The sequence below is a fragment of the Chiloscyllium punctatum genome, chromosome 38 (assembly GCF_047496795.1).
Source record: "Chiloscyllium punctatum isolate Juve2018m chromosome 38, sChiPun1.3, whole genome shotgun sequence".
Taxonomy (NCBI): domain Eukaryota; kingdom Metazoa; phylum Chordata; class Chondrichthyes; order Orectolobiformes; family Hemiscylliidae; genus Chiloscyllium; species Chiloscyllium punctatum.
This window is the reverse complement of record NC_092776.1, coordinates 21,181,677-21,325,855: the sequence shown is the minus strand read 5'-3', so window position 1 is coordinate 21,325,855 and position 144,179 is coordinate 21,181,677. Positions and strand designations below refer to the sequence as shown.

Genomic DNA, 144,179 nt, shown 5'->3' with positions numbered 1-144,179 from the left:
TTCCACCTTCTAATCAATGAGATTTAAAAAAAGGAATACTTTTCCTACTACTCACCTGCCCAGGCCAATCATACTATGGTGTGGGTAGTGGAAATTCAGCTCAATTGGTCTGTTAATGAGTTGAATTGGCTAATTTATTATATTTTAATAAATGACTGCTTAGCTGGTGATTTCAGCATTCACCTCAGGTTGGATCAAGTTTGCACAGTAAAACAGTGGGCTCATGGGCAGTGGGTGTTTCATGGGTTCCTTGCTGCCAAAGGAATACACCAAAAGCTGTGTTATTATTATGGGTTGATTTAAAAAGAATATATGATTGATATAGAATCCATTCAAATTAACCTTGCAATGTACATTATGTAAGTTTGCTTCTCAAAAAAGACATCTAACTGTTGTGATGCCAGTATGTCCTATCACTGTTTCAGTGTTGTATGATTTACTGGTAATTTGTAAACATTTAGCTATGAAAGTGGTTTTCTAAATCAAAGTTCTTTCGCATCCTCAAATAAGGTGTCTCTGCCCTTCTCAAGAATTAAATCACCCAATGGTAGATCACTTACTTTCTTCATCATAAATAATATTGTGCACCAGGAGTCAGCATTGGATCATTATTCTTCCTAATATAGATAAAATAAGCACTTATTTGTGAGGTGTCAGTGTCAAACTTCTCATGTAACATAAGGTAACCAGAAGGCTGCATCTGATTGGCTTTTGTAGGGCTGAGTACTTAGTCCCTTGCTTTTGTGACACATACATTTAAGTCTAAATCGCTGATATATATGTGGCATTATTAAGAATCACAGGTGATATAAAAATTGTGCTGTCGATGATGAGGAATCTACACGATTCAAACTTAATAAAGGAAGATACTGAAAACAAAAAATGCAGAAAATCATGGTGGGTCAGGCAGCATTGTGGTCAGAGAGAGCAAGCTAATGTTTCAAGTCTGGATGACTTTTCATCAGAGCTGACATAAAGTCATCCAGCTCGAAACGTTAGCTTGCTCTCCCTCTATGAATACTGCCTGACTTGCTGTGATTTTCAGCAATTTTTGTTTTCAGTAGCTTCCTTTATTAGATTTGAATCATGTAGAAAGACTACTTGGGCCTCCAATTGAGTCGTATGCACAGTTGTTATTACCACATTACAAGAAGGATGTGACTGCACTACAGTGGTGGATTTTGGTGGGCATTATAAATAGGAAAGGAGAATTTAGCTATGAGAAACTATTGGGTAGTGAGGAGTTCTTTTCTTTGGAACTTTGGAAGATATTTAGAGAAGCTGAGGAGATATTTAAGTAAGGTATCATAAACTGATAAGTCTAGATAAAGTGGATAAGAATGATTTATTTCCCTAAAATGAGTGATTATTAACCAAGGACTAAGAAATTAGCAAAAGGACTAGCAGGAAGTTAAGGAATGTTGTCAGACAAATGGAATCTGGAACCCAGAGGGGTAAAATTCTTGTTGCATTTAAATAAGGAATTAGATTTGAACTTGAAATGTCAAAACCTGCAGGACTACTGATCAGAATCTGAAAAGTAGGATTTGGCTAGAAACCAGTTTGTTAGCTCAAATGGCTTCCTTCTATGCCTTGAAGCTTTGATCTTTTTTCTGTTGAGCTATACTTGAATGGGCTTATTATTTTTCTCTGGGCAATATAAATGTTTGGAACTGATAGCCCTTGAGCTCTTGAACTGTGGGCACAACTTATTTGATTCCTGGGTGGTGAAGAGTATGTGATTTACGTATGTATTTTTAAAAGTTTGGATTTCAAACCAAAAGCATTGGTATTTGTAGTGATTAGAACCAGCTGGATTTGTTGACTGCAAAATCCTTGATTGGGGTTGTTAACCTGGGCCAATCAGGAAAGCTCTGGCTGACCAATATAACCAGGAGACAACTACCGCAGTTAGGCGGTAATGTGGGGGTTAAGAAAAAAAAGAAAAAAAAGAACAAGTGTGACAAGTGTGACAAGTGTGACAAGTGTGACAAGTGTGACAAGTGTGACAAGTGTGACAAGTGCAAAAATAAAAAGAGAAAAAATATAACCAGGAGACAGGTGGTGGAAATCGAATAAAAATTTGTACACCTATTGTCTTTCACTGTGTCTCACACCTGTCCATACAACATGGGTGCTGGAGAAAGAAAAAGAGAAAACCATAACCAGGAGACAAATATAAGCACTACTGCTGTTAGGCGGTAGTGTGGGGAATTAAAAATAAGAAATATAACCAGGAGATTTAGAGTCGCCTCAATTCAGGGAAAGGATGAAAAGGAAAAAAAAGGAAGAGAAAAAGATATAACCAGGAGACTTAGAATCTCCTCATCTTAGGGACTGACTCAAAACTGACTAGCCACAGCCAGTGTACTGTGCACAAGTAAATAAAAGTTGACTTGGTGACAGGATTCTCACTCAATTGTTTCAGTGTTGGTCTATTTTTGTGAAAGATTTTAAAATTAGCTAAGTCAGTCTTTTTGGAATCATGATTTTAAACCAATATGTGCACCTGCAATTTTAATGGAAGTTTATATTTACTGTGGGGTTTCTGACCAGGGAAAGAAAACGTTAAGCCATTAGCTTATCAGAAGCTAATATAAAAAAAAATTAGTTTTAAAACTTTTGCATAGTTCAAAGTACATCTGACTAAGATCAGACACAAGTATAGTCTCTCCTGGATACACAGATTGTTCAAAGCAGTTAAGGAAATAAAGTTATTTCAGTGAAAATTTGTAGTTTGTGAAACTTTCTGAGAGTATTTTGTGAGAATTCTGCAGATTATTGAAAGATCAAAGAAGTCAGTTGGGTGAGTGCTCAAGAGACTGAGCTTTACAGCTCATAAGACTAGAGTTGAGAACATTTAAGTCAAACCTACTGATTTGAAAGGGAAGAGAAATCTGGATTTTGATTAACTGTAAATTGTAGTGTTGGTGAGTAGATAAAATCTTGTTTTCTTACTTGTTGTTAAATAGTTCCACAGTGTTGTATTTTTGATATCTTCGTTTATTTTAGGTTTTTTTGTAATGGGTGACTGTTATAGCAGCCTTGTATGTTTATGTTTCAGTAAATTTTTGATGCATTAATAAAATAAAAATATGATCTATCAACCCAGATTTCATTCTGGGATCTGATCTGTTCAGTAGGATTATCATGACAAATGAGTTCTTATTGGGATTGTGTTCATTGAATTTAAAAATGATTTGTATCTCTTTAAAAGAAGTGGGTAAGTGGAGGTGCAGGGCATAAAATACTGATGTTGTGGTGAATTTTATTGCAGGGATGTTTAAAATGCCTTTGAATGATTCTAAGCACTTTGTTTGAATAGAAGACATTGCAGTGAATTATTTGAAATTTTTGAGGGCAAACAGAGAGTTAACAGCCATGAAGATATCTTCACATATCGAGTTGTAGAGATGTACAGCATGGAAACAGACCCTTTGGTCCAACTCGTCCACGCCGACCAGATATCCTAAACTAATCTAGTCACATTTGCCAGCACTTGACCCATATCCAATAGGAGGGAGACCAGAATTGTACACAATATTCCAAAAGTGGCCAACCAATGTCCTGTTGAGCCGCCATATAACCTCCCAACTCTTATACTCTATGCTCTCACCAATAAAGGAAAGCATACCAAACACCGCCTTCATTATCCTATCTACCTGTGACTCCACTTTCAAGGAACTATGAACCTGCAATCCAAGGTCTCTTTGTTAAGCAACGCTCTCCCAGGACCTTACCACTATGTGTATAAGTCCTGCCCTGGTTTGCCTTTCTAAATGCAGCACCTCACATTTTATTTAAATTGAACTCTATCTACATGTAGAGTCAGAAGATATACAGCAGTCCAACTCATCCATGCCGACCAGGTATTTCAACCTAATCTAGTCTCATTTGCCAGCGCTTGGCCCATATCCCTAAACCCTTCCTTTTCGTATACCCATTCAGGTACCTTTTAAATGTTGCAATTGTACCAGCCTCCACCCCTTCCTCTCATTCCATACATGCACCACCCTGTGTATTAAAAACCTGCCCCTTCGGTCTCTTTTATATCTTTCCCCTCTAATCCTGAACCTATGCCCTCCAGTTCTGGACTCCTCCACACCAGGGAAAAGACTTACCCTATTTTCCCTATCCATGCCCCTCATGATTTTATACGCCCCTATAAGATCATACCTCAGCATCCGATGCTCCAGGGAAAACAGTTCCAGCCTAATCAGTGTCTTCCTATAGCTCAAATCCTCCAAACTTGGCAACATCCTTGTAAATCTTCTGAACCTATTCAGGTTTCACAACATCCTTTCGATAGGAAGCAGATCAGAATTGCACATGATATTCCAAAAGTGGCCTAACCAACATCCTGTACAGCCACAACATGATCTCCCAACTCCTATACTCAAACTAATAAAGGAAAGCATACCAAATGCCTTCTTCACTATCCTATCTACCTGTGACTTTATTTTCAAGGAGCTATGAACCTGCACTCTTTGTTCAGCAACACTCCCTCAGACCTTGATTAGATTTCCTACAGTGTGGAAACAGGCCCTTCAGCCCAACCAGTCCACACCAACTCTCCAAAGAGTAACCCACACAAACCCATTTCTGACTAATGCATCTAACACTGTGGGCAATTTAGCATGGCCAATTCACCTGATCTGCACATCTTTGGATTGTGGGAGGAAACCAGAGCACCTGGAGGAATCCCACTCAGCAACAGGGAGAATGTGCAAACTCCACACAGACAGTCACCCGAGGCTGGAATCGAACCTGGGACCCTGGTGCTGTGAGGCAGCAGTGCTAACCACTGAGCCACTGTGCCGCCCAGGACCTTATCATAGGTCTTGCTCTGATTTGCTTTCCTCAAATGCAGCACCTCACATTTATCTAAGTTAAATTCCATCTGCCACTCCTCAGCCCATTGGTCTATCTGATCAAGATCCTGTTGTAATCTGAAGTAACCTTCTTCGCTGTCCACTATACCTCTAATTCAGTGTCATCTGCAAACTTACTAACTATACCTCCTATGTTCACTTCCAAACCATTTATATAAATGATGAAAAGTCATGGACCGAGCACTGATCCTTGTGGCACTCCACTGGTCACAGGCGTCCAGTCTGAAAAACAACCCTCTATCATCACTCTCTATCAAAGGTCTTCTATCTTTGAGCTGGATCTGTATCCAAATGGCTAATTCTCCCTGTATTCCATGAGATTTAACCTGGCTCACCAGTTTCCCATGGGGAACCTTGTCCAAAGCCTTATTGAAGGCCATATAGATCACGTCCACCACTCTGCTCTCATCAATTCTCTTTGTTACTTCTTCAAAAACCTCAATCAAGTTCGTGCATGCACAAAACCATGTTGACCATCCCTAATCAGTCCTTGCTTTTCCAAATATTTGTAAATCCTGCCCCTCAGGACTCCCTCCAATAACTTGTCCACGACCTACATAAGGCTCACCAGTCTACCGTTCCCTGGCTAGTCCTTACCGTCTTTCTTAAATAGAGTTGCTCTCTCATTAGAGACTGATGCTGGCTTAAACTGAAAGTTGTCACACTTAAGGCAAGGGGAAAAAGTTGAAAAGGAGAGCCCTTCATGGTATCCTCAACTAGTGCAGGAATTGAACCCATGCTGTTGGTATCATTTTGCATCACAAAAAAACATATCCAGTAACTGAGCTGACTGACCTCCAGTGACGTACTAATGAGAAAGTGGACCCCACCTGAAAAATATTAAGCAATTAGTTTAAAGGAAGGTAAGATGAGCAAGATTTTTTTAAAATTCAAAGGCTTTTGAGCAGTTCAAAGGAAACTTTACTGGGGTCAGAAGCAAGTATTATTTCTTCAAAGAAGATTGATCAGAGCAGTTAAGGAAATAAGTTATTTCAGTGAAAGGGTGTAGTTTCTGAAACTTCCAGACCAAGATTGTTTCATTAAAACTCTGCAGTTTATTAAAAGACTGGAAGCTTGAACTCAGTTGATGAATGATTAAGGGAGACACTTCACAGCTTATGGGCCTGGAATCAAGATGAAACTGTTATGTCAAACTTACAAGTTTGAATTTTCTCAATTTTGATTCCCTCTGAAGTGATGGCATTGGAGAGTAGATGGAACTTTGTTTTACCATGTGTTTTGAAATATTTATAACTATTATATTTGGATAGTTTGGTTTATATCTTTTTATTTCCTTTGTATAAGTTTCATTCTGGGATCTGACTTGTCCAGTAATAACATCAACTAGGGCTACAACATCAGTAAACACATTGCTGAAAGTGGCACATAATTCCTAGAATGTGGCGTTTAGCTCAGCAGATTCATGTTGATAATTTAAAATCTTGGAACTTTAATGAATTATTATTGATGTTGTTAAATTCAGGCCAAAAGATAACACCTATTAAAATAAAACTGCGACATGTTATTATTTTTATTTTTGTGTTTTGTGGTTCTAGAAATGAAATGTCTTGAACAAAAAAATGTTCATTTGAATGCTCTCGAAAAACAGAAAAATGAATTAAAAGAAGAAATTCATCAACTTCAGAGAAAATTTCAAGGTTATTGATCTCCTGGCTAATATTATCTGCTATGATCTATGGTGAATTATAAATTCTAATTAACATGTTTTGTGTTCAGAAATTACCTGGCTGCAATATATAGATATAAATTTCCTATAGTGTTCACAGTAACTCAGATAATAGGGTAGACAGGAAGTAATGTTTGAGACATTTTATGGGTCTGAAGGGATCTAAAAAGGTTTAATGCTGCTGAGTGTCATAAGCACCATGCTCATTCTAATGATGTCACATAGGCATTGGCAGAATAACAGCTCATACTCTCTGTAACCATGTCTATTGTGTCAGTGTGACCCTAAACTCAACATAAAATAAATTAATTCTTGTTCAATACAAGAGCTCTTCTGGTTAGATCAGTAAGTGTTTTTTTTCTTGACCACACTGGACCAAGCAGGCCCTGTATATTCCTACCATGAAAGATTATGGTGGCAGCAAACCTACCACATTAAGCTATAGGCGTGGTTTGGCTGCACATATGACAGACATACTATTTTACATAATCTGAGGCTTAAAATGGGAAGATGAACAGTGCATTTTTGGGGTACTAAGAAGGGGTGACAGATTGAGACAGGAAAAGAAACAATGTAATAGGGAGTGATGAGGTGGAGAGGTGTGGGAGAGGAAAGGGGGAACCCAGGGAGTGGGGGGGTGGGAGCAAGGGGTGGCAGGGCTGCTGGAACAAAGGATGTCTGCAGTGGATTACACCTGGACTGAAGTGGTTAAGCTGAGTTTGGTGTTTTGATGAGGAGTGGGTAGACAGGACATCTGGAAGGGAGTTTGGGACTCGAAATTGTAACAGTTGTAAGTAAGAATTGAGGTTACAAAATTGGCTGTGTAAAGGTTAAAAGTTAAAAATAATTGTTACTGGTTGAGCTGGTAATTGAAACAAAATAATCAATTGCAGCAGTGAAGCATTGGACTGAAAGTACCTTGGAAAAGGGAGAGAAAAGAAAAAATACTAGTTAAGACTAAAAAGTGCAAAGTGGATTCTTTAAAAAATGTTAAGATCTTGTTAATTGTGTTCTGTGTGTCTACAAAAAGGACAGGTAATTTCAGAAATGTGTATGGTTGGGGAGCACGTAGGAAGAATCAATTATGAGAAAATTTGTGTGAGAAGGTTGGAAGTGCATGCGTAAAATATCCCATAGCACGCTGTTCTGTAAAAGGGTTATTGAGTTATTCCTGACATTCTGGCTGATAATTGTCCTTTGATTAACACACAAAAGGTTGTCATTAGCTGATCATTATCAAATTGCTGTTTGTGGGAGACCTCTTTGCATAAATTGGCTGCTTTTTTCCTATATAGCAGTAGTGACTGTTCTTTCAAAAAAGTATATTGACAACAAAGTTTTAAAATTTCCTGAGGTGGTGAAGAGCAGTATGTTAAATGTTCTGAGGAAGAGTCACCAGACTCAAAACGTTAACTTTGACTAAAATCCCTACAGTGTGAAACAGGCCATTTGGCCCAACAAGTCCACACCAACCCAGACCCATTCCCCTACCCTATTGTCCTATATTTACACCTGACAAATGCACCCAACCTTCACATCCCTGAACACTATGGGCAATTTAGCATGGCCAATTCACCTAACCTGCACATCTTTGGATTATGGGAGGAAACCAGAGCATCTGGAGCAAGCCCACACAGACACTGGGAGAATGTGCAAACTCCACACAGACAGTTACCCAAAGCTGGAATCAAACCCAGGTCCCTGCACTATGAGGCAACACTGCTAGCCACTGTGCGTCCAAATTTGCTTTCTCCTTACAGAATCTGCCAGACCTGCTGAGCTTTTCCAGCTACTTCTGTTTTTGTTACTATATTAAATGTATTTTTAATTTCAATTTTTGTGATAAATAGGATGGGGAGAATCACAGAGCAGCATGTAATGAACTGTATATTTTTTATCAGGATCATCCATGACTTAGATGGAAACTTTAAGTGGTGGTGTTCCCTCATTTCTTGTGCTGCTGCTCTTTTAGACAATAGAAGGAAGTGGCATTTCTAAGAAGCCTTTTTGAGTTGCTGCATTGCATCTTGTACATGTTGAGCTGTGTGACATAAGATAACATCAAAAGAATGTGAATTGGTGAGGATAAGGGGTGCTCATGCAAGTGCCTTTTCCTAATGGAATATTGCAAGAGATATAAAAGAAAATCTGGCAGCTTCTCACTCCCTATTAACATCCTGGGGCTTGCCATTGACTACAAGTTAGACTGAACTAATCAGATAAATATGGAGTAGGTCAATGGCTTGGATTCTTGCAACTAGTGATTCACCTCCTGTCACCATTATAAGGCAGAAGTAAGAAGTGTGATGGAATACTCCTCACTTACAGGATGAGTGCAGCCCCAACAATACTGAGGAAACTGGACACCATCCAAGACAAAGCAACCTCCTTGATTCACACCACTTCCACAAACATCCACTCTCTGCACTGTTATTACTGAGTAACGGCAATGCTATCATCTACAAGGTGCACTACAGAAATTCATCTCCTTGGAGAGTATCTTTCATACTAATGGCCACTACCATCTAGGAGAAGGGCAGCAGATACGTGGGAAAGCCATCATCCTGACTTGGAAATGTATTGCCATTCCTTCAGTGTTGTTGGGTCAAAATCCTGGAACTGCTTCCCAATAGCATTGTGCAGACACCTACACCAAATGGACTTCAGTGGTTCAAAAAGACAACTTGCCATTATCTTCTCAAGGGCAATGAGACATGGGCAATAAATGTTGAACCAGTCAGTGACCCTACAACCCATGAATGAATAACAAAAAGCAGTGACACATTCCATGATAGCAAAGTGCTTGTTCGGGGATTGTCAAAGATTGAAGAGATAATACAGCAAATAATTAAGTGTCAGCAGGTATATGATTGAGAAATCATTGAGCTATTTTAAATCAGTCAGCATAAATTTGAATATAATAACATAATCCCCAATTATAAGAGAAGGGGGTGCACAGTAAAAGTCCAGAAAAGTTCAGATTTAACCTCAGCTAGAGTAATTGTGATTTAATCGGTTTAATTTATAAATGAAGCTAACAAAAATTATGAAAGACTTGGACATTATGGAGTTTAACTTTAACAGATGTGATCAGTTTTAAATGGATCTTGGTTAAGTTTGAAATAAGGTACTGCTGCCTCCTGTTTGAATTTGCACAGCACTATCTGTTACACTCAAATGCACAGTAAGCACTGAATTCCTTTCTCTTCGACTTCAGGATTTCTGCAGGGAATATTGAGTTATTGTATATGGATTATTTCTGACTGGTAGATTACTGTGTTCTTTGTGAAGGTAGAATTACCATCATTATTTTTCAGATATTGAAGATGAACTGACTACAGTTATTTTTAACACAAAGGCTTTGGAAGAAGAAAAAGTAAAAATTTGTCAAAAACCACAAACAGACCCTGAGTTTTTACGGTAACCAAATTTAGGTTTAAATGCATTTTGTTTTTAGTTCTTTTCCTGCTTAAAGCATTTTTTTTAAAATTTGGACATTGTCTCAGTGGTAAAAGAAGTTCCTATTTCTTGCAACAAATAATAGTTGTTTTAAATGTATTTTGAATTATCATTCTGATTTTGAAAAGAATAAGTATATCTAGTTTCCTTTCAGAAATTAGTGGTAGGCCTTCTTAACTGTGCAGTCACTGAAAGTGACAAAATCACAATACTGTCAGAAGTTCTGTGCATTTGACAAATGTCATTGAAACTTTTGGAATCCACAAAATTGAAAAAGAATGGGTATTCTGCAATAAGTGACTCACCTGATTCCCTCAAGCCTTTCCAGCAACAACAAGTCAGAGGAGAATGATGAACTGCTCTGCACTGCCTGGATCTTCAACAATGTTCAAGAAGCTCCACACCATTCAAGAAAATGCAGCCTGCTTGATCAGCATGCTGACCTGTATCTCAGACATTCCTTCCCTTCATCACTGGTGCACTGTGGCTGCAGTGTATACTAGCTTCAAGATGCATAACCAATTTGACAAGGCTTCTTTGATAGCAATTCTCAAATCTGAGCTGGAAGAGCACAAAAAAGCAGACACATAAAGCTAAAGTTTACTTTTTGAGACCTAGTGTAGATAGGCATAAAAGTGGGTGAAACACTTGCTTTGGGTGGATTGGGTTTTTCTACCTTACTACATTCTTTACAGAGCCATACATTTTTATGCGTGGGTAAATAACCAAATTTTATGGCTGTGTGGATAGAAAGTTCTGAAGACCTCCAGCTCCATCATCCAAGTGCAATATTTAAAAAGCACCCAAAGAGTACCTCTCTTTCGGTGATCTAGGAGGATCACTCAAGTATAGCTTATCCCTGCCACCTACTCCTAGAAATGGTGGAGGGTGAGGGGTGACCTTAAAGAGGTTTATGAAATTGTGAGGAGTGTGGATAGTGTGAATAGCCAAGATCTTTTACCTCGGGTGGGGGAATCCAGAGCTAGAGGGCATAGGTTTAAGGTGAGAGAGGAAAGATTTTAAAAAGACCTGAGGGGGTAACTTTTGCATGCAGCGGGTGGTATGGTGTATGGAATGAACTGCCAGGGGAAGTGGTGGAGGTGGCTACAGTACAACATTTTAAAAGGCATCTAGATGGGTATCTGATTAGGAAGGGTTTAAGAGAGATATTAGTCAAATGCTGGGAAGTGGGACTAGGTCACATTGGGATGCCTGGATGACATGGACGAGTTAGACCAAAGGGTCCATTTCTGTGCTGTATGACTCTGATTTTCTGTCTTAAAAGCTCAACCCCACACCTTAGCTTTGCCTCCTTTGAGGTTTTCTTGCAGAATAGCCATGAGAGAAGGGATGTACTGTTTCTTAGGATTGGCAAGAAGTGGTCATTCTGAGTGACCATAGCACCCTAAACCAAGGTAGTTGGCAAAAAGATCAGTCCAAGGAGGAATATCAAGAGACACTGGATTTAGTGCCACTAAAGGATATATGATCTGCTGCAACTGGCAGTGTATGTAGTGCTGTCAACTCAGTATTTCATGCTCCTAATATAAAAGAAGCTACAAATCACGTGTACCACTTGTCTACTGGTCTGAGAACCCACACATTCAATAGCTTTTTGTCACAGGTTTGCTCAGGCCAAGGGCACAAGCATAAAAGGTATCATCAGGATGAATACCTCTCAATAATATTAGGCACTCACATAATGAAGCTTTATTTAGTTCCATTAACTCTAGCAACTTGATAACTTTGAACCACCTCACAGTCAGATCTCTTTAACTCCTAATTGTCCCAAAACACTCATTATGCTCTCAGGTAACTTTTGGAGACAGTCACAGCTTTAAGAATTCACAACTTTATCTTTAGTAAGCAATGAATCCAAAGTATTTGTGTGCCTCTGCTAATGTCTTTAAATGTTTCTCTTCTTCCAAAGGAGAAGGACATGCATTGTTAGCATGAGCATGCACAGACAGGGAATATGCTTGACATAAGGCTCCTCACCAAACCCTCCCCAACCCTGACTTTGAGGAACAGGCTATTGAACTGGTAGTTGCAGAAGCAGGGCATACTTGTATTGACAGAAAATGACTGTCTATATCCATCCACTGAAGCAATCTCAAGGAACTCCTCTCAATTGCACATCAAATAGTAACATCTCAACAAAATCTTGGATATGGGTGACAACGCATGACACAAGCAAATCTTTGCAATTTTCTTTGCTGCCTCTGGATCCCATTCCCATGCCAATAAAACTTGAAGAGGTCCATCTCCAGCCCATCTCTAACAGCCCTGCACAGCACACCTCTGAGAATGAACTGTTGAGACTGTTAGATGCAACAGTAAAAAAGCCCTCCTCCACATAATCCACCAGCGTATACACATTCATCTCACTGCATATCTAGAGTCGTGGTCACATTCTGTTGAGCACAGCACTGACACGGATTCACAGCTAGAGGAGGAAGAATTAGCTAAGATCTCTGACACTCAGACAATTTTGGATCATTAGTACCTGCTGATTTCCAAACAGACAATGAGCCGCTGGATTCAACAATTAATGAGCTGACAGAGATACAGAATCAAATAGTGGAACAACAGATAGAGGTGCCAGAGATCATGCACAGATTGAGAAGTGTGCACAAGAATCTGCCCAGGTTTTGTCTGTTGTGCTTCAGCATGCAAGCTCTTGGCTGCTGACATGGAGAGAAATGCAGAAAATTCAGTGTCTGCTAGATATGTGCAGCAACATTAACTTGCAATGCTCAAACCAGGGATGTTTTGTATCAATGGCTTTGGGTACTTGACTTCTCGCTTGGTTTCCCATTCACTGAAGTGGCAAGGGGGCTGCCATGATGCACTGACAGGAAGGGAAGCAATTTATAGATGCCAGGACTGTCATACCAGCACAATTCATGATTTATATTCAGCTCCCCCCCCATCTCCCCTCTACCAGGAATCAAAGCATCTCCATGAAGTCAGATTAAGGACATTTGTATAGGAGCCTCCCAGCAGTGAGGAGCTCTCTAGAACCAGGTCTCATAGAGGACAGCCATCAAATTCATCTGAGGCAAAGTGATAAAGTGGTCATCAGGATTCCTCAAGCTCAGCTCTGGCTGCGGAGGTGGCACCAAGACATGATGATAGGAAAACATGCTTACATATACATCATGTGTAGCAGTGTAAAGAGACCAAGGCTTTCATTCACTGTTGTTCTCCAGGAGAAATATAACCTCTGGAATGTGGAACGTTAAACTGCATGGTTAGATTTCAGCTGCCAATTAACATAATTCAGCCTATCTCTTGCAGAGTAGGTGGCTGCCCCTTGCAAATGAAAGTTTGAGTCATGTAATGTGGCCCCTATGTAACCCTGTGGAATACCATACTGATGCTCTGACTAGGAAACTGAACAGATTATTGGTGCCAAGAGAACAAATTCAATTACATTCCATGGCAATCAGGGTATCTTAATGATAAACCCTTAAACAAGAATTCCTTGGTGACAGGATCATCCCTCTAAATTTAGTGTCCACAGATGCAAAGCAACTCAGTCTCAAGTCCAACCACTACCAGGTTTTTATGGACCTTTTCCCCTTGTCTCACTACTACTTTGACGTCCTCAGATACCTCATCATAACATTGGCTCTCTCCCTTCTTTATCTGAGGAGATAGGACTGTGTACCTTTGTTCTAAGTTCTAACCCTGTCATTTGAGATAGGTAAACAATGACTATTCTTAAGACCTGGTATGGCAAGTACTGGAATGCTGCTCCTGAACAGTCCAGGCAACAGAAGCACAATTGTTCAGTGATTGGATGGATATGCTGTTTTGTAGCCATGTTCAGCATGTGGTTTGAGCGTTTAAGCACAAACATCATTAGCCATGCCTTCTGAGGTATCTCTTGTCATCTGTGAGCCAATCCTAGAGGTTATATGCATAGATATATTTTGAACAGCTCTCACATTCCATGAAAGAGTAAGTGTCATGGCAGCTCCCTAGATAGCGACCACACACCTGCACGAATTGTTTTCTGTGGTTACAAACAAGCTGAACATTGAGGAAGTGAAATCGCTTTCTGTTCAAGAATCTGACTAGATGACTAGGGTCTTTCAATGACACATGGCTGCAGTTGGAGAACCCAGCGATGGCTGCAAATCTGACAGCCCTGGGTATCTTTGCTTTCTGGATTCATGATGATCAGGAAAAAAAACTTTTGTTTTCCTGTAAAATATGTTGGTCCTTAACTTTCATATAAATGGTCCTGTGAATTTTTCTACATAGTTGAATGCACTTGTGGACAGCTGAATTGGAGATGTCACCCTTGTCAAGTTTAAGATTGAAGGGAGTTGGTGGTATAGAAATTCCATGCAGCTGCCATCTTCATCACCACAGGCACAGTTGCATCCTCCCAAGCCACACAACTGCAGATCTGCTTACAGAAAATGGCAGATGTAGGTGATAGTCTCTTTAGTCGTAAAAAGTGTCTTCATTTCTACCTTTCATTCATCTGCAGATAGCTGGAACTCCTTATGTATTGTTATGGACTAGGCCAGACTACTCAAAACATTCTTGAGCAGGCAACATTCTTCTGTTGCCTGGACTGTTCAGGAGCAGCATTCCAGTACTTGCCATACCAGGTCTTAAGAATAGTCATTGTTTACCTATCTCAAATGACAGGGTTAGAACTAAGAACAAAGGTACACAGTCCTATCTCCTCAGATAAAGAAGGGAGAGAGCCAATGTTATGATGAGGTATCTGAGGACGTCAAAGTAGTAGTGAGACAAGGGGAAAAGGTCCATAAAAACCTGGTAGTGGTTGGACTTGAGACTGAGTTGCTTTGCATCTGTGGACACTAAATTTAGAGGGATGATCCTGTCACCGAGGAATTCTTGTTTAAGGGTTTATCATTAAGATACCCTGATTGCCATGGAATGTAATGAAACTATAACTTTGCAATTTGTTTCAGTACGTGTACAGTGAAAATTACCCAGAGTAAGTTAGCTAAGTTGACTACTAGGTTTTAAAACAGACAGAAGTTTATTCACGAAATTATACAATGAAACACAAAGAACAGAATAAAGAACTCCTACGGAACTCAGTCTATCCAAAACTTGACTTAATTATGCTGTTCTGAATATACACAGCAGTCCCAATAAGTAAAATCCTTTAAAGAACAATAAAAACAATGCTTACAGGTTGAAATTAGAAGGGAGAAGGAGAGAGAGCCTGTTCACATAGTCCACTGCTGAACTTCTAACTAGTTCTGGACTCAACTGCTCAGCTAGAAAGCTGACCACTCCCTTTTCATTATGCAAGTCACTTCAAAAACTTGACCACTTTCGCCTGAAGTCTCATTTGTTTACATATAAGCAAAAAGGCCTCTCAATATCCTTTAATCTCTCTACCAAACCAGTCTAATCAGAACCGGGAGCGGTTTACAACCTCTGTGAAAGAAACCAAGGACGCAGTCTCCTTAAGAAAAGAAACAGCTTTTAGAAAAAAGGGACCAGTTTTGTGACAGTATACCTTTCTCAGTAGACTAAACAACAGTGCAGAAGAGAATGGCTCCATTCTTCATGCACTGTGCGCTTGTGCACAGCCTCACCCTCTTGTCTTTGATTCTGTTGTCATTGTCTTCTTTTCCTTTTTCTCAGTCTTAGCAAAGCTAATACAGCAACTGGTTAACTAAATTAAACTTGTGTGATGAAAATACTAATCTGTGAAGAAATATCAGGATCGAGATTCATGCTTTACATTTGAGATATTGACCTGGTCAATGTAACTTTTGGTCCCCTATAATGTCACTCATGTATTGGGTGAAAGCATGCCCTGCAACCACCTCTGCATGGTGAGGTGCATCCTCCATGACACATAGTTGATGTTCCCCTTCCTGATGCTGCCATGTGCAAGGTACTTGTGTCCTTTTTTCCTTTTCCATGCAGAAGGTAATTAACACAACGTGAGTGTTGTTTGCCTTTTGGATTGTACAATCTACATAATGGTTTTATGCTCATGTTTTTAACTTTCATATTAATGAGCCTGTGAATTTTGTTGTGTAGTTGAATTTGCAACAAAACTCCCAGTACCATCAGCACTGGGGGTGATTATTATCTGTCCTTCTTGCCAAAGCTTACTGAATAACAGGACATGGTTAGGAAGATGCTGTATGCATCTTCATCTTAGTCACCTTTACAGCAAATTAATTCTTTCAATGCAAAAGCCTTAACCCTAAGTCCTTGTGCAGTAATATTTTTAGGATCTGTTTCAGTATTCAGTTACGTGTGTTTGTGTTTGTACATTGATGTGCATTGCATAGACTTCAAGCCCATCCTACTTGCACTGCACATTCTCTGAGAGGCCTTTCTTTGAAGACCAATTCAGAGAAAGAGATACAGTGAACATTTCCTTCAAATCATTCACCCTTTACCCTTCCTGTCTAAAATATACTTTACATCTCATAATTGTAGATGGCCTGTTCCCTTCACTTGGCATTCCAAATGTCTTTCTTTAGTATCCCGTGTGATTACCAGCCCTTTCACTATTCTGTTTTTGCTCTTCTGCTTGATCCTGCTATTATTCCAATTTCAATGCCTAACCTCACCCTTTCATGCCTCTTATTCAGTTTGTTGTGGGCAAATCACCACAAATTATCTTTAATTCGGCTACTTATTAAGAAATCTCACAGATAATCAGGTACTGAAGCAATAATTCAAACTTTATTGCATATAGCAACCAAATATTAGACCCCTCAAGAAAGCAAATATAAACCTGTGACCCAATTTAGCTGTTACCCAATTAGTGGTGAAATCTGGCCAAGACTTCAATCGGTCACTGAAGGCTATCAGAGTTCAGTCATTTGTAGTACTGATCTTCGAAGTTCTGCTGTTGAATGGCTCTGGCGTTCGATTCTTATACAGATTTTCATCCCTTTGATCTCTGAGGTGATATATTGATGATTTTTTTTAACAAGTCTGTGTATGCAAATTACTGCAAGTCTGCAGCTTACCTTCCCTTATCAAAAGTAATTTCTTTGTTTCTTGTTACATTTAGCTTTAACTGTTTGAAGACACAGCTTTCCTGTAGCTAACTCCTTAGCAGGGCAACTAGGTGTCCTTATGGTATAAAGCATCTAGTTTATCAAGCAGGTACCAAAGCCTCCACTCCCAGACATGGCTAATTGCTTTCAATTCCTGTATAAGTTTGTCCTTGTCCTTTAATAGTTTACTCCAGACATAGTTATTGCTGTGTGTAATAGTTTATCTATTGATTTATTCTGTCCATGAATAATTATTGAAGTTCTGAAGTCTATAATATTACAATAAGTTGCATTGCTCTTTCTTCCTTTCCAGTAGACCTAATTACCCTATTGGGTTCCCCACCTTAATGTGCAAATCTTAACAAGCCTTGTCCCCAATGAACTAATTCCAACTCCAACTGAATTTTAAGGACTATATAATGCAATGTCCTCTCATATGTAGTGATACCTTTTGTGGATGATATGAAGCTGGGAGGAGAATGAATCAGTGTTCATGCAGCACTTTAACTCTGTTGTTACCCATTTGCCACATGATTGGTGATGCATTCATCAGAATATGGTCTAATGTCAAAGGGCCCAGATGAGTCACTGGCGCTTCTTGTTACAACGCTCCATGTGCCACTGTATAGAAGAGTATTTTAAACTTTCATTTAGAAGGGATGTGAATGCTCTCTGCTATCATTGTTAAGGATCTGTTTTGTTTCTTTTCCCTACAAAAGGTCATTGCAACTGTGATTGATGGATCGAGCCCAGCAAATATGATTGTTGCTATTGCTGCAATGCAACAATGGCACAGAGAAGTGGAAGAGGATTGGATGTGTTAGCAAATTTGACGCAGTAGTTACCTCCAGCAGAGTCCAAACAACCTCCACATGAAGAAAGCGCAGTGGAAGGGATGAGTTGGAGGCAAAGTCTTTTATCCTCAATGCCAATTCATCCAGATGAGAAAGGTGCAGGGTCATATAGCTGAAAATGTGTTGCTGGAAAAGCGCAGCAGATCAGGCAGCATCCAAGGAGCAGGAGAATCGACGTTTCGGGCATGATTCCTGAAGAAGGGCTCATGCCTGAAATGTCGATTCTCCTGCTCCTTGGATGCTGCCTGATCTGCTGCGCTTTTCCAGCAACACATTTTCAGCTCTGATCTCCAGCATTTGCAGTCCTCACTTTCTTCTAGCAGGGCCACATAGGCCAAGGTGTCCCAGGACACCGCTACTGAACTGTACCAGGAGCTGTATTCAGACTGAGTGGGTGGCCTTCCTATTCTGTTGGCTAAAGAACAAGAAAATTTATGCCTAGGAATAGGCCCTTCGGCCGTCCAAACTAGTACTGATCCAAATCCACTGTCTAAACCTATCGCCCAATTCCTAAGGATCTGTATCCCTCTGCTCCCCACCTACTCTGCCCAGACACACCTTAAGTGAATCTACCATACCTGCCTCTACTACCTCTGCATATTCTTTCATTTCTGCCTTGGCTAGCAGGTGGCATTGGTAGCAATCCTGAGATCACTACCTTTGAGATCTTCCTCTTTAACTTTACTTCTAGCTCCCTGAGTTCTGCTTTCAGGGCCTCATCTCGTGTTTTACTTATAAAATTGGTGCCTATATGCACCACGACAACTGGCTGTTCACACTCTCCTTTCAGAATGCTCTGCAGCTGATCGGTGACATCCCTAACCCAAGCACCTGAGAGGCAATGTACCATCCAGAAGTCTCATGTTTGTACGTAGAACTGCCTATCTACTCCCCTTCAATAGAATCCCCTATGACTATGACCCTACGAGTCTTTTTCCTGCCCTTCTGATCAGCAGAGCACGCCACGGTGCCATGATCCTGGCAACTGCTGTCCTCCTCTGGTGAGCCACCTCTCCCAACAGTATCCAAAACGGTAAACCTGTTTTGGAGGGAGATGACCACAGGGGGGACCTGCACAGCCTTCCTATTCTTTCTCTGCCTTTTGGTCACCCATTCACTGTCTCCCTCAGCAATTCTAATCTGCGGTGTGAGCAATTCACTTAACGTGCTATCCACGACTTCCTCAGCATCGCGGATGCTCCACAGTGAGTCCACCCGCAGTTCCAGAGCCGTCATGCAGTCAAACGAGCTGTAGCTGGACACACTTGTTACAAGTGTAAGAGTCAAGGGCGTCAGCCACATCCCTGAGCTCCCACATCAAGCAAGAGGCACATGCCTCAGGTCTGAGGTCCCTTGCAATTGTAAGCCTTAGCTTTAACTCAACCAACTAATATCAAACAATGCATTTAAATATACAAAAGAAAAGAAAAAAAGCCTTACCTTACAGAGTCCTTTTCTTCTGGTTAGGGGGTGGAAGGGGGAAGGCGGGAGGGAGATGCTACATGTGTAGTATCTCGGGTTTAGCCTCTACCCAAATATATACTAAGTCCTTACCTTCCCGGCAACCTCCTGGTCCCAACGTCACCTCTGCTCTGTCTCCCGCTGCTCCCGGACAGGAAAAAGCCATCAAAGTTACAGCTGCATTGAACTTGTATACAACTGGCTAGTTGCAAGAAGCCATTGCAGATCGGTGTGGGAATTCTCAATTCTCCACTCACATATATATTAAAACTGTGACCAATGGCCATTTTTGCCAGATCCCACTGCTTCATTTCATTTTTCTGTGACAAGATCAGTTTTACAACTGGGCAATAATAGAACATAGAAGAATACAGCGCAGTACAGGCCCTTCGGCCCTCGATGTTGCGCCGATCAAAGCCCACCTAACCTACACTAACCCACTATCCTCCATATACCTATCCAATGCCCGCTTAAATACCCATAAAGAGGGAGAGTCCACCACTGCTACTGGCAGGGCATTCCATGAACTTACGACTCGCTGAGTGAAGAACCTACCCCTAACATCAGTCCTATATCTACCCCCCCTTAATTTAAAGCTGTGCCCCCTTGTAATAGCTGACTCCATACTTGGAAAAAGATTCTCACTGTCAATCCTATCTAACCCCCTAATCATCTTGTACACCTCTATCAAGTCACCCCTAAACCTTCTTTTCTCCAATGAAAACAACCCCAAGTGCCTCAGCCTTTCCTCATAGGATCTTCCTACCATACCAGGCAACATCCTGGTAAACTTCCTCTGCACCCGTTCCAGTGCCTCCACATCCTTCCTATAGTATGGCGACCAAAACTGCACACAATATTCCAGATGCGGCCGCACCAGAGTCTTATACAACTGCAGCATGACCTCAGGACTCCGGAACTCAATTCCTCTACCAATAAAAGCCAGTACGCCATATGCCTTCTTCACTGCACTATTTACCTGGGTGGCAACTTTCAGAGATCTGTGTACATGGACACCAAGATCCCTCTGCTCTTCCACACTACCAAGTATCCGACCATTAGCCCAGTACCCCATCTTTTTGTTACTCTTACCAAAGTGAATCACCTCACACTTAGCTACATTGAACTCCATTTGCCACCTTTCTGCCCAGCTCTGCAGCTTCTCTATATCCCGCTGTAACCTGCCACATCCTTCCTCACTGTCTACAACTCCTCCGACTTTCGTATCATCCGCAAACTTGCTCACCCAACCTTCTAACCCTTCCTCCAGGTCATTTATAAAAATGACAAACAGCAATGGTCCCAAAACAGATCCTTGCGGAACACCGCTAGTGACGGCACTCCAAGATGAACCTTTGCCATCAACTACTACCCTCTGTCTTCTTCCAGCCAGCCAATTCCTAATCCAAACCTCCAACTCACCCTCAATGCCATATCTCTGTATTTTCTGCAGTAGCCTACCATAGGGGACCTTATCAAACGCCTTACTAAAATCCATATATACCACATCTACTGCTTTCCCCTCATCTACCTCCTTAGTCACCTTCTCAAAGAATTCAATAAGGTTTGTGAGGCACGACCTGCCCTTCACAAAACCATGCTGACTATCCTTGATCACATTATTCTTATCCAGATGTGCATAAATCCTATCCCTTACAATTCTCTCTAAGACTTTGCCCACAACAGAAGTGAGACTCACTGGCCTATAGTTACTAGGATTATCCCTACTCCCCTTCTTGAACAAGGGAACCACGTTTGCTAGCCTCCAGTCCTCTGGCACTACTCCTGTAGACAAAGAGGACACAAAAATCAAGGCCAATGGCTCTGCAATCTCCTCCCTTGCTTCCCAGAGAATCCTAGGATAAATGCCATGAGGCCCAGGGGACTTATCTATTTTCACCCTTGCCAGAATTTCCAACACCTCTTCTCTACATATCTCAAAGCCATCCATTCTACTTATTCGTGCCTCAGTATTCATATCGACAACAATGTCCTGTTCCTGAGTGAATACTGACGAAAAGTATTCATTCAGTGCCTCCCCAATCTCTTCAGCCTCCACACGCAACTTCCCATTACTATCCTTGATTGGACCTATTCCTACCCTAGTCATTCTTTTATTCCTAACATACCTATAGAAAGCCTTAGGGTTTTCCCTAATCCTACCAACTAAGGACCTTTCATGCCCCCTCCTTGCTGCTCTTAGCTCTCTCTTCAGGTCCTTCCGGGCTACCTTATAACTCTCAATCGCCCGTATTGAACCTTCACGCCTCATCTTTACAAAGGCTGCCCTCTTCCATTTAACAAGGGATTCCAATTCCTTATTAAACCACGGCTCCCTCACACGATCCTTTCCTCCCTGCCTGATAGGTACGTACTTATCAAGGACACTCAATAGTTGCTCCTTGAACAAGTTCCACATATCAATTACGCTCTTGCCTTGGAATCTACTTTTCCAATCCACACATCCTAAGTCATGCCTCACCGCATCATAATTTCCCTGCCCCCAGCTATAACTCTTGCCCTGTAGTACACACTTATCCCTCTCCATCACTAGAGTAAAAATCACCGAATTGTGGTCACTGTCCCCAAAGTGCTCACCTACCTCTAGTTCTAATACCTGGCCTGGTTCGTTACCCAGAACCAAATCCAGTATGGCCTCACCTCTTGTTGGCTTATCTACATATTGTGTCAGGAAACTCTCCTGCACACATTGGACAAACACTGACCCATCTAACGAACTTGAGCTATAGCTTTCTCAATCAATATCAGGAAAGTTAAAGTCCCCCATAACAACCACCCTATTACTGTCACTCTTCTCCTGAATCATCTTCGCAATCCTTTCTTCAACGATTCTAGGACTATTAGGAGGCCTGTAAAAGACTCCTAACAGGGTGACCTCACCTCTCCTATTCCTAACCTCAACCCAAACTACCTCAGATGGCAAATCTTCGTCCATCTTCCTTTCCACCGCTGTAATACTATCTTTGACAAGCAAAGCCACACCCCCCCCTCTTTGACCCCCACCTCTGACCCTACTAAAACATTTAAACCCTGGAACCTGCAACAGCCAATCCTGTCCCTGATCTAGCCATGTCTCCGTAATAGCCACAACATCGAAGTCCCAGGTACCAACCCACGCTGCAAGTTCACCTACCTTATTTCGTATACTTCTGGCATTAAAGTATACACACTTCAAGCCACTCTTCTGTTTACAGGCACCCTCCTTTAAGATTGATGCCATATTCCTAACCTCCCTACATTCCAGGTCCTGCACCCTAAAGCTACAGTCTGGGTTCCCATGCCCCTGCAGAGTTAGTTTAAACCCCCCCCAAGAGCACAAGCAAACCTCCCCCCAAGGATACTGGTGCCCCTCAGGTTCAGGTGCAGACCATCCTGTTTATAGAGGTCCCAAAACAATAAGATTCTTCAATACAACTGGCTACTCCCAGGAGCAGGGTACAATCAGAGTGAAATTCCCTCAGTGCAGGTTTATTCATCTAAAATCACAAAATCTGTAATTGAGGCGATTGAGGAAGATAATTTTGAAGCTGGAAATCAATCAGACATTAAAACTTGTCATAGCAAAAAAGCTCATTAAAAGCATTTTGCGTTGGTTGACATCTTGCAAAATTCTTTAGATTCTGGAACAGTTCTGGCAGATTGGAGTGACAAATATAACCTCACTTTAAAAAAAAACAAGGAGAGAAGGGCAAAACAGGGGAACACGTTCAGTTTGACATCAGATGTAGGAAAATGCTCTTGCAAAGTATGTGAAAACAAGACATGTAGAATATATCAATGGAATTGCACAAATTCAATGTGAATTTAAGAAAAGGAAATCATATTTGACAAACGTACTACAGTTGTTGATGTAACTAGCAAAATAGATAATGAGGAACCATGAATATGGTTTATTTGGATGTTTTTGAAAGTTTTTCATTAAGTCCCACATGAAAGGTTAGTGTGCAAGATCAAAGCACATGGACCTATGGCTGATATATGAGCATGGGTTGGGAATTGATTAGCAGACAGGAAATATATTAGGGATAAATGAGTAGTTTTCCATTTAGAAGTTAGAGACTAATGGACCACCAGGGGACCATAATATATTTTAATAATTTAAATGAGCAAACCAAATGTAGCATTTTCAAGTCTTCTGCCAACACAAAGGTAGATGGACTTGTGAGTGGTGTGGAGGATAGGAAGAGGCTTCAAGGCAACTTAGACAAGTTGAGTAAGTGGAGATAAACATGATAGATGCAGTATAATATAGATAAGTGTGAAGTTATCCACTTTGGTAGGAAAACAACAGGAGACTGTTACTTAAATAAATAATATGTTGGTGATAAATTGGTAATTATTGATGTGTGGGTTGGCTTGGATGTCTTTGTACACTGGTCACTAAATGCAAGCATATATATGCAGCAGACAATTAGGAAAGCAGTTGGCAACTTGATCTTTATTGCAAGGGGATTTGGGTACAGGAGCAGGAAAGTCCTTTTGCACCCTTGGTGTGAACACATCTGAAGTATTTGATCTCCTCTGACCTCTTTACCTAAGAAAGGATTGGAACATAAATGTATGGAAGGTGCAGAAATAGGTCAATTGTCCCTTAAAACCTGCTCTACCATTCAATATTATCGTGGCTGATCATCCAACTTGGTACACTGTTCCTGCTTTCTCCCCATACCCTTACATCTGTTTAGCCCTAAAAACTACCTAACTCTTTGAAAGTATTCAATGCTTTAGCCTCAGTTGCTTTTTGTAGCAGAGGATTCCAAAGGCTCACCACCCTCATTATCTCAGTCCTAAAGGCTTACCCCATATTCTTAGACTGTGACCCTTGGTTTTGAACTTCCTGGTCATTGGGGGTATCCTTACTTCAAACCCAATGTGATTGGCTCTTAACTGCCCACTGGGCAAATAGGGATGAGTAATAAATGCTATTCTAGTTGGCAATGCCCTCATCCCAGAAAGAGTTTAAAAAATCCTGTTCAGTCTTGTTGGAACTTTAAAGGTTTCTCTGAGATTCTACCTTATTCTTCTAAACTCCAGTGATTTTAGACCTAATTGATCCAATGTCTCTTCGTATGTCAGTCCTGTCATTCCAAGAATCAGTCTGATATATTTTTCTTGCATTCCCTCCACAGGCAAAACAGCCTTCCTCAGACAAGGAGACCAAAATCTACACTCAATACTCCAAGTAATATATCTCACCAAGGCCCTGTACAATCACAGTAAGACATCCCTGCTTTTGTAATTTAATCCCTATACTGCAAAAGCTAAAATACCATACACCGTCTTCAATGCCTGCTGCACCTACATGATTACTTTCTGCAACCAGTGTACAAGGACATCGGATCTTGTTGCAACTCCCCTTTTCACAACCTATCGCCATTCAGGTGATAATTTGCTTTCCTGTTTTTGCTAGCAAAATGGATAACCTCACATTTATCCATATTATATTTCATCTGCCACACATTTGCCTATTCACTGAACTTGTCTAAATCAGACTGAAACATCTCTGCAACCTCTTCACAGCTTACTCTCCCAACCAGCTTTGTATCATCTGTAAACTGGAGGTATTATATATAAGTCCCTCATCTAAAGCATTCATACAAATTGTAAATCACTGGGGTCCAAATACTGATCCTTGCAGTACCCCACTTGCCACTGCCAACAAATTGGAACTAGAAGCGTGTAATCTTACTCTTTGTTTCCTGTCTGCCAACCAGTTCTCTATGCATGTCAATACATGACTTTCAATCCCACGTGCTTTTATTGTACATGCTAATCTCTTATGTGGGACCTTATCAAAAGCTTTCTGGAAGTAAAAGTAAATCACATCCACTATATCCCCTTATCAACTCTACCCTTTACCATCTTGAAAAATACAAGTAGATTTGTCAAGCGTGATTTCCCTTTTGTAAATCCATGCTGATTGTGAGTATGTTACTTTTCTCCCAGTGTTGTGGTATTAAATTTTTTATGATGGACTCTAGCATTTTCTCCACTACTAATGTCAGGTTAACTAGGCTAAACATCTGTTTTCACTCTGCCTCCTTTTTTAAATAGTTGGATTACGTTAATATCTCTTAAAACAATCGGAATTATTCCAGTGTCTATAGAATCTTGAAAGACGACCATCAATGCATCCATTAATTCAAGGCCCCTTTCCTTAAGTAATCTGGGATGTAGATTATCAGGCTTTTATCCCAACAGTTTTCCCAATACCATTTCCCTACTCATAATGGTTTTATTTAGTTCCTTCGTCTCACTAGACCCTGTGTTCCCCAACATTTTCAGGATGTTATTTGTGTCCTTCTTTGTGGAGATAAAACCAAAGTAAGTATTTAATTGGTCTGCTATCTCTTTGTTTCCTATTATAACTTGCCTTGTTTCTGGCTGTTGTGAACCCTACATTTACCTTCACTAAACTTTTTCTCTTCACATATCTATGAAAGCTTATACATTCAATTTATATGTTTCCCACAAGTTTACTCTCTCATTCTATTTTCCTCCTCTTAATCAATCCCTTTGTCTGCCATTGCTGAATTCTAAACTGCTCTCAACTTAATGAAATATATGATAAGCAACCACTTTAAATCTGTCAATTTTGAAAATTAAAACCAGTTATTTTAACTCAGTAAAATTATTTATAACTGGTTCTGTTCAACAAGCTTGCTTAGTAGAGGATAGTTAAAAGATGCCCAAAATGTCCATTTAAGGGGTAAGCCTTCCTGTTGTAAGTACATAATTGCGTTATATTACCTAGATTATTCAGTTGTTGATAAATTTCTTTAATAACTTAAACTGAAAATGACATCTGATTTGATGTATTACTGCTTTGAATACTTGAGGGAGATCTGGTAGGTTTTGGCATAATTTTCAGTAGCATAAAAATAATTATCAGTCAGATTTCTTATTACCTAGGAACAGTTACTGAGAATCTAACCAGTTTACAAATTTAGGGTGACAACCTTGAAGATATGAAAATCTGAAACTCTGAAGATAATCAAAGACAGGAGACCCAGTGATATCCAGATATCTGCTCAGATGCTATACATAGAACTTTGATTGTAGAGGGGGGGGGTTCTTAATTATGAAGCTGCCTTCAGAGCATGAAGTACTGTTGATCCTATATGTTGATGTTCGTTTGTAATTTGCTATATAATTTTTTAAAATGTAAAACTGAAGTCAAAGCTTAAGCACATTCCTCATTTTCTAAAACACTTTTGCTCTAGGTTAAAAAAAGAATTGGAATTACACAAGGAAGGTGATTTGGAAAGTTTCTGTGAGACCCTTCGGGCAGAGATACAATATTTGCAAATGGTAACTGGTTAGTTTTATTCATAAAATAATTGATTCTAGTTTGCATTTAATTGAAACTTACATGCAAATTATTTTTCATTTTGTGTTTTACAAACTTGAAGACTTTTTCTACAGTATATATAGCCAGGTTGTGACACATTTATAATGAACGTAACAACAATGTAATGTAATTTCCTGTAGCTGATCATGGAATCTGTAAAGTGGTAATGACGGTTCACTGTTAAGTGGAATTGTTTAGGCTGGTTGCCACTTTAAGATTATCGCTTTAGTACTGCTTTTGAAAAGTAGCTTAAAAAGGGTCACTCTTGGGTAATTTAGTATTTGGTCAATGAGGGAATCTTCTGTTCTTTGAAATCTTGTACATCCTTTTTGGAATGTGGTTAGAAAAAAAAAGTAGCAAATCAATGATTTTTTTAAACGGATACCTTTTATAGCAAGAGATATAACATTCAACGTGCAATGGATGTGCATTAAAAAACAGAACTGGATTTATTTGGGCCCTTTGAAGACTGGCTCAGAATTGGAAGTAAACATACCATTGTGAAGGGAAGCTTCAGAGCAGAATGATAATGTTATCATATCAGTTCTATATTTTGCAAAGGCAATCACGATGGCAAGAGAAAAGAAGTCTCATATCAACAAAAGATTAACAGGGTCAATCAGAGTGTAAATAGCATACTATTTTATGGTCTTGTTTGGATTTTGCAGAATGCCTATTTGGGCTATCAGAACCCCGTGAAGAACATTAGGATAGCAAAAAACAGACCAATTTTGACTTCACTTCAACAGATTGTGAATATTCCATCATTGAAGATATTTAAAGATTTAAGTATACTGTAGAAGAACTCTTTTCCATTTTATATTTAAGTGGAAAATCTTTGATCTCCAGTGGAATCAAATGATGTGGTGAGTAGATGGAGAAGAGGAGCTGAAACTCAAGATCAGTCATCATTGTATTTAATGACAGAGAACGTTCAGCAAGCACCATAATCTACTTCTGCTGTTGATGTTCTTGACATAGAGAGTAGAGAAGCTGGGCCTTATACCTCATTATGAGGAAGGCAATTTCCAGTGGCAGCGTTTTATAAGAAAGGGTGTTACATGGGAGTTGCAGCTGGTAGCCACCCTGCGTGGACCTAAAGGGAAGATCCTGGGTGTTATGGTATGTCTCACAGCAGGTATCTAACATATGAATCAATTCCCTGATTAACAGATTAACTGACTCTAACTCATGTTGTACAGACAGAAACTCCAAGAAACGTTTGTCACCTTTGTTGCCAGATGCTGTAGTAAAGGGCATGAGTGTCATTTCTCTGAAGGAACCGGTGGAGTGGCTACTTAAGGAGATAATTGTCTCTACCCTTATCAAAGCTTTCCAGAATGATGAAGGCAAGAAAAAGGACCATATTATACCAGCTTTGATGGAAGATGGATGATAGCATGAAATTGTAGTGGCAGACCAACATCAGCTACTTGCTTTGGGTGTGTATAAGACTATTGCTATGGTATGCAAAGTGCACAAAATCTGCAAGATCTATCATAGATGCAGTTTGTCACCTACCCAGAAACTGGCATTTCTTCACATCTGCAAAACATATGGAACTAGACAGCATTGGGTATATGTGTGCAGAATTTTCAAACGCCAAATCAGAACCCAGAACAAGATCCAGGTGACCAGAAAGATGGTACTACACCATAATACTAGCAACATGGAAAATCATTCAAATGTACACAAATGTATCAATGAAATAAACAGCCAACAGACCAAAAAGCAACCTTTGGAATATAACCAAGCCTTTTATATTATCAGGGAGAAAGTGAGGACTGCAGATGCTGGAGATCAGAGCTGAAAATGTGTTGCTGGAAAAGCGCAGCAGGTCAGGCAGCATCCAAGGAGCAGGAGAATCGATGTTTCGGGCATGAGCCCTTCAATCAGCGAAAGAACCATCAGCATGCATAGACCATTCATGACAATCAAGTCATACAAACAGTGGTCAGAATGAAAGAGAACCTTTCTTTTCAGAGACAGTGAAAAATGAAGTAGATACATGACCTGCGAGCAATTAGTTACCATGACTGTGCATTAGATAAAGAGTATGAGCCATTAATCTAGTGACATACCTAGATATAAGCAAAGATTTCTAAGGTATGCATCAGCCTTGATTGCAAGAAGTCAGTACTGATCATGATGCTACATTGCAAAGAAACAAAAACCAATGTATAATAAGCCAATCACACATGTAGAGTGTGAGAACGAGAACACTGATGATAATCTAAGTGTGATGATGCTGAGCAACAGCAACCAACAGCAAGACTGCCAAATTGTCAGCCAGGAGCAACTGATAGCAACACACAACTGTCCAGATGGTTATACAATCACCAGATGAGGACAGGTTGTCAAACTGACAAAACATCAACTTGCGTAAAAGTCAAACTTTTGAGTCTATTTTAAGGTTAAATTTATGGGGTTAACTATTAAATGGAAACTACTTTTCAGAGGCTGAAATTCATGCTACAGTCCAAAATACAGTATCATTAGCAGAAGCCCAATTAACCTCTAAAGGAATAAAGAAAAAAAACAATGAATGACAGTAATTATGGATGATAACTTGTAGTCTTTTTTCTGCTTATTTCTGATTACAAACGGGTGAAACTGTAGTACCTTATCTTCTAATTCAGCAGGCAGCTTTTGTTCATTCTTAGTTCTCTGCCCAAGTATGAAGTCCTGCCTTCTCATGAACCTTGTGCACCATCCAGCACTTGCCTTAAAATCCGAAATTCCATCCTTCGTTGATTCATTTCGTGCATGGATTCAGATGGCTTCACAACTAATACATTTTTCATTTTGACTATTTTCAAGTACATCAAAACATAGCATGAAGAAAAATTTATTTCCTCATTGTTACATTTATATTATCATCATTATCATTACAGGATAATATCTTGACTCACAAATGTTGATCTGTTATCTGTGAAGAACTTGGGTTGGCTTTTACATGAGATATATGGAAATTTCCAGATGTTTTGGCCAAAAATAGGGGGTCGACTTTTACATGAGATCGATTTTTACTTGAGTATATATGGTATATCAAAAGTTTGAATTATTAATTTTGCTAATTCTATTTTTACACTTCTTTACAATGGTTGAATTGACAATAAGTGGCAATGTTCTTTCAAGAAAATGGGATGTTGAATTGTGTCTTGCAGCAGATATACAACACACCTTTAAGTGACATGTTCATGAAGCCACCACTGTATCACAACATGTGATCTAATAGTGTCTAGTGTGATGATGCTGCTCCTTTAACAAAGGTTATGTTTTCCTTGTTTTTTTTCAGAAAGGTCATAAAAGCAGCAATTCCAAAAAGTATGGGTTAACTACTTGAGAATGCTTTCAAGTTTAAAAAAACAACATTTTTACAATTAAAAGGGTATGGCTGGTTTTCCCAGCTCAGCTTTTCTCTGGTTTGGTTTTAGCAGTCTGGCTTCACTAAAAGTAATCAGTCAGTTGTGATGCTGATAGACCCAAAGAAGCAGGTCTATGCTGATCCTCTCTCTCTCTGATATCTCTCCTGTAAGAACCTATGTTTGATTGTTGCAGGAATTTGGAACAGCATCATTAAGGGGATAATCCATTGGGTTTTCAGATAGATTAAGTCCTTCTGTATTCTGTTGTCTTTTGTTTATGTTTCATTCGGTAATCTTGCAAATAAATTCTGTTTTGTTTAAAACTAAGTGGTTGGTCAGTTGCATCACTCCTGGAACATCAACTGTACACCTACTAAAAACAACTAACAAAGTTAGGGTCTGGACTACTTTCTTGAAATGTCTTGAAAGGGGTCTGGGCTGGTCCATAACAGATTAGGGGATTAATTCTAGAGTTCCAAATTGAGATTAGAGTTGTTGGATTCAAAGGCAGCAAGTGGTAGATGTTAGTGTCTTTTGTTCTGGGTCTGGATTTCGGTTGGTTTAAACAGTGCTTGGTATAGCAATGGTTCTTTCAGCCACCAAGAGTTTTCTAGGGGTGGAAGAAGTAACTTTGGAGACCTTGGAAAAGGTGAATAAGATCAAGCTGCTGGAATGAGCAGACAATCTGGTTTTGGAGCTGCTTCCTTCCGTGAGAAAAGGAAAGATAATTACAACATTAGCTCAGTATTTAATTTTACTGGAAACACCATCAGATTCTTTAGAGATTTGTAAAGTTCAATCAAAAAATCAAAAATTAAGCAGCCTGAGTTAGAGGCAAAAGAAAAGGAAAGGGCAAAAGAAATGAAACTGTTTGAATCAAGATTAAAAGCAGAGGAAAGAGAAAAAGAATGAAAGGCCCCAGTAGAGCAAAAAGAAAATGACAGAATCGCTTTAGCAGAACAACAAAAGAGAGAAAGAAGAAAGAGAGAGAGGATAGGAGGAGTGAGAGGGTGTTTGAATTTAAGAAGTTGTGACTTATGACAGGAGTTTAAAAATTTACTTCTTGAAGTGGTGACAACTCATGTGGGAGAGCAGAGAGTTAAAATGGCAAGAGTAGCAGCTGAAATTGCTGATGATTGTAAGTTGGTGCGTAAATCAAAGTTTCACTTCCAAACTCTATTTCAATCCTTGAGGGTTAGAAACTGGGGAGAAGAGAAATCCTCGTGTGGGAAGGGAAAGGTAGATCTCGGTGAAAATCATAAAGGATAACTTACCACAGGGTACAACCTGGTGGAGATTGCTTAAGGAGGAAGTTTTATATCTTCTTAAACTGTATACCTGCAAAGGTAAAGTTTATTAGCGTAGGCCAGGAGCAGCAGATAATGAGGTTACAGTATTAACAGATACAGAATCCTCTCAATCTTTGATGTTGAAAGATGAGAAGACATGTACCTCTGAAGAACTATTGCCAGAAAATGTGCTAGTAACAGGAATTCACGGTGAGACAAGAAGTCCTCTGTTATGTAGAGTGAGGTGAGAGTGTCCAGTGAAGTCATGGTAGGAGTACGAGACAAATTCTCAGCTCCGGGATTACAATTTTTCCTTGCTAATGATTTAGTAGGAGTGCTGCCTACTGTGGTTGAAAAGCCAGTGAAACTCAGGCAACTGAACTATTGCAGGACACATACCTTGGGATTTTTCCCAACTCTGTGGTAATGAGGTCACAAAGTCACCTGTATAACAGCAGAGATCAAAGAGTACAGATAAGAAAGTTAAAGTGGAATTAACAGAGACCCAACTTGATCAAATGGTTGACACAGAGCAGGAGCAGGTAAATGACAAAGCAGATACCTTTAGCTCTGCTAAATTAACTTGAGCAGAAAGATAGAAATTTAAAGTGATTGTATTAAAATGCATACATGGAAAAAGAATCAGAATGTATTCCGGAATGCCAATATCTTAAAAATGATGTCACAATGAGGAAATGGAGATCATCACATATTCAGGCATGTGAGAAATGAGCAGAAGTTCATCGAGTCATATTGCCAGTGAGTTATAGAAAGGACATGTTGCGGGTGGCGCATGAACTATCAGTAGGGGGGCACATTTAGGGGTAATAAAAATTTAAGCTAAAATATAAACTCATTTCTACTGGCCTGCCTTGCACAAGGATGTCGTTGAATTTTGCCAGACATGTCATACATGTCAGGTAATTGGAAAGTTGTAGGCAGTAATAAAACCCGCACTTTAATACCAATTCCTGCATTTGAGTAACTTTTTACAAGAGTCTTAACTGATTGCGTAAGATGCCTACCTAAAACAAAATTTGAGAATCAGTATTTGTTAACAATAATGGATGTGTCCACTAGATTTCCAGAGGCAGCTCCATTACACAATATCATAGCTAAAAGGATTGTAGAGGAGTTAATCAAATTTTTCACTAGGTATGGACTACCCACTGAAATACAATCAGATCAAGGTTCAAACTTCACATTGAAATTATTCAAGGAGGTTATGGACATCTTAGGAATAAAACAATCAAATCTACTGTGTACCATCCAGAGTCTCAAGGAGCACTAGAAATGTGGCATCAGACATTAAAGACCATGTTGATGGCTTATAGTCAAGATTATCCAGATGATTGGGATAAGGGAATTCCATTTGTACTTTTTGCAATCAGTGATGCACCAAATGAATTAAACCAAGTTCAGTCCATTTGAATTAGTTTTTGGGCATGAAGTGAGAGGACCACTAAAATTGATTAAGGAGAAATTGATAAGTCATGATATAGAGACCACATATTTCTACTATGTATCAAACTTTCGGCAGTGATTAAGTACATTGGGGGAGTTGGCTAGACATCATTTAAAAGTATCACAGCATACAATGAGACAGGACACAGACAAGAAATCAAAAACTCGTAATTTTGCTATCGGAAATGAGGTGTTAGTGTTACTTCCAGTGATAGGTGAACATTTGAAACAAGGGTTAATGGACTTTATCAAGTTGAAAGGAAATTGAGTGAAGTGAACTATTTGATAAGGACTCCAGAGAGATATAAATCTCACAGCGTATCATGTGAATATGACAGGGAAGGAAAGTCAAAGGAGACCATGTTATTGGTTGCAATACAGAGAGAAAAGCCAAGTTCAGAGGATTCTGAATTGAATATTCTTCAAATTAAATTGGACAATGAGGAAGTTGTCAAAATTTGGGATAAATCATTGAGTTACCTTCCAGAGGAAAATTGAAATAACCTGAAAGAGTTATTACCATTGCATGGGGAGATATGTGGAAATAAAATGGGAAGTACTAACCTAATTATGCATGATGTAGATATAGGAGATGCTATTCAGATTAAGCAAAACCCTTATTGGCATAACCTTCTAAAGTTAGCCCAGGTTCAAAAGAAGATTGAACGCATGCTCCAAGACAACATAAGTGAAGTGAGTTACAGTGACTGGAGATCACCTACAATAATGGTACCACAAACCAGATGGTACCCAATGGTTATGTGTGGAGTATCACCAAGTCAATGCAGTTACAAAGACTGATGCATATCCAATTCCGCGTTTGAAGGCTGTGTTGAAAAGTGGGACAAAGAACTTATATTTCTAAGTCGCACTTGCTCAGAGGGTACTGCCAGGTATCTTCGTCCAAATGAGCAAAGATAATTTTGACTTTCATAACGCTGAATGGACTGTGCCAATTTAAAGTCCAGCTATTTGGTATGAAAAATATGCCAGCCACATTTTGAGACTAACCAATAAGGTCATTTCTGGATTATCCAGTTGTGTAGTTTGTATTGATGACCTGGTGATTTTTCATCACACATGGAAGGAACATTTGCAACATTTATCAGAATTTTTCAATCAACTTCAGGAAGCAGGCATGGTGATAAGCCTGGCTGAAAGTGAATTTGCCAAAGCCCAAGTCACCTTCCTGTGCCATATTATTGGACATGGACAAGTGCCCCATGGAATGCATAAACAATGGTAATTGGGGAGTTACCCATCCCATTGACAAAAAGAGCAGTCCTACAATTCCTGGGATTGAGTGGATTCGATCAAAAATTCATACAAAAGTTTAGCAGTGTAGCTGTTCGACTCACTGAATTGCTTAAGAAAGGCAGAGGTTTCAGTGGACAGCAGCTGTCAAAGGGCATTTGACAGCCTGAAACCTGTGTTAACCACTGCCCCAGCGTTAGCTGTGCCTAATTACCCAAACCCATTCAACTTGGCTATTGATGCAAGTGATGTGGGTGTTGATCCTGTGCTCTTTGAAGAGGATGATGAGAAATAGAAAGACCTATCGGATGAAATTGAACATTCATCAGCAGAAATTTTCAACTTTTGAAAAGGAGACTGAACTTGGTGTTGGTGTTACAACATTTCAATGTTTATGTTACCAGTAATGTATCAGAGATAATCATAACTGATTGAAGTTTGTGGAGCAATTTAAGGACAAAACTTCCAGACTGTTTAGATGGGGCTTGTTGTTACTGCCATTCAACTTGAAAATTGTGCATGTGGCTGGACGTGAAAATGTGATTGTTGATGCATTGTCGAGACTTGCATGAGAAACGGAGGCATTCAGTGACAGGAGTAAAACGGCCTGGAACAAAGTGTAGTGATGCATGTTTGCATGATTATAGTCAATGTGCTGTATATGGTTGTTTAATGTACTAATGATTTAAGATTAAGGCTTTTAAAATGAAGCCATCTTTGGATATTGATGGTTCATTTTTAAGAGGGGGATGTGATGATGCTGCTCCTTTAACAGCGTTATGTTGACCTTGTTATTTTTTCAGAGGCCGTAAAAGCAGCAATTCAAAAAGTCTGGGTTTAACTACCTGAGAATGCTTTCAAATTAAAAAAAACACTTGTACAATGAAAGGGGAGTGACCAGTTCTCCTAGTTCAGCTTTTCTCTGGTTTGGTTTGGTTTGGTTTTAGCAGTCTGGCTCTTCATTGAAAGCAATCAGTTGTGAAGCTGCTGGACCCAAAGAAGTAGGTCTATGCTGATCTTCCCTCCCTGTGACATCTCTCCTGTAAGAACCTGTGTTTGATTTTACATTTTTTGCCATGGGGCGTTTATGGGGATTGTTGCAGGAATTTGGAACAGTGTTATTAAATTGAGATAATCTGTTGGGTTTTTGGATAGGTTAAGTTCTTCTGTATTCTGTTCTCTTTTGATGATGTTTCAGTAATCTTTCAAATAAATTCTGTTTTGTTTAAAACTAAGTGGTTGGGCCAGCTGCATCACTCCTGGAAAATCACTGTACATCTGCTTAAAACAGCTAGCAAAGTTAGGGTCTGGGTTACTTTCTTGAATTGTTTTGAGGGGTTTGGCCTGGTCCATTATACTAGCTCTCAGTTCTACCTTACTGGGCTCTGTCCTCTTGCAGAATAATACATTGAAGGACCTTTGCTACAGGACACCTTGATCCCACACATGCAAATGCCATTCATTGTACATAACTAAATACCAGGAGCTGTACAAAAAAAAATTGAATAGTTCAGTATTATGGGATCCAAATTTCATATTTAGTTGCTGGAGCTAACGTTATTAACACAACATGTTTGTTGTAGATCATCAATATATCCACAATGTCTTTGGAGGTAGAACATTACAGTTGTAGTAAGTGTCTGAGTGAGAGGCCTTGCAGACAAGGACCTTTAACTTTCCATGAGCATCATGCATCAAGAGGTGGGAACTTTACTGTGAAGGAGAAGCTAAGAGAACAAGAACTACAATTGCTGAAAATTGGACAGCAGCAACCTAAGGTGGAATCTTAAAGAGGTCTGAGCAACATTAGCTATGGGAAGATGGAATCCTGTCTTACCAAGCTCACCCAATAAACTAAACATTGGGAAAGCTCAATACGGAAACCAGACTAGATATGTGGTGGATTCAGCTCACTGCTTATTCTGTACCATCTCCATGTTGCCTATGACCAAATTGCATCTCAGCAAACAATCCATACCCATCTCTCATCCACACGTATTGGCATCTGGCATCTGCTAAACCCCTACAACCATGGTGGCACTTCTCTAATACACTTATAGATCACTCATGAAGCACATAAATGTATTGCAGCGTTCACCAGAAGCTAGAATTGAAAAGTTACAGCAAGGACACAGCACACACATGGACAAGCACCCAACTCACTGAGCAGTCACACAACTAGTGCCTACCTGCATGCTCACAGCATCAATGTCGAGCATTGCCCTCCTATGCTATGCCTATTAGCCACAGACAAAGGGCTTTCACCACTGTCGTTTTGAGGTGTTCTTTTCTGCAGACATACAGGCAAGCTGCTTAACATGATATGGATCTATCAGATGTGAGGGGGACAGCTTGGTAATGGGGGAGTCTAGAAAAGTAGGGTGGAAATTATCAAGGTGTAATACCAGGAGTGTGGAAAAAATAGTTGTAGGTGAAGAGCAATTTGGTGGATTGCAACATGGCGGGATGGGTATGGGTTGAATCGGGCTGTTGGGATAGTGAGAGATAATAAAGGAGAAGGAGGCTTTGGGTGGATTGGTACCTGGAAGTGACATGGTGTCAAATAGTGGCAGGATAGATTGACTTTTTAATTTTAAATGCAAATGAAACCAAAGGTAAGGAGGAAGGTGGAATTGCAGATTAGTGATAGGGCTGATTGTTAACAGAATAAAAAGGAAGGGACAGAATGTGTGAATGTCATATTGCATCAAGGAAATAAAAGTGTTGGGAAAGTTGTTAAAAATAACAAACTTAAAAGCTTTATATCTTAATGCACAAAGCATGAAAGATAACAAAAGAACAGAATATTATTTATATGGAGACAAACTACAGTGAGCTGCAACACAAGGGGACTTGGGAGAAACACAGAAATTTGGCACAGAGGTGCAGCAGGCAATCAAGAAGACTAATGGAATCTTGGCCCTTATTTCGAGAGGGTTGGAGTGTAGAGTAGGGAGGTCTCAATGCAATTGCACAAGGTCCTAGTCTGATGAACTTGGTCCCCCTTTTTAAGAAACTACATTATTTCATTGGAGACAGCTCAGAGAATGTTCATGTAGATGATTGCTGGTGAGGAGGGATTGTGTTATGAGCTAAGTTTAAACAGGTTGGAACTCTACTAATTGGAATTTAGAAGAATGAAAGGTGATTTCCTTGAAGCATATGATTCTTAAAGAGCTTGACAGGGTAAATGCTGAGAGGTTGTTTCCCCTCATGGGAGAGTTGACGATCAGAAGGCATAGTCTCAGAATTAAGGAGCTCGAATTTAAGACTAAGATAAGAAGGAATTTCTTTTCTCAGAGATTGTGAATCTTTGAAACTGCTTGCCATAATGAGATGTGGGACACAGTCCTTGCGTATATTTAAGGCTGAGATAGCTGGATTCTTGATCAATAGGAGAATCAAGAGTTCTGGGGAACGGGCAGGAAAGTGGATGTGTTGTTGCATCAGCCATAACTCTATTGATTGGCGGTACAGATAGAGTCATAGAGATTTACAGCATGGAAACAGACCCTTCTGTCCAACCTGTCCATACTGACCAGATATCCTAACCTAATCTGGTCCCATTTGTTAGCACTTGGCCCATGTCCCTCTAAACCCTTCCTATTCTTATACCCTCCAAGTGCCTGTTAAATGTTGTAATTGTACCAGCCTCCACCACATCCTCTGGCAGCTTATTCCATACGTGCACCACCATCTGCATGAAAAAGTTGCCCCTTAGGTCCCTTTTAAATCTTTTCCCTCTCACCCTAAACCTACACCGTCTAGTTCTGGACTCCCCAACCCAGGAAAAAAGCTGTGTCAATTTACCCTATTCATGCCCCTCGTGATTTTATAAACCTCTATAAGGTCATCCATCAGCCTCTGATGTTCAAGGGGAAATAGCCCCAGCCTATTCAACTTCTCCCTATAGTGTGAAGGGCCAAGTGGTCTACGTCTGTTCTTATTTGTCAAGGTTTTATGGTCAATGCTGATGATGTCCACAAACATTTGCATTCCTGATCATCACTTTCCATTTTCTAGATGTAAGTGCCCCAAGAAGATGGCTGGGACAATGCCCAGGGTGGGTGAACTAGGTGATAGAGATACATGGGACCCATGATTGCTGGACACTACAATATTATAGCAACAAGTACATGAAACAGCCAATGCAAAATGCAGGCACATTTAATCTGCAATCATTTCATTGTGTTGAGTTTTTTTTAATGTATCCAATTTCAGCAACCACCACAAGGTCATTTATCCACTGTCTTCTTATTCACTACGGATTTCAAAATATTTTGGCTTTACCATGTTATGGTAATGTACTCTTAAAACTTTACACAGCCAAACATGCTGAATAACATTATATTAAAAAACAAAGCATTGACAATAACATATTCATAAACTCTGTTACATTCTGCTGATTATTAGTTTATTATCCAACATGTATTTTATGTAAGATAAACTAGTCTTTGTTTCACTTGCCCATCTTGTGTTTGTTTTACTGACTCCAAGGTCAAACTATCATTTAATAATATATTGGATAGTAATGGTGCAATTGGTCATTGCCAAGAGATTCACTTATGAGAGTGATCAATGGTGCCAAACTCAAGAGAACATCAAGTGTGAAGCTTTCAAAATTTTAATAAGCTCATTTTGTCTTTTCAGAAACTGTCACAGGGCAACCATCCTCAAAATAGCAACTCACAACTTTCTGAATGGTGTGCCCCTGACTTGTCTAATGAACCAGATCATGTTGGAAAAAGAAGGCAGCCATAATCTGAAAAAGGAAAAAAAGTAAGATACAAAAGGAAATTGTACACAAAATTGAATTTGCCCTGTGATCCACTTGAAATGTAATTCCTGGTTTGAAATTAAGCAAAATAAATGCTTTCTTATTTGATACCCAAAGTGTGTGCAATGCCAGTAATTGGAAAATATACTCCAGACAGAATATGACTATTAAACTCATTGAACATGCTTCCTTTTGGCTGATTAATAAAGAAGCACTGTCATGAGAAATTGAGTATTCTAGAATGCAATTAAGTCAATATTCCCAACTGGAAAATTAAAGCAACACTGATGATAGATAGAAGCCAAAATGTTACATTTGATTCCACCTGTGAATCGATCCATGCAGATATTACAAGATCATGACTGTGTGCAGAACCAAGTTGGTCTGTAAGGCAAGTTTTAATCGTCTTTATCCTCTTGAAGATGCTTAGGCTTTTCTCTGCTTCAGGTACCCCCACTGTTTGGAAATTATCAACAATTCCACAACAAATTCATACTTATGGTACTGTGGGCAATTTGGTTGGATGCCCAAAGGGGTGGCTTGACTCCTACATCAATTTTGACTCTCATCTCTATCTGTGGTGATGTCATTTTCATCTTTGAGAAGAAACCAATATTGAGATATGTAAACACAGCCTAGAAGTCAATATATTTGGGCCTCATACATTGTCTGTACATGCCAGTGACATAAAGTTAGTGCTTTTTGTGAGCAGTATAGACAGAAGCATGAAATTGTACAAAAGTCTATCAATTAAGCAAATGGATAAACCTCTGGCAAATGGGTGTCAATGCAGACAAATGTAAGATTATCCACTTGGACTCCTAAAAGATTGCTCAGAGAACTTTCTAAATGGCAAAGTGCTGGAAACATTGACAATCTGAAAAAACTTTAATTGAAATGTCATAAAAAAATCAACAAGTTAATGCAATGGTAACCTGTATAACTATAAAGCTAGCTAAAATTAGGTTACAGCCATTCAAACCCGTGATTACACCACACTTTGAGAACTGTGTACAGCTCTGGGTACCAAAGCTTTGGAAGATATATTGGCCTGGAGGAAGTGAAAGAATTAAATTACAATGGCAGATTATACGAACTAGGTTTGCCCTCCCCCCACCTTATCTCAGTCCCCACCCTCGGACTCAGCACCGCCTTCTTGACCTGCAATCTTCTTCCCAACATCTCCGCCCCCACCCCCTCTCGGGCCTATCACCCTCACCTTAACCTCCTTCCACCTATCGCATTCCCAACGCCCCTCCCCCAAGTCCCTCCTCCCTACCTTTTATCTTAGCCTGCTTGGCACACCCTCCTCATTCCTGAAGAAGGGCTTATGCCCGAAACGTCGATACTCCTCCTTGGATGCTGCCTGACCTGCTGCGCTTTTCCAGCAACACATTTTTCAGTTCTGATCTCCAGCATCTGCAGTCGTCACTTTCTCCTAGGTTTGCATTTTCTCAATTTTAGAAAATAGAGGAATGATTTGATCAAAGTTTTCAAGATATTTTAGGGACAGATATAGTAGATAAAGTGAAACTATTTTTGCTGACCAGGGAATACAGAACTAGGGAAAATAGTATAAAAAAATTAAAGTCAGGCCTTTTCAGAGAACCTGGAAAATACATCCACGTGCAAAAGATGGTAAAAGTTTGAAATTTGTATCTTCAAATATCAGTAAATAGAAGTTCAATGTATTTTAGATTTAAGATTCAAAGATTTGTATTAACCAAAGGTATTAAGAGATATCATGTGAAGTTAAGTATATGAAGTTAGGTCATAATCAGCCATGATCTCACTGAATGGTGGAACAGACTGGAGGTGCTACTCCCGTGCAAAGATGGTTTGTCAATGCACATTATGCAGATAATGCATGTAAAATATTACTATCAAAAGTATCACTGTTATACCACAGAATATGAACAGAGACCATATTGATCGTTGTGGTTCTGTTCGCCGAGCTGGGAATTTGTGTTGCAGATGTTTCATCCCCTGTCTAGGTGACATCCTCAGTGCTTGGGAGCCTCCTGTGAAGCGCTTCTGTGATCTTTCCTCCGGCATTTATAGTGATTTGTACCTGATAACAAGGAAAAGACAAACACATAACCTCAACACCAAGGAGAGGGAAGCACTAAAATCACGAAGAAACGATAAGAACATAATCATACTACCAGCAGACAAAAGCAGAAGGACGGTCATCCTAGACAAAGCAGAGTACATCCAAAAAGCGCAACAACTACTTGCAGATACCAACACTTACCAAAAGAGGGAGTTTGACCCCACCCCACAGCTCACCAATAGGATAAACAACACACTGAGGAACCTACAAAAAAACGGACAGATAACCACAGGTCTCCATTCAGCTCCTTTGACCAACAAAGAATGAAACCTGAAAGCAACAACACCGCCAGATTCTATGGACTACCTAAAGTGTGCAAACCAGACATCCCACTCAGACCAATAGTATCAGGGACACCATCATACAAACTGGCTAAAGAACTATAGCAGAAACTGAAACACCTGATCAGCGGATCCAGACACTCTATACAGTCAACACAGGAATTCTTGGGCATCATCAGAAATATACACATAGACAAGGAAGAAACACCACTATAAATGCCGGAGGAAGCGCTTCACAGGAGGCTCCCAAACGCTGAGGATGTCACCTAGACAGGGGACGAAATGTCTGCAACACAAATTCCCAGCTCGGCAAACAGAACCACAATAATGAGCACCCGAACTACAAATCTTCTCACAAACTTTGAACCATATTGATCAACCACATTTAAGTATGAAATAAGATAAAAGTCCATCCTATGAAAGAGGAAGACAAAGGCATAATTAAAAAACAAAGCATTGATTACTTCATAAAATTAATGGGCAAAAGTTTGAGCCTGTGCCATCAGCAAGCTTTGCACTGTCACAAAGGAGAGATCACATTGTGAGACAGCATGACTGAGGATATAGTTTGAAGACTTTGGAGACTGTGTAGGAATTTGGTGCAGAGGGGAAAAGGTGTTTTTTGCTTGCCTTTTTAGTTCAAGATAAATTGAATTCCAGAATCAGAGACCCAGCAGAGCAAAGTATGACATCACAAGAAAACTAAGTTCATTGGTTGGTAATAACTACAAATTTGACTTTTCTTAAAATCATTTGTTGGACGTGGGCACTACTGGCTGGCCAGCATTCTTTACCCCTTGGGAGAGGAGCTGAATGGAGAGCAGTCTGGGAAGGTAAGAGGTATAAAAGGTGGGACTTTAAACTATGTGGAGGTTGGGGGAGGTTTCAGTTATTTGGGAAATTAGAAAACCTGAATTAAATGAGGTGGTAAGAATGCAGAACTCAGGAGAGGTTATTAAAATTTCCAGCACAGACACAAATAGGACAGAATGTATGGAAAGGGTTAACAATAAAACTTCAAGTACACTGGACAAACGAATGACAATGAGAAGTGGGACAGTTAATACAGGACTGAAGATACTATATCTGAATGCACGCAGTTTAAGGAAAAAGGTAAATGAACTTATGGCGCAGATCAAATTTGGCAGGTATGACATGGTGGGCCTCATGGAGATGTGGCTGTAAGGGGATCAGGACTAGGAGCTGAATATTCAAGGATAAACATCCTATCAAAAAGGTAGGCAGATGGGCAGAGGGGATGGAGTTCCCCTGTTAATAAGAAGTGAAATCAAATCAATAGTAAGAAACAAAGTAGGGTCAGATGGTGTAGAATCTGTGTGGGTAGAATTCAGGAACTGCAAAGGTTAAAATAAACCATAGCTAGAGTCATGTATAGACCTCCAAACAGTAGTCAGGAGCTGGGGCACAAGATACAGCAGGAGATAGAAAAGATGTGTAGGGAAGTTACAATGATCATCAGGGTTTTCAATATGCAGGTGGACTGGGGAAAAAAATCAGGTTGTGAGTGATTTGCAAGAAAAAGAATTTGTGGAATGTTTACGAGATAGCTTTTTGGAGAAGCTTGTGGTGGAGCCCAATACTGGATTTAGTGTTGTGCAATGAGGCAGACTTGATAAGGAAGCTTAAGGTGAGGGAACCCTTGGGAAGCAGTGATCATAACATGATCGAATTTGCTCAGCAATTTGAGAGAGAGAAGGTAGAATCAGAGGTAATGATATTTCAGCTGAATGCATGAGGAGCTGGGTAGAACTGACTGGAAGAGGATCCAAACAGGAAAGACAGTGGAACAACAATGGCAGGAATTTCTGGGAGTAATTCAGGAGACACAGCAGAAATTCATCCTGAGGAAAAAGAAGCATGGTACAGGGAGGATGAGGCAACCATGGCTGTCTAGGGAAGTCACGGATAGCATAAAAACAAAAGAGAAAGCACATAAAGTAGCGAAGAACAGTGGGAAACCAGAGGATAGGGAATCTTACAAAGACCAACAGAGGGCAACAAAAAAAGAAATAAGGAGGGAGAAGATTCAATATGAGGGTAAGCTAGCCAGTAATATAAAGGAAGAATGTAAGAGTTTCTTCAGATATATAAAGGGCAAAACAGAGGCAAAAGTGGGCATTGGGCCACTAGAAAATGACGCTGGAGAGATAGTAGTGGAGAGCAAGGAAATAGCTAAGGAATTGAATAATTGCTTCGCATTAGTCTTCACAGTGGAAGACATGAGTAATTTCCTTAAAATTCAAGAGAGTGAGGGGGTAGAGCTGAGTATGGTGGCCATCACCAAGGAAAACGTGCAAGAAAAACTGGTCTGAAGGTGGACAAATCATCTGGACCAGTTGGACTACACCCCAGAGTTCTAAGAGAGATAGCCGAAGAGATTGTGGAGGCATTTGAGGTGATGTTTCAGGAATCAATGCAATCAGAGAGGGTCTCAGAGGACTGGAAAATGCCTAATGTAGCACCCCTATTTAAGGCAGAACGGAAAATTATAGACCAATTAGCCCAACCCTGGTCATGGGTAGGATCCGGGAATCCAAAGTGAAGGATGAGATTTCTGAATATAGAGGAACCTTGATTATCCAACTATCAATTATCCAAATTTCTGATTATCCGAAGGAGATCTCAAGGTCCTGATACAAACATTACGTCAAAGAGCTGTTTCAATCCTGATCGCGTCTTTTATTTACAGGTGCAATGATTAAAAACAAACTCGGCTCTCTGAATTGCTGTCAAGAACAGTCCTGGACAGTCTAGGCACAATCTCTAAATGACTGACCTCCCACCTTCTCTCTCTCCCCCCACACTTTTTCTGGAGTTCTACACAGGGGTGTATCCTAAACCCTCTTCCCCAAATAATCTCTCCAACATTGTCCTGTACAGGCACAGGTGGAACCTGTCAAAAAGTTGCAGTAAAAAGTTGTGTACATTTGTGTGCTATTTGGAGATTTACCCCACAAAGGCAGCAGCAGTCTTATTGTTGATGTCCAGGCCAGCTGCCCCAGGAGAGGTGGGGGTGGTGGGTCGACCAGCGGAGTGGGATCGCGGACAGGGGTCAGATGGTGGATGGGGTTGGACGGAGATATGGGATTGGGGGCAGGTGGGGGAGGAGGACGGGGTTGAGTGGGCAGGGTGAGGTGGGGACGAACATGGTTGGGTGGTGGCTGGGGTTGGAGGCAGGGTGGAGGTAGACGGGATTGAGGGTGGGGATGGACGGGGTTGGGGGTGAGGTGGGGACTGACGGGGTTGGAGGGCGGGCAGGGTTGGGTGCGGGGTGGGGCTCACGCGCGATGTGCTGCTGCCCAGTCTCCTGAACGGAGCAGACTTCACAGAAAACTCAGAGCCCCAGAGGAAATCAATTAACTGAATAATCAATCATCCAAATGAAATAGTGACTGCCCATCTCGTTTGCATAATCAAGGTTCCTCTGTACTTGAAGGTCTATTGTAAAATAGGACAGAGTCAGCATGGTTTCATCAAGGTAGGTCATGCCTGACAAATCTGCTAGAACTCCTTGAGGGCGTAACTAACAGATTATACCAAGAAAAACCAACAGAAGTTACCTACCTGGACTTCAAGCAGGCTTTTGACAAGGTGCTACACAGGATGCTACTGAGTAAGATAAGGACCCATGGTGTTAGAGGCAAGGTGTTAGCATGGATAGAAGCCTGCCTATCTGGCAGAAAGCGGAGAGTGGGGACAAAAAAGTCTTTCTCAAGGTAGCAGGTGGTGACAAGCTGTGTTCGGCAAGGCTCAGTGTTGGGACCACAACCTTTCACTTTGTGCATTAATGATCTAGATGAAGGAACTGAGGGCATTCTGGCTAAGTTTGCAGGTGACACAAAGATAGGTAGAGGGACAGGGAGCATTGAGGAGGCGGGGAGGTTGTGGAAGGATTTGGAGAGATTAGGAGACTAAGCAAAGAAGTGGCAATGGAGTGCAATGGGGAAAGTGTGAGGTCATGCACCTTAGTAAGAAGAATAGAGGCATGGACTATTTTCTAAATGGGGAGAAAATTCAGAAATCCTAAGTGCACAGAGGCTTGGAAGTTCTAGTCCAGCATTCTTTCTAGGTAAACTTGCAGGTTGAGTCAGTAGCTAGGAAGGCAAATGCAATTATGCCATTTATTTCAAGATGACTTGAATATCAAAGCAGGGATGTACTTCTGAGACTCTATAAGGCTCTAGTCAGGCCACATTTTGAATATTGTGTGCAGATTTGGACCCTATATCTCAGGAAGGATGTACTGGCCCTGGAGCATGTTCAGAGGAGATTCATGAGAATGGTCCGAGGAGTAAACAGCGTAACATATGAGGAAATTTTCAGCACTCGGGGTTTTTCCTTGATGGAATTTAGAAGGATGGGGGATGGGGGGGGCATTTCTAATTGAAATTTACAGAATACTGAATGGCCTAGACAGAGTGGATGTTGGGAAGATGTTTCCATTGTTAGGAGAGATTAGGACCCAGGGCACAGTCTAAAGGGAAGACTTTTAGAACAGTGATAAGGAGAAACGTCTTCAGTCAGACAATGGTGAATTTATGGAATTCATTACCACGGAAGGCTGTGGAGGCCAGGTCATTGAGTATATTTAAGATGAAGATAGATAGGTTCTTGATTGTAAACAAGATTAAGGGGAGAAAGCAGGACCATGGGGTTGAGAAACGTATCAGCCATAATTAAATAGCAGAGCAGACTTGATGGGCTGAATGGCCTAATTTCTGCTCTATATCTTATAGCCTTATGGTCTTGTCCATGGTGGTGAGGTGTATTCTTGAACCACAGCAGTCCAGTTGCTGAATGTTGATCCACAGTGCCCCTTGGGAGAGGATTGAAAGATTTTGACCCAGCAACAATGAAGTCAGTATTCTTAAATAAACCAGAAGTTGCTGAAAAAGGTCAGCAGGTCTGGCAGCATCTGTGAACAGAAATCAGAGTTAACGTTTCAGGTCTGGTGACACTTCCTCAGAACAGATTATAGATGCCTGAAATTATAGATTTTTGTGTCATAAAAGAATTTAAAGATCTAAAATGGGACAGGAAATTAGAGTTGAGAGTAAAGATCTACAATGATTTTATGATCAGCTGGTCTGGGAATATGGCCTAGTGAAGTAAAGACATACAAATAGAGATACTTTATGATAGTACAAGGTGCAAAAGCTGGAGGTGTAGTGTAAGAACGTAAGAATGTGAACAGGAATAGGCCACTCCCACAAAGTCAGGGAACACTTCAGCAGTCAAGGACATTCAGCCTCCGATCTTTGATAAGCATCCTCCAAGACAGATTTCAAAATACACAACAACGCAGAGTTGGTGAGCAGAAACTGATAACCAAGTTCCGTACCCATGAAGACGGCCTCACCCATAATCTTGGGTTCATGTCACATTATATGTGGTAAAAACAATAACTGCAGATGCTGGAAAGCAAATACTGGATTAGTGGTGCTGGAAGAGCACAGCAGTTCAGGCAGCATCCAGTGAGCAGCGAAATTGACGTTTCGGGCAAAAGCCCTTCATCATTACACGTGACCCCACCATACTGTCTTGTACCTGTAAAACCTTCCTTACTGTTCTGTTTTGACAACATCGCCTTAGTAAATTGTTATGAACTCTCTCTACGTTAATTAATTTATACAGTTTTGGATACCTACTATTTTGGTTAGACATTTGGCATGCGACTCATACCTATTATGTTATTCCAGTCATTTGGTTTGTCTCCAGCATCATATCTTAATTTTTTTTGTAATTATCTCCCTGCATCATTTAATCAGATTATAGGTCATCCCTTCACTTGATATTCAGCTGTTGACTCTTTTCTTGCACTGTCTGACACTCTTGATCACCTGCACAGACCTGTTATTCAGCCAGTCGTCGCTCTACTCACACCATTTATATGATCTTTTGATCTCTCTGCCCATTGATCTCTCTGCCTATAAATTCTGTGCCTGTGTACTTCTTTCTCATTTCACCTGATGAAGGGGCAATCCTCTGAAAACTTATAGTTTCAGTATGTGTGTTGGACTATAACCTGGTGTCATCTGATTTCTGACCTTACTTGAATGCATGTATCATATACTGATGACCTGAGAGTGCAAATTGAAATTGATAAGTACGATGTGGTAGTCTGTAGAGACAAGATTGCAGGATGACATTGATTGGTTCCTGAAAATTGCAAGGTGCAAGACACTCAGGAAGCTAGGAAGGTGAAGACGTGGCCTTGTCAGTTAATCATGTATTACACAATAGAGAGGGATGATCTTCAGAAAACCAAAACGTAGAATCATTTTGGGTGGAAATGATGACAAACCCATCACTTATTGCCCCAAACAGTAATCACATGGCAATGTGAAGCATAAAGCAACAAATAGTGGAAGCTTGTTAGAAAGGCACAACAATAATCATGGGAGATTTTAGTTTACATATCAACTGGAAAAATTAGATTCGCAAAGATCATCTCAATGAAGGGTTCATCATATATTTTTTGGATAATTTCTGAGAACAGATCGAATATTCTGGAGCTGATCAGAGAACAGAACTAAGCGTTTGTCAACAATAGAGGATTAATTAATGATCTCCTAGTGAAGGTGCCCCGAGGTAGCAGCATAGCATTCATGTCTTACTGTCAGTTTGAAGAAGAGGGCAGTGTGTCCAAGACCATTTTTAAAGATATAAATAATGCCAATTATGAGGGCATGAAAGCAGAGCTGGCTGAAATGATTTGGCAACTTAGATTGAAGAATATGTCAATAGAGAGACAGTGAAAGAGTCAGAACACACAGAATAGATCCATGCAAAAGATATCCCAAGGAATGGACTCATTATCAGTGGTTACAGGTAAAGACAATATCAAACTTAAAGAAACAGCATATATTTGCGCTGAGACATGTGGCAGATCAGAAGATGGGACAAACATTTTAAAAAGCAATGAGTAACAAAATTAATTAGGCAGGAAAAATTAGAGTATGAGAGAATCTAGGCAGAAGAATAAAAACAGATGGCAAAAGTTTCCATAAATATTTTAAAAGAAGTTGTAGCAGTCTGTGACTGTTCAAGTGAAATAAAAATCATTCAGAAGGGAGGCCAGAAGCACAGGTAAAGCAACTAAAATAAACTGAGCATCAAAACGGACAAAAAGCAAAGTATGCTGGGGATGCCAGAGCCAGGATAGACTGAAGAAACAATTCTGCCTATGAACAAGTCCTTCCCAGATCCAAGCCCAGACAATTGAAACCAGAGAGCCACGAGAATACATCAGGAAGCGTGAAAGGGAAATTCAACCTTTCCTGACAAGCAAACAACACTAAAACAAAACACAGTAAAACAAAAGACAAGGTATATAACAGAACAATCTCGATTATCCAAATTAAAGGGGTGAGGAATATTTTGATTGGATAACTGATTGGTTAAGGACCTTGGGACCTTGTTTGGATAATCCAAAATTCAGATAATTGACGTTCGGATAACTGAGGTTGTCCTGTATTCTGGGATGAAACCATACTTCCAGGTTCAAGAACAGACACATCAAAGGGGTCACTGTTAAGTAAGCCATTGAGGGCCAATAGCAGTATTTCACAATGATAAAGCCAATCAATTTGGAACCTCTGATTGGTCAAGTCCTTGGAAAGTTCCAGGAGGGTGTAAGAACCCAGTCTGGCCAGACTCAGGGAACCCCACTCTCCAGCCTACCTAGAGCTACGTTGAGATACATCAGTAACCAAAGCAGCTCACACTGAAACCAGAGACAGAATTAACCCGTGAATAGAGGAACAGACGATCTGATTCTAAAGTTATTAAAAGTATAAAGTTTAACTCTTAACCTTTGTTGTCTTCAAATAAAGTTGCAACCTGGTTCACTAACTGAAGACTCATGCTGTGTAGACCTTTTCTGATGCATGCTAAGGTGCCAGGGTAAATTAATATTGTACACACTGGCTGAGGAGTCTGAGGAGTCCGAGAGACACCCTTTTGCAAACAGCAAAGTGTTTACAGCATGAACTTTTGTCTGCTAAAAGTGAATCCTGGAGTATTGACAATGGAAAATAAAGAGATTTGATCAGGTAGTTTTGCATCAGTCTTCACTACAGATGATATAAGCTACATCCCAGAAGCAACAATAATCCAGGAAGAGAAAGAAAATGTTTCAGGAGGTTCAAGGATATAATCAATTTGGTTAGAGCTATGGAACAATAAAGGAACAAGCTAAGGACCAATAATTACATACTCATTGTATCTATAGATCACCAATTAATAGGAAGGATGTAGACCAACAAATATACATGGAAATTACAGGAAGGCACAAGCTTTAGAGTAATTTTATTGGGGAATTTTAATTATCCAAATATAAACTGGTGATTATTAATGGCAGAGAGGGGAAAGCATTCTTGGATTGTATTCAGGACTATTTTCTACAACAGTGCATGTCTATTCCTACAAGAAAGGAGACACACTAGACCAGGTTCCTGGAAACAAGGTGGATCAGCTGTAAGTGGGGGACAGTTTAGGGAGCAGCGATCATTGAATCTGAAAGTTTAGGATGATGGAAAGGGATCATAGACAATATAGAGTTCTTTGGAAAGATAAAAGAGAAGGTTTGTAAGGGTAATACTGTTCATGTGATCTCCATAGACAGTCAAAGGACATTTGATATAGTGCCACACAATGGACTTGTGAGAAAACATATAGCTTATGGAATAAAGGGGACAGCAGCAACGTGATACAAAATTGGCTAAATGATCGTAAAGAGAAGTTAATGGATAATGCATATTTTTCTGGCTGGTGTGGAGTTCCCAGAAGTCAGTAATGAAACCTTTGCTTTTTCTGATGCATATTAATGATCTCAATCTTGAAATGGAGAGAACAATTTAAATGTTTGTGGATGGTACAAAACTTGGAAATATTGCAAACTGTAAGGCAGACAGTGTAGCACTCCAATGGGTATGCATTAATAATGACTTCTCACCCTCTCCCATCCAGGTATGTTGGTGCACTCAGCTCATCTACATAAGACCGACATATTGCCAAGTAATTACCATGCTGCTTCCTTCTTTGCACTGTCAGCTACTTCTGCACATAGCACTTGGCCAAACAAGATTTTGTAGATTCACATGGTGCAGAGGTACAACGTGGTACCATGTTGCTCAAGGAAGGAAAGGGAACTACATACCTTCACTGAAAACCTTTTAAATAATTTTGGAAGATGGAAGCTACAAGGTGCATGGGGCAGGGAAAAGGATTCTCAAATTGAGTGACGTCAGTTTGGAGGTACTAGTCACAAAGTTGGAGTCAGACAATAGGTTATGTTTCTACTGGATGGAGGAAGGTGAAAGAGCTCCACAAAATCCTTCTGAAGAGAGTGGAAACAGGCTATTAGTGAGTTAAATTCCCAGAGTCTTGCCATGTGGACATGCTCACAGTGCTAAGGAAAAGATTACTGACTTCACAGGGATGGTCAAGGCAGGTGAATGCATTTCCATGTCACATCTAACAGTCCCCACACAATTAACCTCTCATGCTGTTCAATGCACTATAATCATATCACTCGTAGAGTCACAGTTTTAGAGTCATAGAGCTGTACACATGGAAACAGACCCTTTGGTTCAACTCGTCCATGCTGACCAGATATCTCTCTAAACCCTTCCTATTCATATACCCATCTAAATGCCTTTTGAACGCTGTAATTGTACCAGCCTCATTTCATACAGGCACCACCCTCTGCATGAAAATGTTGTCACTTAGGCCCCTTTTAACTCTTTCCCCTCTCACCTCAAACCTATACCTTTTAGTTTTGGATTCCCCACCCCAGAGAAAGGACCTTTTCTGTTCATCCTATCCATGCCACTCATGATTTTATAAACCTCTAAAAACCTCTTCAGCCTCCAATGCTCCAGTGAAAATTGCCCCAGCCTAATCAGCCTCTCCCTACAGTATAAACTCTCCAACCCTGGCAATATCCTTGTATATCTTGTCTGAACTCTTTCAAATTTCACAGCATCTTTCCAACAGCATGCAGCATTCCAAAAGTGGCCTAACCAATATCCTTTAAAGTATGTACTCAATCCTGTACTCAATCAGCAGTTGGGATATCATATTAAGACTGTACAGGATGTTGGTGCAGCCTCAGCTGGAATAGTGTGTGCAGTTATGGTTTCCCTGTTAAATAAAGGATATTATTGAATTGGAGAGGGTTCAGAAAAAAATTAGCAGAATGTTACCAGTCATGGAGTGTCTGAGTTTTAAAAATAGAGTGGAAAGGCTGGAACTTCTTTCACTGGACTGTAGGAGATCGAGGGGTGACCTTATTGAGGTTTATAAGACATAGGAGGAGAAATTAGATCACTCGGCCCATCAACTTTGCTCCACCATTCACTCATAGTTGATAGGGTTTTCAATCCCATTTTATCACTTTCTTCCGTAACCTTTGATCCCGTTGGCAATCAAGAACTTACCTATCTCTGTTTTAAATATACTCGACAACCTGGCCTCCACAGCCTTCTGTGGCAATGAATTCCACAGATTTACCACCCTCTGACTAAAGAAGTTTCACCTTATCTCCATTCTAAAGGGTCTTCCTTTTACTCTAAGCCTGTGTGCTCGGGTCCTTGTCTCTCCTGTCAATGGAAGCATTTTCCCAACATTCACTCTGTCCAGGCTGTTCTGTATTCTGTGAGTTTCAATCAGATTCCCCTTATCCTTCTAAACTCTAAGTATAGTCATAATTATAAAATCATGAAGGGCATAGGTAAGGTAAATGACAATGATCTTTTTGGTAGGGTGGGGGACTTCAAAACTAAGCGGCATTTTTTTAGGTGAGAGGAGAAATGTGTGGAATGAACAACCAGAAAAAATAGTGGATGCAGGTACAGTTGGAATGTTTAAAAGACATTTGGGTAAGTTCATGAATAGGAAAGTTTGGAGTAATATGGCTCAAATGCAAGTAGGTAGGACTAGGTTAGCTTGGGAACATGGTTGACGTGGACTGGTTAGACCAAAGTGTGTGTTTTCAACCTGTAAGACTCTCTAACTCTTTAGCAGTTCTCATTTAAGACTCATAGCTAGCATGCAGATCCATCAATTCTCCAACACAAATCTCATATTTGATGAACTTTAAATATCATAACATGTAGGTGATATGTAACCTGTCTCTTAATTCAATTAAACCAAGCATTGAAGTTTTGAAGTGTCAAATATGATTGGAATGCTGTGAGGTTATGATGTGAGAAAGGTGTTATGATAGTGCCACCTTGTGGCTGATAAATAATATCTTAAACTCATAAGCTCTAATTAAACCTTGAAAGTGCTGCTTAATAGTTATGTCATGAGGGCAGTTCATTTATTCATTGAATGTTGAACTACAAGCTACTTCCAAGAAATATTTAAGTCAGTGCAGTTCAATGTCTACAGAGTTTAGTAATTGAAACAGACACACAATTGTTTATTATTTAAGCATGTGTACACTCAATATGTATTTTGTTTAATTCTAATAGACTCATGCAGTTTTCACCAAATGTGTGCATAGTTCTGACTGAATCCATTGTTACAGGAACCAGGACACATTTGTAATTGTGAAAAGTATTTCAGAATCAATTCAGCTACACGCAGGTCTTAAGGTCTGACTTTAATATGAGGCAACTGCCAACACATGATCTGTAAATCAGGCATAATTAATGAGTGTAGTGGTTTATTTGAAATCCATTGTAGATCTCCACCTAATAACCAGCCAGAGACCAGTCTGGATCTCCCTTTCCATGGGATTACATCTCTTTTGACAAAGCGGAAGTGGCAGAACACTGGCTTCAGCACCATGATGACAATGACATTTGCTGCTTTCTGTCATGGCTTTTTCAATTTCCAGACTAATACAAACTCGCTATACTGTTGGTCAATGGGAAGCCATATCCGTGGTCCAGTAGAATAACAATGGTTTAATTTCACTTTTGTGCTGCTGCAATGCTTGCTGGATGTCTGCTGCTCCTCCACATAGCATTAGGACAGTGAGATATGCCCAAAAAAAACAGGCTTCTGAACAAGCTCCACTAGTTTAACTGGCAACTTCTCCCTACCAGACCCATGAACCTTTTAAACCACATCACTGCAATGATATTGACCTTAAAGTTAAAAATCACATAAATGCATAGGAGCATTGTGTGTGTGGATGTATGTGTATATGTAGGCATTGTGGGGAAGCACATGTTTGGAAATGTTCATTTGGTTTCTAGATATTTGGAATTTATTGTACTAAATAGAATTTGCCCTGAAGTTGTGCTTTATTTTTAAATTTAGTGTTGTACAGGACATGTTGCACTTACTTGATGCTTCCTTATTTAAGCAAATGACGAGTTTGACATAGTCATGTCGGCAAAGAGATGTGATATATCATTTGGTTGTTTCGTGCTGAAATAAAGAAAGATCCCTCCATTTGACATTAGAGAATCTTGGATGGAAATTACCTGCACTTTGATCACCCATGCAGCGAAGGCTATCTGTATTTCGTTCGCTCCACCCTGTATTCCTGTTGTTCTTTTTCCATTATAATGGCATTCGTGCCCATGCCTACACACCAGTTACTGAAAATTCCTCACTGTGGGGATTGTGTGAGGAGATGATAAAAGCCTTTTGGTGATTGCAGAAGCAGAAAAGAGCAAGTTGCAGAATGCCAAAAGCAAATCAGCAAAAATGGCTCACAATTCCAATTATAGCTATGAAACTCTTTAGAACATCTGTAATCACATCTCTTCACTTCTGCGTGTCTCAATTCCTTTGTGAATATATAGGATTCAAGGAAAGCTGCAGTGCATCCATCGTTGTATATTATACTTAGGCCACGAATGTAAATTTTCTAACATTCTTTTGTGCAAAGAACAGCTGCTGTGCTGTGGCCTATGTGGAAACGCCCCCCAATATTTTGACAGAAGACATCCGATTGTTGTAATACTCAAGGGCAACTGAGGTGCAGCAAAAGTGCAGCACTGTAAGGGTACTGACTTACAAAAGTTGTTACATGTTAAATAATGAATTTTATGGTTATTATAAATTAGTTTCTTGCTAATTGGAGCTAATATAACTTTCACAATAATAGAGTCAGAGGTTATTAATTATGAGAATGGATAATTTTTTGTGAAGTTTATTTATAGATATTTTCATTTCAATTGGTTTTTATTCAGATTTGAAAATTTTTTTGCTATATACACCAATATAATATATACAACAGTAAATCACAGTTAACAAAAATTAAATGTTATTATTTAATAATGAATAATCACAAGAATGATCTCTTCCAGTTGACATTTCTAAATGTAAAATATCCGCACAAACCACTATATATAGCATATTTAATGACACATTTTTGTTAGAAATATATAAATAGAATTTTTAAAACCTTATATTTATGGAGTACTCTAATTCATACTCATACAACATTCAGTTTTTTGTGGTACTTATGTAAATTCCATTTAAGTGTGTAATAAAAATGCAGGACTACTTCCAGTTTTCACAAATTATGAATTGTGGCGTGAATGCCTATTGCAAATAATTGATTCCACATTGACGTAATCATTTTTCTGCATTCTTCCCTTTAGCGATGGCACATTTTTAGGTGGCCTTGGAGGAGCACCTTTAATTGTTTGTTTCGGTACAGCATAGTCATCAGCAGAAGGATTGTATGGGTATTCATAACCTAAGCAGTCATTCAGTCTGCCTTGCACTTTCCATGCTTCATTTAATTCTTTTGCTTCATCATAAAGTAAAGAGTCATCACTTACTTCATATACATGTTCACTCTTTTTGCGATTTGTGTTCTGATTAAACACATCTGTGCATTCTGGTCTATTGGTTCCACTGAATACAGTATCATAAAGAGATTCTGGATGCTTAGTCATTACAATGGAAGGAATACTCTTTTTAACAGACTTGTGTTCATTGTTAAGTGAATGTATTTTGCTGGGAAATCTGAAACACGGTTCATTGATTTTGTGTGATAAGGTATCCTCTCTGTGAGATGTAAAGTTACTTTGCTGTCTTCCTATTTGTCTTGATATGGATTTAGTACTGTTTGGTGCTTCCAGAGGGAGTGTCACATGAACATCTACTGGACTTGTTTCTGCATATAATGTAGTCTGATTCTCTACTGTGTCTGCTGGTAATTTAGAATTTACTTTACCAAATAGAGGTGATGATGGGAAACTGTACTGAAACTTGACTGGTGATTTGCTTAGCGAACTACGTGTCTGAGTATCTGGGGACGTGTCATAACACAAATGATGCATACCTTCAGAAACGTCTGATATTATGGAGGATACATTTTTCGTTAATTTAGATTTATGTTCAGTGGTAAACTCTTTGTGAGACCATGTGCTACTTGAATATGATTTGGAAGTAGCAGTCTCCACAGGGAATAAATTGTAGCTTTCTAAAGGATCTGAATTGCAACACTCCTCTTCATTGTTGTCCCTTTGCATCTTTACGGCGGCATTTACAGACATGAATATTTGTTTCCCTTGCGTTGTTTCAAATTCAAATTTGCCTGGACCAGATTTACACCTTCTCCCAGATTCAATTGAAAACATTCTCTGAAAAACATAAACATTACTGAACATGAAATTATTGTATAAGCATACAGAATTAATTCTACAGTATTTTTCTGCCAGTCGGGCCATATTAAATAGGGGTAAAAACAATGACTGCAGATGCTGGAAACCAGATTCTGGATTAGTGGTACTCCACCCTCTCCTCCTTGACTATCACCTTCATCCCCTCCCCCACTCACCCATTGTACTCTATGCTACTTTCTCCCCACCCCCACCCTCCTCTAGCTTATCTCTCCACACTTCAGGCTCACTGCCTTTATTCCTGATGAAGGGCTTTTGCCCGAAACGTCGATTTCAAAGCTACTTGGATGCAGCCTGAACTGTTGTGCTCTTCCAGGGCCGCATTAAGTACTCTACCCCCAATTTTCTGATCTCTATTCCCTGTCAGAATGGCTGTCACTGGGGACAGTTGTGGAATTACACCTTCTATCTTGCCTCCAATATCAACAAAATGCACCATTCAATTTTTACTCAGACATTCTGTCTCACAGGGACACAGGGTGCATCCTCAGTGTGAGAATGGTGAGTCCCACATCTACGCAGCAATTGAGTCTTGACAATGGAATTAATGCTGCATCAAAGCCTGTGGGCAATGAGTAGTGAAAATTCTGGCTACTGCTGGAGTCATTAGCACCCTCACTTAAGTAATGCAGGGATCTGGTTAGGTACACAGGAGTTCAGATGGTTCACAGAATACAGAGCCAGGGATTGTGGATGTGAGGATTGGTAAGCCAAGGAGACAGCAAAATGGGGCTAACAACACAGGAGTAGGATCCAGGGAATGATATTAGGGTAGTGGCTCAGTGGTTAGCACAGGTGCCTCACACTACCAGGGACCCAGGTTTGATTCCAGCCTTGGATGACTATCTGTGTGGAGTTTGCACATTTCCCCTCTGTGCGGGTTTTTGGGTGCTCCGATTTCCTCCCACAGTCCAAAGATGTGCAGGTTAGGTGAATTGGCCGTGTTAAATTGCCCATAGTGTGCAGGGATGTGTAGGTTAGGTGCATTAGTCAAGGGAAATGTAGTAGGGTAGAGGAATGGGTCTGGGTGGGATACTCTTTGGAGGGTTGGTGTGAACTTGTTGAGCCAAATGACCGGTTTCCACACTATAGGAATTCTATGATATGACTGGGACTGGGAATCGCTGCAATTGATTTCTTTACTGATTTCTTTAATACAGGGGTATAGGGTAGTTCAACATCTTCTTTATCTTCTTGGTTAGGTTGAGCAGGAAATCTTTCAGACACCTCCAATTACCCCTTCTTCTTCTCAAGGCACTTTGCCATGCAAATAGATGTAACAACTGTCTGTTTATTTCTTTTCTCCTTATAGCTTCACCTATCCCTTTGAGATGAAGCAGTGCTCCTTTCAATTTAGTCTATTATAATAAATTTGGTGTTCCCGTACATTTAGTAGACCAAACACATATTGGGTGACCCATTTGCAAAGCACATCCTTTCAGTTCAAAAGCACAACTTCAAGCCTCTGGTGGCCTCTCACTTTAATTTTCAGCATTGCTGTCAAGTTACCAGCTCCACTGTTCCAGTCAAGCACAACATAACCTTGAAAAACAGATGACAAGGTGGTCTTAACAACAGCGAGGACCAACCTGACTCAGGCCATCAAAGAGGCAAAGCATGCCACAGAGAATACACAGCCACTTCAAGACAGCGGCAATACATGGAGTATGTGGAAGGGCATCCAGGCCATCACTAACCACAGAATAGTATCGCCTGTTTGTGCTGGTGATGCCTGCCTCCGGATGAGTTGAACAACTTTTGTGCATGGTTTGAGGCATGAAATAACGTGGCAGCGAGGAAGTCCACAACCCCTCCCAATGACCAGGGAGCCTTACCACAGCCGACGTGAGGAAAACCCTATGCAGAGCCAACCCAGGTAAGGCTGCTGGACCAGATAACATCCCTAGCAGAGTGCTCAGAGGATACTCTGACGCACTGGCGGATGTTCTCCCGGACATCTTAAACATCTCCCTGAGCTGTGCCATCAGTCCAACATGCTTCAAGGCTGCTACCATCGTCTCCGTGCTGAAGAAGTCTTCAGTGTCCTGTCTCAATGACTACCGCCCTGTTGCGCTGACACCCATCATCATGAAGTGCTTCAAGAGGCTCATGATGATGCATATTAAGACCTGCTGCCCCCCCCCTCACTGGACACCCTGCAGTTTGCGTATCAACCTAACTGCTCAACAGATGATGCCATTTCCACCATCCTCCATCACTCACCTGGTGAAGAAGGACACCTATGTCAGACTACTGTTCATAGACTTTAGTTTTGCATTTAACACCATAATTCCTCAGAACCTGATTGGAAAGCTGAGTCTGTTGGGCCGAAATACCTCTCTTTGTAACTGGGTCCTGGACTTACTGACTGGGTGACCTCAGTCAGTCCAGATTGGGAACAGTTTCTCCAACACTCAAACAGAGCATGGTGGGGGTGGGGGGGGGTCCTGCTGACACACGACAGTGCAGCAATGCACAGGTCGAATCACATCATCAAGTTCACTGATAATACGGCTGTACTGCATCTCATCAGCAGGAACGATGAGTCAGCATACAGAGAGGAGGTGCAGTGGCTAATGGACTGGTGCAGAGCCAACAACCTGTCTCTGAATGTGGACAAGACGGAAGAGATGGTTGTTGATTTCAGGAGGGCAAGGAGCGACCACTCTCCACTGGACATCGATGGCTCCCCCATGGAGATCATGAACAACATCAAATTTCTTGGTGTGCACCTGGCAGAGAATCTCGCCTGGACCCTCAACACCAGCTCCATAGCCAAGGAAGCCCAGCAGCGTCTCCACCTGCTGCACAGGCTGAGGAAAGCCCACTTCCCAGCCCCCATCCTCACCACATTTTACGGAAGCTCCTTGGATACTGCCTGAACTGCTGTGCTCTTCCAGCACCACTAATCCAGAATCTGGTTTCCAGCATCTGCAGTCATTGTTTTTACCACATTCTACAGAGGGTTCATTGAGAGCACCCTGAGCTGCTGCATCACGGCCTGGTGTGGGAATTGCACTGTCTCGGATCGTAAGACCCTACAACGGGTAGTGAGGACAGCTGAGTATAATCGTCGTTCTTTCTTCCCTCCATTACAGACATTTACTCCACACGTTACATCTGAGAGCATTGTGGAAGACCCCACACACCCCTCACCCAAATTCTTCGCCCTCCTGTCATCTGGCAGAAGATACCGGAGCATACCGTCTCTCACGGCCAGACTATTGAACAGTTTCTTCCCCCATGCTATCAGGCTCCTTAACACAGTATAATCGGACTCTTTCCATTCTGAAATTCTTTCATATTGCTGTTAGAAAAATTCTATTATTCATTATTCTTGTTTCACTGTAACTTGCGATAGACTTGTGTTGCAATTCTTATGCACTTTAATGCTGTGTACGATTCTGTAGTTTGTACTATCAATGTAGCATCCTCAGTACTGGAGGAATGCTGTCTCATTTTTACTGTATCAGTTGTAAATGGTAGAAGTGACAAATAAAAACGATTCTACTCTATTCTTTCAATGAGGTGATTTGCGGCCTTCTGAATTCAACATTGAGTTCAACAATTTCAGACCATAACTTCTGTATCCTGTTTTCTTTTATTTTCTTTCCAATTCTTTTCTTTTTTTCTTTTGTCTTCAGACAGCAGCACACCTTTCTAAATATATTTTTGCTTCTTTTGTTGCTCCATCACAACTCCCTTTGGTCCTGGAAGGCTAATTTATATGTTAATCAATCTTTTATCAACAGACCTTCCTTTGTCCTTGTCTCACCCAGTCTTTGCTTAAATCCTTTGCTTAAGACATCTCTAACTTTTGAGAAAGGGTCTCTGGACTCGAAACGTTAACTTTGATTTCTCTTCACAGGTGCTTCCAGATCTGCTAAGCTTTTCCAACAACTACTGTTTTTGTCTCTAGCTTCTTTTAGTTTTGGTAATAGATTCCAACTTGAAGAACAGGACTTTTTTTTCCCCATTTTTAAGCAATGTGTTTTTTGCCAGGTGAGATTTATGACATAATCTTGGATGTGGCTGGAGAAGTGCATGACCACTCATGCAGGGAATAGGGGAAACCTCGATGTGCAGCCAACCATGTGAGCTTCATTGTGCTGTAACATGCTGCTCTCAGTGCTTTTATCCCTCATACACAACTAATTTCCTATCTTCTCCAGGCACTAGTGGCAACCAGCAAACCTACAGCTCCTATGATAATGAGCTCTACCTTCAGAAAATGTGCCAACATCTTCCACCAACTCAAAGATTTTCACCTTGGTAGGTTCTCTATCTAGATTAGATTTGGGAGCACAATCTGGTGACCACATTACTGGCAGGTCTCTGCAAATGGTCAATGAACAAAATAACTCAGCTATCTGGCATTCAAGAGGGCTCCCAAAATTCTTCTCTGTCCAAGGCAGAAGATGATTCCATGTTCTTGGCCATTAACGACATGGTCAAAATGTACAAACAGGCACACAAACCCCAGTTAAGTTTGTCAGAAGTAGTTGGTAAACCAGTTTGAAAGATGGAGGTGTCTAGTAATGTTATCAGTGGCATGCGTGTGGCTGGCTGTCTCTACAAAAAGGTTGGTGACTGCCATGGAAAGCCAGGTCCAACACATTCAGTAAACAAAACAAAATGAACTACGGATACTGGAAATTAGAAACAAAAACAGAAATTGCTGTAAATGATAGAGTTGGCACCTAGACAGAGAGAGAAAAACAGGTGGGCGGGCAAAGGAATGAGTAAAAGTCAACCTGGGAGAATGACTAACTGCTAATGGGGACCATTAGTGGTTGACAATAGGTTATTTGTGGTATCAGCCCAAGTGATGACAAGGCCTGGTGTAGAGGATTGGAGTAAGGACATGGAGAAGGTGCTCAATCCCTAAAATCATTGAACTCAATATTAAGTCCAGAAGGCTGCAGGGTTCCTAAGCAGAAAATGAGGTGTCATTCTTCCAGCTTGCAAGCTCAACACAGAGATGTTGGTCAGTGAAGACAGAAGTCAAAATTCATACAACATCAGGATGTAGACCAACAAGTTTATTTGAAATTATAAGTTTATCAGAACAAATGTGACAGAATGGAGAAACTGGGAGAATGGGGTGGAATCCTTCCAGGAAGCAAGGTTGTGAGGATTTATCATCCAAGTAACTGTGGCAGTTGCTGGGTTTTTGCGTGTATTGATTACAAGTCATTTGCTGACTGAAGTCTAACCAACAGAAAGTTACACCATCAAAGATTCAAACCCAGCTCATTCATCCTATAGACAGATTTCAATTAGATTCTCCCTGGCTTCTTACACTCAATGATGCATTGTTCTATCATGACGTCTTGGCTGTTCCTTCCAAGAAATGTCCTGCTCCTTAAATTCATCTTCATCCTCAAAAGATTGCAATTAGTTACATTCCATCTGCTTCAGGGATGTTCCCCCTTTGTTAGTTCCTGTTGTGAAGGCCACAGCAACAATAACGTGGCAGACCCATTCTGGGCTATAATGCAAGGCTCATGTGCAATGGTCCAGGGATCTTAAGCCTATGGTCTGTTCCACTATATCCCTGGTGTAAGTGTGGGGAGTATTACATCTTTTTCCTGAAGGTTTCATACAGGTGTCATTAGTCATATTTGGAGGAGATACCCCTTAACTTTCCATAGCCATCCTTGTCTAGACAGATGATTTTGGAAAGATGCAGGAACCTGTGTAGTTCTCAAGTACAGTATGTATGCACCATGGTATTTCCAAGAGTATCTGGTACATACCTCCAAAGTCTGGCATCAATGGTTAAATATAATTTGAAGATTGATGTAGTAGAAGACTTTCCCATTGAGGAACTCAGCAACTTGGTGGCACTAAGGTGCTCTTAAATCAGTGTAGATACATTCCAGCCTGCTGCTTAAGGGGTAAGTCAGTTATGGTGGCAGAATCTACTGCTTCAGCTGCTTGACTCATGACATCATGGGGGAAGGATATAAACTAATGCAATCTGAAGAAAATGGTATCAATAACAACATAGATGCACTTGTGGGTTGAGGATTGTGAGATGCCACACTGATCAAAATTTTCTCTTTGAAATGAGCCACTAGCTTAAAAATTCAACACACTTGTAACTTTGACAGTACCAGTCCTTCTGAGCACAAATCATGCCTCAGTGAGGGCCCAGGGCATCCCTAATATGTGCCTGCACTTTGGTTCTGAGAGGTGTAGAAAATGACAATGCCTGCTGGTGAGAGTTGCATCATCCTCCTCTGTTTCCTTTAGAAATCTTCACCAGGACTTAGCTCAATTCAGGATGCCACCTTTGAAATGTGGTTATTGTCATGTCTCAGTTAGGAGCATTGAGGTACATATCCTAGTGCAAATGTATGATGCACAACCAAAGTGTTCAGGCCACACTGGGAGTATTTCAGCAGTAAGCTTCTATGATAACCACGGCTCTCAAAAATGGCACCCTTGAACATCACAGACTTATAGTTTGAACACTTATAGTTCAGTGTGCAAATGTGGCACCTCTGAAGCATTGTCTTCCACAGTTACTTATAAAATGTGTTTCATAAAAGTCAAGACCAGATGACAGTTTTAAGTTAGCATCTGATTATATTTGTTTAACTAATATGAGAGGGAGACATTCAGTATAGGCAGTCTAACTGTCACGATTATTTCAATGCTATAATTTAGAATGGTGATTCTTGGAGAATGATTAATCTTCAGAGATGCACAATTTGATGCCAGTGGAGTAGCATTACTAAATCAGTGGATGCATAATTAATGTAATATCCCCCAGCGAGGCCTCAAATTTAAACAATTTCACATTGCTTCCTTAACTCCACTAACTGATTCCTTTTCATTTCTATTTCATGGCGATGTCACTGTAGCATATTTAGTGTGTGTGCATTGCATATATTACATGTTTTAGATGGCAACATGTCCATCCCATTGACTGTTTACTGCTTGAACTGTGACTGCCTGCCTTTTCCTCTGTATTAAAAGCAAAACAAACCACAAGAGGCTAACAGCCTGTAACTTAGCACTGAATAGTCTGTGCACTAAAAAGCAAAGCAAACCACAAGAGGTTAACAGCTTCCAAGTAAGCACAAAGAATGAACTTGAGGAAATGAAGCCAAGAGGCATAAGCTGTATGCTGCATGGATGTCTGAGATGTGTGAATGTCCCTATTTGCAAAACAACCTGGCAAAACCATGTATTTCATTAATGTCCCTGAGTTCCAAGGTGAAGTCTTGAATAGCTGATGTGATGTGTGGTTTGGTCTGAGAGCTAGCATGATGTCACATTGAGGCTGGTGTTTTGCTAATGCAAACTTGATGCACCAAAGATTTCCAAAGGATGGTTTTCATGGAGTAGGCAGGAATGCCATAATGACAGAATTTGATGAAGATCTTGAGAAGCAAGCAGTGAGCTGCTGTTGCCAGGTAATTTGTCTAACTTTCATATTGAAAATCTGTACCATCTAGTTTCTTAGGGAAGGACAGGAGAATTGGAAACTGTGCAGTCAGGAGGCATGTTGGACTGATATTGGGATGCAAATGCATGTAAATTAAGCTGTTACCGCTAATGAGTAAGATTCTAATCTTACCACTTCAACCTTTTTCCCTAAATTTTCCACATTTCTTGCTACTGCCGTGAACTTAAGTGCAGGAAATTGTACCCAGTAGCTCTTTCCTGGATCTCTGTTTTATTTCAGGTAATCCTTCTGTTGTGTTTAGTCTGGACTGCCCTGGCACTGGTTGCCTCTGGACAAGCCAATCTTGGAAAACAATTCAGATAGATGTTGGGTTTTTCACATATGTAAGTAAGGAGCTTATTAGCTGCTTCAAGCATGAGTAAAGAATACATATTTTTATTTTTATTCAATGTGGGCGGCACGATGGCACAGTGGTTAGCACTGCTGCCTCACAGCGCCAGAGACCAGGGTTCAATTCCCGCCTCAGGCGACTGACTGTGTGGAGTTTGCACATTCTCCCCGTGTCTGCGTGGGTTTCCTCCGGGTGCTCCGGTTTCCTCCCACAGTCCAAAGATGTGCAGGGCAGGTGAATTGGCCATGCTAAATTGTCTGTAGCGTTAGGTAAGGGGTAGATGTAGGGGTATGGGTGGGTTGCGCTTCGGCGGGGCGGTGTGGACTTGTTGGGCCGATGGGCCTGTTTCCACACTGTAAGTAATCTAATCTAATATCGGGTGATAGTCCTTTGGATGGAATGTGTACTTGCTTCCCATGATCATTTTGGCATTCCTCGGACCATTACCCTCACTGCATCACCTCTTTCGCAGTGACCCAGAACAAACTTTTCTGCCTATTTTAATGGAATAAATGAATTGGATTTGGGAAAACATGACCAGAGTCTTTATACCCATGACCTTTCACCTAGTTGGAAATGGTAGGATATTTACGGTATTCATAGTGATAACCTTGAAGTCTAAATCGGATTGGCATAGCATTCAATGAGTGCTATTGAACAATGACAAATGAGTAAGTCGCTACTTTCATTCGAAAAAACTTCAAATGAAATATCACAACAGACACACTCATAACCTTCTATTTAAATATTAAAATAAATAAAGGGTACCTTGTCACCACCAAATCTTCTTAGAAACATATAAGGCCATTCATATACTACTTGCTCCAGGGTAATATTTTTCAGAATCAGTGCATCTTTGCCAGCCTTCAGTAGATACATTCCACTAAGTTCACATCTCTCTGAAGCATCTGTCCTTCTTATCGAAACATTATACTCCTTTGCTGTAAAATAGAAAGTAAAATCAAGAGTGAAAAAAATCTAACATTGGCCCCTGCCAGTACAAAATAATGCTACTTCCCCTCTTCATTCCTGCTCCTCTCTAGTCCTGCACAATCAGAGTAGGAGGCTAAAGATGGAAAGGACCCACATCAGAGGGAGGAATTGTATTCTGTAGCAGCTATACAAACAATGCACACTGGAAAACATAAATTCTTACTACATACAATTGAAATGAATTTCTTCCTCCATGTCTCCCTATGACACATGCGCTCAATGTTTTTAATAGCATGAGTTTGAGCTCAAGGTACAGAAAGTTGCATTATTTACAGGTTGATAAGATAGTTTATTTTTTTCTACTTAAGTGTAATTACACATATACAAATGTATATATTTGTGTATTTTTTGTAAACTTCCTAATGGCAGCATTAACCAATTTGTATTTTTGCAATCTTCTTATGTCCTTAGGCTTTCTGTTCCAAGTCACAAATGAACCACGGAGTGATTTGTTTATAATGCTCATTTAAATCAATTTACTTCCAGCTCCTGACACTGGCCCTAAATTGTTTACCATTTCGGATGATGTTTGTGAACGAAAACTCTGCAGGTTGGATTTCCAGAATGTACATAAAATGCCTGAGTCATCTAACTTGCGAATTGTACTTCTGGTTGTTGAGAAGATAAAGCTGGTTTCTCTGTTTTGTATCAATTTCCTGTTTATTGAGACTTGCCTCATTCATGTGGGACAATTGTTGCAAGCAACTCCTTTGGGCTTAAGATTATTTTGCATGCTAAAGACATATAGGAGACCATTGTTGGTATACCACAAATATACGCAAAAGGTCACAAAAAAAGTTCAAAACACAGAGGCATCTTAGTGCCAAGATAGGAGACAGACCAGCTGAAAATCCAAATGCTCAGTGTAGAACCAGATGAATAAGAAGCTGATGTCCTTGTGATAGATGTTAGCTTTAGAGCCATCATCTCTGTAATATGTCACTTCTGACATATTGTGTCTGTGCTGTCCACGTCCTCATTCATACCAAGTCCCAGTCACCTATTTCTCCAAAGCTGTGGAATTCCCTTCCTAATTCCATCTGCCTTTCCAGCTCTCTCCTCCTTCTAAGACATCCTTAAAACATATCTATATGAGCTCATTATCAGTCCTAATTTCTATGCCTAAATTCCCACAATAAATTCCTCCCAACCTGGGGATACAATGAAGGGAGAATGACGTTATGCGAAATAATTCTACTTGGGTCATTTACTAGTTTACCTGAATTGAGACCTCTCCTGCTGTTTCACTATCCTAGCATTCAATAAAGCTTTTTCCTTATTCTTACCCTGTATGACAAACAATAGATGAAGCTATGTGATCCTGTACCAATAGGTCAGGTCTCAGCTCTGCAATACAGCCAATCCAATCATGAGAAATGGACAATAAACGACTTACAGGAGGAAGCTTCACAAATATCCTCAATGATAGTGAAGCCCAGCACATCAGTACAAGGGACAGTGGAGTCATGGAGATGTGCAGCATGGAGACAGACCCTTCTGTCCAACTCGTCCATGCCGACCAGATGTCCCAACCCAATCAAGTCCCACCTGCCAGCACTCGCCCCATATCCCTCCAAACCCTTCCTATTCATATACCCATCCAATTGCCTTAAAGGTGAAGTATTTGCATCAATCTTCAGCCAGAAGTGCAAAGTGGATGTTCCATATCTCGTCATGAGGTAAACAACAACATGGATGCTACTCTTCAGCCAAAACGGTTATACCAGATATGTTGACTTCTTCACCTCCTGATGCTGCCTGGCTTTCTGTGTTCTTCCAGCCTCCTGCTTGTCTCCTCTTCAGCCAAACAATTCAGACATGATATCAAGAAACAGCTGAAGCCACTGGATACTACAATTGCTGTGGCCTGACAACATTCTGGTAAAAGTCCAATAATTTTATGCCTCCAGAGCTAACTGCACCCCTGGCCAGGCTTTTCCAGTGCAGCTACAGCAATGGCATCTGACCAACAATGTGGAAAATTGCCAAGGTATGTCCTGTCCACAAAATGCTATAAAAATAGAACACAGCCAAGTACTACATTATTGGTCTACTCTTGGTTATTAAGAGGGTGATGGAAGAAGTCATCAACGATGCTATTGAGGGACAATGCAAGATGAACAACTCTTACTAAAGCTAAGTTTGGGTTCTGGGAGGTCAGTTCCTGACTTTGTTGCAGCATTGGTGCAAATATGGACAAAACAGCTGAACTCCAGAGACGATGTGAGGTGAGAATGATTGCCTTTGACCTCAATGAAGACAATACTATCTCCATCAATGTCAATAAAATGAAGGAACTGGTCATTGACTTTAGGAAGTGGAGTGGAGGGCATGCCCCTGCCAGCATCAATGGTGCTGAGGTGGAAATAGTCGAGAGCATCAAGGTCCAGGATGAAATGATCGCCAACAATTTGTTCTAGCCCAACCACATTGATGCAACAGTCAAGAAAGCACAACAGCATTTTACTTCCTCAGGAGGCTAGGGAAATTTGGCATAAGGACTCTTACCAATTTTTGTAAACACACTTTTGAAAGCATCCTATCTGAATGCATCACAGCGTGGTATGGAAACTGCTGTTCCCAAAATCACAAGAAACTACAGAGAGTGGTGAACACAGCCCAGTCCTTCATGCAAACCAGCCTACCATCCATTGACTCTATCTTTACTACCTGCTACCTTGGGAAAGCAACCCATAATCAAAGGCCCCTCCCATACTGGTTATACTCTTCCACCCTCTTCCATCAGGCAGAAGACATAAAAGTTTGAATATACATATGAACAAGATTCAAGAACACCTTCATTCCCTTTGTTATCAGACTTTTATACAGACCTCTCAAATGTTAATTCTGATCTCTCTCTCTCTCTACACCTTCTCTGTGGCTGTGACACTGTAGTCCCCACTCTTTTCCGCTATCCTGACGCACATTGAATGGTACAATTTGCCTGCATAGAGACAAAAAAACTGCAGATGCTGGAATCCAAAGTGGATGGGCAGGGGGACTGGAGGAGTACAGCGGGCCGGGCAGTGTCAGGAGGTGCGGTGGTCGACGTTTCAGGTATGGCCCTTCTTTAGGAAGAAGGGTCCTGTAAGGGCGTTGCACCCGGTGCGTTGACTTCTATGCCTCCTGATGCTGCCTGGCTTGTTATGTTCTTCCAGACTCCTGCCTGTCTACAATCTGCCTGTATCACAAGCCAAACAACACTTGTCACTGTATCTTGGTACATGTGACAACAATCAATCAATCAATCAATCAATTATTCAATGTTGTATTTGACTGAGTAGGGTATCAAGGAGTTATAGCAAAGTTGAAGTCATTAGAAATTGGGAAAAATTCCCACATAGTGGTGGTGTGTTGAGGACCTTCATGGCAACTAAAGGACTTCAGCTGCCTCCTGACAGGAATCACATACACCAGGTTATAGACCAACAGGTTTGACTCACCTGCAAACCCTCTCACAGGCATATGCTCCGTCACACTCGCACACGTACTCTATCAAACACGCATACACACATACGTGCATGCTGGCTCACTCCCTCACACACATATGGGGCGAATTTGCATTTACAGATTTGTATTTGCAAATGCATTCTATTTTGTTCAAAAAGCACGCAATCTGTAGGCAGTCAATCCATGTGATATTTTATAAATTCCTACTTTGGAAATAGAACCAGTCTGATTCAAGATTGGAATATAGATAGACTCTAAACTCACATTTAATGCATTGTCTGAGCTGAAAAGTCACCTTTCTTTAATAAAACCTTAAGTTATCTCAGGAATGTGACTTGAAAGAAGTTCTAGGATTTACATATTAATGAATCCCAGGGCACCACACTGGCTCAGTGGTTAGCATTGCTGCCTGACAACACCAGCGACCCATGTTCGATTCCAGCCTTGGGCAACTGTCTGTATGGAGTTTGTACATTCTCCCTGTGCCTGCCCGGGTTTCTTCCCGGTGCTCTGGTTTCCTCCCACAATCCAAAGATATGCAGGTTAGGTGAATTGGCCATGCTAAATTGCCCACCGCATTCAGGGATGTGTAGGTTAGGGTGCCTTAGTCAAGTGTAAATGTAGAGTAATAGGGAATGGGTTTGGGTGGATTACTCTTCGGAAGGTCGGTGTGGACTTGTTGGGCTGAAGGGCTGTAGGGATTCTTCTTCTTCTAAATAGCACACATCCAGCACATTGTACAGTTTATACTTGTCTTCTCTTAGCTGCCAGAATTGGCAAGATGATGTATCAGTACAATATCTTCATTCCCAACAACAGAAGATTCTTGCCTCAGGTAAAATGGTTCCAGCTTGCACAATGACTCAATCTCTCAGCGGGGGCAAATTGCCCATGATCTACAAATGACACTGGTTTGTAGAAATCAGGTCAAAGTACATAACACAAACTACAGGATTTACATGGCAGCACCTCCCTCAGCTCACACTGTGGGGCCTTCGGTGATCAGATTAGAGAAACTGTAAGTGAAACAATTGGAACTGACAGGAAGCAAGCAGTAGCAGATATTTAAGGAGGTAATTCATGACTGTCAGCAAAAATGCATCCCAGTAAGAAGGAAAGATTTTAAGAGATGGATAAACCAACCATGGCTGAGCAAGGAAGTTAGGGGAATAAATTTTTTAAAAAAGGATATAAGTAGGCAAAATCACTGATAGCCCTGAAGACTTGTGCAGAAAGCTAGGACACAGGTGCATCAATTAATCAGGAAGGCCAACGGAATGTTGGCTCTTACTTCAATGGGGTTAAAGTATAAGAATAGATAAGTCTTACTGCAACTGTACAAGGTGCTAGCGAAACCACATCTGGAATACTGTGAACAGTTTTGGTCCCTTTATTTAAGAAAATATATTATTCCATTGGTGGCAGTTCAGAAAGATTCACTAAGGTGATCCCCGGTAAGGAAAGGTTGTCTTATAAGCTAAGTTTAAACAGGTTGGGACTCTACACATTGGAAAGTAGAAGAATGAGAGGTGATCTCATTGAATCATATAAGATTCATAACAAGCTTGACAGGGTAAATGCTGATAGGATGTTGCCCCTCATGGGAGTTCGTAGGACCAGAAAACATGGTCTCAGAATGAAGGGTCTCCAATTTAAGGCTGTCATGAAGAGGAATTTCTTATCTCAGAGGGTCGAGTCTTTGGAACTTTTTGCCACTGATAGCTGTGGAGTCAAAGTCCTTGTAGATATTTAAAACTGATCATATTTCTTATGATCGTATGGCCTCACTGAGATTCTCGAGTGAAACTCTACCATATTTCTAAGTTTATTGCTAGTCTTGTGGAGATGATATAACATTGGCCCAAACTTTATAAATGACTTACTTACAACAGATGATTCTGCACTAACATTTAAAATAAAAATTATATTCAGAGACTATATGTTTTATTATCCACAAAACGTATGAATTCCTAAGTACTTGTCTGTGTACTCTACTCTTTTAAGGTTAGCTAAGTTACACTGGTGTGATGAGTATTTAGATTCTCAGAAAAATTCAGTCAGTAAAAGCTGTGACTCATCAAACAGCCCATTAAATAATTTACATTAAATAATTAGTTCATTTGATTATGATTAATGTTGTGTGCTGTCAGACACATGTATATTTGAGAATTTTAGAAAATCATATTATAACAAGCTGGGAAAGTATAATTCCTTACATATCTTAGGAAGTATGTGGTACCAATATATCTAAGTAAACCAGAATATTAGCATGTCCAAATTAATGATGGAAAAAAGTGACCTCAAAACCTTCCACTTCTGGTTTTAGTCTAAAAATGCTTCAAGCGCATAGTCTATGCAATCATTGATGGAAATTAACATTTACCACGATTTTGTTCTATTTCAAAGCAGCATTTATTATTATACACATGTGCATTTTCTTTCATTACCTCTTCCTTCCTCCTGCTTTCGACATTATTTTCCATTGAGGTCAAGGCAGCAGCAACAGATAAGATGTCATTCAACAACAATTTTGTAATTGTAACCTATGCCATATTTTCTAAATATAAATGCTGATAGTTATTTTAAAACAGCAATTTTATCTATTCTTGCAAGTTTTTTTCTATATATTTGTAAGTGCTACATATAGAAAGTAAAACAACTACATCTAGGATACATCAATTTAAAAAAATGAATTTGTCTTTTTAGAGGTATGAGGATTTCTCCATTACTGATAAAGAAAATTTGCATACATACTAAAGCCTTTCACAACATATAGAATCATAAAATAAATAATGCGGAAGAATGCCACTTGTGTCTATGCTGACCGTATAAGAGAACAATTAATATATTGCTATTCCATTGCTTCTTCTTCACTCAGGCAGTACATTCAAAATCCTAACTATTCACTACATGAAAAGATTTTGCTCATATTATTATAATGCTTTATATACTTTGCAGACAATGAAGTGTTTTTAAATTGTGTTCAGAAACGGAGTAGTCAGTTGCAAAATTGTACGCAGTAAATTGTACATAATAATATGATATTTATTAGTGGCATTGGTTAAGGGAAACATAATGACCTGGATAATGAGTAAAATTAGCTCGCTTGTCTTCAAAATAGTTTCAAAGGCTCGTTTGCATCACTTGAGAGAACAGATGGGGGTCTTGATTTAACCAGAAAAGCAGCACTCCCTCAACAGTGCTCTAGCCTGTCAGTTTATTCTCTGGTTTAATGCTCTGGAGTGGAAACTTGACTCACTCGTCTGACTCAGAAGCAATAAAACTTGGGCAAGTTGCTGAAATGTATTTTGCAGTTGGTAGACATTACACCCATTGTGCTTTGGTGGTGGAGAGAATGAAGTCTGTAATAAATGGCATGTCAATTAAGTGAGCTGCTTTGTCCTGTCTGGTGTTGAATGTCACCAGCACTTTACAGCTTTTCAGTGCAAAACTCTCATTCGGTGGAAGGATCCTGCAGGGATCTGGACCTGCATACATATTGACGTCCAAAATAGAAAAATGAGTGGGCTTTGAAACAAAGTTGGGGCAAAAGGTGGACACCCCACCTGCTGCAATCCCAGCAATGAAGAGCATTTGAAGTAACTTTCTCAATTAATATGCCATGTTTTTGTTTACCTGTTTATGTTTAAACAACCTGGTGTTGTGTGATTTTTAACTTTGTTCACCCCAGTCCAATACCGGCATCTCCAAATCATGTTTAAACACTGTATTGTAACTTTGGATCAGTCCTGAATTGGTTCACAATTAGTTCTGAAGGAGGGTCACTGGACCCAAAACATTAAATCTGCTTTCTCTCCACAGCAGCTACCAGACTTGCTGAGCTTTTCCAACAAGTTTTGTTTTTTATTTCTGATTTCCAGAATTTATCGTTCTTTGTTTAGTTTTTGTTGTTTCTTTTTCCTTTTTTACTGTAACTTTGGATCTGATTTGCTATTTACAAATATGCTTATCTCAAAAGATACAGAAATACTGTCAAGGAAGTGGTCTTATCTATATAAACAGAACATATCAACAAGCTACATTTGAACAATGTGATTGCTTTCCAACTTAAAACTTTATTTTGTCATAATAAAACTAAAAGAGCAAGTCTATCAAATGTTTTAACTATGGGGAATGAAAAATATATTCAACAGGTTAGTAATTTTTTAAACATCTCTCTGAATCATTGTTCTACAGTAAAAGCATTACATGTATCAAATTGTTGAGTTTAAACCCAAATTCATAGATTTACTGCACTAAATTATTTGAAAAAAATGAGCTCGCTCAAATTATTTTCTAAGAACAAAGAATAAAAAACAAAGAATATTACAGCTCAGGAAAAGGTCCCTCTGCCCTGCAAGCCTGTGCCGATCCATATTCTCTATCTAAATCTGCCATCTATTTTCTAAGAATCTGTATCCCTTTGCTCCCTGCCCATTCATGTATCTAGACAGATACATCTTAAATGACACTATCATGCCTGCTTCTACCACCTCTGCTGGCAATGCGTTCCAGGCACCCACCACCCTCTACGTAAAGATCTTTCCACATGTAACTCCCCTAAATGTTTCCCCTCTCACTTTGAACTCATGACCCCTAGTAATCGAGTCCTCCACTCTGGGAAAAAGTTTCTTGCTTTCCACCATTTATACACCTCTCATGATTTTGTAGGCCTCAATTAGGACCCCCTCAATTGCCTTCTTTCCAATGAAAATAATCCTAATCTACTCAACCTCTCCTCATAACTAGCACCCTCCATACCAGGCAACATCCTGCCAGAGAAGTGGTGGAGGCTAGTACAATTGCGACATTTAAAAGGCATCTCGAGCTGTACATGAATAGGACGGGTATAGGCCGGGCACTGGCAGGTGGGACTAGATTTGGTTGGGATATCTGGTCAGCATGGACGAGTTGGACCAAAGGGTCTGTTTCCTTGCTGTCCACCTGTATGACTCTATGACTCTTATTCAACTGTAACAAACATGACCTGCCAACTCTTGTACTCAGTACCCCATCTGATGAAGGAAAGCATGCCATGTGCCTTCTTGACCACTCTACTGACCTGCGTCGCCACCTTCAAGGAACAATGGACCTGAATGCTCAGATCTCTCTGTACATCAATTTTGCCCCCAGACTTTTCCATTTACTGTATAGTTAACTCTAGAATTGCATCTTCAAAAATGCATCACCTCGCACTTGTCCAGACTGAACTATCTGCCATTTCTCTGCCCAACTTTCCAATCTATCTATATTCTGCTTTATTCCCTGACAGTCCTTCACTACCTGCAACTCCAACAATCTTAGTGTCATCTGCAAACTTACTAATGAGGCAACTTCACCTTCCTCCAAGTCATTTATGTATATCATAAACAACAGTGGTCCCAGCACAGATCCCTGTGGGACACCGTTGGTCACAGGTCTCCATTTTGAGAAGTTCCCTTCCACTACTACCCTCTGTCTCCTGTTGCCCAACCAGTTCTCTATCCATCTAGCTGGTACACCCTGGACTTCATGCAACTTCACCTTCTTCATCAGCCTATCATGGGGAACCATTAAAAATGCCTTACTAAAGTCTATGTATATGACATCTACATCCCTTCCCTCATCAATCAACTTTGTCACTTCTTCAAAGCATTCTATTAGGTTTGTAAGACATGACCTTCCCTGCACAAAACCATACTACCTACCACTGATAAGCCCATTTTTCTTCCAAATGGGTATATACCCTATCCCTTAGGACCTTCTCCAGTAGCTTCCCTACCACTTTGACATCAGGATCACAAGTCTGTAATTACCTGGATTATCCCTGCTATCCTTCTTAAACAAGGGGGCAACATTAGTAATTCTCCAGTCCTCTGGGACCTCCCCTGCTTTCAAAGATTCTGCAAAGCATCAGGGGCAGCATGGTGGCTCAGTGGTTAGTACCGCAGCCTCACAGCACCAGGTTCCCAGGTTCGATTCCAGCCTCGGGCGACTGTCTGTGTGGAGTTTGCACATTCTCCCCGTGTCTGCGTGGGTTTCCTCCGGTTTCCTCCCACAGTCCAAAGATGTGCAGGTCAGGTGGATTGGCCATGCTAAATTTTCCATAGTGTTAGGTCCATTAGTCAGAGGGAAATGGATCTGGGTGGGTTATTCTTCGGAGGGTCGGTGTGGACTGATTGGGCCCGAAGGGCCTGTTTCCACACTGTAGGGAATCTAAAAAAGATATCTGTTAAAGCCCTAGTTATTTCCTCTCTCGCTTCCCTCAGTAACCTGGGACAGATCACATTCGGTCCTGGAGACTTGCTCACCTTAATGCCTTTTAGAATTCACAACACCTCCTCCCTCCTTATGCTGACTTGACCTAGAGTAATCAAAGATCTATCCCTAACCTCAACATCCACCATATCCCTCTCCTCGATGAATACTGATGCAAAATACTCATTAAGCATCTCTGACTCAACGCATATCTTCCCTCCTTTGTCCTTGAGTGGGCCAACCCTTTCCCTCGTTACTCTCTTGCTCCTTATATATGAACAAAAGGCTTTGGGGTTTTCTCATGACCTCTTTTAGCCCTCTTAATTTCTCATTTCAGATTGGTCCTACATTCCCAATATTCTTCCAAATCTTCATCCGACTTCAGTCATTTAGATGTAGGAGCAACAGGGTGGTGGTCATGTACGCATCCTTTTTCCTCTTAGCTAGTCACACCATTTCACCTCTCAATCATGGTTCCCAAATCTTGCCATTTCTATCCCTCATTTTCACAGGAACATATCTCTCCTGAACTCTAATCAACCTCTCTTTAAAGGCCTCCCACATATCAAATGTAGATTTCCCTTTAAACAACCGCTCCCAATCTACATTCCCCAGCTCCTGCTAAATTTTGGTCTAGTTGGCTTTCCCCCAATTTAGCACTCTTCCTTTAGGGCCACTCTCATCTTTGTCTATGCGTATCCTAAAATTTATGGAATTGTGATCACTATTCCCAAAGTAATCCACCACTGAAACTTCAACCATCTGGCCAGGCTAATTTCTTAACACCTGATCCAGTATGGCCCCTTCACAAGTTGGACTACTTACATACTACTCCAGAAAACCCTTCTGGATGCTCCTTACAAATTCTGCTCCATCCAATCCTCTAACACCAAGTGAATCCCAGTCAATGTTGGGAAAATTAAAATCTCCTCTCACCACCACCCTGTTGCTCCTACATCTTTCTGTGATCTCTCTACATATTTGTACCTCTAACTAACGTTTGCTGTTGGGAGGCCTGTAGTACAGCCCCAACATTGTTACTGCACCCATCCTATTTCTGTGCTCTGCACATATTGTCTCACTGATCAAGGCTTCTATAGTGCCCTCCTTCAGCACAGCTGTAATATCTTCTTTGGCCAGTAGTGCAACTCCTCCATCCCTTTTTACCTCCCTCTCTATCCCACCTGAAGCATAGGTATCCTGGGACATTTAGTTGCCAATCATGCCCTTCCTTCAACAAAGTCTCAGTAATAGCAATAACATCATACTCCCAGGCACTAATCCAAGCCCTATGTTCATCTGCCTTATCTACTATACTTCTGCATTAAAACAAATGCACCTCAGACCACCAGTCCTTCTGTGTTCATCTGCCGCTTCCTACCTACTCTTTCCTTAATTAGTCATGCTGACTTCATTATCCAATTCCTTACAGGCTTTAATTACTACCTCCTTCCTGTCCACTAACCTCCTCATTTGATTCCCATCCCCCTGCCACATTAGTTTAAACTATCCCCAACAGCATTAGCAAAAGCACCACCAAGGACATTGTTTCCAGTCCAGCCCAGGTGTAGACCATCCAATTTATAATAGTCCTACCTCCCCCAGAACCGGTCCCAATGTCCCAAAAATATGAACCCTATTTAATGTGTTTAATACTCTGGTACATGTTTTGCACAAAATGTATCATAGCTTTTTTTTAACCTTCCAAGAAAACAAATGACACACAATATAACCAGGGATTGATGTTAAAACATATATTATTTTCTCCAGTAAAGTAACATTTATTGAAGGAATTTTTCTGCAATTGCACATTTTCTGAACTTTGATATAATTTTTTTGTTATATTCACTTGTGAGACATGGGCATTAGTGACAAATCCAGCATTTATTGGCTGTACCTAGTTGCCCTTGAGAAGGTGGTGGTGAACTGCCTTCTTGAACTGGAGAAGTCCATGTGCTCTGGACAGACCCAGAATGTCATTGGGGAGGAAGTCCAAGATTTTGATTCAACAACATTGTACGAATAGCAATATATTTCCAAGTCAGGATGGTGAGTGGGTTGGAGAGGAATTTATAGTGGTAGTGTTCCTATGTATCTGCTGCCCTTATCCTTCTAGCTGGCATTGGCCATCAGTTTGGAAAGAGTCTTGGTGAATGTTTGCAGTGCATTTTGTACACTGCCACACTGAGCATTTGTGGTGAAGGGAATGGATGTCATTCAAGCGGGATGATTTGTCCTAGATGCTGTCAAGCTTTTGAGTGTTGTTGGAGCTGCACACATCCAGGCAAATGTAGAGTATTCCATCACACCCCTGATTTGCACATTGCATATGGTGGATAGGCACTAGGGAGTCCAGAGGTGAGTTACTTACTGTAGTACATTCATAGGCTCTGATCTAATCTTTTAGCTACAATATTTATATATGACTAGTTTAATTCAGTATCTGGTAAATGGTAAGGTGAGGAATTCAGTGATGGTAACACCATTGAATGCCAAAAAAAAGGTCTTCTGGCGATGGTCATTGCCTAACGTTAGTGTTGTGTAAATTTTACCTGTTTCTTTTCATCCCAATTCTAGATATTGACTAGTTCTTGCTACACTTGGACACTGCTTCATTTCCACTTAAATTTGGCTTAAGGCAAACTTGAGTGATTCGTTGCAAATTACCCACCTGATTCTGAGTTGCAGAGTGGCAGAAAATCAGGTAACACAATCAACTTCATATTTCCCTGTCTTCACACCTGCTGAGAATGCAAGAACTGCACCTGCCCTATTCATCCATGTAAATATTAGCAAGAAACAACAGACTGGGTCCACAGTCAATTTTTTCTCCATTCTGCTACTGGAATGTTTGCAATGAAATGTCTAGCCCAGAAAAAGACTTCAAGTCTTTTTTCCCATATCTACTTAAGCAGTGGTGTCACTTGTCACTACCCAAAATCCCAAAACATCACAATATTTTCCTTTTCTTGTGTTCAATGATAATAAATGTTTACAGTGTAAATTACATATGTTCATCATTAAAATGCGCAAGTCAAGAGAGTGACCAAAAGACTATATAAACAAAAGGACAGAAAACTGGAACAGGGCTATAGACTTATAGAAAAGTAAGAAAAACCAAGAAAAATACAATTTAAAAATTGCAAAATGAAAAATACATCAAAATTGACTTGTGGATGGGACTTTAGACATTTCACTAACTTTACATTAAAAAAAACCTTTCCGCCATCCTCCAGTGAATCATTTGAAACAAGGACACAAGCATTTCTGGCACATTAAAAGATAATGGCTGGAATCTAATGCCCTCTCATGAGGTTATTGTTTGGTGGGGGGGTTAGGGAATTTAATCAAGAGGAAGAGTGTTTATTGGGGAGCCAGTTGCTATATTATATTTGCCAAGATTAAGTCAGGGCAAGAAGGCTCGTGGTCAGCTTTCTACTACTAACTTTAACCTTTAAATTCACACATCATGTCCGAGGGCATCATTCCATAAACAGGTATTCACCAAGCTATGTGTGGATAACTTGCCAAATGGAAAATTTATTGTTATGAAGATGTAGAAGTACTGTACCTTTAAGAGGGTGGAAAAGCTAGCAAGGACTTCAAGAAGCAGACAGAATACTGGAAACTTTAAAATGTAACATTTGGTTGAACAGCTAGATCAGATGGGTTGCCTGGATACAAAAACAAATCTAAATTTGGCCAATCGGTTTAAATTATGGTCCAAGATACCAAACTCCAATCCAGGTTGAATTTAGTAGTTTGGCAATATTAAAACCAATGAAGCAATCCAATGCTTTGGGACAGTTAGCCAGGGCAGCAAAGGGAACTGCCAAAAGACCAACAGATGTAGGCCGCTAGTAACAACTCTCTGAGAGATACCTGTCGATAGAAGAAGTTTGCACAGCATAAAATATTGATGCCAACCTGGACAGCAAAGCCACAAAGAAAGATACAAAGAGAAGATTCGACAGTTGCTGGTTTTTAAATTTGAATTTTTAGTTAAATCTTAATCTGGGGATTTATCGTACCAGTATTGTAGAGGGGAAGGTAATAGATAGGTTTAGATCAATGAGTTGTGCATAGTTGTTAGTTAATTATTCACCATTAGACTTTAAAAAATAAAAGTTGTTAATTTTTACTTTAAATAGTGACTTTTGGGATAATTCTTTGCCTTTCAAATTTTCATTGATTACAGCACAGGGTGAAGCTTTTCTGTCTGTCAGGTTTAAATTAGCAGAGGGGTTTACCCTGTGTCATAACAGTTTGGAGGAGTAAACTTTACCCACAGAGGTGAAATCTTTGTAGAGATCAGGTACTAACTCGATACCCAGCCTCTGCCTAGGCTGCACTCTCTCTTGCAGTTCTTTGGCTCTTCTTGGAGTTTCCTTTACTGCCTTCACCAATGGCACTGGCTTAGCTTCTTTTACTGTATCTTTTCCCACTGTGCCTTTCTTTAACAACCAGTACTTTGACTTTACGTGTCCTACTTTACCACAATGGAAAAACCTGAGGCATTTCACTTCCTTTCCACCCTCTTGGGCTTCTTTTTTAACCAGTGGTAAATTCTTAGCAGTGCTCTCTATTCTTTCTTTCAGAGTGTAGGATCTCCCCTTTTCCCAACTTCTATTCCTCACATGATAAATTTCTGGCTGGAAACTTGGCTTATGGACCAACATGTATTCATCTGCTAATTCCACTGCCCTTCTCACTTCCTGTTCCTCCATGTGAATTTTTAACATCTCTGGAAGTGAGTTTTTAAACTCCTCCGGCAGAATAATCTTTCTTAGAGCCTCAAAGGTCCTATCTATTTTTAAAGCACACACCCATCTATCAAAATGACTATGTTTAATGCTTTTGAACTCAACATAAGTTTGACCTGGTTCCTCCTTTATGTTTCTGAACCGCTGTCTATATGCTTCTGGTACCAATCCATAAGCACTTAATATAGCCTGTTTAACCTCTTCATAATCTCTTGACCCCTCATCTGACCTCATGGCAAATACCTCACTCGCTCTGCCTACCAGTTTAGTCTGAAATAGCATTACCCATAAATCCTTGGACCACCCATCTGCCTAGCCATTGTTTCAAATGAAATAAAGAAGGCTTCAATATCTTTCTCATCAAAATGTGACAGAAGTTTGACATATTTGTATATATCACTACCTTCTCTTTTACTCTACGTCCTATTAACTTGACTTTGCTGATGAAGTCGTGACTTCTCAAAATCAAATTCTCTCTCTTTGTCTCTCCCTTTCCTCTCTCTCTATTTCTGTCTCCCTTTCTTTTCTCTCTCTTTGCTCAGCTAAGAACCCTCTCTCTTTTTTTCCTCTCTCTCTCTCTTCCTCTTTCTCTCTCCCTCTCTCTCTTTGTGTATTTTCATACTCCATTTTCCTCAATTGTAAGTTAAGTTTTTCTACCTCTATTGCACTTGTCTGTTTCTCTGACACACCTAACGTTTGAGTAACAGCCTTACACTTTCAGCTTAACTGTTGTCCTTGGTTAATCCCGAATCCAACTTCATTGCTAATTCTAAACGTTTGGCCTTTTTCTTTCCTTCTAAACTTTCTTGGCAAATTTCAGAATCATCTTGAAATCCCAGAACCTCTTTAGCCATTTTAAGAGCCATTTCTTTCACTGTTAATTTAATCAACTACGAGTCACTGAAAGTAAACAAATTGCCTCACCTACGTTTTATTTAAACATCTAGGACACTAACCTGCAAGTGTTTAAATCTGCTGGATTTTTCGTACCCCCAAATCTATTTAAATCTGTCTAAACCAGTTCAAATCATGGACCCGAGCCCCCAAACTATTATGACATGGGGTTACTCTTTTGTGTGTTGCTGGTTTACCCCGTGTTGTAACTCTATAAACAAATAAGATTATGTTTTCTTACAGTCTTCCAAAGGGATGGTCTATCATTTGCAGGCTTCCACTGCCCAATTGAGGGACCTTGCAATGGCAAAGCAGCAAAACAATTGCTCCATATACCCTTCCCACTATCAGTTCCTGATGCCATTACTGATGAAGGACTTTTGCTCAAAACATCGATTCTCCTGCTTCTCTGATGCTTCCTGATTTGCTGTGCTTTTTCAGCACCGCACTCTTGGCTATAATCTCCAGCATCCACAGTCCTCACTTTCGCCTTCCGACTATCAACCGGCCTCCTCGGCGGCACGGTGGCACAGTGGTTAGCACTGCTGCCTCACAGCGCCAGAGACCTGGGTTCAATTCCTGCCTCAGGTGACTGACTGTGTGGAGTTTGCACATTCTCCCCGTGTCTGCGTGGGTTTCCTCCGGGTGCTCCGGTTTCCTCCCACAGTCCAAAGATGTTCAGGTCAGGTGAATTGGCCATGCTAAATTGCCCGTAGTGTTAGGTAAGGGGTAGATGTAGGGGTATGGGTGGGTTGCGCTTTGGCGGGGCGGTGTGGACTTGTTGGGCCGAAGGGCCTGTTTCCACACTGTAAGTAATCTAATCTAATCTAATCCTTATGTCATGATTCCCACTTTACAACTTCTCTCCTGCTGCTCAGCCATCCTGGGTGGATGAACTTCCAGCCACCAGCTCAATCTCTTCATTGTCACTGCTGAGCATTGCACAGCATCTGGATTCTGATTGGCAGGTTCTTGGGCATTCGGGTGATTTCTAACACAGTTACCCTTGATCCCAGGGAAGATCTGCCACTGCTCAGGTAAAAGTCACTTCACTCAATAGGCCTATCCAAAAGTAGGTGGTGTGATGTTCTCATGCACTGCCCATTTAGTAGATGAGACCTCTGTTGCTTCCATTAAAAACTTCTCAATGACTGGAGTAAAATACAAGACTAAAAATTAATTTAAGAAAAATTCTTAAACAAAAAGGAAATGAAAGCTGCAGTGTTTGTAACTAGGACAGCCAGGTGGACATCATAGAATATGAGTTCCCTGATTGGGACTGTTAATTTGGTCCAGTCAGGGATCCCTGGCTGACAGATACGAACAGGAGTCTCAAACATCCTGTTCACTCTGAGAGATGGCTCTTAGGGAGCTGGATCAATGTCAACGATTCTCCACATGTAAATAAAGGGCAACTTAGTGACAGGATATGGCCAGTTATCCCCAAAACAGTTTCAATGTAATTTTAGGCATGGAAATGGAAATATCTCTTGCTGACAGCCAATTGTATGATGCTGTCAAAAAATCTATTTAAACAGAAAGTGATGTCTACTGTACTTGCCACCTGATCTAATAAGACTAATTTTAAAGATGCTCTCACAATCACAGACATGCATTCAAGGGTTCACATATACAGAGGCAAGTAATTTACAAAGTGGAAGGATATGTTCAGTAGTTTAAAGGCTAATCAGGGACAGTGATTTTTACGAATCTTGCAGATCGATAACTGGATGGTTTCAGACTGAGGCTCAATAGTCTTTCTAGATTTTGCATTGGACAATTAAAATATGTTGGCAGATGACTTATCTTTTATTCTGAAGACAGCAGCTGCTGAGTTGCTTCATAAATTATCCATGTCTGTTGCATGTGAATACTCAAACAGCAGTCACACTTTAAGCTTATAAAATAGATAGAGATAGAGAACACTGACACAACATCCTCCATCTCCTATGTATTCTTGAGTTCTGCGACCCAGAGAAAAGCAGTTTCTTGAAGCACAAGAAAGGAATCAATGTATGATCCCATCTCACCAGCAGACCAGTTACCCAAACATGATCACATCAATTTCATTACAAGTCCATAATTTAGACATGATTAGATTATAGCAGTTATATCAACAAGAGCACAATGTCCAAAGCTTTTTCTGTCTCATAAATCATTCCACATTCAGTTGACTTCTAAAAATTGTTTCTCGAGATGTAAATGTTGCTGGCATGGCCATCATTTGTTTCCCATGCCTATTTCCATCTTAAGCTGACTATCATTTTAGGCCATATCAGACAGCAGCTAAGAGTCACCATATTACTATGTGTCTGCAGTCATGTGTAGACTTGACCAGGTAAGAAAGCCAAGTTTTCTTCCCTGAAAGGACATTAATGAACCAGATGGTTCTTTATATGAATCAACAATGGTCTCACAGTCACCATCTCTGAAACTGGTTTTTGATGCCAATTTTAATAAAATATATTTAATTTAAATTCTGCCAGCTGGCATGATGAGATTTGAATCGATGTCCTTGGATTAGATTCAGTTTCTGGATTACTAGTACATTACCATCATCTTTCCCAATAACAGATTACCTGGTTGAGTTATCAGTGGGTCAGGAAACAGACCTTTTACATTCCTGTAAAGTGATTCTCAAAGGGATTTATCGAGACAGTGTGGGTCCATTACAAAAACTTTTTTATTGTATAGGTTCTTGCTACATTAATGTGCAGTGATCTCAGAAGCAGTTTGTTTAAGTTAGTGAAGTGCTGTTCAGACTTTAAAAACACAAATAGTGGTTTCAGCCCAATAAATACATCGAGCATTTTTAAAATATAAAACATTACTTTCTAATTTTATTGTTATGGAGTTTCCTTCATTCATTTAGAGAATGTGGGCTTTGCTGGCTGGACAATCCCAAGTAAGTAATGAACATCCTGAAATGACTCTATTGTGGCTGGTATCCCTTCAACAAATCACTATTTATTCACACACAAACAATCCTTGATTATAGTACTGCCTCGTTTAGAGTCAGCTACCAGAGTGCCAGTATCTCTGACACTCACCCTTTTTTTCCCAATGCTCTGCCTGACAGCAGTAGTGCTTATTTTACCCCAGCATCTATATCATGTGTGTGCAGGGACACACCTTTTTTATATGTCAGCCAGGACTCCGTGTTTGGACCAGATTAACAAACCCAATCAGTGAACTCATATTCTATGACGTCCAGCTGGCTGACCTCCTTACATTCTGATAAAGGCTTTATTATTCAGTGTGCTATAATACCCATTATAATGATCTATTCAAGTACTTTAAAAAAATTGATAGACATTTGGTCTATTTGTACTTAAAGATGCAAGAGTCATCTTTTGATGTCCAAAATTCTTGCAAAGGCTTATCCCCAGTTTATCCATGGGCCAAACATATTTTAAAGAACTTCCTCTCTTTGTATCTTCACACATGATGGTCTACATTTAAAACCTTGAGAACAAAATAATAGGAAGCCATTGGAATCATCAGCTGCTGTAATGAATAAGTTAGAGATTTAGAATTGTTATTATTTTCTTCAGAAACATAGCGATACCTTCCCTATAGGTGGGTCAACACCATTGGGTTCCTGGTCTACCTCAGGCCTTTATGTCAATGGAAGGTACTCTCTAACATGGCCAAAAAATTGATTATCAATCAACAAATCCATCCATAGCCTACATCAGACAATAAGAGTTGAAGAGGTTCCTGGTCAACCAGGTACTGGCTGTGCAGCCTCCTCAGGTTAAAAAGTTCCATGCACAAGTTCTGGTTGTGAGATGTGTCCTCATTATTGCTCATCATGTTGTATGAGCTGGCTGCTCAATTTGCTGCCATCAGCCTCTTTTCTACTGGGAATTTACAGAGTCTGTTTAGTGTAGCTTGGTAGAGAAAAATTACCTTCTCCACCCCACCAGCATGAGTACCCCCATCTTCTCTCCAATACTTCATACTCACAATACCATACTAGTGTGCTGACCTCCCACCAATGTTCACGCTCTACCCCTCTTATTGTTTGCTGCAGCACCTTTCCCAGTTGCTCTTACCCACACAATCCCCAACACCACTAACCTGCATGAATTCTGCAATGCCTATTCACTCAATCTGAACATTTCCCCACTCGCACCAACAGTAATAGCTGTGCTACTCGATTAATCTCCCATAATACCTACTCCTCTCTCATCCCATGAGGAAAATAGCCCACAATAGAATCAGGATAGTGATATGTTCCCTGGCATTCAGCTCCTCACCCTTTTAAGGACCGCTTCTTGACTCAGAGCAGCCCAAGCAGGTGCTCGACTGATATTGGAGGTTGCCCTTTACTTACTGTGCCACAACCTGTTGAGAGAAGGCCTTGTTTTGATGGAAGCAGCAACTATGACAAACTTCCTGGCTTTGTGTCCATACTAAATGTCACTGCAAGACAGCAGCAATATGTATCTGGTATTTCTGGCTGAGGGGTGAAAGGGCAAGGCAAAGCAAAGCAATCCACAGCAGAAATGCTCTGCACATACATGAAGACTCGGAATTAGTGACAGCTATGACAATGACTGAAGATTCCAAAGAGGCAGCCTCACCCAGTACATGAGCTGGATGCATCTCTCTGAGAGTATAGTGTCTTTGCTACAGCATTACAATGATTGTTGCTGGTGTAAATCAAAGTGTACCACTGAAGTCTAAAAATGATCTGTAATTGGATCGGTGATGTACCATGAGGGTCCTTAGAGACTGACACAGGTCAGATGTTAATGTCTGTTGATGTGAGGTTTGTGTGGCTAGTGCCCATGGAGGCCATGCCCTTAGATCTCAGTGCCCAGTTTCCAACATGGAAGTTGTTTGGAGCAAGCAGTGAGCTGAATCCATCAAGTGCTTGCTTGACTTCTTTGTTGGGTTTTCCTGATGTCTAACTTACCTGGCAAGTTTGGTAAGGTGGGACTCTGATTATTGATGAGGTGCATTGTAGCATTATCAATATGATTAACAAGCAGTAATGAATGTCAATTGGAATCTTGCCTCTGCCTCACAAAAAATTCACCAAGCTGCTTGTGAGTAGCATGAAAAATGGAGCACGATGATCTCGATGGTGAGATGGGGCTCACTGCAGTTGTCGCCCAATTGTGTCAAACATTGTGCTCTATCCCACATTGTTCAAACCCTTCTAGGATTCCACCTATTGCTTATTACTTGATAGAAACTATATGCAAATATATTAATATGGTAGGCATCTTTAAAGAGATAATAAGGAAGACCCGGATAATAGGCCTTCCTGCTTTGAGATTCGAAGCTATTCCCCCATCAAGTAAGTGGGTGATGTTTTGACACTCCTTAGTATTAACCCTTTTGACCCTAACACCCTTAAACAGGAAGTCCTTGCTGTTCACAGGAGATAAGTTTATGAAAAATCCAATGAATAGCAAAAAGATGAAAAGAAGGGATTTATTTCCCATATGAATTACTTAATAAATTTCAGCAACATGCCAAGGTAATGGAGTAAGAACGAACAGTTGAACAAATACCAAAAATTATTCCCTAATAAAATAGTGACATAGATACTAAACACCAAATTACATGCACCCCCTGTACAACAAGACTTGTCATGAGCAAGCATCTGAGCTTCATTCTGTGGGACTAGGACACATTATGTGCACACACAGGTATATACTTAGATGGAGAAATCATACGTACATATACACGCACTCATATGCATACATTTAGATTGTCCATTTGAATCCCCTATTCATATTTTCGTTATTGGTTGGATAGAATTCTGAAATGGTACCTGACTTAGCAGTGGTTCTGAAATCTCCCAAATATGTTCTGGATTTATGAAAGTCTCAATATTTTTTGATGTGGAGGTGCTGGTGTTGAACTAGGGTGAACAAAGTCAAAAATCACACCACATCGGGTTATAGTCCAACAGGTTTATTTGAAACTGCAGGCTGCCTGAGGAAGGAGCTGGAGCTCCAAAAGCTTGCGGTTTCAAATAAACTTGTTGGAATATAACTAGATATTTCTTATAGAACATAGAGCAGTCAGTTGATTAGAGAGCATTAGATATTCAGGAGACCCCTATATCTATAATATGGGGACCTTTACAGGATGGCAACACTGAAAAGATTTGGTATCATGCCAACTTTGAAAATAATCAATACCTGATTGCCAGATGGAGAGCAAGTTTTTCCAAAGATTTAAAGGTATGCTAGCAATGCCTGCAAAACATATTATGAGCCTAGCAGGGAAAAATATGCTGACAATGGCTGCCTTACCAGTGCCAAATGGGTTCAACATTAGCACTCATAAAAAATATAATTAATGTTCCCTACCTTCAGGTGTCACGAATATTAGTAATGGCTAAGACAAACAGAACAAACTTAAATTTTTCCCTGCTAGGCTCATAATATGTTTTGCAGGTATTGCTAGCATACCTTTAAATCTTTGGAAAAACTTGCTCTCCGTCTGGCATGCTGCACCAAAGTCAATTTGATGTGTGGATGTTAGTTTGTGGATTGCTGATTAATGTTGTAGTTAAAATCATGTTGAACTAATTCAGAACACTTAGGTTGAACGTTACATATTGAATATTCAAGAAACCTACTGCTATTAACGGAAATTTCACTACTGACTGTTGGCTGACCATTTTTTTCTTTCTGGTGTACAGTTGATGTCAAGCAAAGGAAGCCCATGAGTTATAATTATTCTGGGTCTCATGATTCTCAAGTCAGTCTAGGGTGGGGCTGGGTGATGAGAGCGTTGGCATTTCCCTACACATTCAGATCCCACTCTAGGTTTAAATCAGGTTTATAATGTTACAGATGCTTTCAAAAGAAATGGCATTTATAAGTTTTTTCGTCATATGTTACAAGTTATTGATAACATTAGTTCAGATTATTGGGCTAAATTTCCAGCCACTGAATGTAATGGATATTGGCAAAAAAGTTCATAAATTATGTGAGATCAGATGTAAATAGATTCCTCAAGTCAAGAGCACAAAGTCCCAATCACCAACCAAAGTGTTGAACAGCAAGATAAAGTTCTTCTTAGTGAGTTCTGAGTCATCTATTTGTATGCATCAGCATATATCAAAATCTTATTATCAATTAATCTGACCTCATTAATCTGCAGTTTCCAGCTACCTGACAGAAACATGACAGCAACAATTCCCAGAATGAAAGTCCGAGTGGGTACCTAGTAACTCCAGCTCAGCACTTGTTCCCCCAGCCCTCTTTCTTGGACACCAGTCACTAGCATCTCAGGGCATGCTCCATGGACACTGACCACACACCCTCCTACTCCTAGTCAGTCAGTACCTCCTGGACCCTGTCACAAAATCGGGTTCCAATTTCCATCTGTCCAACATTTCAGGAGTAATAGACAGGAACAGCAAATGGTAGTTCAGTGCTGCCATGTTTGACCAGGTGGACAACTAGGTTTGAAAGATGGCACCAGTGCCAGGATTCCCAGGAGGTCTCAACAGTGTTGAGTACTTCCATTTGTGGTGAAAGACAGAATATGACAAGTGGGACACCATAAAGGCTCAGTGCCTAGGTATTGAAGGTTGGGAAGGATACTGCAGGAAAAGTCACTAAGGCTCATGAGAGAAAACCATCATGAAACTCAACAATATTGATACAGACAATTTCTGATAGAATTCAGTCCTTTATATTAATATGCATTGGTATAATCAAACATTCATGAAATGGGAAAAAATGTTTCTGGGATCTTGGAAATACATCCACAAAAAATATTTTCGACAATATTTTAAATCTCACAGGTGCAGATTGATGGGGTTGTGTTAATTTGTTCAATAAGTTATAAATATCCATTGTGTATTAGATTGAGAAATGTCAATTCAAATCTTTTTAATTAACATTTTTACAATTTTGATATCTCAATTTTTTAAAAATCATTTTCTTATCATTTTATAGATCAGTGTCTCAGGATCCTAAATATCAACATTTTAGATTTAAGTTCAATGACAAGAGATCAGTGTCAGGACAGTAGTGATTTAGAATTTGACTACCTTCACCTCATTTGCTGTTTCTTTGCTTTTCTTTAAAAGTTCAAAGAAGTTGATGTTATTAACTGTTTGAAAGGTTTTCAACTTATAATGCTTCCACATTGAACAATGACAAGATATGGTGCTATACATCAAGTGTTTGAGAAAGAGTAGTACTCCCGCAGTCAGGATTCTAACACAGTACGACACTAAGGGCAGATAGCCTCTATAGCTTCATTCTTCGGTTGCGGTGATTGTTAATCAGACACATGATGATTTAAAGAGGCATTTGATGTTTGATTTTGAGATTTTATTTCTAGTAAGGTGTCATATGTGCCACCCCATGTGCCCTCAGAAACTTCCTTTTTTAGTTTTTCTCCCACTATGTGTACTGTCAAGTGCTCTTCCTGGCTGGCAGCATTTGGCCTGAAACATAGCTATACTTTAAATATGGTACCTGTACAAATCCCAGAAGGTCCTGACAGTGACAAATATTTCTGTCATTGGTGAGCCTACAATAGCATGAAGGTGGCACCATTGGGATGTGGTGCACATATTATTCGCGTAAGTATGGGGCAGTGGTGAGTTGCATTGACAATACTTGCTACAGTTCGCGGTGTTAAAAACCCCATGAAATCCCTGAAATTGACACTTAGCTAAGTTTTAGTCAAATTCAGTCCAAGGCTGTTAATGCAAGGTTTGTGAAGGTTTGTAGCTCAGTTTGAGGTTTAGGGTGTCGGTTTGCTCGCTGAGCTGTATGTTTGATATCCAGATGTTTCATTACCTGGCTAGGTAACATCATCAGTGGCGACCTCCAAGTGAAGCGAAGCTGTTGTCTCCTGCTTTCTATTTATATCTTTCTCCTGGATGGGGTTCCTGGGGTTTGTGGTGATGTCATTTCCTGTTTGTTTTCTGAGAGGTTGATAGATGGCATCTAGATCTATGTGTTTGTTTATGGTATTGTGGTTGGAGTGCCAGACCTCTAGGAATTCTCTGGCATGTCTTTGCTTAGCCTGTCCCAGAATAGATGTGTTGTCGAAACGATGGTTTTTTTCATCCGTGTGTAGGGCTACAATGGAGAGGTTCGTGTGTTTTTGTAGCCAGCTGGTGTTCGTGTATCCTGGTGGCTAACTTTCTTCCTGTTTGCCCTACGTAGTGTTTGTGGCAGTCCTTGCATGGAATTTTGTAGATGACGTTGGTTTTGTCCATGGGTTGTACTGGCGGTCCAATCACAACACCATAAACAAACACATAGATCTAGATGTCATCTATCAACCCCTCAGAAAATGAACAGGAAATGAAATCACCACAAACCCCAGGAACTCCATCCAGGAGAAAGATATAAATAGAAAGCAGGAGACAACAGCTTTGCTTCACTTGGAGGTCACCACTGATGATGTTACCTAGCCAGGTAACGAAACGTCGGATATCAAACCTACAGCTCAGCGAGCAAACCTACACCCCAAGGCTGTTAAAGCAAATTTTAATCTACGTCCTCACCATAATTATGAGTCAGACCCAGAATATGATATTGGCACTAATATGAATACTATGGTGCAGAGAGCAAAAATGTGCAAATGGTAAAGTGTAATTGCCACCTTAAATGACCCACCTAACCCACTGAATACTTTTGGGAACAGAATGAATTGCTGGTTTGGATCTTTGCTTCTGAACCAAACCTGCTTCTGACCTCTGACTTTTCTTTCTCAGCATCATAAAAGCTTAAATTAGTAGCTACTTCAGCAATTAAACCATCCAGTAGTTTTAAATCCATTTCCATTTAATTTTAAATCAAATGGTTTCTTAGAAATGCTGTTTTGGCCCAATGCCAAAATAAAAGTTTCTGACCCTTTAAAAAAATGTCACTTTCACAGAACTGAATTCCAAATGATATTTATCACTATTTTAGAACCCAATTTCCCAAATAATATTATTATAAACCATCACCATGAGTATAATAGTTCTGAGTGCATTTAGATATTTGGGTTTCATATTTATGGGGTTAACATAATCACGTGAAAGGAGGCAATTCAGTGAATTGTTGAATGACTTTTGTTAGATATAAGAAGTGCTTCAAAGGTTTTAGGGAAACACTTCCATGGTCTTCTTTTTAGCTTTAATGCCCATTTCATTCAATCCAAATGCCTGTAGAGCGAGTATCTCGCATGGTACTTCCTACAACATTTTTAAAATAAGATTAGATTACCTACAGTGTGGAAACAGGCCTTTCAGCCCAACAAGTCCACACCGACCCTCCAAAGAGTAACTCACCCAGACTCATTTCCCTCTGACTAATATACCTAACACTATGGGCAATTTAGCATGGCCAATTCACCTAACCTGCACATCTTTGGATTGTGGGTGGAAAACAGGGCACCCAGACGAAACCCACACAGACACAGGGAGAAAGTGCAAATTCCACACAGTCACCCGAGGCTGTAATTGAATCTTGGTCCCTGGTGCTGTGAGGTAGCAATGTTAATCACTAAGCCTCTGTGCCACCCACCAGCATTGCCTGCATAGGTCTTCCACAAGCAATTGCCTGAAGTACTTCACCCGTGATGCAAATTCTTTTAATATTATTTGATAAAATTATATTTTTATTTCCTGGATGTTAGATGGGTAGCTCATCTTGCTTTAAATAACCTTAAAACTGTATGGCTGAAGTAAAATGCCTACATCATTCCTGGGTTGAGGAGCAAAGGCCTTAGAAAAGGAGGCTCACCAGGATGCAACTCGGGATGAGAAACTTCAGTTAAGAGAAGAGGTCAGAAAATTGAACACTATTCCTTGGTACAAAAAAGATTAAGAGGTGACCTAGTGATGAGGTTTCAAATTGATGAGATTCTGATAGAGGAGACAGAGAAAAACTATTCTCTGTAGAAAGGGATCAATAACCAGCCAGCATAGATTTAAAACCATGCTAAATGAGAGATAAGTAACATGTTTTTACTTTGCGTTGTCAGAGTCAGGAACACGAGCTGAAAATGTTATGGAGGCTAATCCTATGGATTATTTTAAACAGGGGTTGTATGAGGTAGATGATGATAAAGAATTTACAAGGGTTACAGATATTTTAAAAATGTGAAACTAAGCTCAGCTTTCAAAATGTACAGGCATAATGGGCTGAATGATCTATCCTGTATAAATGTCTATAGTGATACTGTAACAATTTTACATTCCTGCAGTAAACTATCAAGAACAGAATTCTACCTGAGCATTTGATGATTTTTGATGGAAACAAAAGACTAAAAATTTGATATTCAATTTCATATTGTATTCATAGCAAATCATTATCAAGAAACATTATCAAGATTATTTCTTATTTTCTTTAATAAGAAATTTCATCGGCTCATATTTTTTCTCTTAAATGAAGTGACACTTGTCTTTTAGTCTGGAAATGGAATGAGCTGCCAGAGGAAGTGGTGTAGGCTGGTACAATTACAACTTTTAAAAAGGCACCTGGATGGGTTTATGAATAGGAAGGGTTTAGAGGGAAGGTAAAAACAATGACTGCAGATGCTGAAAACCAAATACTGGATTAGTGGTACTGGAAGAGCACAGCAGTTCAGAGCAGAGGGATTAGAGGGACATGAGCTAAGTGCTGGCAAATGGGACTAGATTAGGTTAGGATAGGATATCTGGTCAGCATGGACGGGTTCGACTAAAGGATCTGTTTCCATGTTGTACATCTCTATGACTCTGTGACTGTAATTGTTCATGGTATGGATATCAAATTATGGACCTGGTTAACAAATTACCTAAGGCCAAGAGACAGAGAGTAGATTTAATGGACTGGTATTGTATCCCTCTATAAGCTATATATATTTTTTCTCCTTATTCTTAAATTATTCAAAATGGTGCCAAATCATGGTGACAAATGAAAGCTTTCCACTATATTTGTATGTAAAATGCACATGACAATAAAATTGTTCCAATCATTCATTTAATTGGTAGGATGTGACTAGAGGTATCCCCCAAGGATCTGTGTTGGAGTTTCAATTATCCACCATGGTGGGATTGAATATTGCATGTTCAGATGTGCCAATGATACAAAAGGTCAGAGAATTGTATGAAGTGTAGATGGAAATTTGAAAGAGATATTGATGCAGTGAACAAAAGATGTAATCAAATATTAGGTCACCTGTCTTGAATCTAAAAAGGCTAAAACAAAACACTTTTTAAATGTGAAAAATTATAAGTACAAGAGGTCGAAAGAGAGAGTTGAGATATGTAGTTAATTAAAATGTACAGCACATAAACAAGACATCTGATGGAATGCTTACCTAAATGATACAGATTTGGCATGAAATAAAACAGAAAATGCTGAAAAAACTCAGTAGGTCTGGTAGCAACTGTGAAGAGAAATCAGGGTTAACGTTTTAGGTCCAATGACTCTTCTTCAGAACTGATGGTAGCTAGGAAAAGTTGTTGCTTTTATGCTGAAGATCGAGGGGTGGGGACGGGATAAGGTGTAAATGATAGGTGTAGATAGAGCCCAAACGGAGACAAAAACAGTTGGACAGACAAAGGAGTAGATAACGGTCAGCCCAGAAGAATAAACAGCTGCTAATGGGGACTATTAGTGGCTAACAATGGGTTGTGTGTAATAAGTCTGGTGTGTCAGGATTGGGGTAAGGAAATGGGAGAAGATTTCTCAAGCCCTAAAATTGTTAAACTTGATACTGAATCCAGAAGGCTGGAGAGTTCCCAAGTGGAAAATGAGATGCTGTTCTTCCTGCTTGTGCTGAATTTTGCTGTAGTACTGCAGCAAGCCTGAGACATTTTATCTCTTACTGAGGTAATGTGCTGGAAATAAAGCCCTGTTACTCCTGAGTCATCACAGAAGTTAAAGATTTTAAAAAGTATGCAGAATTGCCCAATTTGCCTATCTTTTAGACCCAGGTTGACAAAAAGAATGGACTAGGTTTCTGAATTTAACAACAATGACAATTTCTTTTAGCTTGTAATTAGACTCTAGTCACAAGTAAATAATTGTGAACTGTTGATATAACTTCATACATACGCATGTACACATACACACATGCTATTAATAGGAGAGGGAGGTCAAGTGGTAGCAATCCACAAAGAGATAGAAGGCAAGATAGAAGACCTCGTTTAACAAGGGACAGGAAACATTGTTTAAATCACCAGGATCAAAGCACGATGTAATTGGGAAGTCTTAGTGGCCAAAAACACTGGAGCATCAAGACCTAAAGGTAGATATAGCAACCACAGGAAAACAATTTTTACTTTCTTTCAGCTTTGTTAGCAACAAATGTTTGAAATGTTCAAACTGATATTAAAGCTGCATTTCAGCAGGGAGATCAGCTTTAGAAAAGACTGCCTCTTCGTCCTCCAAAAGAGGCACCAAGTGCAGTGGGGACACTTTGGAAGTTAAATAAGTGTGTGAATAGCCAAAGTGATGCCTCTTGAGTTTGGTCTTCTCAGTTAGGTTTGTCTTATTAAAATTGGGTCGTCTTCAGACCTTACCATGTCCTACTGGCATCATAAGAAACAGATTTCAGGCATCTTTATAAGATGTTTACAGGCCTTTCTGCTATAACACGAATTCGCTATAACACAGTTGACGAGTTGAGGACACCGTTTCTAAAGCTCAAACTTTTAAATTGTATTTTTTGGTTATAATGCAATTCTAGCCCCATTAGTTTAAATGATGCAGCTATTACATGATTATTTTTATAACACAGGATTGCAGGAGAATGGAACTCCTGTGTTATAGCAGAACTGACTGTAGTCGATTTTTTTAATGGGGTGGGGGCAATGAATTGAAAATATTTGTTTAAATGGGCTTAAAGCAGAATTCAAAATGGGAAAATAAAACAAAGAACTGCCGTGCTTCTGAAGAAGGGTTACTGAAATTGAAACATTAATTCTGCTCTCTCTGCACAGATGCTACCAGAACTGCTGAATTTCTCCAGCAATTTCTGATTTTGATTCAAAATGGGAAGTCAGGATTCTGCAGCCTTTAAGCACATTGATTTGGAAATCAGACAGAATGAATCAAGTATTAATTTGCACCAGCAATCCTTTTTTTGGAAAATGTTAGCCCCATTTGCTAATTGTTAAAGTAAGGCTTCGCAAATAAATGCCGTAGCTTCCAAAACTGAAATGAAGGTATTATGAAGTCTCATTGCATCGCTGAATTGGCTGGGCATCCAAACAAGGCTAGAGGCCTGTTTTTGAAGGCTGTTTTATGTAGGCAAAACTACAAAAAAATCCCAAGGTGGAAACTGTTATTCAGGAAAACAAAACAACAAAAATATTAAAAGTGAAAAATTGTGTTTTGAAATTTTCATGATTGGGAGATGCCAGCAACATAAAACTTCTGATTTTTATTTATGTGTCTCATGCAAATCTCTGTGATGGATTCTCAAGTGCAGGAGGGTTATAACTTTTCTTCTGGGAAAGGCAGGTAAGTGTTGCTCTTTAGCTTGGGAAGCTAAAAGATTTGAAGAGTAGGTTAAAAAGGACCTTAGCAGTAGAGGATTATGCACTTGATGAGGCATTTTTTTAGCAAAACTATTGGAAGAAATTCTAAAAATGAATGCAGCAACTATACCCATTCAGTGTTACAGGGACAATAAGTCACTATGGGGTAACATACGCTGAGTGAAACGTGCGAATGAAAGAGACTGAGGATCGATAGTGCAGCTTGAAAACAGGTGGTGGAGAATGGAGAGATCTCCAAATTGAAATCGTTGGATAACTACTGTCAGCAATCTGATTGTTTTGCTATGAAAACGTCCAGTTCTAAGAAGCAGTTTTTTATATTGGCACAAGGATGGTTGGTATTTTTAAAGTGAAAGTTTAAAGTAAAAAATATAATTTGTTGTCATTATATATGTTATGTTTGTGTTTTTTGATTATTATAGTTTGATTAATATAAAAGAAAAAAAAGAATCTGTTATCATCTAATATGGTTTGAAGGGATGCCTAAGACTGACTGGAGTAAGGGAACAAAACAATTAAATATATTAATGAAGAGTTGCTTTTGAATTAGTTGCATACATCTGAGGAGCTTGTAATCCGTGGTGTGTGAGTTTTATGAAATCTAGATAACTGAAATTACTGAAAAGCGTTAAGTTGAGTTCTGTTTAATAAATAGTTATCTTTTGAAGTAAAAGAGACGTGAGTGCCCACCGTACTTACAAACTATTCTAATCCCCACCCACTGAAGCTGAATGCACAATTGAAATTCTGTGGCTAAAAATACCAATGTGCCCTTCAGTGTTGACAGTCACAGCAAGAATGATGTTTTATGTAGGCAAAAGTAATTTGTGCATCCAATGCATTTTTTTTCAAAAAGGGGTCATGGAGACAGTCAATCTTTCCATAGCAGTACGCTGAGAGATTAGCATCTACCTGTCAGGTCTGAGAATTAAGATTGACAGGTAACTGTTCTCACTCTACCTCCATGCCAGTGATGATCCAATTCATCAGCACCCTTTTCTCATGCTGTATAAAATTATATCCCTTTATTCCTATCTATTTCTTATATAGCTTGTTGACTGCAAGACTAAAAGTTTCAACTTCTTTCCTTTTAGCAATGTACAATCAATTCTGTACAATCAAGCAATGTACAATCAATTCTATACAATCAAGCATTTTTTCATAATCTTTATCACAGTATAGACATTCTTATGAACCAGACTAAACCCCGCAAATATATTAAAAAGATAGTCTAGACCCTGACATTTTCTTATTTTAAACATAAGTGTAAGTTGTGTTCTGGACGCATTCGATTGGTCAAACTACCAGGCTTGAAATAAAACATACTTTATTCACATACTGTAATTAGAATATGGACAAACTAAAAATAAAAAAAAATAGCTTATCTGTAACTCTGCTGTAATGCTTTACAAAATTATATTAGCTAATATCTTAATATAGAATCATCCTGTAAACATACCCTTGGAAAAACAAATTCAGTAAAATAGGTTATATCACATGCAATTCTAACAGCAGGAAGAGAACCCCAGCTTTTAACTGTAATAGAGAGAGGAAAAATAGTTTCAACATCCAGCTTCAAGATCTCAGCAGAAACTACTACTGAAAAACTAAAACTAAAAATCCTGATTCTGTGGGAGGTTGACCCCACCCATTCAGGCTGCTTCTACTGTTCTGACTTCAGAAAAAAAAACCAAGGCCTCATAAACTGTTTACTTTATTAGTTTTGAAGCAGACTACTCATTACCTCTATATCAACCTTGCTTCATTAAAATAAGGCCAAAATGCACCTCTGAAAGCTTGGGTATCCTCACAACAGGGGTTTAAATTTGTTTTATTAAAATGAAAGGCTTCACCTTAACACGAGACTATGAAACATTATTATCCAAATACTTAACACATTCACCCAAGATTTCTCTTTCTATTACATTAATGGACTGTTGACCCATTTAAAATAAACCTGTTAGGTACCCTTGTTTCTGATCCATTCAATAATATTTAATTCTTAGTGAAAATTATTATGCTATTATACTATTCAGCCTACAAACAACAAAACCTGTGCAAGTTTCAAATGAACTTCTATTTCACATTCAACAGTATAATGCTTGAACTTAACAAGATATACAACAACATTATTAGTAAACAAAACCAATTATTCATGTACTGAAGTTATAAATATACACCTTTTAATGTAATTTTTTAAAACTGGAATGAATTTACTAAGCTAAACTTAAGCCATTAAGCACAAAAATATGATAAGTATCATAAAATGTATGTATGTGTCTATGAACAAATTTCAAGGTGACTGTATTCATTTTTAAGATCAACTTTGTAGAAGAAGACATCCACTTTTTTATCCCAACCTCATAGGGATAACAATGAGAAAACATTTACTTTGTGATCAAGCAATTACTGTTGACCAGAAGGGTGCTGATATTTTTTCTTTCACTTTCTCCATGTTGTTAATTGGTTGCATATCAGTCACAGCATCCTGTTCTAAAAGAGTAGGCTCCTTTTTGTTCTGTGTTGATGTCCGAGAAATTTTTACCTCCACCAAGGTGTAGAAGTTGACTCTAAAGGAATCTGATTGTGATATCTCAGCATAATATTACAGATTAATCAATTGCAGTGATTGTAACAAGGTCATCCAAGTGGACCTCATAGAATATGTGTTCCCTGGTTGGGGTTGTTAATCTGGTTCAATCAGAGAACCCTGGCTGACAGATAAGAACAGACATCCTGTTCACCCTGAGAGCTGCCTCTGAGGGACCTGAGCTTGATCCATGTCAAGGACATTCCACGTAGAAATAAAGGATGACTTGGTGATGGGATACCGGCCTCTGTGGTATCCCATTCATCCATATTAGCCAATTGTATTTTTTTTTACCAGGTTCAAATCAATGGCACGGTGGCACAGTGGTTAGCACTGTTGCCTCACAGCGCCAGAGTCCTGGGTTCAATTCTCGCCTCATGCGACTCACTGTGTGGAGTTGCACATTCTCCCCGTGTCTCCCCCTGTTTCCTCCGGGTGCTCCAGTTTCGTCCCACAATCCAAAAACATGCAGGTTATGTGAATTGGCCATACTAAATTGTCCGTAGTGTTAGGTAAACGTAGGGGAATGGGTCTGGGTGGGTTGCGCTTCGGTGGGTGGGTGTGGACTTGTTGGGCCGAAGGTCCTGTTTCCACACTGTAAGTAATTTAATCTAAAAAAAGATAAGCTGTTTGTTTCAATTGGAAAATACAAGTCTTGCTAGATTTTCATCGAAACAAAATGATACCCAAACTTGTGAACTATTATGAAAAGTATTTATAATAATGAAAAGAAGGAATCCATGCTTTACCTCCTTCATGCGAACAGTAAAGTTCATTTTCTTTCATTCTCATTGCCACTGTATCGGAATCCTCTCCCGGATGCTGAATAAAAGCAAATTTCACAAATGGAAACTATAAAATTAGCAATTATATTTAGAAGAAAACAATTTACGTGTTTATTTACATCAAGTATAGCAAAATAGAAAACTGTAATTCATCATATCTACATGCAAAGCCTTTGATTTGTATCTTTTGAATTGAGACACTTGGACAGAAGATATTTCCGCTTCATTCAGATAAATATTTAGCTATATAATGTTTTAAAATTCTTATAGTTGCAATATTTTAAGTAAGTAAAACTCTGCATAAATGAGTACAAATGGAATGTACTGCTTCTACATTGTCTCACTCAGTCACTATTGAACTGAGTACTGACAGCTTTGCGTAGATCACCAGGACTGTGTTTTAATTTGAGTGGTTCTACTGCAGAGCAATCATTATACAAAATCTTTTGGGAAATTTCAGGCACTTGTCTTATTATTTTCCATCCATTTTCTTTTCTGTTAAAATGAACAGACAGAAAGACATTGCCCTTGATCTGTGGGGACTGACCTCTTTTAGAAGCTTACAAACTATAAATTGACCCTAGCATCTTTCAGACAAAGGAGAAGTAAACTGAAAGCAAAAATAAGAAGTAAGGTGACAAAGAAATACTATAAACTGAGTCTTGTACTGGAGATCCCAATCAGGTGGTATTTGGTTGCTTCATTTCTTCAAATACAGGAAATATTTGTTACTGTATGTTGGTGATGTTACTGATGCAGAGGGAGAAACCAGTAAAACAATTTAATATTTGGAAATGGATGCACTGATTGTAGGGGAACACCGTTCTGAGATATTCAAAACAAGTCAGACCAGTATGCACCATTTGGAAGTTTTACTGCTTTTTCCTTCTGGGATAGAGCAGTAGATTTTGTTTTCCACTAATTCCTATTTCATAATGATCTGCTGCTCCCCAAATTTTTAAAACATTATTCATGGCATGTGGGTATCACAGGCCGTCCCCAGATAACTGAATAACATCATGAGCCTTTTCACATTGAATCCCATGACAGGAAGCATAGAAATGTTGTAGTGAAGAAGGATTTTATCCAGACTGTTGTGCCTATAATAGCTGAAAAGGTTATCAACTTTTGCCACTTTCAAACTCTTCATCCACAACGCTGTAGATTATGACACTTATGTGCATCACTAAAATGTTTATAAATGTAATGAGGATTTCTACCTCTATCAAATGTCTAGGCACTAAATTCCAGATCCCCAACACCATCTGTATCAGAAAAAAAAATTACCCCTTTTCAACTTAAATATATAATCCCTGGTAATTGAGTTTGCTGCAAACAGAAATAAGTCCTTCTTATATGTGCATCTGTCTAGGCCCCTCAAAGTTTGATGCATCTTTATTAAGTCTCCTCTGCTTCCTCTGCTCCAAAGAACAAAATCCCAGCCATTCCAATTATTTTTATCATTGCTAAAGTTCTCCAGTCCTAGCAGCACTTTTGTAATTCTCCTCAGTCATAGAGTCATATAGATGTACAGCATGGAAACAGACCCTTCAGTCCAAGCCGTCCATGCCGACCAGATATCCCAACACAATCTAGTCCCACCTGCCAGCACCCGGCCCATATACCTCCAAACTCTTCCTATTCATATACCCATCCAAATGCCTTTTAAATGTTGCAATTGTACCAGCCTCCACCACTTCCTCTGGCAGCTCATTCCATAAATGTACCACTATCTGTGTGGAAAAAGTTGCCCCTTAGATCTCCTTTAAGTCTTTCCCCTCTCACCCTAAACCTATGCCCTCTAGTTCTGGACTCCCCTGACCCCAGGAAAAAGACTTTGCCCATTTACCCTACCATGCCCCTCATAATTTTGTAAATCTCTATAAGGTCACCCCTCAGCCTCCGATGCTCCAGGGAAAACAGCCCCAGCCTGTTCAGCCTCTCCCTATAGCTCAAATCCTCCAAACCTGGCAACATCCTTGTAAATCTTTTCTGAACCCTTTCAAGTTTCACAACATCTTTCCAATAGGAAGGAGACCAGAACTGCATGCAATATTCCAACAGTGGCCTAACCAATGTCCTGTACAGCCGCAACATGACCTCCCAACTCCTGTACTCAATACTCTGACCAATAAAGGAACGCCTTCTTCACTATCCTATCTACCTGCGACTCCACTTTCAAGGAGCTATGAACCTGCACTCTAAGGTCTCTTTGTTCAGCAACATTCCCTAGGACCTTACCATCAAGTGTATAAATCCTGCTAAGATTTGCTTTCCCAAAATGCAGCACCTCGCATTTATCTGAATTAAACTCCATCTGCCATTTCTCAGCCCATCTGGTCAAGATCCTGTTGTAATCTAAGGTAACCTTCTTTGCTGTCCACAACACCTCCAATTTTGGTGTCATCTGCAAACTTACTAACTGTATCTCTTATGCTTGCATCCAAATCATTTATGTAAATGACAAAAAGTAGAGGACCCAGCACCAATCCTTGTGGCACTCCACTGGTCACAGGCCTCCAGTCTGAAAAACAACCCTCCACCACCACCTTTGAGCCAGTTCTATATCCAAATGGCTAGTTCTCCCTGTATACCATGAGATCTAACCTTGCTCACCAGTCTCCCATGGAGAACCTTGTTGAACGCTTTACTGAAGTCCATATAAATCACATCTACTGCTCTCTGATCTCTCATTGATCACAACATTTTTTTTATAATCTGCACAGGAATTGGCCTAAAGCTAGTTTCAGACATGTGTCAAAGACAAGTCTGTCACAGACACTGAAACTGATCTGATATTTAGAGTTCTCAGCACCAATGAGCTTTCGGACACATCTTTGTGCTTGGTTTTTGCATAGAAACTGTGTTGTATGATCAGCGATGCAAGCCTATAACTCATAAAAAGAAGTTTCATAATGGACTTGTACAAGTCATAGAATTCCTACAGTGTGGAAGCCGACCATTTGGCCGATCAACTCCACATTGCCCCTCTTAAGAGCAGCCCACACATCCCTGTATTGCCATAGCTAATCTGCCTAACCTGCACACTATGGGAAATATGGGCAATTTAGCATGACCAATCCACTTAGGCTGCACATCGTTACATTGAGGGAAGAAACCAGAGTACCAGGAGGAAGCCCATGCAGGGAGAATGTGCAAACTCCACACAGACAATCACCCAAGGATGGAATAGAACCTGGGTCCCTGGTGTTGTGAGGCTACAGTGCCAACCACTGAGCCAAAGTGCCTTCCCAATACATTCCCCATTGAGTTTAAGCTTTTTTGGAGTTAGAATATTCCAACATAAATTCAGTATAGTGAGTATGTCTTGTTGCATGCTTGTTATGGAAAACATGAAAGACATAGATGTCTTTGGTGCAGTTAAGTGCAAACTGTGAATGATGGTCAAAGTAAATTGATGGTGACTTTAGCTCACTCCTAATCTAATCCATCCAGTGGACAGGTGAGTATTAAAGTGTCCCTGTGACTTGCCCACTTTATGAAAAAATATTACAAGCCCCAACTTAAGTTTGCAGGGGCCTTTTTTGGAAATCCAACTTGATGTCTGATGCCTCTGATTGTGGCCTGACTGCAGGTTTAACTCCGACCAAGAAGGGACCACAGTTTTCTCTCCAGGTGAATATCATGGAAAAAGAATATCAGAAAGGGACAAGAAGAAGCCATTTAAGGAAGCTTGCATATTTTTCTTGTGAATCCAGAATAGTTTTGCACATGAAATGTTCAGATTTCCCTAAAAATCTGAAGCAGGCATGAGATACTGTGAATGTTGTGGGCCCTAATAACATTCCAGAAATAGCACTGGGTCAAATAAAGGTGACAGCAGGGTGGAAATTGGAAGGGAAATTGATAGTTTTTTCCAATTCTGGTCAAAAGAGGGAAGCTGCCAATGATGTCATGGATGCACCAGAAAAAGAATTGTGACTGTGGCCCAAGTAGGACTGGATCAACGAGTATTCCATGAACCCCACAAAGAGACAGACATAACTGGGTCCCATGTGGGTACCCATAGACACCCCATTGACCCACAGGAAGTGAGAGGAGTTCAAGGAGAACACGTTCAAAGTGAGAATGAGCTCAGCCAGACGGAGGAGGGTGGTGGTGGATAGGAATGGTTCAGGCCTTCTTTCCAGCAAGAAGTGGAAAGCTCTGCAGCCATCCTGATGGGGGATGGATGTGTAAAGGGATTGCATGTCCATGGTAAAGAGAAGGGGGCTGGCGCCCGCAAACTGGACACTTTAAGAATAAGTGTCAGGCAATCTAATCAGGGAGGGACTGAATAAGTGAATCTTAGAAACCCTACAGTGTGGAAACAGGCCCTTCGGCCCAACAAGTCCACACTGACCCTCCCACCCAAACCCATTACCCTATATTCACCCCTAACTAATGCACCTAACCTGCACATCCTTGAACACTATGGGCAATTTAGCATGGCCAATTCACCTAACCTGCACATCTTTGGATTGTGGGAGGAAACTAGAGCACCTGGAGAAAACCCACACAGACACAGGGAGAATGTGCAAACTCCACACAGAGACTCTTCCGAGGCTGGAATCAAACCCGAGTGCATGGCGCTGTGAGGCATCAGTGCTAACCACTGCGCCACCGTGCCACCTCGTGTCAAAGAAAAAAAAATAAGTTGAGGTAGGAGGGAAATAGATTTCTGTGAGGTAGGAATGGACAGAAACAATGGGTCTGCTCAGGCAATACTATTTGTGGATTTTGGGGAGAAGGTAGAAGTGGGCTGTGCAGCGTTAGGGTTGAAAGGCTGTCGGGGAAGACACGAGATGAGATAAAGTTGGTGACACTTGTGAACACAATAGCTTCATGTTCAATCATGGCACTATGGTCTAAGGGCAAATAGGAGCAGGTGTTGAAGAGTCAGCGCTCAGCTTCTACGATGTAAAGGTCAGTAAGACAGACAACAACAGCACCACACTTGTCGGCAGGTTTGATGACAAAGTCAGAGTTGGATCTCAAAGTATTGTCAGTTCAGAGGGAGATAGGTTCAAATGGGTGAAGGAGACAAAGAAATCAAAGCAATCAATGTCACATCAACAGTTCTCAATGGACAGGTCAAGTGCAGGTAAAAGGCCAGAGGGAGACATTAATTGAAGTAATAATTGAAGATTGAGTTGCAGATGATTTGGAATCTTTAGGGTGTACAGATGTATCTTTTGCTGGTAACAAGAGTTGACTGGTCTGCGAATGACAGAGATCTTTTTGTTTCCAATAAATGTGCGACTGGTTCTCAGATAATTGAACAGCTTGGAACTGGAACAAGTTAGAGAGATGTTCAGTTCTTCCTCAGCTTAGGAATGGTGTCCCTGTTCTCTGCAATCAAAACTCACTATAACACTGAAGTGAACTAGCTTTATCTTTTCTGCAACATTTGTTGCAAATTGTGACTTTTAACTGATAAGCCACTTTTATAAGTGAATTGTCCTCCTTGTGCCCCTTACCAGTGAAACATTGGGAGAAAGATGACTGAAGCAACATGTTAGCCAGCAGAACAGTCATAAGGATCATCTCAACAACAAATCTGGAAACAATGACTATGGAAATTTCTTTCCAGTTTTTGCTGTCTGTTCATAACTTATTTTACTATGTCTATTTGTGTTTATGTGAAAAGGGAGTTCATCGGGGATTGGGGGTTTGATTACTATTGTTATACGTCGATGGTTTATATCTATTTACCTGTGGCTAGAATCCAATTACTTGTAAAAAATAATAATTCTGTTTCGCTATAGAAAGTTGGCCGATGCTTTATATCAACCTGGATCTGAAGGTCAGGTAAATTGGGGAACTTTGCATGCTTTTTATAACTTTAACTTTTGTGATGACTCCAGAAAGAGCAAGGCTTAATTTCCAGTGCACTGCCCCAATTAGGCATAACAACATCCTTCCTTCCCACCAACAGACAACACTTTGAGCTGTTCAGTGGGTTTGGTCCAGAAATTCAAATTGCCCAGGCTTAATGCTGCTGATCCAGGATTTGTTTAGCATCCTTGCCCACTTGACCCAAACCCAATTTGAAGTTCCTTCTTTGAGTCAGAAAAATTCTATAAAGTTAGTTTATTTCCAACACTGAGTCTTTCGCAACATACTACCCAGGAAATGAGGATTTCTGGTGGATTACCAGTGAAGGCTCTGAGTGCTTGATTATTTCAGAGCTTCAGACAAGTTAATAGGTTCCATGTTACAGTGGCCTACATCCAACAAGTGTTTAGGATATATTAAGGTGGGGTAGACTACCTTTAATCAAGAAGAGAATGTGACTAGCCAAGAGATAGCTGCAGTAGTGGACAACTTGGAACTCCAATACACCTTGTTTCCTTTTATCTTATTTTCAAACTCGCTGGGCGGCATGGTGGCACAGTGGTTAGCACTGCTGCCTCACAGCGCCAGAGACCCAGGTTCTATTCCCGCCTCAGGCGACTGACTGTGTGGAGTTTGCACATTCTCCCCGTGTCTGCGTGGGTTTCCTCCCACAGTCCAAAGATGTGCAGGTCAGGTGAATTGGCTATGCTAAATTGCCCGTAGTGTTAGGTAAGGGGTAGATGTAGGGGTATGGGTGGGTTCCACTTCGGTGGGGCGGTGTGGACTTGTTGGGCCGAAGGGCCTGTTTCCACACTGTAAGTAATCTAATGAAGTCCTGAAAAATGGAAAACTGATGCTTCACCTTGAAGATCTATTTAATCTTGACCTATGCCAACTGTACCTGTTGCATTCTTTATTATAATTTTTTTCAATTTTAGTAGATGTGTAAAGTAACTGATCCATTAACACTATTGTACAATAAGATCTGATTTGCCTTGTAAAATAAAAACAAATTGGTATTTTATCTTCAGTCAGCAACTGGATGAGAAAACGATGAATGGGTCTTTTATGATCAGTTCAGTAGGATTCAGTCATCACTAACTTTATGAATGGGATATACCTAATTTCCATGGTGGTCCCATGATGATTATGCAACTGGATCATTATATTTTAAGAATTGCTTCACCCAGACAGTGATGAGACTATGGAATTATCTGTCACAGAAAGCAAACGAGACTAAAACATTGAATGTTATCAAGAGGTCTTTAGTTTTAGTTATGAATGGTCTGAAAACTAGAATTCTAAATCCTATTGTCACAGAAATACAAAGAGCTGGTGGTAAAGTGTAGTTATACTTCAGAATAAGATGTATATTGTGGAACTTCCTCCATATTGTACTAAATGATTAATGATCTGAGAAGGTATACAAGCATAGTTAATCATTTTATTATTTTTTACCTCTAATGTTGGCCATCTTTCTATCATGATGACATGCCATGCAACTTAGTAAGTTTCATATTCAACTTTACTCACCTGAAAAGCAGTTTCTGTGAGCTTCTGAATCCATCCTTTGCAATCTGTCTTTTCCGTTAAAAACGTGTACAGTTTCGAAGTTGTTTCTACTGTAAAGGCGCTTGAATCCTTTGACCAGTTTTCTGAAACAACCTCAGATATTCGGATACAGTCACTAATGCGAATGACCTTTCTGTCTATCCTTTTTGTGATCTGCTTCTCGGATAAACTGGAGCCCTCTTTGAACTCAAAGTACTCGAGGCGAGCGACAGACTGGTTGCTCTGGGAGTAGAGGATTAGCCAGACCCTCTTCCATTTCTGAGGGGGAATAGAAAAGACCCACATTAGAATTACTGGGAAGGTGGAATTAGGCGCACAAACAGGTCAAACACCGTTCATTTGAGAATGTTAAAACAGTGCACAGCGTCCAGTACTGTTCGCCATTCACAATAACAAGGAATTACTGAATGACCTTGTAAAATGATAACTGGTGTATGTTTGAATGGTCGCTGGTACTTGCACACAGATGTACTACTGCCTTGTGTTGGCTACACACCATGATCCCAGATCAAAGTGTCAAAACTCTACACAAAACGAAAAGATGAACTTCATCTGCCTTCCCAAGGTATGACAGGTCGGGTTTGACAATCACTGTCTACAGCTCAGTTACAAACAACGCAAATAGATTTAGTTCTGAGGATGAGTCTTAAGGAAGGGTCACTTGACCCGAACCGTTAACATTGATTTCTGTCCACAGATGCTGCCGGACCTGACCGAAATTTTTCCAGCAATTTCTGGTTCTGTTTCTGATTTACAGCATCCGGAGTTCTTTCAGTTTTTATTTAACAAATGGACTTACAATTGTTCAAAGCACGCGCCGATTTTACAAAACCGTCTTGTTGAAAATAAATCACTCTGTAGGTTGTCAATAATAAACACAAGAATCAAAATGAAATAACACCATAGATGCCTTTAAATCTAAACATGTATTCCTAGTAGTGTCCCTCTTGTTAGGAGATCTATATACAATGAACGACTCATTAAATATAATTCCCGACATGTGAGCTTAGTTTTAAAGTACGTGATCAAACTCTCCGTTTGTCAATATCCTAGAGGGGGGAGAATAGTGATGGATATTATTCTCAGGTACGGAAACAAATTAAGATACCTTCCTGAACTTATGCTGCTGCATACAAAGCGGACCTTCTTTCACGACGTCTTCCATATCTGTAGAATTGTTCCACAGACCCTTTGAGGCTAATGTTCAGTTCTGTTGTGGCGGATATGCTTCGTTTCCGCTTCGAGTTTCCGTTAGTTTCCAAATGCAGAGCAGTGGCGTGTACACCAGAAGCATTGGGAGGGGTACAAAGTGGTGAGCATCCTTCACATAACCTTCATATCAACACACAAAAAAAATTGTTTAATCTCAAAACAGTTTGTGGATGTTAAATTGAGCACCAGCTGTCAAAAAGCAATGTAGCTTCTTCTAAACAGCACGATCAGTCTTTTGAAAGTGGCACTGAGTTTTTAGGTGGCCATTGCTCGCATTGACCTTTGTCAAGACGCTATTTTGTGATTTCCCTTGCTTATTGCTTCCCTTCCTTTCGTCATCGAAGACGCTGCTGCACAACTGAAATAGCAGAAACTAAGGAGAGGCTCAGAAACGCAATGGATGGTTTCCCTGGCTATTATCAGAAAACAAAACACCAGGTTCACGTGTTATCTGAAAACACTGCGCTCGGTCTCACCATCAGCTCCCTAGCTCTCTCTGATTTGTCACAGTGCTTGTCTGACATCCAATATTGGGTGAACAAAAATTTCCTCCAACTAAATACTAGGGAAGGTGTGTTTGGCACCCCAAGGTAAAGTCCTTTCCTGACCATGGTTTCCATCCTTGGTAACTGTCATAACCTGACTGAGGCCATGACCAACCATTGTGTTGCAACTGGGTTTGAGTTTTCAAGCACATATCACTCCATTACTGAGCGACCTGCTTCCACTTCTATAACATTTCTTGACATTGATCTTCCCTCAGCTCATCTGCTACTGAAACTTCATCCATGCTTTTGTTACCTTGAGACTTGATTATTCCTGTGGAACAGTGGCTTGACTCCTATGTTGCACCCGATGTAAATCTGTGCTCACATTGATGTGGGTGGGTTGTCACATTGAAGGTGGAAGATTGATATTCATGCTGATAGATTGTCACCCTCATGTTAATATATTAAAACTATTGCCTGCATCCCATTGACTCCCTAATGATATTCGAACATGCTCATTGACCTTCATTGGAGCCCCATCCAGTAAATATTTGTTTTCATGTCCACCCATCTCATCTACCTTCCCTGAGTCTCTGGCCCCCTCCAACCCCAAATGCAATCAAGATATCTGCATATCTCCAATTCTGGTCCTCTTTGCATTCCTGATTTTAATTCCTGCAACCCTGGCAATCCTGCTTTCTGCTGCTTTAGCTCTAAGGTCTCAATTCTTTGCCTAAACATCTCTGTGACTCCACATCTCTCACTTCTCTTTTAAGATGGTCTTAATATCTTTTTGTCTTTGATGAAACTTTAAATCATCTTTCCTGATTCCCATATGATGGTGTCATGGTGATGGAGCAGAGCCCCAAAATACTATGGACGTTGTAAACAATTAACTCCATTTTTTTAAGGAAACCTGCTTCCATCAAAAAGTTGACTGAGATGTATATTCCATTGATGTCTGAAGTTGTGTGAGAGATCCGTGGAATTTCACATCTGTAGAGTGGAAACTTTCAACAGAGAGAGAAATGTAACAGGAAGAGATAATAAGGGGCTGACTATCTCCTCCAATCTACAGAATACCACCTCTTGTAGAATATTAGTCTTCTGGCCTTCTAGAAATATACAGAAAAATGGATTAGAAACCACGGCAACACTAGAATATGTTTTAGTCCTCTTAGTTGACGTGTGTGCTGTGACATTCAGAGTTGGTATTAAAAACACCAACACAGGTAATGAAAAGGGAAAAAAAACTCTCTCACTTCAAGTGCTGGGAGGCGACTATCCAGTAAGCCAGTCAAAAGAAAACGGGATAACAGAAGGATCCTTGCCTGAAGTGCTCAAAGCCAATGAGCCACTGCTGAAAGAAAATGAATAAAAGATGTAATTGTTCTGCAAAGCCAAGAATCTCAAAACCACAATGTCAATATTACCAGTCATTATGGTGGAGGTAAGATCATTGATGAAGTAGCTGAAGATGGTTGGACCAAAGGAGCTCAGCAAAGATGTCCTGGGACTGAGATTACTGACCTCCAGTTATATCTTGTCAAGTTTGTCTCTGATTATAGGGAGTTCTCCCTCTGATTCCCTGAGACTCAGGTTGCGAGTGCACTTTGATTCTACATTTAGTCAAATGCAATCTTGCTGTCAAGGGTAGTCACTCTCACTTTACCTCTGGAATTCTGCTCTTTTGTCCTTGTTTAAACTAAGGCTGTAATGAGATCAGGAGCTGAGTGGCCCTGGTGGAATCAAGTCTGAAACTCTGGTGCTTGGTAGCACTGATGAGGGCACTTTCCATCACTTTACTGATAGTTGGGAGTAGACTGATGGGGTGGTAATTAACTGGTTTGGATTTGTACTGCTTTTTATATATGGGACATACCTGGACAATTTTTCATGTTGTCAGGTAGATGTCAGTGTTGTAGCTACAGGTCATTCTGCTATAATGTGTGTTTCGTTAAAGTGAATTTGCTGTAATGCAATTGACAAATTGGGGACACTGTTTCTAAAGCACGAACTTTTAAAAAGTGTGTTGGCTGTAACATGATTCCAGCCTAGTAGTTTAAATGGTGCTGCTATTACGTGATTTTCTTATAACACGGGATTACACGAGAATGGAACTACTGTTTTCTAGCAGAACTGACTGTATATTGGAACTGCTCAGCAATGGCGCAGCAGGTTCTGGAGCACTTGATTTCAGTACTGTTTTGAAATGTTGTCAAGGTCCATAGACTTTGCAATATCCAGTTCCTTCAGCCATTTCTTTACATCATGTGGAATGAATCTAACTGGCTGAAGATTGACATATGTGATACTGGGCACATCTGGAGGAGACCGAGATGGAACAGGCTCTTGTCACATTTCACTGAAGATAGTTGCAAATGCTTTAGACTTAACTCCCCCATTATTGATGATGAAGAGATTTATAGAGCCTCTTCCCCTAATGAATTGTTTAATTATCCACCACCGTTCATGCACAGAGGTTTTGGGAGGACTGCTGAGTTTGGATCTGATTTGCTGTCTGTTCAGTCATTCAGCCCTGTTATCACTTGCTATTTTTATGCAAGTAATTCTGTTTTGCTGACATCTAACATTTTAGGTTTGAATGGTGCTGTTCCTGGCATTTCCTCTTCAGTGAGCCAGATTTTATGGTAATCGTGGAGTGGGAGATATACCAGGCCTTGAGGTTGTGTTGGAGTATAATTCTGCTGCTGTTGATGGCTACAGTGCCTCATGTATGTTATTAATTAATTGCTAGATTTGTTCTCAGCATATCACATTTAAGATTGTGATAGTGCTATGCAACACAATGTAAGGTATTCTCAAATTGAAAATGGGACTTATGTCTCAAAAGGACTCTGTGGTGATCATTCTTATCAATACTGTCATGGACAGATGCCTCTGTAGCAAACAGATTGCTGAGGATGATATTAAGTATGTTTTTCCCTTTTGTTGGTTCCTCACCACCTGTTATAGACACAGTTTAACAGCTGTGTCCTTTATGACTTAACCAATTTGGTCAATGGTACTGCAGCTGAATCACTCTTGGTCATGGATATTGAAATCCCCAACCCTGAGTACATTCTGTGTCCTTGTCACCCACCATGCTTCCTCTCAGTTGTGTTCAACATGGAGGAGGACTGATTCATCAGCCAAGGGGAGGGAGGATGACTTCTATACATGTTAACATGTTAATCAGAGGAGGTTTCCTTTGTCATGCCTAACCTGATGTCAAGCTTCCACAGCTTGCTTATCTTGTTCAATTATAAAGTCTTATCAAAGTAGGCAAAAGCCCATTAATTCTAAAACTAGGCCTCAAAAAAATGGCTTTAAAAAATCACCATGACTATAGAAATACTTATAAGTTAATTATTAACTACAGAAACACAGAAAAAAATGCTCGCTTACTAAATAAAAACTTGCAATGAATAATTTTATTATATATAAATCACATATCACTGAATCCAGACTTCATGAAGTCTTATGACATCAGGTTAGACATGACAAAGGAAACCTCCTCCCAACTAACATGTATAGAAGCCATCCCCCCTCTCCTGGGTTGATGAATCAGTCCTCTTCCATGTTGAACACCACTGAAAGGAAGCATGGCAGGTGGCAAAGGCACAGAATATACTCAGGATTTAGGGATGTCAGCATCCAACATCAAGAGTAACTCAGCTGTACCACCAGTGACCGGGTTAGTCAAATTATAAAGGACATAGTTGTTAAACTGTGTCTACAACAGGTGGTGAGGAACCAACAAGAGGGCAAAACATATTTAATCTCATCCTCAGCAATCTGTCTGTTGCAGAGGCATCAGTCCATGACACTATCTATAAGAGTGACAGCCTTTGGAGACAAAGTCCCACTTTAAATTTGAGAATACCTTACATTGTGTTGTGGAGCACTATCGCTAAAGTCATTTGATATGCTGAGACAGATTGAACAACTCAACACTGGACATACATGAGGCGCTATGGGCACAAAGGAAGGTGGTTGTGGTTGTTGAAGGTCAAATGTTTTGGTCCAGACCATTACTGCAAGAGTTCTTCAGAGTCACATCCTAGACCCAACTGTCCTCAGCTGCTTCACTCTTGGTCATGGATATTGAAATCCCCAACCCTCAGCATAAGATCAGAAGTTGAGACATTCTTTGATGAAAACACAATGTTCAGCTCCATTTGCTACATCCCCATGACAGAAAACCTGCCTGTACTACACATTTACAGCAAATATTCATTGCACATGCTCTAATACTTTGACCAAGATGGTGTCTGGAAAGCTTCACAATGATGTTCATGTGTGCCATAGGCATTATATTGTTACTCAAAGGCCACTCATAACTCCCCAAAATAGTTTGGTCAAGCCTAATTTCTCACCAGGCTCCTATTAAAGATAACCACAGTCACTTTGTCCACTGACAAGTTGTGTTTTATATTTAAATTGCATTTTATTTCTTGCTTGAGGTTATTTTGATATGCAGATGATCATTTTGTATATTTCATGGTGTAATACTTTATTTGTGTTTTGCCCTAACTCTATCTTACTTTCATTAGTAGGTGATCTTCCAAGTTAAGCAACACTCCCCTCCTTTGTTACACCTTTTGCACAAACAGCTCAAGACTATTTTCCTAACAATCAAAAATATCTCCCAGATTGCCCTTTGCCTTCACAATAAGATACTTGGAAAAACAATTATCAATATAAATACAGATCGTTCTCTTATAAGTTGTGTTCCTCTGCAACCTCACACTATAGAAAATCCTGCTATAGAAAATCACACTGGAGACGATTGCTAACAGAAAATCACTATACATGTTCAGTAGACAGTTTGTGTTATAAAGAGCATCCACAATTCATCAATTTCCTTATAGCCAATTAAGGAAATGCACCTTATAGCAGAATGACATGTCAACACAGTCTTAAAAATTGATGCCTCTTTGGAAATTCTGCCACACAGCCAACTCAGCAGCTGACTTAGCTCCCAGTACCACGGGGTTATGAAGAATATGGTTTTTAGTTTCTGCCAGCAACTGGCAGTGCACTGAGGCATCAGTAGAATGGTGGCACAATTTTGAAGTATCGATGGACAGAACATCTGGTAGACAAGCTCACTGTTTATTGGTATGCAACTGTCTAACAAATGGCTCTTGCAGGTTGCTGCAAAATTGTAGGAATAAAAGATTTCTTAATGGTTTTAATTCAGTAATGAAGAGGATTATAGTTCCTTGTGGCCCTACTTTTCTGTTGTATGTTCCTCTGAGATCCTTCCTCACAAATTCTTTTCCATTCATCTTTAATTTACTTGAACTAGCTAAACACTCTAAAGAGCAACCAGCACTCCCATTCCTGCTGTTTGCGAGCTGTAACAAATGTCTGACCAGATTATCAGTGGCCTTTCAATGAGGTTCCATGACAGGTATAGTTTTAGCCCTCCAAACCAAATCAATCTGATTGGCAGTGTACACACCCTGGCTGCCTCCCATGTAATGGAATTGATTACTTCACAGTTGACCCTGATGTTTCACCCTCACATAAGTTTGTCACCTGAGCCCGTCATTTCATAATCTTGCTGATAGTTAACAGTTTGGGTTTTTCATTGGCTGAGCAATTTGGCATCTTCTTAAATAATTATTTTACTGGTGCTATTTGTCATTTGATTGCAGTTATCATACTAATTGACTTTATTGCTGGGATATAAGAATTTGTCCATATGGTCAATTGAGCACAATCATTTTGTTATTCATCTTTCTGGGTTTTTGCCAATAGTTTATCTTGACTTCAAATACGGGTCATCCTAAGGTCAGGAAAAATGTAACCTTTCCTTTCTTTAGTATTACTGTGAAGAGGCTTTGTTTCAGATCCAGGCTAAAGCTTTCTGTCGTAAATATAGAATTACGAGTCTGACCTCATTCCAAAGTGCAGTGAAGTGTGGGATTCCATGCTGAGGAATGTACAAAAGTCTGGGGCAATTGCCACAGAGGTACAATGGGGAAAGATTATTCAAGTATAGTACACCAAAATCTGCAGAACACCACAGACTGGATGCCTGATGAACAATGGACTTTGTGAATCTCAAGTTTAGTTCAATTCTATTGAGTCATCTCAGATTGGCACATGATGCAGGGAGAAAGGTTTATTTCAATTACACATTCTCAAATTTGCAAACTGAAATATTTTGTGCTTAGGCTGTAAATATGACATGAAATGTATATGTAAATATTAAGAGTATTTCAAGTGTTATGTGGCATCTAAAAATGGAACATTCTGTGTGAAGACAAATTGAATTTTACTGTAAATTCTGTCATTTTCAAAAGGAAATGTTTTGCAAGTTAATACGTGATGACTCGAAATGGTTGCATGAAATTGTTAGGTAAAGAAGTCTAAATTTTTATTTTATACAAACTTAAATAGATTTTATGCAAGTATTATACTGAAATCTACATTTTGTATTCTGATTTTCTCAATTAAGCAGCGTACTATTTTTCAACTTTTGCAGTAAAAGAGCAGCTTAATTAATAGCCAGTTAAAACTTGATCCTTATTCAGTGATGCAGCTAGATCCTTTGTGTTAGGAGCATAAAAACTAAGCTAGTAAAGACTCTTGTGGTGCAGTGGTATTATTCCTACACCTGGACTGAAAGTCCTACTTACTCCAAAGGTGCATAATAATTATCTCTGAACAGATTGTTTAGGAAAAATAAGTTTAGAAAAATTAAACATAGCCAGTAAACTAAGCTCGACCTGGGCCTCCATGTACACATATGTTAGGTAGGAAAGTCTCTAAATCTTTGTTTTGTGCAACAAGTTAATCTTGTTTGTAGTAGGCATTAAACTGAAACCTACAATTTAAATTTTGTAGCTACTAACGTAGAGATTTCTTTTTCAAAAGTTGCAATGTTAGAGGAGCTTAATAAGGAATCAGCTAAAACCCAATTCTCATTAAGTGACTAAGATAGACCCTTTGCATTGATAGCAAGCATAAGTAGCCAATGGAATGTGACTTTACACTTGAATGTGTGACTTATACTTGCCAGAGTTGAGTGAAGAAAGGAAAAAGGTGTTTGGTTGCATTTGCCTAAACAAAGCAGCTGATTGGTGAGTGGGATTGGTGACTGTTTCTAGTCTTTACAGTAAAAGTAGTCTTTACTTTGTATTTGCTAAAAAGCTTCTTAAATGTAAGATTGACACTGGTATAAAAACTTGCAATAAAATGTAAAGAGCACAATACTCTTCAAGTGCAAAGAATAGGGATACAAAAGTGATTAATAAATTAAATGAAATACAATAGATGTGGCAGGGCAGGTGATCCAGAAAGAACTCATCTGTTGTACATGTTTACAGTTTGAACAACTTTGAATCTGAGCTGAAGAGTTGCACCACCTTGACTCTTTGCCCCAGAGGGTGGTCATACCCCTTAAACAATGTAATTCAAATGTGTGATAAGCCACAAGATGGTGTATCTGGATATGATTCAGGTACAGAGACTGAAGGGGTAGCTTTTCAGGAACCTTGACCCTTGCAATCACCTAACTGTTTCAGGTTCTTTCAGGATGTATGGATTACAGGGGTAAATGAGAAAACTGACCATGAGATCATAGTATAGAGAGTCACTCAAGTGGGTTACTCTTTAGGAATGGGAGACAATATAAATAGGGGAAAGGGATGCCATTCCCTGCAGCCATGAATGTTAGACTGAAGGCTGCGTTCCCTGTCTGGTGCCAGGTTTAAGGACATCTCCTCAAGGATAGAGAGAAACGTGAAGTGAAAGGAGGAAGGATCCAGTTATCACTGTTTTTGTTGTTGCCAACAACATTGATACGTCAAGAAATAAAGTTCTGATGAATGGATTTGAATAGTTAGGAGCTAGATTATAAAATAGAACCTGCAAGATAATCCCAGCAATACTACCCAAGCCACGAACCAGCTGCCACTGTGTAAATAAAGTCAAGTGCTGTCTCAAAGATTGGTGTGGGAGGGGTGGTTTTCAGTTGAAGGGGAATTGGCATCAGCAGTAGTGTAGAAGGAAGTTGTACAAGTAGAACAGACTTCATTCAAATTGCGTTAGGACTAGTATCCTGGCCAATAAGGGGGTTTTAGATTAATGAATATGGCATGAGAGAGGTTCTGACAAGCTGATAGGAGTGGGGGTAACATAAGCTTACAAAATGAAAGGATATGGCAGTTTTGCAGGATAGCTATTTAGGTAATGAGATAGGAAGGACAAAGCAAACAGGCATAATCATACAGCCATTACAGAGAAATGTTTACAAAAAGATCAAAGTTAGGAATTGAATATTCAGGGAAATATCTTTGAGGAAAGATTTCAGAAGGGGATAAAACAGTATGGTTAATCAAGGAAGTTAAGGGCAGTATAAAATTAAAAGAGAAAAGCATGCAATCTGACCAGGATTAACAATAATTGAGTGGATTGGGGAAATTTGAAAAACAAACAAAAATGACCAAAACAAAAGGAGAGGGATGATGTACAGACAATATACTCGCAAAGAGTATAAGAGCTAAATAATGGAGATGGTGGAAATCTGAAACAAACAATTCTGGAGAAACTCAACAGGTCTGGCAACATCTGTGCAGAGAGAAACAGTTGATGTTTCGAGTTATGTATGACTCTTTAGAAATATATAAATACACTGTAAGAGCTTCTTTTTAAATATTACAAGGAAGAGAGAGGCCAAAGTGAACATAGGTTCCTTAGAATGAGGTTAGGGAAATAATAATAGTGATTCAGGAAACAGCAGAAGAGTTGAATAAATACTTTCCAACAGTCTTACATACAGGACACTAATGCTTGGGAGCCTCCTGTGAAGCACTTCTGTGATGTTTCCTCCGGCATTTATAGTGGCCTGTCTCTGCCGGAGGAAACAGCACAGAAGCGCTTCACAGGAGGCTCCCAAGCACTGAGGATGTCACCTAGACAGGGGACGAAACGATTGCAAGACAAATTCCCAGCTCGGTGAACAGAACCACAACAATGAGCACCCGAGCTACAAATCTTCTCCGAAACTTGGGACACTAATAGCATTCCAAAAAATACTAAATCCGTTTGCAAAATGTCAGGAGGAAAAAAAAACATTAACTATTACTTGAGGAAAAAGTATTAGGGAAACCAATGGGAGTAAAGGCCAAAACATCCACTGGACCTGATAGTTGTATTCAAGGATTTTACCTGATGAAGGGGCTATGCTCCGAAAGCTTGTGATTTCATAAGAACATGTTGGACTATAATCTTGGACCTCTCACTTTGCCCACCCCAGTCCAACAGTGGTACCTCCACATCACAACTTTAGTGAAGTGAAAACACCATTACCATAACATAAATTCATTGTGCAAGATAAAGTTATTCATAAAAATTACCTGAAGCATACAACATTCTTACAGGTTAAATATTTTTATTTGCTCTAATTTATCAAAATATTATCTTTTTTTAACATCATGGTTTGTTTTAAGAGCAACAGAAGAAATTTTATTAGCATTGCAGATGGTACGTTCCATACAGCTATCTAAAGAAAACAAATTATACAGCCCTGCAGTTAAACTTTGTCTCAAAACAATTTTTTGGCAGCTCTTCTACCTAAACAATAAATTGGAACAATCATAACAGCATAAAATGGTGGAAATATCCTGGAGTTCTGAAAACAACAGATGCATAACTTGACATTTCGTTTGATATTTCTTACTATCAGATGAATCTGTAGTTCAACCATTGTATGTCTTTCTGTTCTTTTGACTTTTTATACTCAGCAGAATAACTGTTACTGTTGAGCTATGGATTGCATCACTTATCATGTCAAGAATTTAGTCAGAATAAAGCATTCTCAGGATGGATATATAATGCAGTAAGCCGCCACTTAAAGCTGAAAATGTGCTCCTTAAATCACAAAACTTCAAGTGACACAACTTTAAGTGAATCATGGTTTCACATAGGCATCAATGTTAAAGCGAGAGTTAAGTTCTGGAGAAACTTCATTGTCTGAAAGAAGCACCAAAACATTACACTCTGTAACCTGAAATACTTTACGATGCTAAATCCCTACATGTCTGGTGAAATAACTTTGAAAATCAAGTATATTTGAAAGTATGAAAGAATATGGCAATTTTCTTACTTACAGTACAGATACTTCCCACTGAACCAAGTTTAAGCAGCACAACGTTCAGTTCCAGTGACTTTATCAGGATGACAACGAACATCACAAATTAATCTGACAGAAATACTCTCCTTCTGCAGAAAATGGCTTTCCAGTGCTTTGATATGATAAGTAAGAATTGGACTTGGGCTTGACAACAAAATGTCATCTCTCTCCACCTGTCTCCGTTTCTCGAGGGTCAACTCCCCTGTCGCCATATGGATATGCAGCTTCATCTGATCAATTCACACTGTAGCCAGCAGCTGGACAATGATCGGAGTCCTGCTTTTTGATCACACGGTTTCTGTTCCTCCCTAAGATCACAGAGGCCCCTTTCACTCCATAGACCAGATTGGAATGTGTGTGAATCACCACTTCAGTCACAGTTACCTTTGGCATTGACATGTATAAAATTCAAGAATCTAACCATCGCCTGTTGACATTTAATGGCGTTGCCATCACTGCATACCCCACCATCAACATCCTGGCATCACCATTAACCAGAAACTAAACTGGACTAGCCACGTATGTTTAGTGGCTACAACTGCAGGTCAGGGGCTGTGAATCTTTTGGCAAGTAACTCATCCCCTGATTCCTCAAAGCCTGTTCACCATCTATAAAGCACAAGTCAGGAGCCTGATGGAATACTGCCCACTTGCCTGGATGAGTGCAGCTCCATCAACACTAAAGAAGCTTGACATGTTCCAGGACAAACCATTGTTTGGTTGGCATCGCATTCACAAACATTCACTCCCTCCGCCACAACACTCAGCAGTAGCAGTGTGTATCACCCACAAGATGCGTGCAGAAATTCAACAAAGCACCTTAGACAGCACTTTGTAAATATGTGGCCACTACCATCTGGAAGAACAAAGGCAGCAGATACATGGAAATATTGCCACCTGCAAGTTCCCCTCTGAGATACCCATCATCCCAACTTGGAAATATAACACTGTTTCTTCTGTGTCACTGGGCCAAAATCCTGGAACTCCCTCTCTAAGGGCTTTGTGACTGATTCAAGATGGCTCCTCACCAGCACCTTCACAAGGGCAACAATATATGGGCAAGAAATGCTGACCCAGCCAGTGACATGCACGTCCTGTGAATGAATAAAACAAAAATTCAGTTATTTATGTCTTTGCGCAAAGTTTGAGATAAGAAAGTGATGAGAAAGATTTGCAGTGAAAACCACGAAACATATCTTCAAAGCCCCTTTACTTTCCCAGACGTATCAACTCAATTGACTTATTTTCTCTTAAGTCATGAGATGACAGCTGAAGCTACTCCTTTCTGTCACAGATAATGCTCATCTCCTGTTCCCCTGCTTACACTGAAACTCGACATTGGATTGGATCTGGCAGGGAATCGGGCACAGGGAGAGGCTACAGGACAGGGAGTCAAACATAGGGAGTGATCACAGCTTTTGGAGTCGAGCATGGGAAGTGACCTTGGGAAATAACATTAAAAACATCTTGCAATATTCAATCTAGTTATAACTTCACTATTAATTTATTTGTGTTCAAGCAAAGCAATGTTAAAAAATTGATTTGAAACAAGGACTTAAAACTTAGTTACAACGATGTTCCCTCTGCTTTGACCCAACAGAAAGTTTAGCTCACCGTCATTGCATTTCATGGAATTAGTGAGAATGCACTTAACTTAATGGACACAAGTATTAGATGCATGTTTGTACTTGAACCTGTAAATTTTGTCATGTTAATGTTTGAAGGTACACCAACATGATGAGGTGGAGCCTAGAACTTACCATCTGTGAAGCAATTGCTCTTACCTTCCGTCATCTTCTAAATTACAGAGTGTGGTAGAAATCAGAGTGTTTTACCATATCAAGAGTGGGCAGAGTAATTGCTGTGAGTTAAAGAAATGTAAGCTATAGCTATGTGTGGTCCGTCAAAGGCAACACGATAGACACACTGAAAATAAAAAATGCTGGAGATCACAGCAGGTCAGGCAGCATCCATGGGAAGAGAGAGCAAGCTAGCGTTTCAAGTCGAGATGACTCTTCAACCTTGAACATTCTAAAGCCTCCCATCTTTATCCCTGGATAAGGTTCATCTAGATTCAAAATGTTAGCTTGCTCTCTATGGACACTGCCTGACCCACTGTGACCACCAGCATTTTTCGATTTCAGTACAGATTCTAGCATCTGTAGTAAATTGCTCCTACCAGTAGACACACACCCATACAGTGAAGGTAAAACATACTTGAGAACTCTGTTCCTACTGACCCTTAGGCACCAACCTGCTGTGTGCAGTCCAATTCCTTGATCCAAACACTCCTGACCATTTCATACAAGCAGAACCCCACTAATAGCTGTGATGCAGTAACAATGTTTGTCCACCTGGAAAAAAAGTGCAAAACAAAAGTAGTGGTGTTATCCCAAGGATCAATCCAAAATAGTTTCACTTACCTGTAGACTGCTTTGCATCATATTCCAATGCAGATTGTCACATATCACTTATACAAGTGACGATCAATACATATGTTTATGATAACAGAAGAAACAAATTGATAATCATCAATTGTAGAGATTGTTTGAAACGGGGATTAACATTAAATGATACAGCTGAGATCCCATAGTTACCAAAAGGAAAGGATGAATCAACATAATGTCAGATACCAGAAAAAGCTTAATCTTATACCAATCCACATTCCTATTTGATTTTCAGATTTTTATTTGGTTACCTAACATCAAATTTGGAACCATTTTCTACCCCCCCCCCCCCCCCCCCCCCCATATTGTCTTGCACCTCTTTGGATCTCAATTAAATAGAAAAATCCTTCACACATGCTACCTTTTGAAATCAACTGTTCTGATTGCTTATTTGTCCTTCAAATAGTCTCTTTAAACACTTATACATTGTTTTATCAGTATCCCAACTTATCTTTGTATCAATTCTTTAGATTTTCTTCCTGAATTATGTGTATTATCACTGTGCATTATTTAACTCAGTATTTGTGTTCATAAGTCTTATGTACAGTTACACAAATCAGAAGGCAAACTTACAGAGGAAAAAAATAAATGAATTAGAATAATTTCCAAATTACAGATTACTTTATTATTTTCTTTGTCTCTGGTATTATGTTGATTCACCCTTTTTGTTTTGTTAGATATCGGATCTCCTATATCCCCATATTAAGTGCCATTTCAAATAATTACCACAATTGATGACTGTCTTTTTATTTCCCTACTTCGTCTTAGAAACATATACATATATATAATGATAGACATTTGGATAAAGTGATTATATGGTAAAAGCAGGTATATGAAATTTGATTGCAGACACAAACTCCTTGAAGGGCAGAACAAACTGGCAGGAAAACTGGCCTAAACCTGGTCTATGGTCTTCTGTTCCCTCCTTTCTGAATACTCTAATACTCTGACTCCAGTCTCTTGTATATTTGTCCCTCACTTCACCCATCACTAAACTCAAACTCAAACACAGGTGGCGGAATCTATTTCATCAACTAATTCTTTGGTCACCCTCTTCTAACCTATGCCAGTCCTGAAGAAGGGTTACACCCGAAATGTCGACTTCTCCACCTCCTGATGCTGCCTGGCTTGTTGTGTTCTTCCAGCCTCCTGCCTGTCTACTTCTTGATTTAATGCCTGTTTTCCTCACACCTAACATTAGACATGTTAGATTAATATAATTATTTTATTGTCACGGTTAGAAAATCAGATTCACCACTAGATGGAAGCAATGCAGAAAATGTTAATACTACTGAGGATTGGATGAGGTAACAAAATGTTATAACTATCGAGTGGTGTTTTTCTGAAATGAAATTAGCTATCACTAAATAAAATATTTCACTTTGAAGGAATAGATGTTACTGTAGTGAGATAAATGTTGATTAGAGTTAAAGCAATATCCATAAATTAAAATTGCCTTTAGTGTTGCACCTGTGTAAGTAACCTTACTACACCTCTGATAAAGAATATAGAGAGAACAACAAAATGTTAATTTCAAAATATCAGTTTCCCATCATCTTGTAAAATTACAGAAGATTGCACTCATAAAACTGGTTGATACTGATTGAAGTTCTTCCAAGAACTAATTTGTCATCTGCCTGTTTCACATGCACAAAAATAGCATGGAAGTTGCAAAGTAAACATGAAGAGGCCTTGTGTGTATAAATATCCCTTTGTGTGTGCACATCGTGCAAGCAATTTTTACTTGCTCTCACACCAGGACAATTGCTGAAGTAAGTTAGAATTCCTGAGTGTGATTCTCAAAAGCATTAACATTTTATTTTGATTAAAAGTAATGTTGTCTTATAAATTTCATCTTAGATGCTCTGGCTTATAATTGCAGCAGTCACTTTGGGCAATGCAGTGAAAGGTAAGAACAGAACAATATAGAATGGTATCGGGTTGTTGTCAACTGTGTGCCACAAGAGAACCAACACTTTGTTTGCAGGGCTGCAGATCAGAAAATGCTGTGATACTGATTTTTTTTCCCTCTTCCCTGTTTCTCTCCCTGACTCTGTGTGTGGTGCACATCAATTGCATATTTGTTTTTGACTTGTATTTGACACATCATTGCATGTTTTGAGCAAGTAGTTGGTGAAGTTTTACTAGCTGTGACAAGGTGGTATTGGGAGTTGGGGTTATCATTTCAGAAAATCGCTCCTCAGCAGGGCTCCCTGAAACATTGCTGTCTCTGAATAATCTTACCGGAGATGGGCTCTGAATGGCATTGGTTATCCACTCAGTAGTGCCAGGTAACTAATTATCAACAATAGGTGTTTTTTCAGCAAATTGCTTATGCCACTAGGATTATGTTGATAATCAATCCTCATTGAGGAAAAACCCTTGGCATTGAAGGTGGCAGAAAGTCCCAGCTAAGGCTATTCTGCAGAGGGGGTCTTCACCTACCACAAGATTTTATTTTATAGCATATAAAAGCTTGTGGTAGATGCCTCCATTTTGAAATACCCTCATGGTGTGACAGCACCCACCTCTCCCAGTGGCACACCTGACTACCCAGACCCTAGGGTGTTCACATTGACCTTTCAGCCCTATCAGCTCAGTCCCCTCCTGAATTAGACAGGACTCCAGGAGGTTACAAACACCTTGACTTCAAACAATTGGAGTTGGGACCCAAAAGTCACTCGGTGGTGCAGTGTGTGGCTGAGGAGAAGGCAACCTTTAGTGTCAGTGTTGCTTCTCCTCTTGGAGAGGAGGTAAAGCTGTCCCTATGCTGTTCCCAGCAGATAACAAGGAAGTGTCAATCAAGGTGATAGGGTCCAAGATATGATGTGGAGGGGCCAGTGTTGGACTGGGGTGGACAAAGTTAAAAATCACACTAGTCACCTCGCTACCTGACGATCAAGCATTGCTCCGAAAGCTAGTACTTCCAAATAAACCTGTTGGACTATAATCTGGTGTTGTGTGATTTTTAACTGGGTCTAAGATAACTAAAATAACTTCAGAAAGTCCAGAATTCACATGAGAAGAGTGAAATAAGCTTTTCTGTACAAATACTATGAGCGCTAGCCTTAGCTATAAGGAAACCATTCTGTTTAAGGGTTTTTTCAGAGATCAATGGCTCCCCAGTGCACTCTCACTGTATTGACTAAGGCAAGTTTCACACAACTCAAGATTTTCTATTCTCTGGCTGTGAAAGCCAGAATATAAGCTTAAAGATTTAATGAATTGATTATTTAAATATTTCAGTGCCCGATCTGACAGCTTGTCTCCAAGCGAGTGAAACCTGCAAGTGGGCAGGATGGTGTCAGGTTTCCAGCTTCCTGACAATTTTCAGAGCCACAATCCACAGCTGAATTCACTCCCAGTTAGCTATTAAAGTTCGCACCAATGTCAAGCAGTTTTCTATTGCTGCATCATCTCACCATATGGGAGCTAGTTCTTGGTGCTAGCTATACAACAATGAGCTGAGCAGGAAGCAGGAGGAGGTATTGATTGCTATTGAACTGTGATTAGTAGCAATTGTCAATCAATGCCTTTAGGAAATATTTAGCATTGTACTTCTCACAGTGCTGCATCATTGTCCACAGGCTACACATTTTTTTATGCATTCATGATCAGCATTATTTGTCCTATCCCTAGTTGCCTGGGAAAAGATGGTGTGAGCAGCCTTCTTGAACTGCTGCAGTCCTTGGGATGGAGGTACACATACAATACTAGAGATGTTAGAAAGGGAGTTGCAGGATTTTGACTCGGCATCAGTGAAGGAATGGCAATTTAGGTCCAAGTCACGATGGTGTGAAATTGCAGGCAGGGATCTTCCCATGTGTCTGCTTTCCCATGTTTCTGGCTGGTAGAGGTCATAAAATTTGGAAAGTGCTTTCAAAGAAACCTTGGTGAGTTGCTATGGTGTTACTTATAGGAGGTATACACAGCTGTCATGTGCATTAGTGCTAAAGGGGGTGAATATTGAAAGCAATGGACAGGTTGCCATTCAGCAGACTGCTTTGTCAAGCTTATTGATTGCTGCTGGAGCTACATTCTTCTAGGCAAGTGGGGAATATTCAATTACACTGTTGACTTGCACTTTGTAGATGTGGAATGGCTTTGGTGAGACAGGAGGGGAGATACCTGCCTCAGAATTCCTAGTCTCGCAACTGCTCTTTCAGCCACAGCATTTCTAGGGCTAGTGGAGTATTCAGTAATGGTTATGCATCTAAATGTTAAGGGCAATTGTTAGATTCTCTCCTTTTGGAGATGTTCACTGCCTGGCATTTGTGTGATACAACTGATACTTGCCACATAAACCCTGGATATTGTCCAGGTTTTGCTGTGTTTGGAAATGGATTGTTTCAGCACCTGAGGAATAGTAATGGTGCTGAACGTAGTGCAATCAACAGCAAACGCCTCCATTTCTGATCTTATGATGGAGGGAACTCATTAATGCAGCAATTGAAACAACTGGTTCACTAATGTCCTTTAGGGAAGGGTACTGCCATCCTTACTTGGTCTGGCCTCCATGTGATTCCAGACCAATGTGGTAACTCTTAACTGTCCTCTGGGCAATTAGGAATGGGCAATAAATGTTGGCCTAGCATCCATGAATGGATCAAAAAAAATCTGAAGATGTTTGGGCATCGGATATTACCCTGACATAGTGATTACCACAGCTTTCTGCTCCTACTGCCTGTTGAGAGTTAAACTGGAAGGCCCATTGGACCACTGTCAATAGATAACATTTCTTTCTCTGCATCTCCTTGACCAAGGCTTTCAATGCAGCATCAGCAAGTCTTGGAGCACACTCTTTACCAGATTGTGCCATCATTCATTGTTCTTCTTGCTCACACTGTCTTCTGCAGCCAATCCCAGCATTTTCCCCTTTCATGGCTATCACCTCTGCCAACATAGCAGTCTCTCATTATTCAACTGGTATATCAGACTGTCTGAAGTGGAACGTGAAAACATAACATTCAAAGCTGCCTCAAAGCCAACGTTGGCACAAAAAGGAAGCAGATAATTGTAATGCTTTTAGCAAAACAACATTTCTTTCTTATTATTTTGTTTTTATTTACAATTTTGCAACATTGGCAGGTTCCTTTTTTTTCTATTCAATTACACTTTCTACTAATTATTATCATGTTTGGTAACAGTCATGGCAAGTGAAAAGATAAACTATATACATTATGTAAACTCTGATTTGTGAAAATTGCATTAAAAATTATTCCTGTTCACAGCTGCTGAAATCTGCTATAATAGACTCGGATGCTTCACAGATGATGTTCCATGGGGTGGAACAGAGCAAAGACCAATTAAAAAGCTACCATGGTCCCCAGAGGATATTGATACACGGTTTTTGCTCTGGACAAGAAGAAATACAAAAGCTTTTCAGGTAGTTAGAATCTATATTCTGTAATGGCTTGGAATGTAATTGGCATATCATCAAAGATGGTGGATGGCACATTTGAAATATAATAAGTCTGTGAGCCTCATGTCAATGAGCTGGATTTCCCAGGAAATCTGACAGCTTCTGAGATGAGGACCTGGTGGATTCTGGATGAGATGATTTCAGGCCTATGTTCTGGATCAGGTGTGACTGCTCGAAGAGCTTCTATGATTTGAAGATTTCTGTATCCTGCAGGGCCCCTGATTTCTTCCACCACTCCTCCCCCCAACCTCAGCAGTTTTCTAATTTCATTGCTCTGAGCCTCTGATATTCCCCCCAACCACGAACTCATGAGCCATCCTCAGTCCTGCAACTTCAACCTTCTCCTGCCCACACACCCCATCCCTTCCAAAACCTCGTCCTGCCACCTTCCACAAGTACCAAGCCCATTTAATCACATTTTCTCCCGTCGTCACCACTGTCTGGCACAAACATACCTCTATCTGCAGCCTTTATCTATTGGCTTTGTGCCTAATTGAAGGACGAGCCTATCAATCAGGCTCACCTTTGGTTGGGAAAGTATTTGGTCATGTCATAGACACTGTACAAAGTTAACACTGCACATTGTATAGGGAGTTCCAAATCCTCACGTGTCCCCTGTATTCTGACTTACCTTATGCTCACCTGCTCTCTGAGGGTCAGGTAAAGCAAATTTCAGCATGAGCAATGGAGAAGGGGAAAGAATCAAGCAACATAGCTACCACAGGAAACTCTTTGATCCAATGCCATGAAGAATGATTGATGGAAAATTGATGACTGAAATAAGACAAAGACATAAAAAGAGCTAAAGAATGTGAAGATAGTTAGTGTGGGTAGAAAATTCATTGCAAGTGAATAAGAAGAATAGAAAAAAAAGATCAAAATATGTCTTAAACACATTCAGTATCAAAACACAAGTAAAATACTTGGTTGGAATTAACAGCTCTGAAGGGGGATGGTCATTTAAACCTGTTAGATGACATGCCCACCACCTTTCTACCCACTGCCTTGCTCCCCCACTAACTTCCTGCCACCACTTACCCACCCACTGCCATCCTGCCCACTCCCAAATGAGTCCCCATAGAGGTGGGTAAGGTAGCTTGCTTACCCTTTGAACTGTTAAAGCTGTAAGTGGCTAATCATTACCTAGTCAAAGTCGTTTATCTGCCTCCACTCCTGAGGCAATGGAAGGCAGATGAGGGGGGGACAGCCATAATTTTCGCCCAATTTTCTACATAAAAAGTAGAAAGGAAGGGTGTTCGAGGGCATCCCTTCCAAGATGATGCCAGCCTTTGTGCTTCTTACCTAAGCTTTGAATCTTGTTTTCCAAATGTAGCCCAGCCTTTCATGCCCATAAAGCTCAGAACCAGATAAACTGATTGGCTATCAGCTCTCAAAGATAGGATTTCATTCCTTTTGAGGAGCCCCAGTCCAACCCTTAGCCTGTTGATGCATCCACAGAATATTATCGCTGCAGCACAGTCACTTTTAAAACTGATCAACTTTACTTCCGAGGGACAAGCAGTGTACTCCCCAGTAAAATTCAACCCACCATTAATCTGCAACCAAGAGAGGAAAGTAAAATCATCCCAACATCAGATCAGAGGTACCAGAATGTACAGTGATAGAATAGGCTGAACTTGGATCAGTGCAGTGTGTCAGAGCTATTCCCATTTAATCTAAGAATTGTACAGTAACTAGGAGCTGACCAAGAAGTGAGGAGAACTGTTATGAATAAAAAGGCACACATACAATAAATAACTGGAGTAAGGAAAGAAAGTGAATAACAAAGAGGGATAACCAGACTGAGAAGGGAAAAATCATAACTAGATGACACTTTAAGAACAAAGATAACAGAAGGTAATGAAGTAAACAGACAGAAATATATTGAGCGAAGTTTCCTCTACCTACCACACAAAAGAGACAGTTGTTAATCTGCTTCTACAAATAATCTCCATTCCCACCCACAATGAAAACAGACACTGCGAAACTTGTGAATGAGAGAAACTGAGTGAGCTCAAAACCAAAAATAAAAGCAGCTCAGTTGGAAACCCCATGACACATCGTGAAGAGCAGAAAATATTAGTGCATTTAAAGATAACGAGAAAGGAAAGAAAACAAACAAATACACCAATTTTGAGGCAAAAAGTAGAAAACGGAACAATAAAGAAAAAGCATAACAGCATCAAAATAAAATTGAAAGATAAATATTGTAGTGTAAGTAACAGGAATTGACAGGTTACAGTGTTGAGAAGATAAATAATTACAGCTTGTTCTGCAATAACACAACAGTTGTGTTCCTCTGCAACCTCACCCTTTAGAAAATTGCACAATGGAGAACCACTACAGAAATCATGCTATAGAAGATGGTTGAAAGGAAGTCACTGTAGCAGTTCAGTAGAAAGTTTGCATTATCCAAACCGTGTCCACAATTCATCAATCACATTAGAGCCAATTCACGTTGATGAAACGTGCATTATACCAGAGTGACCTGTAGATTCTGTTGAACCACACGATACTGTTGCTTATTAGAACATTGCAGTGATGAGAATGGTGGGGCCCCATGATGCTTTTCACAGCGTGGTTTGGATTGAATATAAACAAAGTACTTTGGTTGACTTTTTATTTATTCCTCCTGAGTTTTTCTGGACAGTGTTACAGTTTGACTGATTCTGAAAGAAAGGAATAAAACTGGAAAGGAAAATAAACTGACACATACTTGCAAATAGAAATCTTGAAACCATTGTCTAAGAAATCATGGATATGTTTTGACACCTTTATGAACTCCATTATTATACAGTTGGATACTGTTACTTTTCACAGTTTTTGTGAATACTGAATAAACAGTACAGGCTGTTGTTAACACCTTTTGAGTGCTGCTTAGTTTGAATTAATTTTCAAAGGGTTGGTTAGTTCAGTTGGCTGGATGGCAGGTTTGCAATGCAGAGTGTTGTCAACAACATGGATACAATTCCTAGACTGGCACAGGTAACCACAAAGACTCCCTCCTCAACTTCTCCCTTTGCCTGAAGTATTGTGATCTTCAGGTTAAACCATCACCAGTTGACCTATTCTAAGAGACTTAGGGTGATTTTACTTTTACCGTATGTGTATAAAATCCAGATATTAAACCCCAAGGAATCAAAACTTCAGATGATAGAAAAGAATGTTGAAAAACATCAAAAAATTATTTTTTAAAAAACATAGCTTTTGCCTGCTCAGTAATCCTAACAGTGTCTACATAATTTTGTTGTGGTAGTTTTATTCTAAATCATTTTTCTTGTTGTAGAAGACCTTATATCACCTTTATATTGTGGAGTTACTGGTGTTGGACTGGGGTGGACAAGATCAGAAGTCACATGACACCAGGTTATAGCCCAACAGGTTTATTTGAAATCGCAAGCCTTCAGAGCACTGCTTCTTCATCAGGCTCATTTCACCTGATGAAGGAGCAAAGCTCCAAACACTTGTGATTTCAAGTAAACATGTTGGACTATAACCTGGTGTGGTGTGACTTCTGACCTTGTCCACCATTATGTTGATTGCTTAAATCCTATAGTGGGACTGAAATGCTGAAACACCTGAATCAGAAGCAAGGGAGATTCCACATTGCCAAATCTAATATCTAGATGCAAATTGTACAGGCAGACAAATTAGTGAACTAGCAATGATCCAACATGTAAATTGTCATTCAGAAATCAATCATGGAATGTCATATCTTTAATCAGTAATTAAAATGACAGTGACATTTTACAAGGAAGCATTTGTTTGAGCGGACCCTCCAATGTATATTCTGCACAATTTTTATTACACTAAGCATTGTTTTGCAACATATAAATTTCACATGGAACAGTCTGTCTGCTGCAGTGAATATTACTCTAATTATGTGCCATGTAAATATTAAATAATAGAAGAACATGAGGCAAGAGTACGGTAATACTATCATGCATCAACAAAACATATACATTAAGAAAATGAGATCTGTAATGTTAGATTTTCTACTAAGATACTATATCTGCTTTAATAATGTTATTTGAAATAGCAATTAGTGTTATTTACAGAGTTACTTTCTGTACAGGAAATTACTGGAATTAATCCTTCAACGATCGAAAATTCTAATTTTGACAGGACCAAAAAAACCTGTTTCATAATTCATGGGTATATAGACAAAGGAGAAGAATCGTGGCTCTCTGACATGTGCAAGGTATTGGCTGGAACAAATATGAAAACAAATTGTATTTATGTTAATGTCAACTTAAAATGTTAGCAAAAATGAAGATAAATCCACTTCTTATGTAAATATGTGTGATCCTCACTCTTCAATGCTTTATCTGCTTTTGGTAATCTCCCCTTAGCCAATCTTCCTGCCTAGCCTTTAAAAACATTGTCATTAAACACAGCTTCAGACACCATCTTCATTTCTCACTGAGATATCCTCAGTCCATTCCTTCTTCAGCCTTTGCACTGAGTAACTTTTCATTCTGAATAACTTGAACCTCTCTCTCAGCTCTCCTTTTGCTTCACTCCTTTTAATGTACTGCTTTCCGATTCTTAAAAATGTGTTGCTGGAAAAGCGCAGCAGGTCAGGAAGAAGAAGGGCTTATGCCCGAAACGTCGATTCTCCTTCTCCTTTGATGCTGCCTGACCTGCTGCGCTTTTCCAGCAACACATTTTTAAGCTCTGATCTCCAGCATCTGCAGTCCTCACTTTCTCCTGCTTTCCCATTCTTCCTAAGTGTCTCCTTTCATATAAGTATCCTCCCCCATTTTCCTGATAGATCTCTCAATCATAGCATTTTATATGGCCTCTTTGTTCTCAGGATCTTGATCACTGGTGACCTACACCTCTCTACCCTTTTCAATCCATATCCCCCTCTAAATGCCATATAGCTGCATTATCAAACTGACAACTGCCGAACCTATGGTCCCAATCTTTCTCAACATGTTTAGAGCTGTCAAACCACTCAACTCAACTCCCACCTTTATGCCTACGTTCCTACCAAAATCCTGTTTTCTTTTCCAAAAAAGGGCTCCAGTTTTGCTGCTTAGGTTCAGGACTCCTGAATGTTTCTGACATAAAAGCAATTTGACCGTTTTCACCAAATGAGGTTGGACTGCATTAAGATTATCAGGGTTTTCTATCCTCTACCAAAACCATGCACTCTCAAAAGATAAAGAGAGAAAAAAGCAAAGATAAAATGGATTCTACTCATTATTGCCACATTTCTCTTTAAACACACCTCTGCAGCATCCTTCCCCACTCTCCAAGCAAATTTCAGGAACTCATGGACTTTTCTGTTTCGGAGTATTTAGGAGCCTAGCAGCTGCTCCTCCCTCTCACTTGACCATCAAATACTCCTTACTTCCCACAGGTTCTGCCTTCCCCAGCTTTGGACCCATTTTTGTTTCTCATTTTTTTTCTTTTCATGATGATGTCCAGACTATCTCCCTCAGCCCTTCCACTGCTGCTGTTTTATCAAGGGATTTTCCCAGACGTGTTCTGCCACTGAGATTTGCCTTATGCTCCCTGATCCCATTCTTACTTAGTTGCTTACCTTCCCATTTTGTTTTCTGTTCTCTACACCAGTGGTCACTGTATAAACCCCACCTTCCTTTCAAACTGCTCTACCTCCACTATTAAACCCATTGACCTTACAATCCCGAATCTTGAGCTGGATTTTAGGCTGGTTTTGAGGGCTGATCTGGATCCTGGGAGAACCACGTAAGATGCAGTGAATAGCTTTCTAGTCTTCTACCTGCCCACCACTGACCCATCTGAAATGCAAATATAGTATTCTATGTACATGTGAATTAGAAGCAGGAAAATTCCATTTAGTCCCTCAAGCCTGCTCTGCCACTCCATAAAATCATTGTTAATCTGATTCTGTCTCAATTCTACATTCCCGACCAACCCTTTTATTTTTTAATGAGAGGTTGGAGGCCTACCCAACCATTGGGGCTATTGAGACCCGTATGTACACAATTAATGACTACTAAGGACCTTGTTTTATGCACTGGTATTTTACCTTGGGTAAGGGGAAGCTTAAAAATGTGTTGCTGGAAAAGGGCAGCAGGTCAGGCAGCATCCAAGGAGAAGGGGAATCGACGTTTCGGGCATAAGGCTAATGCCCGAAACGTCAATTCTCCTTCTCCTTGGATGCTGCCTGACCTGCTGCCCTTTTCCAGCAACACATTTTTAAGCTCTGATCTCCAGCATCTGCAGTCCTCACTTTCTCCTAAGGGGAAGCTTGTCAGATTTGAAGCCCAGCAGTGTTTAGATTTGTGGGCTGGTGTCAGGCATGGTAGGGATTGCCTGCTTTATGGGATCCACATCCACCCACCTCAATATCCAACACCCCACCCACTTAAAAACTTTCCACTGACCTTTTGAATCCTCCCTTCAACAACCCAACCCTTCATTAAACTCTGTTCCTAGTTTGACCAGGACTCCTATGTGACCAGACTAGCTGTGGTCCAAATAGCACTACTGACTAGTTACTACAGAGCTGCTGACCAATTGAATTGAGTGATGGCTGTCTAAGAAGAGCCCTTGTCCTGAGAAAGGAGGACAAATCTTGTCTTAAACCAATGAATGCTGCTTTCAGCAGTAAATTACTGCTAGATCTTTGTCAGGACAGTGAGTGGGTTTCTCCCAAACTTTTCATTGCGACACCTCACAAAATCCAAGGGCTTTTGCCATTCACCCTGCACTCTTCAAGGTCCTTGTAATTGTGTTCTCCTCCCAGATCCATGCTTATCTTTCACACAGCTCCACCTTTGAATTGTAGCAATAAGAGTTCCACTCCTCGCTACTTCCCTATCTGATTGTAGTCAGACAACTCCAGCAATGGCTCCTGATCCATCCCCAACATTGTGACCAACAGATACTTCTGAAGTTCATTTCCTGGCTCCATCCTTTTCCTCACACTTCCACTTGATGGTATTCACCTACGGACATAATGATGCTCAGGACTATCTCCCTCAGCCCCTCCATTGCCGCTGTTTTGTCAAGGGGTTTTTCCAACATTATCATTTGCAATGCCTGCAATTTTTTCCAGTTAAATGTTGTGCAGACCAAAGTGGTCATCTTCAGCTCTGCCACAAACTCTGAACTTGACTTTTGAATCTAATCCCCCCCCCCCCATCTTTGATTCAGGCTGAACCAGACCTTCACAGCCTTGCTGTTTATTTGATTTGAACTCTCAACAGCAGATGGTCATCCACATTTTTTTTTAATGAACATCTCTGTTCCCCTTGCACCCAATGCTAGTTAGTTCACTGCTCTCATGTCCTTGCTAGATCTTTCCTTTTGTATAATCATCCCTAATCATATTTATGGACACTCCTTGATTTTTCCATTGCCCATGCCTCCTATGGTTCGATCACTGGTCGAACATTATTCTTACCTCATCCAAATTTATTTGCTGCTATGTGAGGCACTGAGCAGATCTCTCCATTGCAGTCAATTATTATAACCTCAGGAACATCACTAGTCCACCTGCAGCTAAAAATTTTATCTGTGCCTTTGTTTTTAATCTTGGTAACTGTAATCCTATCATGTCCAGTCTGTCACCCTCTCCAAAGCCCAAATCATGAAAAATTCTACTGTTTGTATCCCATTTCACACTAAGTCTCACTTGCAGTGGTTCTGACCTTGCAAACCTGCAATGGCAATCAGCCTGCGAACATCTCTGATTTAGGTTTGTTTTTAAATGATTTCAATACTGTTAAATTGGGGTGTTGTTGCCTATTTCAGTACCTCCTTCAGCCTTGAATCTCCTCTTCCAACTCCTGCTCTTTTCCTTTCCTACATTTTTGATAATCCTCCTCCCATTCACTCAACAAGTGGCAATCCATCTTCAGCCACTCAGGATCATGTTGTAGTATTCTGTTATGCCCTGCATTGCCTGTTATGCAACTCACTTCCTTTAATACTAGTGAAGAAATCATTTAGTATGCTTTCCTTTATTAGTCAGAGTATTGAATACAGGAGTTGCGAGGTCATGTTGCGGCTGTACAGGACATTGGTTAGGCCACTGTTGGAATACTGTGTGCAATTCTGGTCTCCTTCCTATCAGAAAGATGTTGTGAAGCTTGAAAGGGTTCAGAAAAGATTTACAAGGATGTTGCCAGGGTTGGAGGATTTGAGCTATAGGGGGAGGCTGAACAGGCTGGGGCTGATTTCCCTGGAGCATCGGAGGCTGAGGCTGAGAGGTTTATAAAATCATGAGGGGCATGGATAGGTTAAATAGACAAAGTCTCTTCCCTGGGGTGGGCGAGTCCAGAATAGAGGGCATAGGTTTAGGGTGAGAGGGGAAAGATATAAAAGAGACCTGAGGGGCAAGTTTCTCATGCAGAGGGTGGTACATGTATGGAATGAGCTGCCAGAGGAAATGGTGGAGTCTAATACGATTGCAACATTTAAAAGGCATCTGGATAGGTGTGCAAATAGGAAGGGTTTGGAGAGATATGGGCCAGGTGCTGGCAGGTGGGACTAGATTGGATAGGGATATCTGATCGCATGGACGATTTGGACGAAGGGTCTGTTTCAGTGCTGTACTTCTCTATGACTATGACTCTAAGACACTTCTTAAACATGCATATTTTCCCTAAGCTTTGGTCAAGTGCCCTCTTAATTTTGAATGCCATTTTTAAAAACATTTCTGATTACCTCACCTTTGGACATTCTACTACATTAAAGACATTATATTAAAAGCAAAGGATATTTATTTTTAAACTTATTTTTAAGGCAATGTTTGAAGTGGAAGATGTGAATTGCGTTTGTGTTGATTGGGTACATGGATCGAGAACCTTATATGACCAAGCTGCCAACAACATTCGAGTGGTTGGAGCAGAGGTGGCATATCTTATTGATGTGTTAGAGGTAAAGACATTCTTACGAAAGAGTTATAGTGCATTATAATTCAGGAAGAACCACACAATCACATTAAGATATATTCTTTTACATATAAATAGAAAACATTTAACCACTCACGTTCTGAGATCCACATTATTGGACATAGCCTGGGCAGTCATGCTGCTGGAGAAACAGGAAGACGCATTCCAGGGATTAGAAGAATCACAGGTAAGTATTTCAGTTGTCAGGAACTACTTACTGATGAGGAAAAGCAAAATGTGAATATTTTATACAAATTTCAAGTTCCTGTTAACATTCACTGCAACAAAAATATTTCCCCCAAGAGGTTCCTCTGACAATGAAAAAAGAAAATATTGTAGGTATGTCAGGAGCTAGTGTTCTGTTGTTCATGCACAATAGCTGAAGTCACACTCACTTGATTTGTTAATGTATGTCTAAGAGCAGACAGGTAATTTTCCAAGGCTGCATGTGTGAAGGACTGAGAAAATGTAAAACAGCATTTTGAAAAGCACAGAGATCTCAATGGTATGTTGGATTATAATTTAGTCATTCCACATCTGAAATTTGAATTGGGAGTCAGTCTAGACCAGTGAGGTGAAAATCTCTTGTATTGTATCTGCCAATCGTCAGGGTTCTGAGTGAGGTAAATTTGGAAAGTGTCAATCTTGGTTCCTTTGCTGTGTAGTATACAGCATAAAATTACCCATAATGTTACACTAATTGACAGTCTGACTCAGAGATGAAAGCTGTAAAGATTACTGCAACAGGGAATAGTTGAAGCATATGGCTGATGTATTACACATGCTGGAGTACTCAATACTAACACTAGGCCCAAAAATATCCAAACATTGTATATTTCAAAGCACTGACAGCTACACCTGGGTAGTTTGGATGTGTGATCTATACCCACTTGGGACTAAATTGAATCTACCATTGGAGAAGGTCATTATAAATGTGCGACAATTAGAGGGGACTGATATGTAAAAGCAAATGTACTCTGCATGTAATATATTACCAAATCGAAATAATAACAAAATATAATGAATACTATATAAAAAGTTGCATTCACTAACTTTATCTCCTTTAGGCCTAGATCCAGCCAAACCTTTTTTTAAGAATACGCCTGTTGAAGTTCGACTGGATATTTCGGATGCAGAGTTTGTTGACATTATCCACACTAATGGGGCTCCATTGATTCCTTATCTTGGTAAGATTTTCTACAAAAAATCATTGAGAAACAGAAAGCTAAAATTGATTTTTATCACTTTCTATTTGTAATTGAATTAACAGGTTTTGGATTGTTTGAACCCATTGGACACCTTGACTTCTATCCAAATGGTGGAGAATTAATGCCTGGATGCGATAAAAATATTGTTTCAACTATAATTGATATTAATGGCATTTGGGAAGGTAAAAAATTTCTTAGTCAACACATGCTTTAGAATTCCAACATTATCTTTCCCTTGTACTAACTTTATTATTTTTGAATTATCTATCAGTTAATAATTGAGAGCCTCTGAAATATGGCTTTGCATTCAAACAATAAACTGTACAAATATTTACTGATTCTTTTACAGGCACTCGGAACTTTGCAGCTTGCAACCACTTGCGGTCATATAAATACTACACAGAGAGCATCCGAACCAAAAATGGATTCATTGGGATTCCATGTAATAGTTATGATGACTTTACAGCAGTAAGTTGCCTTTTTGTAATCTCTCCAACATTTGAAATGGCACAGTAATTAAGAGTTTCTGAGTTAGTGACACATTTAGTTTTTCAAACTTTACGTGTGGCTCAGTCAATTTTCTTTGTTTCCAGAGAACAGCACTAACTTCTGTAAAGAGGATCTTTGCAATTATTGCTATTTAAAACATTTGATTAATCTACTGATTCAAATCATTCAATAGTTATACAGGAGTGGTGTGCTCCCGACCCTCATCTAAAAAGTCAAGATAGAGCAGTCATTTGGAGGCAGGATCTCCACTACCCCAGGGAAAAGCGAGAGCACTCCTAGAGAGATGCCATTCAGTCAGAGGCCTCAAGGTTTTACTGTACTGTAGGACTGGTGGAGCTTGGGACTTAAGGAGGTGAGCTATGATCTCTGCAATCTCCTCTAATCCCATAATTCTCGAAGATACTTGTGCTTCTCCAAGTCTGTCCTCTCGAGCTGTCTGACTGTACATTGCTCTAGAATTGGTTTCCTTGCCTTCAGTTGCCTAGACACTGAGCTCTGGAATGCACTCCCTAAATTTCTCTGACTTTTGACCCATCTAGGATACATAACAAGTTGGGAATGTAATTTGAGGAAGATGCAAGGAGGCATCAAGTGAACTAGGACAGAAAAAAGCTATGAGGAAGAACATGGCAGATGGAATATAATGTGAATATTCATAAGGTTATCCACATTGATTTAAAAAAACAGAAAGATAAAATGTTTCTTAAATGGTGAGCGGTTCGGAAGCTCTGATATCCAAAGGAGGTGGCACTATTCATGAGTCACTAAAAGCTAGCATTTGTGTGCAATAATAAAACAGTATGTTGGTCTTCATTATAAACTAACTTGACCACAGAACGAAAGATGTCTTGCTGCAATTATATAGCGCCTTGGTGAGACCACATCCGCTGTATTCAGTACAGTTTTGGTCTCCTTATCAAGGGAAAAGATTACTTGCCATAGAAAAGGTAACAAAGGTTCAGCAGATTAATGAGAGGTGACCTCATAGAAACTTTGGCTATGGTGTTAAGAATTAGGGGACACAATCTCACAATAAAACGTAAGCCATTTAGGATTGAGATGAGGAAGAACTCAGAAGATGGTGAATCATTGGAATTCGCTGGCCTCAAAGAACTGTGTAAGTTAAGCAAGCCTCATTCCTGATGAAGGGCTTACGCCCGAAACATCGACTCTTCTGTTCCTCGGATGCTGCCTGACAGGCTGTGCATTTCCACCACCGCACTCTTCGACTGTAAACTAAATAAATTAAATATAGACATGGTAGATATCTATTGCTGATGACATCAAGTGATATGGGGATTGTGTGAGAATAAGAAGTTTAGGTCAGCCATGGTCAAGAATGGTAGACCAGACCCAGGGCTGAATGGCCTGGTCCTGCTCATATGTACCTAATTCCTTACACGGCAGGATTGGTGCAGGAGAGATCAAGGAAACTGGGTCAAAATTCTCTTTTTGATTCATTCGTAACTGTGGACATCGCTAACAAAGCCAGCATTTATTGTCAATCCATAATTGCTCTGGAGAGAGTGGCAGTGAGTTGCTGTCTAGAACCACAACACTGGTTGGGGTATAGCAACACTAGTAGTGCTGCTCGGAATGAGGTTCCAGTATTGTGAACCAATAACAGTGAAGAAATGGCAATAAAGTTCCAAATCAGGATTGTGAGTGGCTTCGAGGGGAGTTTGTAGGTGGCGGTGTTCTAAGCATCTGCTGCCCATATCCTTCTAATTGGTTGAGGTTGCACGTTTGAAAGGTACTGTGAGTTGCTGTAGTGCATCTTGCACTGTACATCAATGGTGAAAGGAGTCAATTCTGAAGGTAACAGATCTTCAACCAATCATGTGGGCTGCTTTGACCAGCACAGTAAGGAGTCTGTACTGCTGTTTGGTCTGCACACATTCATGCAAGTCGAGGGTATTTCATCACGTTGTTGAATTGTACCTTATGAATGCTGGATAGGCTTTGGGAACGCCAAATGTGCGTTATCCTGCAGGATCCTGAGCCTCACCTGCTCTTGCAGCCACTAGAATTTCACAAAATGTGAAATTATCTTATTGAAAATTTTATCAAATTCTTGCAGGGCATAACAGAATGGATATAGACTTTTCGCCGGCTGGTGACACTAGATTCAGATGACCTACACTCAGAATAAGGGGTAGGCCATTTAAGCCAGAGGCGAAAGGTAGGAGGGTGAGTTCTCTAACATAGAGGGCTTTGGAAGCTCAATCAAATATCAAACAGAAACTTGTAGATTTCTAGAAATTAATAGTATCATGGGATATGAAAGTAACATTAGAAAGTGGCATTGAGGTAGTTGTTCAGCCATTATCTTGAATGGTAGAGTAGGCTCCATGGGTTGAATGGCCAACTCCATCTCCTGTCTTCCTGTCTGCTTCTGTGAGATTAACATCTTAAAGCCATCTCTTTACTTCAGCTTTTGGCCACCTGCTCTAATATGACCTTTGTGGCTCAATGTCTACTTTTGCTTCACAACACTCTTGAAGTGCCCAAATGGTTTTATAAGATTAGTGCTGCTGAACAAATATGACTTAAGACTCTTTTAAATGCTCGGACATTAATTTATCAACACAATACTTCCATGTTACAAGGGATTAACACTGAAAAGAAGCATATAAATGAACAAAACTCTCGAATTACAGTGAATCAACTCAGGGGTCCTATAATCTTTCAGGGCTGTAAGCTTCAGCATCTCAATGCTTATGTTAAGCTATTAATGTAATTTTTTTTAAAATCAGAAGCAAGATATGTTGAAATGGAACTGATTCAGTGTTTTGGCATTTAGATGAAATGTTCCACAGCATGTTTTCCTATATCTTTCATAGGTTTTAATATCAACAAACCTTTTCAAAGACTGATGATTTGCACTGAATATATGAATAGATGACTGACTGCCTAAAACTGGTACTTATTTATCAGCTACTCATATATTCTGCTGACTTTCTTTGTTTAATAGCTTGACATAATTTACCAATGCTTTACTATCACTTCAGTGGAACATAAGGGAAATAGGCACAATATAGCCACATTACATTTGAAGTTTCAGAGTTCTTGCCACTAGAGTTTTCTCAGGATGTTTTGCGCTGACCTGCCCTTTCTAGCACATTGAAGGCATTACTTTAGTCCTTTAGTGTCTGATGGTAAGGTAGACACCCCTGACACTTACTAGCCCCACAAGCACGGTGGCACAGTGGTTAGCACTGCTGCCTCACAGCGCCAGAAATCCGGGTTCAATTCCCACCTCAGGTGACTAACTGTGTGGAGTTTGCACGTTCTCCCCGTGTCTGCGTGGGTTTCCTCCGGGTGCTCCGGTTTCCTCCCACAGTCCAAAGATGTGCAGGTCAGGTGAATTGGCCATGCTAAATTGCCCGTAGTGTTAGGTAAGGGGTAAATGTAGGGGTATGGGTGGGTTGCGCTTCGGCGCGTCGGTGTGGACTTGTTGGGCCGAAGGGCCTGTTTCCACACTGTAGGTAATCTAATCTAATCTAATTTGCTATGCAAGGTGGATATCAGCTGTTGGATTGGCTCATTGTCCGAAGTTAGATGGAATGTTAATTCTAAATCAAACTCTCTTGTGGCATTATGGGTTGTTTATAAATGTTTAATGAAGGAAGACAGTTAATGTTAAAATACCTACATGTTTTGTTTGCTTTCTTAAGGGAAATTGCTTCAGTTGTCCACCAAAAGGCTGTCCCCTAATGGGTCACTATGCTGATACCTACTCTCTCGGAAATGATACTACTGAACCAAAATTTTTTCTAAACACGGGTGCTGCTCCAACCTTTGCACGTATGTTATATATGTTACAAATTGTAATGTTTTTCAAATTGCTGTCAAAGTATATTTATTAACTAGATTGCAATATAAGTTATGAATCATTTGCAACAGGTTGGAGATACCAGGTTACTGTCAAAATTACCTGTACACGGAGTATCAGAGGGTTCTTCAATATTGCCTTGTACGGTTCCAATGTCAATACCCAACAATATCAAATTGCAAAGTAAGTTTATGGCTGCTGATCAGGAGGTAACTGTTCTGTGATTAAAAATCCTTCGCATTTTTTTTTCATTGTACTAGTCTAATAAAACAGAGATCCCAATTTTATCATTTATTTAGTGAGGATTTAAAATTTGATCTTGTGATGCAGACTGTGTTGATAAGGTCATATTTATTGCCCATCACAAAATGGTGCTGGGTAGATAGCGAGCCATCCAGAATGATGGTTTCAAAACCACTCAGTTACAGAATGGTATGGTGCTGAAGGAGACCAATCAGCCCATCATGTCTTCATTGGCTGTCTGAGTATTTTAACCTGGAGCCAGTATCTTGCTTCATTCCAATAACCCTGCACAATGTTATCATTCAAATAATCATTAAATGCCCTCTTGAATTCCTCAATTGAATCTGCCTCCACAGCACCACTATGTAGTGTATTTCAGACCCTAACAACTTGGTATCTGATTTTTTTTTGTTCTTACCATTTGCATCTTTTGTAGTACACTTTAAATCTATGCCCTTTTGTTTAATGATCCATTTTAGAATGGGAACTGCTTTTCTCCACCAACTGTCTAGACACTTCACAATTTTGAAAGCTTCTGGTAATTTCCTCTAGTCTTCTGCTCTCCTAGAAAAACAGCTGTAACTTCTCCAATCTTCCTTCATAACCAAATTGATTTATCCCTGGAACTGTTCGCATGAACGTCTTCAGCACTGTCCCCAGTTCATTTACCTCCTTGTTCCAGAACTGTTCACAATACACCAGTTGGTGTCCAGCCAGTATCTTCCATAAGTTTCGGAAAGCCACCCTGATGTTACACTTGATATGCTCCTATCTGTGAAGCCTGGAATACTGTATACTATAGTAATAGCTGTCTCTACCTGTCCTGCCAGTTTTATTGACTTCTGCACAAGTGTTGAGTTCATCCAGCTCTTGCACGTCCTTTAGAATAGAAGCCTTTGTTTTATATTGTCTCTCTATGTTCTGTTTACCAAAATGTATTACCTCACACTTCTTTACATTGAACATCATCAGCCACCTATCCACCTCCTCCAGCAATTTTAAAAGTGTGCAACTTGTTAGGCCAATTGCAATGTACTTAAGCATCAGTTACAAAGTTGGAATATATAAGCTAGCCCAGTTAGGTTGGCACATTTCTATTCAGAAGGGAACATCTGTATACCAGCTGGGTTTTACTGCAGTCTATCAGCTTTCAAGGTCATTTTATTTTCTGATGCCAGCTCATGAATGACCACAATTGTTTGCCTGAACTTTCTGCAGCAGTTGTTCTGATCACACAAGCATGGTAGAGAAAATCTGAACAGCTCATAGATTGGGCAAGCCTCAGAAAATTATCTATTTAATTTAGTGAATCTCAGTGTAAATATTTACCAGCTCAGTTGTTAAAAACCAGTAGAATCAATCATTATTGATTCCACTGTTTAACTTGAGGTTGCCCTGTATTATGGCACAGGGGAACATTTGAATGCCACAAATGATTAGGTGCTAATTTTTATGTTTAACTTCACAGAGCACTTTTGGAGTCTGGAAAAACTTTCACAGCTGACATTGATGTGGAGGATAACATAGGGGAGATTACAAAAGTCAAATTTATCTGGAATAATAAGTTACCAAATCTTTTTGGGCCAAAAATTGGTGCTGAAATGGTAACTTTATTAAGAGTGTATGACCAACAAACGTAAGTGCACACTTATGCAATTATGGACCAAATAATGATTCAAATACTGGTTGTAATATTTCATACTATTTTTATATCTAGTGTGAATCCTGGTTACACAAGTGTATTTAGACATAGAGATTGAGCAGGGAGAAGAGATTCATAAACGTTACAAAACTGCAGATATAGGACCAGTTCAGTTCATCCCTGCTCTGTATCTTTCCATTACAGTTTCTGTGGATAAATCCAGACTGTTTGACTACAATACTTTACACATTTTCAGCTCTGATCTCCAGCATCTGCAGTCCTCACTTTCTCCTACAATACTTTACCCACAAGCTTATTCGAAGCTTTGATAAGCCTTTGTTGAAGATTGTTCACCTCAGTTGTGGACTTGAACATTATTAAGCCCAGAAACCCAAGTTCATCTCCAAGCTCCACAGTGAACACCTGTTCCGACATCCCATCCTTCACTGAATGAAAACATTCCAACAATCAGAAGTTATTAATTATTGACATTTTTCTAGTACCAGCTCACAAATCAGCAGCCTGAAATTTCTGTTCTAATCATCTGCTGTAACTTCAATAACAGATCAACAAAAACTCTGGAAAAACAATCTCAACAGCTCATAGATTGGGGCGTTTTTAGAAAAGTACCATCTTTATTTAGTAAATCACAGGGTAAATATTTACTGGATTTATTGTCAAAAATCATTAAGTTTCAACCAGTCATTTTTATTCCATGGCTTAATTTGAGATGCTGACTTGTACATTCAGTGCCAGTGGATGACATCTCACTCCCTGATATTCCTGTCATTTGCTGATTTCCGCTGGTATACGGCTGTTAAAACTGCTTGGGCCTCAAACTGCACAGGCCAGTGGAGATTTTGTGCTTATCTCAGGCTCACTATCTCAGCCTCACCCACCTGATTCCCAGACTCAACTGAACTCAGGTCTTGCAAATACGAAATTCAGCAAAAAACTGATCAGTATATAACTGTTGGAAAGCTTTGATAAAAAGGGTTTTAGAAAATGCGTTTTAAGCATTTCATCTACAAGATCGCACAAGTTTTGGAATGAAGTAAAGTTTCACATACTTTTATGTTATCAGTTCACTCATTTCTATAGTTGTTTGATTGGACTTCTAATCCTTTCAAATAAAATGTTCAACTCTTACTCAGTTAATGTTTCCTCATTGTAAAACTGAACATATTTAATTATTGTTTGGAAGAGATATGAAATGCTTTATGAATGTATCACCCTAAAAGAAAGCAAGCGCATTTACATTATTGTGTGGTACAGGTACAATCACATTAATGAAATGTGGGAATGTAATGTTTCATAAATGTAAAAATCAATTAAAAGTAACCTTTTGTTTTGCAGCTTCACATTCTGTGGAACTGAGGCTGTTGGTGAAGATGTTCTACAAACTATTTTGCCTTGCTCAAATCTTTAAAGATTATTTCACAATCTTGTGAAATAATTATTTCACAAATGAAAATAAAATGATACACTTCAAATAATTTGCTTTACATTTCTTTAGATCTATGATACAATGGAATAATTATCACACACTAGGCAGGCATTCACCCAGTTAAAACAGCAAAAGTCATTGAACTTGATTTAAGGAAAAACGGTACTCTCATTGTACAAATGTATACAGCCTTCATATAAAGAAGATTCAGATGTGATCTTAATTAGCAATGATAACATTAAAACAACAATAAGTTCAGTGTATCATACTAAGCGTAACGTCCTCTGCAGCAGGCAGCCGTTATGATGATCAAGTCAGGTCTTGTCAGTTCTTGAGGACACTGATCACATTATACAGTGAGGAGTTCTCTTGTAATCTTCAAGATAAATTGGGCTGGATTGTTGGAGCTCTCAGAAGTGGACAAAAGTATAGGCAGGCATGGAAAATTGCATGGGACATCATATGTTAGATATCTGGTAGTGGGAGCTACTCATGATTATTCAGTGGGAGGGAAGTGTCAGAAAAGGAGACTCACCCATCAGAGGTGGGAAATCTATTGATATGTTTAATTTTCCATTTACATATATGCTACTGAATACAATTTTTTTCTCAGCCTCCTCAATTTTTGGAAAGTTCATGTGTATCACATGCCTCCAGTAACTTGCCCATTGAAATGATGGTTAAATGCATAATGAAGCAGATTTGATTGGGGAGCTTAAGGTGAAGTAACCCTAAGGGGCAGTGACCATATATAATAGAATACATCCGGCCATTCAAGAGGGCAAAGGTGGAATCTGATGTAAGGGCATTACAATTGAGTAAAGATGACTGCAAAGATGTGAGTGAGGTATAAATATCTTCCCAACAGAGAGGGCAGCAGAGAGACAAGATAACTAAATATTTTTATTATTCAACATGAGAAATGGGCATCACTGGCTGGGCCAGCACTTATTACTGAAAGGAACTAATTCAACTGGATCGGTCTTTATTATACGAATCAGAATTTTTCCTATCTTCAACATTTATCAATATGGAAGCAATATTAACCGGCAAAAAAGTAAAACAAATAAAATACCTGAGTATATTAATTATCTCACTTGATTACTGCTTTTAAGTTGATCCATACATCCCAAATGGACACTCTGGACATATTACAAGAAATTATAAATGAAATAAAGGAAGATGAGAATGGGATTAGGCCATTCAGCCCTTCCAGCCATTCAGTGAGTTCATGTCTGATATGTAACCCTTCTCCATTTACCCAATTTCTCCCATTGCATAATAGCTCCTAAATCCTTTTACTATTCATGTTGTTCTCCAAGACTTCCAAATTTTTTTGGGCCATAA

General features: G+C 39.9%; 2 protein-coding genes across 3 annotated transcripts; one reads left to right on the top strand and one right to left on the bottom strand.

Annotated features, from left to right (window-relative positions):
• Positions 1–54,599: 54,599 nt before the first annotated feature.
• LOC140463434 (uncharacterized) lies at positions 54,600–106,482 on the bottom strand. The gene is made up of 5 exons (XM_072557351.1): positions 106,444–106,482; positions 105,297–105,593; positions 97,890–97,962; positions 64,500–64,672; positions 54,600–55,881 (listed from the first exon to the last, which is right to left on the bottom strand). Exons 1-5 carry the CDS (start codon positions 106,465–106,467, stop codon positions 54,811–54,813), a joined length of 1,638 nt encoding a protein of 545 aa, XP_072413452.1. The 5' UTR covers positions 106,468–106,482; the 3' UTR covers positions 54,600–54,810.
• On the top strand, positions 93,201–142,873 carry LOC140463435 (pancreatic lipase-related protein 2-like). Of its 2 annotated transcripts, none has more exons than XM_072557353.1 (13): positions 93,201–93,295; positions 121,492–121,540; positions 124,863–125,017; positions 129,129–129,254; positions 133,799–133,933; positions 134,026–134,134; positions 135,015–135,134; positions 135,218–135,337; positions 135,505–135,623; positions 139,343–139,472; positions 139,572–139,683; positions 141,212–141,379; positions 142,742–142,873. In XM_072557353.1, the coding sequence occupies exons 2-13, from the start codon at positions 121,492–121,494 to the stop codon at positions 142,812–142,814; spliced, it is 1,416 nt and encodes a 471-aa protein (XP_072413454.1). In that variant the 5' UTR covers positions 93,201–93,295; the 3' UTR covers positions 142,815–142,873. The 2 variants fall into 2 exon arrangements, with proteins under 2 accessions (XP_072413454.1, XP_072413453.1); XM_072557352.1 differs by lacking the exon at positions 93,201–93,295 and adding an exon at positions 121,348–121,403.
• Positions 142,874–144,179: the final 1,306 nt, after the last annotated feature.

What these genes read in the sequence shown, in the direction of transcription:
- LOC140463434 (XM_072557351.1), bottom strand. Translation starts at nt 106,467, where the DNA reads ATGCAGCAGCATAAGTTCAGGAAG. An exon ending in TCACAGAAACTGCTTTTCAG is followed by an intron (nt 97,963 to 105,296) that starts GTGAGTAAAGTT and finishes GCTTTTATTCAG; the next exon opens with CATCCGGGAGAGGATTCCGA. An exon ending in GAAGATTTGGTGGTGACAAG is followed by an intron (nt 55,882 to 64,499) that starts GTACCCTTTATT and finishes TATGTTTTTCAG; the next exon opens with AGAATGTTTTCAATTGAATC.
- LOC140463435 (XM_072557353.1), top strand. Translation starts at nt 121,492, where the DNA reads ATGCTCTGGCTTATAATTGCAGCAGTCACTTTGGGCAATGCAGTGAAA. An exon ending in TCCATTGATTCCTTATCTTG is followed by an intron (nt 135,135 to 135,217) that starts GTAAGATTTTCT and finishes TTGAATTAACAG; the next exon opens with GTTTTGGATTGTTTGAACCC. An exon ending in GTTATGATGACTTTACAGCA is followed by an intron (nt 135,624 to 139,342) that starts GTAAGTTGCCTT and finishes TGCTTTCTTAAG; the next exon opens with GGAAATTGCTTCAGTTGTCC.